A 141,014-nucleotide genomic window follows, 5' to 3' on the forward strand; every position below is an offset into this window, starting at 1 on the left:
AGGGTGAAGGAGACTCCTCAGACGTTTTCAAATTTCCCACTGTCTTCCTTCTTCGCTGGGTAGACCATGCAACCTCAACACGCTTGCAGCAGAGTTTATATGCATATGGGTATTATCGCACTGTGTTCACAGTAATTTATACTAGGCCACTTACTGCAGAAGGATTTCAAACCACTTGGGGCTCACCACTGTCGACCTGAGCCAGACATTTTCACACATGAAAGCAGAAGTCCTGGCAAATAAACTAGTAGAAACTCTATTAGCAACTCTACGACTTGTGTTAGTAGCAGTCATACCGAAAGCCCTTACCTTCCAGAAAACAAGAGCCGTAAAGGTTTCTATTGGCAGGGTACGAGGGTTGGAGAGCACCAGAACTGAAGAGCTTGCTCTGGAAGCTCACTAGAGCACGTGCTCGGCTGCTTTGCCGAGGTTGTCTCATCGGCTGCTGGGTGTTCGGGTGGTTGGTGGCTGATGCCACCCACGACAGCGAGCACATGGAAGAGAACAACCGTGGATACTCTGATGGGTTCTGCTAGAGCTGATGTCATTTCATGGTCCCTTAGCATTGCCATGAAATGTTTCCAAAGAATTTCCACATGCTGTTCCTATGTCTCATTTATTTCAGAGAGATTTAAATGCCTTGCTGGTTTGGCACTTACATTTCCAGAAGAAATAAATCTGGTTGTCCTTGGCAAAATGTAAATAAATGCAAAGCTAGAAGGTAACAGACTGGACAGAGTGGATTACTTGGGGGGCGCCAATCCTGCATGGTGCTGAAACCATTGCCTACAGCATTGGTTTACTCACCATGATGCCCTTACCTGCTATTTTACGTTCACGTGCCATGAAGAACTCAGCCAGTGCTCGTTACAGACAGCCACACTGGAGGCCTAATTGCAGAGTATGCCATTGATTATATTAGGGGAGGGTGTGACAATTGATTGCTTGTGCATGCAAAATGTAACTGCGTATTTTCAGCACGTGCATGGCTCGTATCTCTCACCCAGCAAACTCTAGTTATAGTAGACAGTTTCACAGATGCTACCCTCACAAGGTCCATGCAGGGACATCTTGTTGCCTGCCTGTTAAGAGCTAGTCATTTTATAATATTAATTTTGATTAATGAATTTCCTTTTTTGTGAATGGACTGTGTGTCCTCTCTCCGTGGTGGAAAGCCTACTTCAAGATTTGCAATTCTGTAGCAGCTCACAGCGGTATTTTGAAAATGTGTTCTGTTGGGAACACTCTGCATTCACATCCTCCAGAGCACAGTGATTCCTCAGTCAAACAGCAAAGCACTCCCTGCTATTATTGCTTCGAAGCCTAAATGCCTTCTTTACATTTTAATCTTGTAGACTTCCCAAAACTGAAGTTAAAACCAGATGTGAAGCCAAAGGAATCATGGGATGGCTAACTTTCAGGAGAGAGACAATTAGAAAATGCTCAAGGAGAAACATCTGGCCTTTCTCTCCCAGCTCCATACCACCATTCAGAGCCTTAAGTGAAAAGTAATCCAAACAGGAAGGCACGAAACCTGCTTATGACGGATGCTAATGATTCGCTATGGCTGCCCCTGCAATGCAGTCCGCAATTCCAAGAGTAAATGGCACTTCTGCGATTCTGTAGCAATGAATTCTCAAAAGATTCCTACCAGGCAGGGAAATCAGCCACAGATGGGCTGACGCTTGTGTTTTAAAGCTCCCTTGGCTCCAAATCTAGCTGCTTACCACTCCTCCTAGAATCCGAGGTCCTGACTTCCTCATAGCACAGTTTTTGCTGGGCTACAGTGTTTACTAACTGCTGTCTGATGGGTCCAAATCTGACTTTTGAGTTAAATGTTTTTAAAAAAGTGTAAAAAGGGAGTTTTGTTTGTGTAAAATGAGCATAGGTCTCATCAGAATCTGACCCTTCATCTCTCACTTTGTGTGCATGGATGTGTGGGTGCAGGGAGCCAGAGGAAATATGTGATAGAAGTTATAAAAGCTCCTAGATAACGCCTCGAAAGCATTTTAAGCTATTGCACAAGTAACAATACAGAGAGACTTAAATTGAAACACAAGGGATCTATTTTACATAGAGAGAAGAATACTTGTGTGGAATACGCTCACAAAGAAGCTTCTTTAGGCAAAACAAACAAACACTAGAGTCATTTATCTCCTTGCCCTCTTTTTATGCTGGAATACAGGAGATTCACAGTGTTACAGCCTAAAACTGTGGAAGAGGCTTCCCTCTGTCCTTGCTGAGTTCATCTGCAGGATCCCACTTCAGCCTGCTCAGCTGGTGGGGAGTAGAGGGCCCATTTCATGTGAGGACAACGTAGGGTCTATGGAAAAGCAGCCCCTGAGACCTGGGTCTTTCCAAACTGTGTAAGAAGCCATTGGGAATTGCCAAAGCAGCAAACTCCAAGCCAAAACAGGAAGGAACGCTGTAGATTTCAGCAACAGCTATACCGCTTACGCTTCTTCTCTAAATGCTTTTCTTACAAAGAGGAACTCCTGTATGTTCGCCTAAGTGTTATTTCAGTATGAAATTGCTCTTTAAAAACTCACTAAAGGGACCTATGAGCTAAATTCTTTCTTGATACAGCCAAATGGGACCCATAGATTTTATCCTAACATTGAACTTGATTAGGTTGGATTAATTGAATGGGAAGAGGCAGATTCAGCAACAGAATAAACAGATTGTAGCTCCCATACAAGAAAGGGAATCACAGCTTCTTGACACTGCGAATGCAGCCAGTACCTATCTGTGCCAGACATGCACATGGTCTTTTATTGTGTAGACCTAGCAGCATCCATATCATACCAAGAGCATCTCTGACCTCTGACATAAAGTAAAGGAAATTGGATACTTATGCCATCATCCTAAAACACACCTTGCTAGTGCCCACTCTCATGCATAGTGGAAGGGTCTCCTTGCAAGCTGCAGGAAGTCGAAATTTGCATTAAAGTAATTGCAGCTGTTAACTGCATTAATAAAATCATTATTGCACTTTTAAGTTTTGGCAGATTGTTGTTGCTGCTGCTGAAAAACTGGTTATTTCCTGCTTTTCGCCTTTGTGAGTGGAGTAGTTTAACAGCCATTAGCAGTGTTCTCTCTGGCTGGAGTTCACTTTCCCTTGGCATGGGAATGGCCAGGCAAAAGGCTGCACATTGTATGCAGTGAAGCTGCACAGGGTATAGACAATGCAACGAGGTTATTAAATCTAAGTGTGCCAAGAAATCTTGGAGGAGAAGGTGGCAATATGAAGCAAAATGTCTACATGGCGCTTGGAAAACAGGAGTTGTTCCTAACAGATCCTGCTCTTAGAGTAGACAGAGACTATTTGACCTCCAAGCAACCATCTTAAACCAACCTAGGAAAGCAAAGATTTCAACCACAATTTCTATTCTTGCACTAAGAACCTTCCTCATCCTCACTACAATATGCTCTTTATTTTTGCTGCTTTTCCAAAAGCAGCAAGGCTGTTATTAGGGACTCTCCTCTGCTTTGCCAAGAAGCTTTGCACATAATGCAAAATGGCATGTCTGTTCTCCTTTTTCCTCCAAGGAGACTTCTTTGAAAACTGATCTTTCAAAAGAAGTCACCTTTAAGCTGTTAGAGGGAAAAATGTCTGAGCAGTATCGAGTTACTGAGAAATATTATTTTTATGCTCAGATAACTGAAAAATTATTCTTCATTCTCAAATTTCCCATAAATACTCACTTTAGGCAGGGAACAATCAGAAGGATTTTCAGATCATCACATAGATTTGAGTAAAGTTATAAGCTAATCACAAAAGAGTCTTCAAAAAATGTCCTCTCAGTCAGATGCACAGTATTGTTAGCATAATACTATGTCTCTTCACAATGCTGTTTTATCTCAACACCACTTGGAACAATACAATATTCATAAAAAGCCACTGCTGGAATATATTATCTCATCAGCACACAATGATAAGATTAAATTGTTTGGTATTAGGAGTGATAAGGATTACTGTATTAGCGTTTAGTTTGTTGGACTTGTATTACTTAGTGCCATTGACAATAATCACATCAAAATTCTGAGTAATTTAGCAATGATTCAATAATAATTACCAGATTGTGCTATAAGGCAAAGGGAAATGCTGGAACTGGAGCAGCCAATGCAGCATTTGTACAATGACTCAGTGTGATGGGATTTGTACCTTCAGAAAATTGATTAAGCTGATTCACCTTAATCTTTTTTGGGGGGGTGGAGGGAAGGAGGAGATACACTGCTTCAAATCAGAGCAGGATCAGACAGAAGCAAATACTAGAAAACTACTTTCAAAACTAGCAAGCTACTCTACAAATCCCACAACAAATTTTGGCCTTGATTTAGGCTCTTTGGGGCTGGGAATAACTTACTATTGCCTCTGTTTAGCCACTGGGCACTGTGGTAAAACAAATAACTAGTGATGACAACATTAAATGTTTACACATGCAGCGAGCACTTAAATACAAAGCACCTCAGTCTAGATACGCAGACGCAGCTTTTACACATGCTATTCAGGCAGTCGCTTTTGCAAATATGGCCAAAGAGCGTAAGTTTTACTGTTTTATTACTTACCATTATTTGTGTACCATCCTCAATGTGCTGAACGTAGCACACACACACACACACACACACACACACACACACACACACACAGAGTCACTGTTTCAACTTCAAAGAGCTTCTGCTTATATGAAGGAAAGCTGTAGGACAAATAAGTAGGTACACAAACACTGAAAAGATGGCATATGGCAAGAACAGACTTTTATCTCCTTCATTTTGCTCCCAGTAATAACTAAAATTTGGATGTTATGGAGCATACGTATGCTAAGGTAAAATATAGGTGTTATGCTATTAAATGAGAACAGGTGGGACATTCCATGCATAGGATTACAGATGGGATAGAAGTTGAGCTTTTTCCACAGGGATTACATTAAGATGCACGTATCACACACCCAGTGCTTGCAATTGTTTGTTCTTTCCAACTTTTCTCCTTTCATGCAAATTGGATTTCTGTCCTTATAAAAACTATTATACAGCAAAGGAGGAGCTAAGATACGGCATCGATGTCATGCACTGAAGCAGCAAACCTTTCCTGCCAACTACCCAAGGTCACATGTTGCCTTCCCTCAAACTCATTCATCTTTTGACACTTAGTATGGTCTATCTAAATTTAGAAGGCAATTTTGCAATCCTTGCACTGAATAATATGTTTTGGCCAACAGTCCCAAAAATCACCAGCAAGAATGACTGAATCACATAAACACAGAGCTGGAAGAGACTTCAAGGGGTCACGCACTCCCTTCCCTGGCGCTGTGATCAGACACTCAGATCAGCCACACATCTCCAGTGTCCCAGAGGTCTTAGGTGTCTACTTGAGTCAGAGCAAGCAGATTATCACCCTTCAGTTGTCTCTTCTTTAAGCTAAAAAATCCCAATTCTTCAATCATTCCTCATTAATCTTGTCATTATTCTTGCTGATTTCCCTTAGCCCCTCTCCAACTGGTTTGTATCTCCAAGTGCAGTGCCCTAACCGTGCTCCTGCTGGTGCCTCATCCTTGCAGAGCTGAGTGGAAGGATTGCTCCACGTCTAACAGGCTCCCCTTCTGTTCACGCTTTCCGGAAGGGTGCTTCCCTTTTCACGATACCACGACGCTGTTGACTCATGCTCAGCTTGTAACATCCCAGATTATTTTTCTGCTGTACCTGCTACTTAGCAAGCTGTTCTCTGTCCTGTAGTTCTGCAGCTAATTATCCTGTCTAAATGTTCTATCTTGCAATGGTCCCTATTTCTCTTCATTTGGATTTTTTTCAGGACTACAACTCTAGTTTGTCAAGACCGTTTTGAATTTTCTGCTTGTCCTCTAACATATCAGCAGTGCTCACAAAGAGAACAGGGATGCTTTTCCATTCCCCCATTATATTTATAATTAATAAAAATACTAGACCAAGGACAAACTAAGGGCTTGATTCTGCATCTATTGCGTTAAGCAATATTGCTTGATAACTTTACATCTAAGGAATTATTCACCCAGATAAATACAAGCCAATTTGAGCCAAGACTGAAAAACGAGGTCCTTAGAGTGTGGATGTATTAGTAACACAGACTGTTGCTGGTACTTGTCCCAGCAGGAGAGTAATAAACAAGAATGTGCAGTTAAAGCCCACTTGGAAAGAAGGTTGGATGGCTACAGCAATTTTCATGCCACCAATTTTCTTTCCATCAGCCATGGCAGTTACATTCACCACAGGAAACCCACTATAATCTGTCACAATATACGCCTTGCGCTTCTGGATTTAGATCATTTTGAAATACTGTTGAATACACATGAACATTTTATTGTTACATACTTCAGAGATCAAAGCGGTTAAGGTCTCTAGCTTCACAGAAAATTTGGGGGCTGGTTTTCTTTGAACTAGAATATAAAAACTGCTATACCAGATCAGAAATTGAGGTCCAGTCAGCATAGTATCTAACAGTGTGTAACATCAGACACTTTGGGGAAAGGGGTAAGAAAAAGATCATGGGTAGGTGTTTCTTCCTATAGCATACCCTCCTCAGATATACTAATGGCTCGCGTATTTTCTGAGCTGGCATTTTTTGCACCTGGATCACCCTTCACATGCTTCTAGTTGACTAATTTTGGCCGAATCATTGGAATATTTTGATATTTCTTACACCAAAGTGCATAGTATAAAAACCCGAGAATCTCAAATTACATGAAGTGGCATGGCTCTATTGATTTTCATCTCACAATGACAATATGCACCAATTAATAATTTGGCCCAAAACATTTCTGAAAGATTTGTCAGAAAATACCACATAAAAACTAAAAGGACAGAAAGACCGACTGCAAAATTAAATTACTCATTTTTCTCCAGGGACAATGCAGAAAAGGACAGTCTTTAAAGGATTAGAATAAATCAGCTATTGCAATCAAATCTGCAAATGCAGCAAAACTGAAAGATGATTGCCAGTGCTGCTGAAGCCACGCAAGGTCAAAATTTTAATGAAGTTCTACTAAAAATGCATAAGCAGTAATTGCGTGATTGAACTAAAAATCTGAGAAACAAGGTTATATAGGAAATAAGACGGAAGCTACAGTATGATTGCCGAAATATTAGCTCAGACATTCCTAAACTGCTCATTAAAGATATTTCCCACCGTGGGGCAGATTTTCTCAGCTAAATTCCTGTGTGCCTAAAGATGAAAGTTAGGTACCTCGAGCAGTATCTGTACGTATGGAGAGCATGGAGGGACAATGTCCCTCAAGAGCCCTTTTCTCTCTCATGGATTTCAAGGTGCTTGGCCTTTCTGTTTTAAGTATGCAGCCTCCACTGTCTCACCACAGATACAAAGCTGAACATGTGGAACACACGGTTTATTTCCCTCCTGCCATTTGTACCTTCTGCTCTGAAGCTTTGCATATGCAGGAAACCAGACATGTTAAATTGCAAGCACTGAGGCCCCTTGTATGTATGTCTGTTGAAATGGAAAGAACATAAAATACCATCTCATCTGAAAACTCATTTTGGCCGGCCATGCCATTTGCAAGCATTCCTTTTGGCAGAGTGATTCTTCCCAGGCTAATTTTGTCATTTTTCTCAGAGGAAAAAATGGATAAATGGACGTTACCCCCCCTTTACTGCACAGCGTATTAAAGAAATTCCTTAACCGAAGGGGACATATATGTAACCCAATCACTTTCAGAGGCACCCGAACCTTCACAAGTACTCTATTTATAGACATATGGAAAATATAGTCTCATAACAACACATTACCTACGAATCTTGCAAAAACATAAAAATTGTATTCTATCATGCAGTCTGACCACTTTTGTCATGTAGTCTGACTATATCTATAGCAATTTATGTTGTGCAGCACCAATAGAAAATGTTCTGGATACACTTCAAAATAGCTGTTGGTGAAAGGCAGTGGAAAAAAAATGCAATGATACAGAATCAGGAGTCGAGAAATCTGGGTTGGTTTTTTCTTGCTCTGCTGCTTTGTTAATGACTGATAACCACAGACTTTGATTTCAGTGACTCAGTTTTCTCACTGGTACAATGAAGGTAATGCACCTAATTATCTCTCAGTGGAAAGGTGAAGCTTAATTTCAGCATGTGTGTAAAGCACATGGAGATTGCTAAGTGGGTGAATAAGTAAATGCACAGCATTATTACTACATATTATAAAAGCAAACTCGGGAAATTTGGCACAGATTTTGTTCTTTTTTTCCCTTTAGCTACCCCTTTGTTTTAAGTAACAACAACAATAAGTGGCATTTTATAACACCGAGAGGAAACAAGAGACAAAGGACTCTGAACACACATGCTAAAGCAGGGAAAGCCAATATAACCAGCAAGAAACAAAGAACAGGGCAGGTCTGTGGTCACAATTTTCAAGCTAAAATGGAGCCCTGCTCCAAAATTTCCCAGGGTTTCTTCACTCTCGTGAAATGCTGCATGATCTAAGGGCTACTTTTTCCACCTTCTTCCCACCCATGGGATGATTCTGCGGCCCTCAGACAGGTAAACGCCCGCTCGTGATTTCAAAGGGAGTTTTCCGCACAAGGCCCGAAGCGCCTGTCCTTCCATAAGGCCACCGATGCCGGTTTATCCTCGCTCTTCCCAGAGCGCAAAGCTAGAGGCAAAATGAGGACAGACTGTTCCAGAAGATGCTGAAAAGCAAACAGGCAGCAAAATGAGCGGCAAATCCAAGGTGTCACGGAACAAGAATACGTGGGAACCCATTCGACGCTTTTTGAGTAATCGTTTTTTCCAGGACGGCTCGCTCGCCTCACCCTTACCCTGCTACGCTTTGGGGAACACGCGCAAACAGCGGTTTCGTGCAGAAACAGCCGCTTGCAAACCCCGGCAAGGTGCAGAAGGGGCCACGTGCAAGACAGGGGCGCTTGAAGGACTCAAGCCCCCGCCAGCGAGCTGCGTAACCCACGTCACTGCCTTCTTTTCAGTTTACTGAACCTAAATTTCCACAGGATTGGTAAAACCCAAGGTGCGTTCCCCCTACGGACCATGGGTCAACGCGGTGGAGTAAGCTGCCAGCAGCGGATGGCAGAGGCCGCCGGCAGCACACCTCGCCCCGCTGAGTTTTTCATAGCTTCAGGCTAATCCTGCACGAGTTACAGCCAGGTAACTCCGCTCACCTATCCACAACGCGCAGCCGCCCAAGCTGGGGGCAGGACCGGGTGCCCTGGCTGGTCACCAGCCTGTTCCCCCCCCCGCCCCGGCTTTAGCCTCCTTGCTGGAAAAGCGGGTTTGTTTATACCGGTCACAGTGGGCAACACCGGCCCCTGCCCCCCTCCCGCCCCAAACGGCCGCGGGCGCTGCCCGGCGGGGCGGCTACGCCCTGTCATCCTCCCCCCGGGAGGGGGCCCCGGCGCCGAGCCGCCCGCGGCCGGGGCTGCGCTGCCCTCCCCCGCGGCGACGCTGCCGGGCGGCGCGGAGCCTGCGCACTGCGCCTCCCGCGTCCCCCTTCTGCCCGGCCGCCAGTCGCGCGGCCCGGCGCTGAAGATGGCGGAGGGCGGCGGCGGCGCTGCCCCCCCCTCCTCCTCCTCCTCTTCCTCCTCCTCCTTGAAGGGGCTGCGGGAGCAGATGGGTGAGAGCCGGCGGCGCGGCGCCGGGAGGGCGGAGAGGGGCAGGGGGGGGGCGGCCTCGGGGACCCCCGCGGGCGCGGCGCGGCCGCCCGGCTTGGCCTGGCCCCCCTCGAGGGCGCTGCCCTCGGTCTGCTTGGCCCTCTGCCGCCGCGGCCCTTTCCCGCCGGGCCGCGGTGAGGAAGAGGAGCCGCCTCCCCCCGAGCCCCCGGCCCGCGCCCGGACGTGCCCGCGGCGCCGCCGGCCTCTCCTCCCGGCGCGGGCCGCTGCCCGGCAGCTCCGGCGGGGCGCGGGCAGGGGCAGATGCGGCTTCGCCGAGGGAGTCGCCCATTTTCCCTGCCCTCCCCAAGACCCGGGCCGCGCTCCTCGGCGGCTCTTGCGCGCCGGCTCGCAGCTGCTGCAGAGGTTTTGTCCCGCAGCTGCCCCGACACCCAAGCGCAGAAGGATGGGACAGCCCGGATCACCGTTTCCTAATCAAAACACTTCCCCCCCCCCCCAAGTCTTTTCCTTTTTTGAATCGGTATCCTAAGAGGGCTAAAGAAACTTAAACATAGCTCTGCACTGCTTTGGTCTTGTCCTCGGGTGCATTTATGTATGTTTATATTTAAGATCCTTAATAATATCATACTCTGTGAAATGAGTGTTGCAGGTACGAAGGATGCTCCAAGATAGTTTCGTGGCATAGCTGCACACCTTAGCGTTGTGGGTGAGCCATTACAAAAGATAAATATTTTCTTATTCCAGACTTAGAAAAATAAGGAAGGAGTATTGTGATTTTTCATTCGTTAGTTTGATCTAAACTAACCAACCTGGACTATGTACAAAAACTACTCTGGCAGCCTCTCGTTTGACTTTTTTCAATGTGTCTGTGTAATTACTTAGAGAGGAGTGCTGGCAAAAGGTCCTGAATAATCAGCTCATGTCTGGCAGGTTTTCTTCCTCTGTGTACTGTGTCAGAAATATTCCTTAATTATTTTTTTTTCCCTTTCAAAATTAAGACATTCTTAAGTGCTCAGGAAAGACAGTGCTCTGCCAGAAGGTGCTTCTTACCGGTGCAGATCATGTCTATTTGATCACTGTCCTTGCTGCAAGAACTGCTGAATTTTGTTTTCTGTATTGGATGCTCTTAAACTGGGGGCCTTAAATGTTTCTAAAGGCCTCACGCAGAGGTACCCATGCTCACTGACAGCCATCAGCGTTTAGTCCGACAGCCAGAGGTGCAAGGTTCCTTGAACCAGGCATCTCCATCTCCCTTTAGACGCACGCACGCACGCTCAAATATGCACGTCATCTTAACAACAACAAAAACCCTAACTAGATCCTAGAAAGGATAGACCTTGAATTTTTTCCCCTGAGGGGGTAGAAGTCACTGAACCAGCATCTAAGCTTGCGTTTATGTGGAATGCATTTCTAGCAGTTACATGTTAGAAGATGAACTCGTTGCTGATGTGAGTTGAAGCAATACTGTCTGTGAGTGTGCAGGCCCCTGCACTTCGGTTCCTGCCGCCTTGTCAGCAGCATTCCCCCCCTATCTGGAGAAAGCAAGCGATGTTTAGAAATCCTCCTCACGATCCAGCGGTTCACAGTGGAATTTGCAAGATAACTGTCACTATATTTGCTGCTGCTTGGCAAAGTTGTGAACAGCAACCAGGTCTCATACTGCAGCTGTCTGGAGAAGATCTGTAAAAAAGATCCAGCGTGAGGAAGCTCGTTCTGTCCCATGCTGCTGCTTTTTGGCAGGTTTGGAGGTGTGGGCAGAAGGACATAACTCTCTCTCTCTAAGCTCTGTTGACTGAGTGGCGAGCTTCTAATTTGTAAAAATTTATGCTAGCTAGAATACTTTTCCCCATTTCTGCTGAGCTGTGGGTAATTATGTCCTTTACCATCCTTATCAATCTGGAGAGCAAACATCTATGAAAAGCAGAATATAGTGCCACAAGCAGCATCAGCCCTTTGACCATGAACTTCTAGCTGGGAATCTCATGTTTAAGGATAGTAAATAAAGATGGGCTGCGTCCTGCTGAGAAACCGTAGATCCTTCTGCTAGTCAGGGTTTATGTGGTCCTTTTCTAGGTCCTTGATACAAGACACTACTGGAATTCTTGCTCCCTGCTTCCACTTGCTGTTAGCAGCCTTTTGATGCTAATTTGATCTTCAGCTGGTTGAATTTTTACTTGTTTTAGGCCTTGAAAACGTAGAACCCCATAATGCCAGTTGTTACTAACTTCCATATCAATGTGGTAAGTTTAAGGAAAATCTTCTTCTTGCCAGTTCAAGCTAATGTTGAGGGAAGAAAAAGGTGTTTCGCTTTCTTTATCAACTGTAATTAAGATTCTGCAGGCCAAATCATGCCTGCGGTGTCAGTTCTACAATTCCTTTGCGTTAATTTTCTGTCCTTACACGCTTGTCCAATCTTACTTCCTTTAGGTAGGCATGAGAAAGCAGAAAGCGCGTGCCGCCAGAATCTCGTTAACACTTCTATCGGTGATGCATGAACAGGAAACTTGAACTAGATGTGAAGTGTGGTTGTACGCTGTGAAGCAGCAGTGCATAAATGGCAGTTTTTTACTCCGTTGTTGTGTTCCATGAGTGCCCTTGTCATCCTTCAGAGACAAAGAGGAATTTCTGCTAGTATTTTAATACTGTAAGCACAGAGATGAGGGCAATAATCAGTTACCTGAGGTTTACCCGGTTAGTGAGGGCTTTTTTGGGTGATATGGGTAATCAGAATTAAAAAAATATTTTAAACTGTTGTAGTCTACCCTTATTTTACCGTTTAACCTTCATTTTCACTAAAATACCAAAGTCTTGACCTTCATAGCATCATTGATAGTGGATGTGTGTTTGCTTTTGCCAGAGCTTGGCTTCACTGTTGCTGGGTTTTCCACAAGTATATTAAATCACTTTGGGGAAGTTTATTCAAAAAATGTTAAAACAGTATGTATATTTTTTTCCTTTCTGAGACCTACATAATCTTTTAGGAAATCTGTGCAATCTTGGGCCGTGGTACAGAACCAAAGTGCCTTCTTCCTGTGGCCTTTCTCAGCAGATCTGCCTGCAGGCATAGTTACCATTATCTCCATAGCCAAGCCCAGTTTGGTTGGAACTTGTCTACTACAAGTAACAGCTTCAGTCAAATTGCTTGTTCCTCCCTGTATAAGTGACACTGTCTGGCTTTGTCCATCCTGCCTGGGACACAGTTCCTGTGACTTCTTTACCAAGCACGTAGGTACAGAATTAGCACTAAAAGAGGACTGAATAACTAATAGGGAAACTTTATTGCTCAGGCAAGTAGTCAGGAACATGTGCTGATTTGTGTGATCTCTAGGTAATGGTTGTCTGATAAAGTCTGACTTAAGAGCGCAAGTTAATAGCAAAAAATATGGAAGTACTATAGAGCTCCTTGGCAGGGGCTTGGTGGCAACGTCGCATGGCAGGAGTTAGTAAACTGGAGGGTGAGTGGTGTGTAGAGAATGTGCTTTGGGATCCCAGAGCACCTCACTGTCAAACAACTGGTGAATTAACCTCTCCATCGGAGTTTCTTCCTGGAAGGAAGAATTTACTTTTTAATTTGGATTCTCAAAAGCCCCGGGGTTTTGCAGAGTGATTGCGAGCAGGAGTGGGCTTCGAAACTTGTCTGGGAAGCTGTTAGACAAGGAATGGCTGAAGCCATTCCTTTGCCAGGTTCCTGGTAGCGTGGGGACACTAGGGTAAAAACATCTTCAGTATTCAGTTGCTCTGCCTTACCTGTGGTATTTGCACGAGCAACTCACACTGCTTCAGTATGTGGAGCAAAAGTGACCTAGTGGCTGGGGTGCTACTGTCATTCACTAGCTCTGCGTTCAGTTTCTTGTTTTGTCAGACTCCTAATAACTTTGGAGAAGTTCTTTAAGATCTCTCCGTGCTTCTGCTTTTTTCCCTGCAAGGAAGTAGTAGTAATACTGCTTCACAGAGTGCCGAGGTGATAAATGCATAACACTGTTACAGAAATGGGATGTCGCGTAGGACCCGGTGGTGAGAGAATGTTCCCAGGTAAGGCTGAGAACTTAACGTAATAGTAATGACTTAGTCTTAATTTCATTCTCTTCTTGTTGGTGGAAATATAGCAGTACAGAGTAGAAATAATTTCACACCGATTCACAAAGATGTATGCTACGTATTAGGTGCTTAACATTTTGAAGATTACTTCCAGTTGTAAGTGGTTTATAAAGAGTTTATTCTAATTTAAAACTTTTAAGTTCTTCACATTCCTCCAAATGCATTCAAGAAAAATATCCTCCTTGCTGTCAAGCCCAAAAAAATCTCAAGTAATACCACATGCAACATGTGTTTGGAAACTTCTCATATAGAATGTTGCATTCTCTACATAGTCCTTTATGTGTTAAAATTGCAAAGCATACATTTAGATTTCATGCTTCAACTCAGATGAAAGTATTAAACAAGTCTTGCAAGGATTGCTAGTATAATGGCAGAAGCCCAGAGATATCATGGCTTGTGCTATCCCTAAGCATACAAAGCCTTAAAATGCGACTGGGATTAAGGACTGCCTCTTCTTTGTGCACTTTTCTTAAAACGTGCCTATCGGTGTTCTTATTGAAAAGTGCTGATACTATTATTAATTCTCAGTTCTTAAAAGCGCTGAGAGATTTTAGAAGAAAAGTACTGGGATACTGTGTGAGAGAGATGCAGCAATACTCTGAGATAGTCATAATTGCAGAAGTATCTCTAAATACTTATATCTTCAATTAAACTTCATTAATCAGAGATACGTGCAGTCATATTGTGAAAGGATACCCTGACGATTAAAATTCTGAGCATGCAATTTAAGTGACTTATCTAAATATGACTTATCAGATGACTTGCAATGTTTTAAAAACAAACTGGAGACTTCAAATTCCTGGTCTACCACAAATGAATTAGAGCCATTTAGCTTCTAATTATACAGCTTACAACCAGGTAGTTCTTAATTGATGATATGCTTTTGATATGTTTGCACATGCCCATCCAATAATTAAAACTGTTCTAGATGTTAGTGATTAACTTGTTAGGAGTGTGGGATTCGTGGAAAAAATCAAATGCTGCTCGATGTGTTTTAATTTGAAAGAGAGAGCCATTAGCCGCCATGTATAATGCCCCAGTAATCCACCCTATACATGCGTGTCCGTCACAATGGAAAGGAGTGGGTGTTACCATTTGCTTTTTAAGGAAAGCTGGCCTACTTGCTTGGCATTTGTTTTCTTCTAAATAATTTTCATTTTCCAGTCAGTTTTGAGCTTCTGCTTTGCAGGTGAAGGATTCCCCAGTTATAGTTGCATTTGAAGAAAGTAGTTACCACTAGCAGTGTTCAGAGCACCTACATCTCTTCCTCACAGTGTTTTCCCTTTTCTTCATTCAAAGGGAACGTTAAAATACTGTTCTTTGAGTACTTAACTGACTCTTAATTTATTGACACCTACCAGTGTTTAAATGTGCTGACCTAAATCTTGGGAGGCAGCAAAGCTACTGTACCATCCTTTGAACCACCTTTTCTGGGCAAGTGTCTTAAAGCTTCTAGGTGGTAATATACCTCTCCAAAGTTAGAGAGGTTGGTTACAAGAATAGGAATCTACAGTATATTTAAAGAACTGAAATGAATAAATGTGTTCTGTTAAATGTAAAGTTTGTCTTCTCTTTAGTTTTGTTGAGATCGTTTCTTAAAGAACCATAAGTTTGTGGCATAATGTTGGTCAATGATACATACATTGTGTTTTGGACGTTCAAAGCCTGGGTTGGTAGTCTCCAGACCACATCAGTGAAGTGTTACCTTACTCACTTTCAGATTTCTCTGGAAGACTTCTCTGCCATGAGATAATGAATAAGCAGAAGATGAACAGAGCCTTCAGTTTATTAAACAAAAACATAGTCTCTTAACTCTTTGTTGTCCTCTTCTGCCTTTTTATCCTACTTATTTTTTTCACCCATCTGTCATTTCTCACTTATCCATTCTTTAAGCTCTTTGGGCAGGGATCAGTTCTTGATTAGTTCCCTGGGGTCTTGCATTATTTTTGGGGAATGCCTCTTATCAGAACTTCCATTTTTAATTGCTTAGATTAAGCATTCAGTTGTAGGAGGATTTACAGTTTAATTCCATGTACATTTTGTACCACTGTGTTCTGCTCTAGCCTGTGCTTTTGCGACGTTACAACACCCTGTTAACCTGCGCTGTTGTGATGCACGGTTGCGTTTGAGTGCTGTGTTAGCCTGGAGGCCGCTCTCGTGGAGGTGATGCCAACGTAGCCCCTCTCGTTCGGAAGCAGAAACAGTGTCGGGCTGAGTTCTGAAGCTGCCATAAGAAATTCATCCAGTGTAAGAGGCAAAAGCAACAGTTTTCACTGCTGTCGTGTAAAGGAACTATTATCCTTCCATCTGAAAACAGCTCAGAATGGTGCTTTTACAGGGTTTGTCTCAAGTCGGTTGTGACTTGCAGTGCTAGGCTGGGTCACTGGCGGCATTGTTTGGGCTGGGGGTGCTGAACAATAGCCAGCCTGCAGACCAGAGGACAAAAGCGTTCGCCAGAAAATGCTTCAAACAAGCCAAGGAACCAGGCTGCTCGGGAAAGGGGGAAGTGGGAGACAGGAGACGCTAGCTGATTTCCAGTGTTACAGATAGTGCAATACAAAAGAAATAATACAGTGGGGAAGACAGATGTGAAAGAGAGAACTAGAAGTTTGTCGTGAAGTTACTTTTTGCAGCAGGCTGAATTCAAGGTGCAGGTGTGGGAACGGATGAGTTTGAGGCCCCTCCGTAGCTGGAGGACTAAAGTGGAGCTAGCTGATTTGTGCCTCTGTTTAGCTTTTGCTGACACTTGAGCTAGAAGCGCCGGTGGGAACTAAACTGCTCTGCAGGTCAGACGTGGGACTGCTCTCACATGAGTTAACCCGATCCAGTATGAGGCACAGAATATGTTATATTTTTTCCAAATTTACTCCAGAAGCCTGATGCACTGGGAAGCATTAGCAGTGAAAGAAAATGATCTGTACAGCAGAGAGGGTACAAATAATCCTCTCCTTTGCCTTTAAACCTCCACCATTTTACCTTTTTTGTTCCCTGTGCAGCTATTAAAGCTGTGTCTAATTCTGTCTGGTTTGGAGTATTTAATCTGTATACACCTATATGTAAGTGTATAGCTTATGGTGCATAACTCTCAGGTTTCACTGTGAATCCACTTCAGGTAATGTAAGAGTATATTTATCACATAAACTGTTTTCAGTTAGGCCAATGTATTAGGAAATATTGGAGTTTCCACTATGCAGAAATAGGTAAATACTGATCTCTGTTACAATTATGGAGGTTCAGAAGGTACTTTTAGTCCGAGTTTATTGCATCAGCATTAAAGTCAGTGTCTAATATTTCTTTAAAAGAAATCATCCAAGGTGGATGAAAGCAACTTCTGTTTGTTTTGCAGTTGGCAAGAGGAGTTTGCGGTTGCCAACCCACAGAAACTTTGTGCAGAAAATTCTCTTTAGATCAAAAATGCAACCTTAATGTATTCTGGTGGAGAATTTTACATAGAGTACAAATATCTTAGTGACTTGCTCTTTCACTGAGAAACAAAATGAGCATTCCAGCCTTCCCAAATCCCTGGCTTCCCTGTAGCTGTGTCTTAATAACACTGTGCTTCTAGACAGCAAGGAAACAATGGCAATGTGTGGCCATTTGCTAAGGAATACAGATGGGATTGTAAGGCTTGTATATTCTTTATGTAGGAAGCATCAATTCTAAAGAGAGGTCATTGTGCAGATAAGCTTCGTAAGCACGATGCAATAAACAGATTAATAACTAATGCCACGTAGAGCAGGGAAATCTGAGTTGCATTAAACCTTGCAGAGAGTTGGGAATATGTGAATTGGCGAATTATCCCCTTTGAAATGCCGTCTTGTACAAATCGTATTATCATATCAAATTTGATTGGCGAAGGAATCCTTTCTAAAAAAAGGCCTGGAGAAAACTGGATCTTGCTAGATGCAAAGCTTTTTCAGTTGACTTTGCAAAGGTGAGGAAGAACTGTGAGGAAAAAACAGTGGCAAAGGAGAAACAGAAGGAAACAGGAAGCCAGTGAGTAGCTGAGAATAGAGTATCTGCCACAGTTCAGTTTCATGTCCTTCAGGGGATGAGTAATAGCATACCTTACTAATAAAAAAAAACCCAAATTGTGAAGCCTAGTCTCTTTTTCAGAGAAGGGGGTGGATTTAGATTGTCAGCTCCGTAAGAGCCTTCAAGCGCAGCTGCTACGGGCAGTGCTTCCTACCAGCCTTACGATGGCTTCCACGAGAGCTGGTGGCACCTCGTCTTCCTCTCTAAGCGCTGTGCTGGCAGTTGCCTCACCACTGGGTAGAGAGGAGCATAACTCTTGGCAGAGCAGTGTGGGCAAGGTTAAAATAAGAGAACAAGAGAGACAGCAGGAATGAGAATGACTCCTTCCGCTGAAGATACGCTGCTTTTGGACAATAATATAGTGTCTCTGACCATAGAAAGTTTTTGGAGATGGATGCTACTTCTAAGGACAAATTTTGATTCCTTGCTCTTATTACCTTCAAGTTCGGCTTAGCTCGTGCTCTTCCCCGTGGGAAAAGTGTACAGAGATCAACCCACAAATTATTCTAACGAGCAACCATACTGGGGCCTCTCTGAGCATGCCTTAGGCTGAATGAATATGGTCACGTGTCTTGGAGATCGCTTCTGCTGTATCTTTGTAGACTGCCTTATTAAAAATAAGTAGTGTTTTGTTAATTATGGGGGAGGAGTTGATGTTACCAGCTCCTGATCTGAGTAGGGATGTTTAAGGATAAGTAATAACTTATATTTTTGGAAAAACGTCTCAAGTGCTTATTTGTGGACCTGTGAATTCAAGCACTACAAAGAAATGCTTGTGTTGAGCAATTTTGCAGTGGAATCTGTATTTATGATGAATTGAAGAAATCATCCTAAGCTGCCTTGAACACTTGACAAGGAAACCAGATTGTTTTAGAGAATGAGTTGCAGAAGTGGACTTAAATACTACCATGACAAATTCTGTGGGAGAAAAAAGCACATTAATGTAATAAAATAGGTAACACATATAGGGAACAAATGTAAAATGAAAGTGCAAACAAAATCTAGAGTAAGGATAAGACAACACGAAGCTCTTTTGGCCTGCTGAAGCTGAGAGACGGCGGGTGCTGTTTAACGGAGGTCTGTGTGCTTCCCATCTGGTGAGTGACCAGACACAACAGGAGAACCATCTGCCTCCCAGCTGGTCGGTCAGGAGCTGCCTACTGGGAGGCTTGTGTGTTCGGTTGTGGAGAAGGAGCCTGTCAGCCCCTGCAGCCCGAAGTGGGAGATGAGGGTTACCGGGAAAATGTAGGAAGAAAGAGGAAAAGAGGGAAAAGAGGATAGCATAGAGGGTCATTCTGTCCATCGTTAGAAACTTTGTGTTGTCTACCTGTTTATGTGAGGGAGCATCCTTGTTCTGGGTCCTCTGAGCAAGGGTTGATGATGTAAAAACAGTACCTGTCAGTATTGTATCATCTTGCAGCCATGTGTCTAACCTGTGTTAATTACTGAGTGGAAATCAGCATAAAGGAAAATGCGCAGAAGTCTCAAACCAGAATCCTAACTTCTCCTGCTTCCCTAAGAGCATGTGCAAAAAAATTATTGAAAGAAAGAGGATCTGAAATGTATTGCAGAAAAAGATCACTAGCAGCTAGGCAAACAGTAAGTGCTGTAGTGGAGCAAGACAAACATGGCATATTGCAGATTTGACACAATTAAGTTTAAAAGCAGATATATCTGTTAAGGAAGATGGATTTCATTATTGTTTTATGCATAGCTTATGGACTTCTTGTTACCTGCTTTAAGCTTTTTTGAAAACATTTTGATTTAGATAACATTTAGAATAACAATCCTTAATATTCAGGAGAGTCAATAATCTCCTAACCTTTGTTTCAAAGACTTAGCCTGGGATTTTTTTGTTTGTTTGTTTCCATAATGAGTCATTAAATCCTAAGTACCAGAAGGATGGCTGTGAAAATCGGCACATTCTGCTTTCTCTCTGTCTCGGTATGGGAAAGGAAGAGTGGAAGAGCTGGTCAGAAGAAGATGCAATGGAAGTCCTGAACCTTGCTAGGGACAGAGCCAGTTCAGTTCCCAGGGAGTTTTACTAAGATCTGTGTGGGTCCTTTGACAGTCTTTCTTGGCAGGGGCCAAGAGTATTACCTCAGGGCAAGGGCAGAAATAGAAATCAGGTTTTATTTTTAGCACCAGTCTCATCAGGGCATATTGGAAACCTGAGCAGCAAAGGGAAGTGCCGTCAAGCTCCGTGCAAGGGAAGCACCGTCACGCTTGTGTTGTTGGCTACATTATGAGCTAAAAGATATTTGAAAGAAATGGCATAGTTTGTTTTATCTGGCGTCTTGCCCAAGTAGTGATAGTGACCAGGTCTTGATGCTTTGGTTGCTTTGGTTTGTTCATAATATACTTGACCAGATACATAATGTTAAGTGGGGATGAAGGTTCAGTAGGAAAACTGCTTCTCAGATCATCTAATCATTTTATGTTCCAAATGACCCTATTTTAGAATGCATGAATGCAAATATTGCTATTGGCTAGACGTGGCCTGTACTATTATTAATTTTAGCTGAAGTATTTAAAGGTAGACTACTCTACAATAAGCACACACGTTGAGCTCATCACAAATGATAGTTTTGAAACCTCTAGTGACTGCGGTGGGAGGGGGGAGCTCAGAATAGAAATGAAATTTAGTTTTGCTGAATATCTCCACGCATGCATCCCCCAGTAGTGCGGCAGGTGGCATGGGTGGCAGTGAAACGGCTGTTACCTGGTCTTCCTTTCTGGCTATCGTCATTGCTGAGGGAAGTATTAGGCTCATTTTACAGAGAGAGATCGCTTTTGTGTTAAATTCTGTTCCGTGAAGCTTTGCTCCATCGCAGATGACAATGTTCATTACAGAAAACTGTACTAAAGAAACTGTCAGCGTCCTGTGCCAAAGAGTATTTAAAAGTGTTGAAAGCTAAAATTTCTTTATTCATATTGCAGCAAAATAAAAACAGTGTATTTTTAAAGGTTGCACAACAGCATGCAATTTCATTTTCTCTTACAGCAGCAGAATGTTGGTTTCGAAAGCTCACAAATAAATTTTTATCTTAAATTTACCATAAAAATCAGACAGGCTGTTAAACTTTTCTGTTGATCTGAGCCTTGGTGAACTTGGGCTGTTCAGTCACATATCTTGGGGGTGCATCAAATGTGATGACTGTGGCCTTTTTAGTAATCTTTTGTTTAAATCCCCAGTTCACTTTTAGGTCTAACTTTCAGCGGGAGGGGAGTTAAATGGATTACATCTGCGTGAGGCGAAGGTGCAACTCCTAGTGCCTTTAAATCTGCTGCTTTCAAATTTGTAAGCACCTGGCTTCTATTCAACTTCTGGGACATTGAAGCAGTGAACATAAATATTTTAACTGACATGCAGAATACTTCTGCTAAGTATTTAAAGACTTTTTTTCCCCTCTGTGTCCTTTGCAAGTTATAGCGTTTCTCTAACCTACTTTGCTGTTCTTCTATAGAATCTCAAGTAATCTCTTTTCGGCCTTAGTTATATTTTTAAGATGGACTAATTGCCTTGCAGTTATGACACATTTTTTAAACTGACACTTCCTCATCGTGAACATTATTCAAGTATTTGTTTCTTTTTTAAAATGAATAAATACATAATCCCGTAAATCCATTGTGACTGGTTTGTTCATCAAGATTTCTAATAATAAAATACATCTGCAAGTAAAATAAGATTATTTTTGTACCTGTTTAAATTACAGCTTTCTTCTTACTGTAGCTTTGTTACAAAAAAATTGGATGTTTGACATTTCTGAGAGTTGAGGCAAAACTGTAGTGTTGGCCTTAGATAAACCTGTTTGTGGGCAGGGTGAATCTATACTGTTGTGCTCATTCCTGTCTTCCTCGGCTTGGTGTACCTGTACCCCTCCTGTCCCTCCTCACCCGCGCCCCATGGAGACTAAGAAAAGGTGCAATTGGATTTCCGTATTTGTCTTAATTTTAAGTCGTGTTTAAAGTGGCTTCTGTTCTTTTAGCCTTTGTGCTCTGCAAAGGTGCCCTTGGAGGTGAATGTCCTGGTGACGTGTGCTTGCTCGCAGAAAACCCTGCAACGGGCTGTGGTTTTTATTGCACTCTTTGCAAGTCTGGCTGGGTTCAGGATATGTGACTGCAAACTTTGTTCTCTGGTGGATGCACTGAGCTGGATTCATATTTTTGCCTGCGTGGCATGCTGTATCGCACAAAATCAGCTTTTTGACTGACGTTTACGTACACAGTGAAATTATAATGTGCTCTGTTTTTTTAAGCTGTTCTCTTTGCCAATTGGTAATCTCGCCATGTCGCGGTATATCTGGTCTCCTGTTTGTCTGAAAAGCGCCTCGGAGATGTAATGGCGAGAGTTGAGGAAGACTTTTGTTTGGTGCTGCAATGAAAAATTAATTCAAGACATGGCAACAGCTGCGGGTGACAATTTAGAGTTGCTGAATAAGTATTGTAATCAGCATTTATCACTGCCATCACATGGGATTAACCACTTGGAGGTGATTGTTCTTGGGCACAGCCTTGGGGAGGATTATTAGCATGACAGAACTAGTTGTCATGGAAATGCATGGAGCAGAGAGAGACTCTTCCTTCCTCCTTTGCATTCTGTGCTGCTCTGTTAAGGGGAAGGCTGAGATCACTGACAAAGCTGTCTTCTTTTTCTTAAATATAACACCAAATTATACTATTTGTCCCTTGTGTTATGCTTAAAATCAAGGAACGTTGCATGCTACTTTTGAGGATTGCCTTTTCTGTTTAAAACAGGTGTTAACATTGTTTTAAATCACTGTATTGCAGTTTGTTGCAAATGTGGCTGAGCTGCCTCGGTGTGGTGCTGTCTGGTCTGTTCCCTTTTTTTCGTTTGTTTGTATTTTTCCCCAAAGTTAAGCTTTTCTGAGAGTCCAAATGGTTTCCTCATGTCTGTCACCCAAGGTGACTGGGCAGCAATGAGGAGGAAACGTGTCGCCTGTGGGAAAAGCTGGCTCCCGCTCCCGGGAATGCTGGGCAGGGAAATGGGTAGCCGGGTGTGCTGGGCTGCCTGCCGGCTTTCCTTGTAACGCTTCACCTTCACACCCTGAAAGGTGGCTGATTAAAGTGAAAGCTGATACCAAAATAAAGAAAGATCTGTGCAGAGTGATACAGTAAATTGTCCTCCTGACTTTTTAATGGGTTTTGTTAATTAATGAAATTATACTGCCAGGATTTGATTTCTGCACTGAGGCTCGCAGCCCCTGCAGTTCACTGAACTCACCTTGGTAAAACTCAGATGAGGTGAAAGGGTCTCTGCACAAGTGCTCCAATTATTGTTGTGGAGTCTAATTTATAATTATGATTCATTCCTACAGATCCAATTCTAGAAATACTTTCTAAGCATTCCTTAATGGTTTGCTTTATACAGCTAATCCACTTTCTGTTTCGTGTCATGGGGTAGTGAAAGATCTTAAAGCTTTCCCTGCTTGCGTCTCCTGACAATATTATTCTACCAGTACTAATAGTCTATTATATATGTGTTCAGCCTGCCCATATGAATGTGGTAGCAGAGAGACTATATTATTAAGTGCAAGTCAGACTCTTAAGTCTACTCAGTGTTGTTTCTCTTCTTGCAAAAGTTCATTATTAAACAAGTTAGATATTTTGGAAGCTATATAGTCCTTGCCTACATGTTTCAAAACAAAAGGTTTTTTAACCATCGTTCTTATGAAAAAAAGTTGTGCCAGGTGTGAAATCACATTTGATAAGTTTTGTCTCTCCCTTTCTCTCTCTCTCTGTCAAGAGAGGAAGATTAGTGTTTGAAATGAAATACAAATACACTGCAATTCCTAAAGGGATTTTTTTCTTGTTTGTAAGTTATAGAATTATTTTAGTTATAGAATAAAAGGTTCTGCAGCCTTAAATAGATTTCACGTCTTTCTTTCATGAGATTTAGTTGCAGATCATTTTTCTTAATACGGAATGACTCTTTCTCACAGTTGCTGCAGCCCAAGCCATAGCAGAAGAAAGAAGAAGCCAAAGTGGTGTTAGCCCTGTCACAGTCCAGACCTCAGTAAACATAAAGACAGCAACTAAACCAGGTATAATTATTGGTCATTGTTTATAATGAAGTACTGGGTTCACTAGGGAGAGGTGGTGGGGATGAATAAAACGTCTTTTTAAAAGAAGTTTCATGGTCTGTCTCCAGGAGAGATCAGAGCATAAAGCACCTGGCATGCTTCATGGATTCATTAAAGGTCTGGTTTGGATAACAGGTTTTGGTCTTGACTCACTCAGAGTTCATTTGCTAAAGTTGCCTATCTTTTCAGCAGGGCATAACAGTGAAGGTAAATTATTTATTTTGTGTGTTTTGTTCTGGTTACCAGTTTGCTTCTGCGTGAAATGCAAGTTTTTATACCTACAAAGGCTCAAGAAGTCTTGGTTCTGCTGAGCCTGCAGACTAGCCTATCCTAAAGCACTTTAGATTTGTCATGACAGGTAAACTCAATCTGGGAACAGATAGTTTTCCTGGATTCTTATCTTTCTTCATCATAGGAGTTAATGTATACAAGAGTAAGGACCAGAACTGAATTTCGAGTAAGTGTGTGTTCTCGCAACATGACTGACTTCTGCTCAGGCTTTCTTTTGGGTATATATGTTGGGCCTTTTAATCTTGTGTCTTCTTTCTGCTGCTCTTATTAAAGATACTGGATTGGTTGTTGTGGGGGAATGGAAAGAGGGAAGAAAGGGTAGTCAGCCTCTTCCAAATTTTACGGATGACATTAATCTCTGTATAAAGCGTGCAGTGCTTTGATGATATATATCTCTCTCAGGATGTTCCACAATCCTTTCAGTAGTTTAGACTTAGAACTACTTAATTTATTTAAGTTTGAATGTTCAAAATAACTGACAATTACCTGTCTTTATTTTTTTTAATTTTTTTGACAGTGATAGATGGTTCCACTCTAAGAACAGAAGAAAGACAAAGACTAGCCAGGGAGCGCAGAGAAGAGCGGGAAAAGCAAAATGGTATTTTCATTTTCCATTATAAGTATAATTTCCTAAAATACTTGTGATGAAAGAATAATTTATTCTCTTACTCCCTGTTCTGTCACTTTTTCAGCTTGCTTGGGGCAAACAAGATCTGCTATTTGTCTCACTTTAGTGACTATCCGGGAACCTGAATGGGGAAGTATTAGATTTGAGAGGCAAATATTCCAGAGATTCTTGGTTTCTTGAAGCTGTATGTTGCTTTCTATCTTCCATTTCTTAGAGACTGCCAAGCAAATTTAGCAATTTCACACTGAATACCTTAACAAAAACACTTTTCTGAAATAGTACCTCTTAGCTTAGAGCTGCTTCCTGTAGCCCTGAAGACCAAGGTCTGGGAAACACTGATTCAGAGAAAACCAGAAAAGTGGAATGGCTTGATTGCCATTGAACCCTACTTTTCTTGTTCCCTAGCAAACTGAAATAACTCATGAATTGAAGTGTTGGCAGTATACACTTTATCTTAGCTAAGAATCACAGAACCAGAGAGGAGTATAAAACTCTTGCTCAGCTTTGTGCTGTTCGTGACGTGAATCTCGGTGCATATATATGCAGCAAGGGTCCCTGTATGCCCTGCAGTTCTGGTCCTCAGTCTCCCAGCTTGTGAGGACTAGTGTCTCCCTCTAGCCAGCATGTTTGTGGTTCTTAACGTGTATGCAGGGGCACGTAGGAAGGGGAATGATTGTCTAATCCTGCGGTAGAGAGAGGATAGGACTGGGGCATATCTAGATTTAGGAGTACTTTTTGGTCTTGTATGTAGATACTGTCTATGCATGTTAATATAATAATCTGGTCTCTCAGTACATTTCTTCTGTCTAGCCACAGAACATGTCTCTGCCGTGTATTTAACCGCTAGCATTTCATCGCAGGAGTTGAAGCTTCCTGTTAAACTGTGCACAGCTGTTTCTAGGTGGAGGCTGTGGAGAAGAGCGACATAATTATTCTGAACTCAGATGTGATAACTGCTGTGTTTTTCCTTCTTCTTACTCAGTACTTTACATCTTTTCATTTTATCTTATTTTTAAAAAATGAGAATCACAACACAGAAAATTCTGCCCTTTGATACTTAGCTTACTATTAAGACTTTACTATTCTGATAGCAGGAAAAGTGTATGCATAATATAGCATGTATGCATATCCTGACATTCCTGTCTAGTCAGTGAAGTCTTATGGCAGAAGAGGTTCCAATTCGTGCCCATCCTAGGGACAGAATTAAAGACAACTCTGTAGTCACGTGCAGTGTTATTCAACACTGCAAACAAATTTTGCTATATACTTTACCTTTAAGTGGTGATAGTTTTGCTTGGAAGTCTCTTGCCTGTATGCTACATTGTGATATTGATGAATAGTTAAGTTTGATTTTAATTTCTCTTAAAAATTTACAGCTGCCAAAGAGACACAAATCCTTGAAAAGGAAAGAAAAGCAAAACTTCAGTATGAAAAACAGCTAGAAGAAAGGCAGAGAAAGCTAAAAGAACAGAAGCAGAAGGAGGAACAACGGAGGGCAGCAGTAGAAGAAAAGAGAAAACAAAAAATAGAGGAGGAAAAGGTAATGTGTGTCAAAGTTGTATAGTTTTACAGAAACTCCTACATTGTGTTCTTACCGTATCCTGAAGTGAGGGAAAATAGGGTGATTACATCATCCTGTTTTGGTTTGCTTGGAAAGTTGCAGGAATTCTCTGTGTGTTAGAACATAAAGATGTTTTAGACATGTACGGTGGGCTGTATAGATCTATCTGCTCCTCCCCCATCCCAGTCCTAGCTTTAACTATACCTGAGGCACTCTGGACTTTAGGAGCTGTTACCGTTTGGAATTACTGTTTAGCCTTTGGTTATTTTTAACAGGAGTGAAAAGAAACCCTTCATTCCTAGATTTCTAGCTTCCTTTCAGTGAACTTGCTCTATAGGGTCTGTCTGTAAATCAGCATGGGTGACTGGTCTTAGATTTTTTTCCTGTGTCTTGCTTCCTAAGAACCCAACTGTGACTAAAGAAGCTCATGTTTCAGTTTTTCTACCTCACTGTTGCTGATATATTGACTGTTCTTACCTGACTGTCACTTTACCTTTGCTTTGACTGCACATTGACCAACAGAGCATTATTTGAGTTATGGAACTCGTTGTTGCAAGATTCACAGAAGCTGAAAGTAGAAATAAATACATGAACTTGTCATCCCCTTTGAAGACTAGGTCTGCTGGTGGGTATTAAATGTGATGCAGATTCTGAGAGGGTTGATTTCTAGAAGCAGTGTGTCAATGGTAAAAGCACCACATGCACACTTGGTTTCATAAGCTCGCTGTAAGCATTTGCTGTGGGTTACTGCTGGAGAGATGTGGGCCTGGCTGGATCAGGCCATCCCCTTGGAGTCCAGCTATTGTTATGCCGTTCTGGTGATATATCTTTTGTACTCCATTTCACTGGCCATATTCTGCATGTGCACTAGTGTTCGGTCATCTGTAATCAGCTTGTGGGTGTGTTCAGTGTGATATTTGAACTTCATGGAATAGCTTACATTGCTGAAGAAAAAGCAGAAATGCTGGGTGGGCCTTGACTGCTGTCTGATGCAGTATCATCTCTTTAAGCAGCTACTTTGAGCAAAGCCATCCTTTGTGCTTCAAGAGATGTCTTACCCTTAAGCCTACAGTACATTATTTGTGCAATTTTGAAGATGGTGGATATACTTTTTAGTGACCATCTGGGTGAATGATCAAGGAAAACAAGGACTAGCCAATGAGCATTTGATGGCGTTAACTTTGTCTTTACCCGATCCCTAGGGGAAGATCGTAGTTGTACACAGGGTTGTACACAAAGAATCTGGCAGGTAGGAATACAGTGTGCACCTGACCTGTAAACCTTGCTTTTAACCAGGAAGTGAAAACAGATCTTGGCTTTCAAACTCTGACAGTAGAGAACAATTGCTTTTAAAGAAGCTATCTTTGCCAGCAAGATACCATCTACACTTGTAAATTTAGCAGGTATAAGTGCATGAAAAAATTGATGGTCTCCCACAGTCTTGTATGGTACATTAGCTAATTCACTTTTAGTTAATCACCTTCGTTAGATAATGTAGAGTAAGAACCACAGTCATGAAAAATGTGCAAAAATAAGTGGTTCTCTGTCTAGGTCTTGAAGGCAATTAGCCATGGCTAAGGTTGAGATACCTGTCCATTCTCAATTATTCAGTTATTCTGTACATCTGTGCAACTGATTATGTTGATGTGTTGAGCTGATAACTGATTTTCTGTTGCTTGTAGAGTGAGGCCTATGTCTTTAATTATAACTTTTAGGAATTATTACACTGCACATATCTTCACAGAAATGTCACCTACAGGTTGCGTAATGTCTGGGTACTTTGGTATCTTAGGTAAAAACTAGTTGAACTTCATTTAAGGAGAAAAAAAGCTAAGCTTTATATTTCAAACAAAACGTTTTAATTTCATCTTTTTCACAGCGTAAGGGATGCTTCCTTCTTTCCAAGTTTGCTTTGTCTGTTTTACACTGGGGCTTTTTTAGTCCACATTGTGAAATGCTGTTGAAAGAAGGTAAAAGCCTTCTGTCCTCAAGAGGGAGAAATGTTTGGATAATGAGTCCCTTTGGCATCTTACTGTAATGTATCAGCAGCAAATAGTGCTTCAGAAGATCATTTGGGATGTGACTATTCCAGAAAACAAATCTGTTGTTGATACATGTATGGAAACCTGGCTGATGATGGAGAAGAAATAGTCTAATGTGGTTACAGTTCATCGTTATGCACGAGAACCAAAGTTTCCCCATTAGCACTTACTAGTCTGGAGACAGAAGAGAAAGCTGCCTTCATCCTCTTTATCCTGTCAGCAGTGGTTGCTGCATCTGGAGTTCAGGGGTCTTTTTGCAGTTTTGCTTTCCTGTCTTGCTGTTTCTGGTTTCATTGTACTTCTGTTAATGTCAAAATCTGTTAAGAGTTGGGTCAGTACATGTATAGTACTCTGCAAATACAAATGACCTTATACTTGGTATTTTATAATGGAGAATTTTAAGCAGCTTTTAGAAATAACTTCAGAATATAAACAATCCAAACTGTAAGCAATTGTTTTTACTCAGTTTGGGGTTCGTCCCTATTTAGAAAATGAGTAGTGCTGTTTACTGAGGGAATCTGTTAACACGCCAAATGTAGCTATTTTGAAGAGTAGAACAGCTTATCTATGCTTTAACTCAGCCTAATCACGTTTGCAGTGTTTTGAAACCATTAATTGTAATCAACGATGTGTAGTAGTTTTTACAACAAAAGCTTTTTATCAGGCAGTACAGGTAAAGCATTTTAAATCTTACTGGAAAAAAATCTGTAGTTTGTCTTCTGGCGTAGTTATGCTTGGTAGTGATTATATAGGTTCACAGAGATGTTGTTTGATGACAGGAGCGATACGAAGCAGTTGTGCACCGTACCTTGGAACGAAGTCAGCGGCTGGAAACACGACAAAAGAGATGGTCATGGGGAGGGTCTGTAACTCCAGATTCAGAGAGCAAAACAGGTGAGTAGCACCTTTTCTAGCATGGCTAAATACAGAATGTGATGGGTGAACTCTGGCAGGTGCAGCACTATTTATGGGGACCTGGGCATCCTTTACCTCCCTTGGTTCTTGTAGCAGGATCTACAGGGAGGTGTTGGGGGGGAAGGGTTATACCTGTACTCACTCTGAAATGCTGCTCAGACCTATGGCTAGTTTAGGCTTTGGGAAGTGCTAGACACAAACCACCTGGAGATACAACACCTGGCAGCATAGTATTGCCTGCCCCAAACCATCAGATAAGGGGAGTTGTAATTTTGAATATTAAAATAATTCTGATTCCTTCAGATGCAGTGCATGTAATGATATGTTAACAGTGACGATAAAACAGAAAAAGAAATAGCATACTGTGTTATTCTATGGAAAATGTTTTAAACACACCCTTAGTGTTACAGAATGCTAACTGATGGTTTGAATGGTCATTCAAATAGTATTCATTCAGTTCAAAAGTAACAGATAAGGGGATGCAGTGGGCGGTGTCCAAGCTTCTGGGAGAATAGGTTCTGTCCTAGATTAGGTGATGCATATTAATGCTCATTAATTTGGACTCAAACTGTTTTGTTTTGCACAATTAACAGTTTTTGTTCATTAACGTTCTGAAATTAGAACAGCAAATCAAGATTGCACTGGGAGGGACCTTCTCATGCAGTGCCTAGCTGGAAGAACTTCCCTTACAGTTGAGTTTGAAAGGCAGATAAAACCCACTTACAGTCAAGTATTAGTCTGATTGAATTCTCTTTTGAAAATAAGGACTTTTAAGGATAGTGGCATTGTTTGGCCAGTAGTAACTACAGTGAGTAACTTAAAATAAGTAATTGTCAAGAAATAAATTAAAAATAAACACTCTCCAAGTTGGCCTGTCTTCTGAGTTATTGGAATTGTATTGAATGTGTTTCAGCATCTGTTTTAGTTGTGGGTTTTTGTCTGTCAGTGAGACAGTGTTTGTTTATAGCATTCTTGGAAGTGCTTATGATATAAATTATCACTGTGATATCTAGCCTCCCCGTGGTTTGGTAAAGTTACGCTGATTGCTGTTTGGCCTTGTGACTTAGCTTACGAACCTTCTTCTTCTACAGAACCACAGACTGCAGATGAAGGTGGAACTGGCGGTATTGATTTCCAAAATGTTCTTTTTCTGTTGTTTTATCCTCACTACTAACCTTTTAAACTTCAGTTCTTGTTGCTCTGAAACTAAGGAAAATCATCTTCACGTAGATCTTTTCCTGGATCTAGGCCAGCTGTGCAGCAAATGTGATTCCTAAGCGGAAAGCAATCCCCTATGTCTTTAACTATCCCTCCTAGCTAATTAAACTACAGATTAAGTCATGGCATCCTGAGGGAATTTTGAGAGAGAGGATATATGCATTTGGGTTTTTAAAGATGACTGGACACAGCATGAGAAAGGAGAAGAGGCATTCCTAGCTGTATGTATTTTGAATATAAATTAGTACAGTGGTTTAAGTTTAAAAAAAAAAAGTTCATCTTTGAACCCTTTTATTGTTTCCTGATTTGCAGAAAGTACTTGGTAGGGGTTATTTTGTTTTGTTTTACTGGCAAATGAAATAGGATTTATAAAATCAAACGATACTTTGGTAAATCTTTCTTAAAGGGAATGGCTCCTTTGTGCAGTTTGATACTTTTTCCATGGAGGGCTCTGCAAAACCAGACCTGGCCATTTATCTAAACACAGTTCTATGTATTAAATGCATTTTCATTGGATTTCTAGCACTTTCCAGTGCAAAGATAAAGACATTTGTAGTTACCCTCTGGATTACTGATAAATTCATCAAGTCTATATGTTTAATATGGGAAATTATTCTTTGTAGCTAGTTTAAGATGATAGCCTTCAACTGAGACCCAGATAAATCTAAATTCTGAAAATCTTTGCATGCTCTCAGCATTACTAATTCAATACAGCTGTCTCATAACGCTGACAGTATGAGACTTGAAAATGCAATGAAAGTCTGACTGAGTATGATTTAACTACTCTGGCTTGTTCTGGCAACACAGCAGAAGCATGTGTATTTTATTTAATGTTTCTCTTCCCTTTCTCTGCTCAACATGAATCCCTAATTTTCTCCCAAATTAGCCAGTTTGACTGGATTGTTTCACCTGTTAAACGTGTTCCTTGGGTGTATATATATAAATCCAATTACTGTATTCCACATTACTGAGGGTCATTTTACTTGGAAACTAGGATGTCAAATTTGTCTTATTTCTAAGGGAAAACACCATTTTTTTTCCTCCTCTATTCTTTCCCATCTTCTCTAATTTTAAAGTTGAACTTGATAACAAACGCAAAATACGCCCTTTGCTGTATGCTACGAAATAAGTCTTGTCCTACCTTTTGATCATGGAGGAAGACCTGAACCATAGTGCTGCTGAAATGAGTTTAAAAAAACCCACTGTCCTCCAGCAAACATGCTCCTGATATGGAAATAAACTTGTAAGCTGTACCATATGCATCATAAAGTAACAACAGGAGGAATATATATGTACTGCTACATTAGATCAATTTGAATAACTTGGCACTAGTTTTGAAAAATTTGGCTGTGGAGATGAAAAGATAATGCAATGCTTGACCAAGACACTTTTGTCATTTATACTGTTTTAAATCTGCGTTATTCTTCAAATTGAGATTTCAAATGTACAGTAATCTTACCTGAGCTGGATAATATGAAACCATGATTGGATTCGTGTTTTTCGTATTTCTTCTCGCATAAGGATTATCCTTAGCTTTTTAACTTTCTGAGATGTCATTAATAATCTACCCATACTGTATAGGATGCATAAATCTACGCTTTTTAAAAAAAAAATCCTTTTTTTGTCTCTTCCTCCTTTTATTTGTGTAATTGTTGGAATGAAAACAATTATTTTTGGATTTTTTGAAAAATGACAGCCTATGAATTCTGCTGCATTATGTCATTGTGGCTGAGCAATGCACCTTCTCTAACAGCATGTTTAGAGCAAGTTTCAGTATGATACTTTTTTGTCTCTCATCAGTCTCTATGGCAGATCTAGATTAGAGGCTCCATTTCTTAAAATGAAAAACATTTGGAGTGAGCGGGAGATTATTTCAGGTTTCTTTACATTACTTTAAAGCTGTTCCAGATACTACTGAAGAGTCTTTCTTACCTACTGCATTGCTGTGCAAAAAAATACAAAATCAGACACGTTCTTCCGTGGACTGACCATGTCAACAGTAACATCTAGGAACGTTGACTGGTAGAGCAGCATTTAGCAGGTATGGAAGCAAAGCATTCTGGAAAGTAAACCCCACGTAACTGGACATTTCAACAGCCGACAGACATTCTGTATTATTTACAGGATGTGATTCAGTGAGACTGCACCAAACACCCGACTGGTGGCCTGAAATTTAAAGATTGATGAAAGCCCCAGAGTCAAATGTTGCATTAATGACGCTGCTGTCTGTGCTGAGATGAAACATGCAGGGTGTGGGTCTGCCAAGAAACTCAGGTGAAATGGCAAGACTGTGTAATAAAGCATCCTCGATGAGACAGGCCTTGCAAATGAGAGAGGTTTTGTGATGAGTGGTGGAGAAAACTAGCTATTCAGGTGCATCCCAAGTAGAGACATGTGCCATTAGGATAGAAATAGGGTGCTGGATTCTCCCCTTTCAAACAAAGAGACTAGTAGGAACGTGGGAGGAGCTACAAGACAGATAATCTTTATTTAGTCAAATTGTATTCAACCTCAGATAGGCAGTGCTCCAGCACCTCCTCTCAGTGAAACTCAGTCAGAAGCTAGAGGTGAGAGCTGCTATCTCTCATAATCATTTTTTTAAAGTACTGTGTTTTCTAGCCGCTTACCCACTACAAGCCTTGCTGCATGACAGTCAAACGCTTTCTTTAGCTTGGTTGATAAATTTTGTTTTCCTCTCTATTAAAAAAATACAAATGTTTGGTGCTATATGGGATTATGCTACATGCTTCTTCCAGTTCAGTTCCTTTGCATAGAAGTAATTTAGGTTTAACTTTCCCCCCCAAATCCAGAAGAGGATGTTACCCATGTAATGAAACTAACTTCTTCGAGAATATCCTGTTTTCTGAAGCTTTTTTCCTAGCGAATTGTCCAAAGCTTTCAAGTTTGCAGAAGCTATCTCATGAATGGAGTAGGGAAAAAGTTGAGGCCATCTGATCATATATTTATAAATATTTTGATCAGAAAGGCTTTGACTTTTTAAGATCTCTTGGCAATTAATGCAAACTAAAATTTTCTGGAAAAAGAAAGCTCAAATATCTGCATGAATATACTTTTTTCTGGAATGGTAACATATAGTACAAATTATATTTTTTCAGTCAAAGGCATCAATTTTAGCCCATGCTCTTGCCACTTTGCCCTCTTTCCCCATGAAAAATAGACACTGATATTCCTCTTTTTTTGTCTGAACAGTCTTTTCAGTCTTTTCTTCTGAGTCTTTTAATGTCTTCTGAGTCTTCTAATGGAATTTTCATCACTTGTAGTCTCTTGACTAAATAACACAGTCCACCTCAAGTATTTGCAAGCTTGCTGAAAAATACTTTGCTTACTGTAACATTTCTCAAGGCAAGATTTATTTTTCTGTCCTTTGGATCTCAGCAAGTGATAGACCAAGTTTCAGATTTCATGCAAGTGTTGAAGTCCTAATTTGAACAAAGAGAAATTTGTTTCGAAATACCTCCATGACGTCTGAAGGCATTTGATTTCTGCACAGTTGAAGTTAATGCAGTAGCCAAGCTTTCTTTTAAGAGTAGCCACTAGAGGGTAGAGTTTCTCTTTGAAAACACCAGATACAAGAATTACCAGTTTCCTGATGTTTCTGCTCAGTCGTCTTTATTCACAAAATGTCCTTTTTTCTTAGCTTAGAAAAATACCTGCAAAGCTCAGATCTCTACTTCTTAACCAGATTCAATAGCTCCCCCACTCTCCCCCCACTACCCTAGGGAGGCTGTTCTCTTAATTCAGCGTGGCAAGAGCTTTCCTCTTCCTTGGCCTCAACTCCAAAATCTAGTTTTTGCTTCACATGGTTTTGCCCCTTTGAGAGGGAGTCCAAGGCCTCATGGTGGTGCAGGAATCCAGGCTGGGTACATATATCAAAAGTATGGTGCAGAGGCAGGCCTGTCCATATGCATCCGTGGGTCCTGGCTGCTTCTTCAAGGAGCTGTTATAGCATGCTAGCCAAAGGGAAAAGAAGCTGCCTCTGTGGTGAGTAATGCTGCTTTTTCCTTTGGCATTACTTATGCACTGATGAGTTCATATTAATCACCTTTGCTGTCCAGTATGCCAGCAAAATCAGTTACTCATGTTTGATGTATAGAATTTTTTGTGTTTATTGTGCTAGTCTGCACTGCTTTGTGTGCACTACCCTTCTCTGCTTGTTGAGTTTCCATAGTAACAGATCCATGCTTTTCCAAAGCTTTCCCGCTTTGGAATAGTGTACATCCTGAAAGAGCATTTCTGATCTTAAAAAGCAAATCTTCATCTGGCTTGAGGTAAACTTGGAATTTTAAAATATGATACGTGATTATAGATTTTTTTTTAACACATTCTGGTACAATTTATTTAGAAGAGTTGGAAAACTACTAGGAAGCATGAGCTTAAAGAATAACTCCTAGAAAAATTTTTCAGGAATTTCTAAAATGATTAGAGCAACCCTTGAGAAATACTCAGAAGTAGGAATGCTTCCTTACCTTTCCTCAGGACTTGTTTTATCCCTCCAAAAGCATTTGTTTTGTTTTGTTTTCACTAACTAACAAATTAATAGGTTAACTGTTTTAACATACTTGGGTGGAAGGAACAAAGCAATTATTGCTCTTCAGGTTTTTTTGTTGCTTTATGTCTTGTCAGTCTGGTAACAGCACACAATCTCCAGAGCCTTTGCCTTTACATGTTAAGAGCACAGGCTTTAAAAATCTCTTGTTTGCATGCACGTGCATAAAATCTTGACATGAGTGCAGTAAAACTAACATGCCATTTCTGTGCAAGTTATAACTTGTGCTAATTGTGTCAAATGTGTTCAAAGTTCAACAGAAAAAAAATCTGTATTTCTCATTAAGCAAAACTGGAAGGAGCTTTCAGGATGTAATACTCACTTCCAAAGCTGTCTCAGAAGAGTGTGTGAGAGGTGCTTCCTCAGATGTGCAGGTGAATTCTAAAGTAAGCACTTCTTTACGCAGCCAGCAAGCGGTCCACCTCCACAGCAAACCTCAAACAAGCAGAAGCTGTCGTGAATAAACGTTTGTCATCATCTGCTGCACTTCTAAACACTTCTGATCGAAGTAAGTGTTTGTGTTTCTGCTGGTAGCAGGTGTACTGCTCAACTATTACTTGGGGAGGAGGCAGGAGGAGGAAGGATACTCCTCTTCCTCCCTAGCTGTATCATTCACTTCCTATGTTGATCTCAAATGCATTTCATGCAATTTGTTAATCCAGCTTGACTGTTCAGGGCTTTGACCCAGTTGATGTGATCTCTGTTAGAGGAGAAGAGTAACGGTAAAGATTGTTGGTTCTTTATTTCTGTAATTGTTTTACTAAAGCCAAATCTTGGCGAATGATTGATTCATAAATCATTTCACATCAGCTTCAGGGGTTTGCATGCCTTAAATCACACCCTAAAATTTCAGCAAACTAAATATAGTACAGAATATAAAAATTTGATTTGTTCTGTTATACAGTTTCAAATCTTTGATTGCCTTGGTGGAGGGAAATCAACTTAGTTTTGGCATCTTTCTATTATGCAGGTCCTGTACTCTGTAGACACACACCTTCTTTCTAATATTAGAATTCAGATACAGAAGAATGCATGAAAATCTCTACTTTGACACCTATAGGAGCTTTTTGGGTGGGTGGACGTTGTTTTGCTTTGACCTGGAATTGTAGCATGATTATAGCCATAGAGCGCTACTCTGACATAATTTCCTAGCCCATTAAAGTAGTGTATTGTAAGAGCTTGATACTGATAAACAAATCAGCATTTCTTAAGCTGTTAGTACACACTGCTGCTTCCATACATTCGGGGGTATATCTTACTGTGCCAGTGACTGTCAAGGAATAGAAATAGCCTTGAATCCAGCTATTCCTATGACTTTTTTTAATGGGCTTCTGGTAGTGTTTTCACACCAGAGATCCTCTGCCAATTTTTGTGGCTTCCAGTCTCATTTTGAATTACAGCGTTAGGGTGGATGAACCTCCTAACTGCATTATGTCATGTAAGGTGTGCACCACCCAACTAGTCCTAGCAAGGATCTAGAGGGCTGGGATAAATCTCTGCTCTTTCCACTCTCTGGTAAATCTGTTCATGTGAGTGTCCTCTCTTCTTCCCCTCCTCTCCCTGCTCACCATACGTATAAAATACCTAAAGAGGGGAAATGTGAAACAAAGCTTGTAGGATGTTACGTCCAGGTTTTTCTGTAAATCGTGGCAATCTGCCTTTTCCAAATCCAAAAAATGACAGAAACACAAGGAATTGTACTAATCTGCTTGTTGTTAAGAAAAGTAAAAATGATTTGCATTATCACAGACTGGTTTATTTTAGCCTGAGATTTCCCTGTGGTGAAATTTCTCCAGCATTTTAGGAGCCTGCCTGTATCCCAGAAGTTTTTTTTTCTCCCCCCAAAGATGAAAAGCATTAATAAACTAAGAGCTGTTTAATTCAAAAACAAGTTCAGCTAGGTCTATGCTGCAGTGTTGTGTCAGTCTACAACCTTTGATCAAATTTGCTGCACTAGAAAAATCTCTGACATGGACACAGCTAACAGTGCTTTCACTGGTTCATTTTGGAAGGTGGTGCAGCAGAAAAACTCCTTGTACTCATACCCAGTATGCCTGGGAAGGTAATCAGTGAACGTATCTATACTGCATAGCCGCAGGGGCAGTCTCTCTGAGTCACTGGAGACTTCCTGTGATTTTGAATGATTTTTATATGTGATGTGTCTGCAGGGTTGAGCTCTGGGTATGAGCCAGAGACAGAGCTGTAAAGAACAAATTAAGCAACTAACAGAGAAAATCAGTCATTAATTATCAACTAATTGGGATTGCTTTCAAACTTACTGTCTACCTTCAAATCCCTTTGTGAATCTTTAGGCACTTTGGAGAAAAATTTCTCAAATGGCCTGAAGTAGGAGATGTTTGGGCAGGACTCCAACTGATCGAGTGGTCAGGACTTAGACGTTGGCTGACTGACTGATTTAGATCACCCCAACAAGTTAGAGCAATTCTCTGCTCTTGATCTGGCTCTCAAGAAGAAACTGGCTGTTTGGTAAATGATGGCTAAATTCAAACTATAGAGAAAATACAGTTGCAGGATTAACCAAATTGCTTCTGCTGCGTGTATGTGTCTGGGGAGGGGGAGGCGCAGAATTTGGAAATGAGAGGAATGCTTGTCGCTGAGTCAGTGGAGTATTTCTTCAGCTGTGAGCTGTGCTAATACTCAGCTGAACACTTTGTTTATTGCTTTCTTGCTTGTACAGAATGTGAGCAATGGCCTTTTTTAATTACGTGTATTTAAAAAGACATAGAAAGATGGCCTCAGGAGGTCAAACGCAGTCTATCAAGACTAGCGTCCTGTCTCAGTGAGCAGTAACATACACGAGGAAGGAGTATAAGAAGCAATGCATATAGGGAGTGATTCCTCCCTGATGCAGGCATCCTGCTTCTGAAGGCTTCATAAATCCATGTGGTGACTCAATTGCGCTTCTATATCTTAGGCAAGTGGGGCTGGTGTTAGAAGGGACTTTCCAGACTTCTACACAAAATTAATCCATGCACTTTCACTTCCAGGTACCACAAAGAGAAGTGCCTCATTAAACAGACTGAATAACAAAGTTCCTCTGCATTCTCAGCAGTCAGCACCCAAAGGGTCACAGGTGGAACAGAAAGGTGCTAGAAACCAGCTTGTTTTGAGAATTGGGAGGCAGTAAATGGGTTATTTGAAACCGAGTTTAAACTGTGTCCCAGTTTTATTATAAATGTTTTCATTCAGACTTCCACTGCTGTGCTTGTCGTCCAGGCACTTGGGCATAAATATTGTTATGCACATTCCAGTACCAGATACTCGATGACTTGGTTTCTCTAAACCAGCTTTATTCCTCTGTAAAGTGGAAGGGTGGGGGGAGAGAAGAAAACCAAACCATTTGGCTCATGAGGAACTAGTGCTTCATAATGATAGATCAGGGGGGGTTAGGTGATTTTTTTGACAAAAGAAAAGCATGGGAATGACAGTTGAGAAAATCATTTATATAAATACCTTGTTAAAAATGATCTTCCTTACGCTTGGTCTCTAGGAGGAACAGAAAAGAAGAGGAGCACATCTTTGAATAGAATGAGTAGTAAACCCCCTTCCACTCCTGAACTAGAAAAAGTGAAAAAGGAAGAAAAACCAGGTGGTTGTTTCATAAAGCTAAATATTTCTCTTAAAAGCCATTTACAGTAAAGTTTGGATAGGCTAACTTTCACTAGTTTCCTTTGGTTCTCAAATCTCTAGAACTTTTGTAAGGACTTTGTTATCAAGTGGTAAAGATAGAACTGTAAACGGTAAAGATTAAATTCCTTGCTTTGAACAAAAAATCCTGTAAGAAGGACTTTTAATTAAATTGTGCTATAAGTGGATAGCAAAATGTCTCTCTGCTCTAACTAGAGAGATGTGTATTTGAAAGTTGATAGACTTATATGTAACTATAGTAAAAATTTCACTAATATGTTCACTTAGGTACATCTTACACTTTTGCTTTTTAAGCTCTGTTTCATCATTCAGTTTAAAAGCAACTTCTCTGTTCCTCCTGCTGGCCTTAACTCTGTGCATGCAAATGAAGGAGGAAACCTGTTCTCACTTCAGTCTGTTTTCCATTCTTTGTATTCCCCACTAGGTTACAAATACCTCTTTTCTAGTAAGTCTTCTTAAAGCTGAAGTCTAGCAACTTTTCTAACATGTTTTTCCCTTTGAGTTAACAATTCTGAAACTTTCCTTTTTAGCAGCTCTTGCCAACACTCGAAACTACAGTATTCTGCTTCTGAACCTTTCCTGTATGGGAGAATGATGGGTGCTGTCCATGTGAATTTGTACGTTCAGATGATGCCTGGCGATAACCGTCTCCTTTGATTTGAGAGGCCTCTCTTTATTAAAGAGCCTTTCCTGCAATCTAGAGAAGAAAGCTCTGCAGAACTGGGTCAAAAATGTTTTGTATTTTGACCAACTTACACGTCTCTGTGTTGCGTGTGTGTGTGTGTGTCAGTCCTTACGCATTAAAATGATGAGCAACTGATGGACAACCTGCGCAACATTAGAGACTGCAGTGTTTAATCCTTCTGTATTTTTAGTTTGGATTTCCCTCTCCATGACTTCAGTATTTTTCTCCAAAAAATGTTATGATTTGCAACAGTGCTCACAAACCTCCTTTGCTTTGTGCTGCTTGTCTCTTCCATTATATGATTTCATGTTGGATCCTTTTTGATTTGTTCCCATCATTTAGCTCGTCGCTCCCAGGTCAGTCCTCTGGACAGTAGCGTAATCAGTCGCCTCCTCGCCCCCACACAGGCCTCCTTAGCTAGGAGTAAAAGTGCTGCTACATTATCGGCTGATGGACAAGATCCCTCAGGTAACAGGAGGACAGTAAAGCCTGAAAGTTTTATGCAGTTGCTCTTCAAGCAAGCAACTTACGTGATAGTCACTAACTGTGCTACTCTTCAGTATGAATTGGACAGTTAATGTATGGTTGCGTATTATATTATTTATCTAATATTTTCTTTGGTCAGCAATAACCAATTCATATACTGTGTTGCATGTTTCCTTTTCAAAACTGTAGAATAATACTGGCTTTTAAACTCCAGTGTCAGTTTACTTGCTCTGCAGAGAACTGAATGCCGGTGTTTTGTTTTGTTTTTCTTAACTGACTCAGAGATCTGCATTTGAGTGTACCCTCAAATGAATCTGAGGCATATTTGTCAGAGAACAGCGGTAGGAAATGGGATGAAAAAGAAATCCAAACGTATGACTTCAAAGGAGGCCAAAAGAAATGAGTGTAGCGCCCAAATGTCTTTATGGGGAGAAACTCTTGTAGGAACATGACAACGGGGATGTCTTAACATAAGTGCAGGGAGCTCTGAGCCAGCGTCATTCAGGCTGATTGTAGAGCAGAGGCATATTAGAAGGGGAGAACATACTGCAGAGAAACCATAGCTGGCTCATGCAATTTTGTATTGGTCCAGGCTGAGCTGGTAAGTCCCCACAGCAGCTCAGGTTGACACTAGCGCAGGGGTCTCTACAGCATATTCCATTGCAAACCCTAGCTGTGTTCTGTGTGTCTTACAATGGTAACTGGATGACTGTAAGAACACTCCAGTAAATATGTATCTGGCACCACTGTGGAGTCCTTTCTCCTTTTCTTTTACCTTTCAACTTGCATTCCCAGTTTTGCTCATTTCCTCTTAAGTATATTCCTTTGTCTTTATTTTTTATCTTATGCCACTTAACTTGGTCCTTATTGGTGACAGTAACTTTTCTACACTGCTACCCTCGTGTAATTGATCCTTTACTTTTTTGGTTCATAGTCAGTGGTCGTATTTTTTTCCACACCTATCTCTGTGCCACTTTTATTTTACCATGAATATTTCAATTCATGTCATGTGGGGAAATACTGTCTTTTTCACTGTTACTGACAGCATGTGGTTTATTCACTATTGCTGAGTTAAAGATGACTTTTACATTCATATCAGTTTACTTAGAGGTACTTTCTTCGTTTCAGTAGACACCTACCTGTGCTTTAGCACAAACTAAGCACAAACAGAATGCAGTTCTCCTTAAACAAATGCTATAAGTATAAAAATAAAATGTGTTTTCCGTAAGAGTACAGAAATTGAGTGCGAGCATCTGTCACACTATAGAAAAATCAGACGCCTGGTTAGCAAAGTAGGTTTTTACAAATATATATATATATATATCCATCTGTGATTTTCTTAATAAAAGAAGTAATTCGAAAGTATAATCTTACAGTATCTTACTACATGTGAGGAGACTGACACTTAAGGTAGCAAAGCTATTTATTTTGGCAGTTAATCCTTTTCTGTTGATCAGTTTCTCACATCCCTTCTATTTTGATTTGTCAGTGTGGATAAAAGCCACAAATATGTAGTGATAAAGGGGTCAGAGAGGAAAAGTAGAATAAAATGCTGTTGTATAAAGGCTCACAGGAAAAGTGTGTAAAGTAATGCTCAGATTCCTGATGTAATGCTGTAACCAGTCTTTGAAAGGAAGGAATTTTTCCTCCCCGAGTATGGGGGAAACATTATTAAAACTAGAACCAATCCGTGTAACATGAAGAACTTGCAATGAATGTTGCTAGGCCATTAAAGCTGTTCTGAAGTATTCGTGACTACACGCAGCTTGACTAAAAGTTACACTGATGTGTTGCGCATTTAGAGATTGTTTGGAAAAGCATTTTATTTTTATCTACTCCACACTGCTGCTTTCAGAATGGTTTTATTCTTGGTGCTATTGCTTCCAGAGTACTAATTGTGTGGTGGTGGTGTCTGTGTCCATGATCCATTGCAATGTGCACTTCCTGTGGTGTTTCTCTGTACGGTTTCTAACACACACAATCTTTCTTTCTCTCTTTCTCCCTCTTCCTTTTCTCCTGTTCTTATGCTGTGCACTTGGTTCTCGTTTTGTCTTGTCAAATTCCTAACTTTTATAGAATCTTACCTCTGTCCTCGTTCAGCTTCAGCCAGTTCCATCAATTCCCCAGTCCCAACTCCTAAGGTGCCCGTGCGCAGTCGTAGCATCGACAGATTGAAGTCCACTGTATCTTCATCTGATGCAAGTTCACCTGATTCAACCCAGGTTTGTTGAAAATCCACAGGATTTAGCTTTGTATTACTCTGGGGGTTTGGAACAGCTCAGAATGGGATCCTGTTTTGTTTTCTTATTGAGATGTCCTATAGCACTTGCTACAAAAAACATAGTACTGAAATTGGATTTGAATTTTGTGATCCTTGATCTCTCTAATATCTTAAAGAAATGCTGCTTGCTACTTATGGTTCCTGACATTTCAGTTATGTAACATATTTATTGGATGTGTGTTTTAGAACATAAAGAAAATGTGTAATGCATCTTGTTGAGAAGTTGTATGTTTGTTGTGCTAACACCTCCCCTGTTTTCTCTGTCTTTAAAGTATCCTAGAAAGTGAGCATTATTGTATTTTTATGTATTTTCTTAGAAATCAGAGACAGAAAAACCATCCCCAGGTTCTGGGGTAAGACGCCCTCCGTCACCGTCTGTGTCTGCCCGTAGAAGATCCCCTTCTCCTGCTAATTTGGTGAAGCGTCCTCCGTCGCCTTCTACAGCTAGGTATGCATCCTGGTTAAATATCTTTTAGTTTATTAGACCAAAATGAAGGCTGCTTCCTGTCCCAAAGACAACTGTGCCGTTAGATAACCTACACAAGACCATGTTCATGTACATAAGGACTTCACTTTGGCCAGTTTGTCTTTTCCACACTAGGGGTGCAGCTCTTGAGCCTTCATTTCTTCTGTGCAGACAAAATATACCCTGTTTTTTTTGTGTGGTCTGTACACTAAAACAAATAGGATGCATGCAAGTCAATCACTTATGTCAATCAAACTGTATTAGTGTAGGAAGCTCCTTGGATTGGAACCAAAGGGTTTATCCTTGACATGGAGTAAATGGAGGTCTGTGTTAGCAGACCTGTTTTAATGTTAGCCCGCAAGGACTGAGTCCAGGTGCCCAGAGTATTTTGGAATCCTGTGTTTCAGTTTTATGAGAAAGGCAGCAGTAGTTTGGGTGTGGCCTTATTTTTAAATAAGGTATGTAATATGAACTAACCAAAGTCGACTGCTGTCTTGAGCTGCTTGTGTGAGATTTTCAATGTTAGCCCTGAAGAATGTTCTTTATTTCAGCAGACAAAATCAAAAGACTCGCCCACTTTCACCTAGCATATCAAAACAGAGGCCACCATCTCCTACTCCAGTCTCCAAGCCAGCACCCATCCAACGCCCACCTCTCACGCCAGGTGTTATAAACTTTACCAAAAAGAAAACTGAAGCAGAGAGCAAACCAAAGGATAAGAGTACAGAAGGAGCAGGACAGGAGCAAGGTGCTTCACCAGCCTCGGACAGGGACGCAGTAGCAACTAGTACAAAGACCAAAGAAGGTGAGTGTTTCTCAGTGACTGATTTACTCAAGACATCTCCAGCGTATGATAGGACTGGTGAAGTGAGTTGTTTACCACTAGATATTAGGATGTTTAAAGGTGGAAGCTGTTCATTGCTGGTTGTTTATTAAATAGTTTCACACAGTGTGACTTTTGGGGAGGGGGTGTTAGTACAGTAGTCCATTTATTTGACTTGGAGATCCAAGATTTAAGTCAGTAACTTTTAGTATTTCTGTTTAAACTGTAGCTTAAGAAAGTAGAAATCCTCTTTGCCTTTTGGACTTCCTAAGTTTCCTATTTTCTTTTTGGACTTTCAGACATCCTAGCTGAGAGAGCTACTAGCTTAGGTTTGCAAAGCCAATAGCTAAACATACACATGATTTTTGATCCAGTTCGTAGTTCTTAAAATTGTATAGAGACTTACTTGGAGGAAAAGATCAGCTATTGATGCAACATAGCCTAAAAAACAGTTTTCATAAAACTAGAAGCCTGCCTGAATCTTGATTCCAGTCAATGTATAATGATTGCTGCCTCAGGAAAAAGTGGTCAGTGCACAGGTCATGCTGAGGACTGACCTTGGTGGATTAAGGAGAGCCATATAGCAGAGAAGCAGTTAGTTTCCTGGTCCTCTTCATTGTGCCAAGTAAGCACAGCGCCTGTCCCTCATGCTGGAAGAACACTCTCTGCCTTCTCCAGAACAGAATCTGGGAGAGTCTTCTGATGAGGACTTGCAGGCACTTCTCTGTGGAGAAGGACATAGGGGAAACTTAACAGGAAAAGGAGGGATCTCTGGAGTTTAAACTACAGCCAGTGGGCAGTACTGAGGGTGAAAATCCTTCAGAAATGACAGGTAAGTAGGAATATATGCTTGCTGCATGTTGCTGCATGTACAATTCCTTTTGTGCATTCCTCATGTGGTACAGTTGTCTGTGACTTCTGCGACACTACTCGATGTTGGATGTGAAATACTTTTAGTCTGTTGAAGAACCCATTTATAGTACAGGTCTTTGAGCTTATGATCCTCTAGAAGGAAGCCTGGGTGTTGTCAAGTGTCAGTGTTTGTATGAAGTTGCACATCTGTCTTTAAACAGCATCTCATCATTCTTCTTTGCCATCATTCCTCTTTTGCCGTCTCTCCATGTGTGTACATTACTGTAATAAATGTCTTGCATGCCTCAGAGGGGACATAATCAGTTGTAATCACTGTCATCACTTGGTGAAAGCTGCCATAACAATCTGTCCTATTCCTGTATCTTCCACTTGTTTTGGAATAAGTGTCCCTGTTCCTTGGGTGCCTCACCTGTCTCTTCTCCACACTGACTTCTGGAACTATATTAACCCAATTTATCTGTTTTGATTTTATTCTATTGCTAATATCCAAGCTATTCATCTTTGTAGTTTGTAATGTTGCTGGGTGAAGTTCTTTTTCTTTGGCACATAAAAGATAAGGAGATAGTGGCCATGTTGCTGAACCTAGAAATGATTTGGTTCTCTGAATATTTTGATACAGTGGAATAATGCTGAGTGTTTCACATGTGAATGTAGGGCAAAATCTTTGTTCTTAAAAATTAAAAAGTTGCATGTGTTTTTCAAGGCACATGGTGTGCAGCAGATGTTGAAGAGCAGGAAATAATGATGGACATCTGTGCAGGCACTTCACCTTGTCGGTTGGTGCAGTACCATATCCCAGTCAGCTTCTGAAATCAATGTGCACCAGGAAATGGCATGTGGCAAATCAGTGTCTAGGTCTTGTAGGTTCAACATAATTGAGCTTTGTGTACTTGGATCTTCATATCATCTCTTTTCTCTCAAACTGAACTTGATTGCCTGTTGCTGACAGACAGCAATCAAGTCTCTTTGTCTTGTTTTTTGTGTGTCTTTGTACAAAAATATGCCATTCTGCAGTAAAACACTTTTTATTTTTCAGTGGCTTGGAGCAGTTGTCATTTCTGGCAGCAGCCTTTCGCAGCTTCTCTGAGAGTTAAAAGGCTTGTTTCAACTTAAAACATAAGAAATGCTCCTTCATGAGCTCTCACCTTATGCATGATGATAGGTAATAAACTTAGATCTATCGTGGAGCCTTACTTTTTTTTGTATCCAGCTAGAGAAGGCTTTGGAATAAGAGTTCTAGATAAAGTGTGTATATATGACTTGCTTGAAATGAGTTGGAATCTTCTCTCCATCAAAGTAGTGGTTCAATACAAGCCTGCTTGCGTTTTCTCTGTCAAAATGAAAAATAACAGCCTAGCAAGGAACTGGCACTGGCTTCTCCTCACACAGCGAATAATGTAGAATATTTTCTAACACCTTGCGAAAAATTACGGTTTAACGAGAGAAAAGGAGGTTCAGCTTTCACCTCTTCACACGTCTCAGGTCTTCTGCATCCTTCCCACTCACTTGGTTACCAGGTATTGCTGGAGAGGATGTCTAGAGGTAGTCTGTATTCCTAATGACTGCAAGTATCTTAATAGTGCCTCTTTGCTCTTCAACCGTAGGCTAGAATTAAGCAAGACCAACAGATCGCCTGTCAGTCCTATAGGGTGTATTTAAAATTATTCTGAAACATCTCTCTTACCTGTTTCCCTCTTTCCACTCCCATCAGGAAGAGGTCATTTGAGAAGATGACCATTCTTATTACCAGGGACAATGTTAGGAATCACGTTGGGAAGTCCCATGCCCTGCCCTGTGTAAATGGACTGTACAAGGCAGGAGTATAGGAAGCGTGTTCCCCAGTGCAGTTTGCCCACCACAGTCTGCAGAATTGTTTTCTTGTGTTAGAGAAGTGCTCTAAAGTGGACTATCCAAGTGTCAAGGAGTTGAACAGGAGAAGCATGATGTACTTAATTGTCATAGGGGTGTAAGCTATTTTGACACCTTGGCAACTAAGGGCAGCACAGGCTTTCTATATACAGTGTATCCACAAACTCAGACAGTCTAGACCTGTGCTCATGGACCCGTGGGTCTGACACTTTGCACCCCTAACCTTGGGTGCAGAGACATGAAAGCACTACTGAACTAACTGTATGGAAAAGATCAGTAAAGCTTCAAAAAGTGAAAATACAACAGGAAGATCTCCCATAAGCTTGTGGTGTCCTGCCCTTTCTTTTGTTTTTCTGCCCCCCGTTCTTTCCATATCTGTGGTATTCTGAATGTTGCTGTGACTAATTTTCCTATATCATTTTTGATACCTGGTATTCATATTATTCCAAGTTATTATTATCATGTTCATTTAGTTCATTTCATTTCATTTAGTCAGCACTAAATGAAATCCTCCCTCCTTTTCTTCAAATTAAAAAAAAAGTTGCAGAATATAGGAAGAAAAGCACTTTTTTCTTATTTTTATGTTCATGAATGTCTTGAGTAGGTAAACTGTGAAGGGTGCAGGGTCTGCTAGTGGTTCTCACCACTGTGAAGGACAGGGCTTTCCTGCACAGGGAGGAGGAGGAGGAGGAGGAGGAGGAGGATCGCTTTTGACTGAGTTCAGTTTGGAAGTGCTGTGACTGGATTCCTGTTTGTACCGACATGGCTGTGGTTTTGCCCAAATCAGAATCAGTCTTCATCCTGGAGAGGTGCTTCTTTTTCAGCATTGTATAAATCTAAATATTAGTGCTGGAATGCTTTTTGCAGGACTGCAGGAACAATTTGCATGCATGCGGCAGTGCCACGATTCAGCTGCTGAGGGCACGCTCTTTGAAGCTTTGCCTCTGGCTGCAGGTAGTGATTATGTGCCTGCAGGACTTAAGCAGCTTTTCAAATATTAAAGTACCTAATGACGGCATTGTGTTTTGAGTGATTTGTCTTTAGGTCAGAAGCAAAATAGTGGATCAAACCCTGATGTCATTGTTCATTAAAATTACCTTGGCTTTATGGCTTTATAAAAGTTATGTGAAGATGTATGTGCTGATTTGTGAAATAGTAAAAAGAAGAAAGCAGGTCCCCACCAGCTTTATGGTGCTATTGCTCTGCTGACATCAAGGGCTAATTCTCTGAATATTCAGATGCTCAGTTCTCTATAGTCATGTTAAACCAGTTACACTTCCAGAGAGTGGGAATAGCTTATAAAAATCAGAGTTCTTTTAATATTCATTGAGTGTAATTGGGTGGCAAGCTTTTTTTCCCCCCCTTAATGATAATTTATAATAATATCTGTGATGTTCAGACCCTGTAATACCAGGCAGGACATAAACAAACATAAACAACAGGGTTGTGGAAATATTTACTTACCTTGTGGTTGGTGCTGTTTTGGTCTCCATGTAAAGTAGAAATTGATTTGTTGCTAAAATATGTGGAAATATGATACTACCGAATTCATTAGTATGTGCTTTCACAGCCAGATAAAATGGTGATTATTGGCACCCTAAGATTCCCTATAAATATAAAAGCAAGGATGTTAATGTTACAAAACAAGAGAAATTTTAAAATTGGTATTTCCTCTTTGGGCTCGTGGTTGTATGTTCAATTTTATTAGAAGGAAGATAAACGTATTTCCTGAAGCATTTTTTTTTTAATTTTCTTTTATGTGCTTGCAAGTGTTCTAGAATAAAAGTGTCTTTTTCAAAATATGTTTCTAAGTATTATGGTAATTCTAGAATATTGTTAATTATATAGCCTGAAAAGTTGTTGAATCAGTGTAGTTGAAATAAGTTGTTATTAGTTGAGATACTGTGGCTCTGCGTTCGTCTCTTGAGGACTGCCCCTTGGCTCTTGTAGGCCTTTGTATGCAGGGTATACTCACTGAGTGATGGCCACTGATCTGAAAGATAGTGGGTCATTTGACCAAAAGAAAAATCTCATGTCACAGTGATTAGATCTTCTTAAATTTTAAATTACTGGAGCTTTTTTTTTAACAGCAGTTTCTTTTAAACTTTGCAGAATCAGGTAGCAAAACTATAGCAGGGACCACCACTGCTGAAGAAGCTGCTAAAATCTTGGCAGAGAAACGTCGTCTGGCGCGGGAGCAAAGAGAGCGTGAAGACCAAGAAAGAATTCAGAGGCAGGAAGAGGAAAGGTAACGATTCGGGAGCAGGAAATGATGCCTGCTGTGGTGGGGCATGGTTGGAATGGACGCTTTAGATGCATTTATTTCCTAAGCATTAGTTTAGGGTCCTGTAAAACTTTATGCTGTTCCTTAAGCAGTGGACTGGCCGTAGCATCATTTGAGATGGGACAAGTTCTTGTATGTATCGTTAATGTATATCTCAGTGCGTATGTAATGCATGGTCACTGTGCAAGTAACTGCTCCCTTTTCCTTCTAGTCACCAGTAGTGCTTTATTTCAAATCTAGAATGTGCTTTTTACATCATTTATATTTGATTTATTGTGTTGAGGTATTCGAATGCTCTGTATTAAACTGCCCTTTGACGAACCCAGGCAGTGGTTTGATGTTACATTACATCTGACTTTAGAGATGCTAAATCTGGATCAGAAAATGTTGCAGCCAAGTAATTCAAAGCAATAAATTAGAGTACATTTGGTTTGCCATATAGAAGTTGTTAAAAATAAATTAACTTGTTAACTGTCTGCTGACTAACTCTATTCCAGATCAGGCATCACCTATCTGTGCTGCTCTGAATGTTACAGAACATTAGATATTGTCCGTTTTCCAGGCATGGGTATAAAGCTATCATCAACTTGTATGTAGTCTGCTATGGATGTTTTGTCAGAAATATGATGTCATGCCCTTACTGGATGAGGTCTGATCTGGCAGTGCACACCTGCAGTATGATGTCTGTGGAACTAAGGCCATAGAAATAAGTCTCTTTTAGAAAATCTGACTAATTTTATCTTTGACAATGATTGAAAGGTTCATCCATGTCAAGGATGCTGACGGTTATTAAATAGTTGTCTCTTAATCCAGTTCTCAGTCAAATGTTCCATTATTGGAACAGCTGGTCTTGGACTTGAATTAATCAGCAAAGAGCATTTGAGCACTTGGAGATAGTTTCTTCCAAGTTATTTTGTTTTTTCCTTTGACTGGTCTAGATGGTGGGATTTGTAAATACACACCAGAGTATATTAATGCACTTACTCTGTGGTTAGGTAACTCTAAACTTTCTTGCTTCCTAGTCTGTGTTATATGCATGCACACTTTAAAGAAAGTAAAACCCAGTCAGTAATCTGTATTTTGGAAACACTAGAATCAGAGAAGAAGAAATGGCCAAGAGAGCAATTGAAGAAAAAGCACGACGGGAAGAGGAGCTCCGCAGACTGGAGGAAGAAAAAAGACTGGCTTATGAAGAACAGCAAAGACAAGCTGAAGAGGAGAGGATTCGCCGCGAACAGGAAGAGCAGGAAAAACTTGCAGAGCTTCAACACCAGGTCTGCTTATCTGTAGACTCCACTGTGTTCCTTGTACAAGCTATTGACATGTTTTCAAGGGGCTTATCTTTTTTTGCTCCGTAGAACAGTTTTGACAAACTTCTGTCAGGGACAATAAAAGCAGAGTTCATCCTGTGCATGATGGGAGATTGATTAGGGAGTGTCTTGAAGTCCTTTTCCTTGTCCTATTTTGTGTGATTTTTTCCATTCATTTTGATAAACACAGGCCTGGGACAGAAGCAGATTTTTGGGAGAATTTTTTTTTTTTAATCCATCTGGGACACTATTTTGCATACAAGAGACATGGAGAACTGTAAAATAATTGTACTGCTCCCACTTTGCCAACTTACTGCTATGAATTATAAGAAAGCAATCTGTCTGGAAAAAGTCATCTAGCTTGCTCTGATTTGTTTAAATTAAAGATTGTAGTGTTTCCAAGTCTGCTGTTCCAGTTGCTAAATATAGTCTTCCACAGCTAAGATCTGTTTACCTTTGCAAAGGCATCTTCCTAAGTGAAGGAAGTTGTTTCGCGGAAAGTGGATTTTCTTTGAATTAGATTAATTTTGAAAGTCAAAGCAGTTTTACAATGAAATTACTTGCATTTAAAGAGCTGTATCTTATGGATTGCATCCACATGTGTGTCTGAACTTTTCCTTACAAGCTTGCTTATGCTTATAAAAATTATTTAGACAATGTTCCCTATTCCCAACTCTTCTTTCCAGTCACTGGAAACTGGAGAAGAACAGTAAGATACTCACTGTCAAGTATCTTAATAGTAGATGACTGCCAAGATTTTGAAATGAACCTTGCCACATTTAGGATGTAATTGCTGTTCTGTTGCTTCATTAAATATCCTTCTTAGACAAATCTTCATCCTGAAGTATAGTTTGAACCCTGAGTAGCTCAACAGCATCCAGAACGCTTGCATAAGCCTAGTATAGCCATGCACACAGTTTTTTCTTTTCAAATCAGTTTCTGAATCTCATAGTAATATGTAATTAATGTCAGATAGTTGGCATTTACCTGCAGCATATGGTAATACTAAAAGAGTGATTGTCTGGGACTCCTGTCTGTGTTGAACAAGAATCTCTGTAACAGCTCTGCTTTTGCTTCTTGGGAGTGAGTTGCGCACTGAATGCTATTTTCTTTGCATTATTTTCAGAGAGAAGAAGCTGAAGCAAAAGCTCAAGAAGAGGCTGAAAGACAGCGGCTGGAAAGAGAGAGAATTATGCAGCAAAATATGCAGGAAAGGCTTGAAAGAAAAAAGGTGTGCTGTATTGAAAGCAGAAAAGTTTCTCAACCTAAAATCATGGTTGAAGTGTTAGTATTAAAGCAAGCTGGTCTAAATAGACTGAACAGGCAGACTGTCTCAGATGCATTTGAATAGAAATAGCATGTTTTTGAAAAAAAAGCCAGCTCTGGCTTATGAGCTTTAAAAAATGGTAAATAAAGTAGCAAATTTATGAAATATGAACATTTTTGATGATTGATGAAAATTTAAACCAGAAGGCTGAAATATAAAGTTCTGTATGTCATTGCAAATATTTTCTCCATTTTAACAGAGAATTGAAGAAATAATGAAGAGAACACGAAAATCAGATCAGAATGAATCAAAGGTACTTGTTTGTTTGGAGCTGTATAATGACACAGGGTAGGCTCATAGAGATCCACGGTTGTGATGCACTTTCCTTTCCAGAGAAGGCTTCACCATGTGTCCTGCTTTCCTCTGTTATTCTGTCATAAAATGACTTCCATGTGAAGTGCAAAGGTCTGGTACAGTAATTTTCAGTAGCTTCCCATTGTACACATGCTTCTGCTTTGCTTGTTCTGACCAGAAGTCTTTGCATCTGTTGCATTTTTTTCCAAACTGTATAGAACCAGTGTGATCTGGCATTACCACTTGCAGATGGCTTTCAGCAGAAAACTGCTGGTTAGCAATGGATTCCCCCCCACACCTTTTTTTGTAATTTTTACAGTATCCATTCTGCTGGGGTTATTTTTCCCCAGAAAAATTAAGGTTCTTGGCTTTATCTGTTTGCTTAAAGGAAATTTTAGATGTTCTTTGATTTTTTTACAGTAAGGCAGCTGTATTTTTGTTAGCCTTGACCTGAGATTCGTGGTGAATTATGCATATTGTACTGAGGAATAGTTGCCAATCTCTGTGTCTTCAAAACACAGACCCAAGTCTTCATGTGGCTGAAAACCAATAAACATGTAGCACATACCTTGGAGAGATGAGGGAAGAGAGAGCTCTGGAGTAGTTCATAGGTAGGAGGTGGTAGTAGCTCTTCCACATGTTGCCTTACAGGCTCTGGCTCAGGTGGGCATGCTGTTGTTAGGTGACCTGAAGACTCGGTGTTAACTTCAGCAGCCCTATTAGTTAATGTCCTCTCCGAGCCAGGGACGTGGATTGCCTATTAGCTTCTGGACTAGTGTGGCCTTACTGCTGGTCATCAAATAGTCTTGTGCGGGAGCTGTGATTGAGCCATTTCTGAACCACTAAACAGTAGTGAACTATTGTGAATAACTCTCAGGGAATTCAGTTGCAGAATGAAGAGAAGTCTGCCTCCGAGGTCATTGAGGGAGAGGATATTGAAGAGGAGGAAGAGTTGGGTCTTGAGAAGACTGATCAACCAGGTAAGGAACCTTGCTGACTCAGATCTAAGTGGCAGTCGGTGTTTCAGTGATGTTTAATCATTGTTAAAATGTTACTGAGTTAATAGCATTGTGATGGTCTGAGCACACAAGTCCCAGAAGTGCTATTGAGGCTCTCTACTCAAATGCAGTATAGATGATTGCCTGTTCCATACTACAGAAGAAGGGCAAAATGGTTAAATGCAAAATGATTTCAGAGTGAAATACAGGCAGCATGTTAACATTTTATGTGTGTATTTTTAAAGATAGAAAACAACTTTAATGTTGTTACACGAGCTTTTCCATAGAGAAATTAATCTGTTGAAACTAAGTTCTGTGAATTTTTGGCTGGGAAAGGTAATTTAGACATTTGTATTTTATTCATTTAGAATAGCAACTCAGTTACTGAAGCTCTTTCTTTTTCCCCCCACCTTCAGGAAAGCTAAATGGTGTTGACTTACCCCAGGAAGTCAAGCAGGAGATAGAAGGTTGTTCAGAGATTGAACGTAGGTTGATCTCTAAAGAATCTGAGGAACAAGATGAGTCAGAATTGAAGGCCAGTGAAATATTTATGAATGGAAGTGATTTGAAAAGTGATGAGGGATCTCTGCTTGTTACTGAAATAAAGGATTCCAGGTGAGTCTGTGTCCGTGGTGGTTTTACTGTCAGAGCAATTACCCGTCATGCAAGAAATCCCTCTCTATGCTTCAATTAAATTCAGTGCTGTATGTTGCATTGCATCAAATTTTGCACCCTGCTAGCTTAGTGGTATTTCTCTGGCTTGCTGCAGGCGTGTGGTGTGTGCATGCTGTCAATTTACTGCTTCAGGTAGAGGCAGTTAGTTCGGGATGATTGTTTGTTTAGATGGCACCTTGTTAATAGTAGTGGCTTTGCTAAGAATTGAGACACACAGACAGCAACACACCAGTGTTACTTCTTGTAAAGAAAGGCAGTGGCTTGAAATCTTTTCCGTGGGAGTGACTGGCAGTTCATTTCTTTAAGAAAATATTAAACAAAGGGGAGGAGGACAAAACTGAAAAGTAAGAATGATCTACAGAAAGCTCTCAAAGAGTTTCAGTTGTGCTGAAACACCAGATACAACACAAAAGCCTCCCTTAATAGGAATTTTTTTAATATTTCAAATTTTATCTCTTTAGACATAAAGCATTTCCATCTAATACTGGAAAAATTGTCCTCTGATGCTTGTTCCATTTGTTCATCTAAATGCTAATGATTTAGAAGTGGCAGTGTGAGCTCTTTTTCTTTAAAGTGATGATAAATTAATTTCATTCCTCTAGTGATGGAATACAAAGACATTTCCATGATTTTCTTAAGAATGAATGAAAACTGATCACTCTCATTTGGGTATAGATTGTGAAAGTTTAAGTATAGCTTGTCTTCTGAGGCTCAAATTTGTGTTCAAAAAAGTCCTACTGGAGAAAAAAAAAAAGGAGAATTGTCCACTATTAAAATAGGGGTTTAATAGTGCAGGGCTTTAAACTCGTTGCTTTTGCGTATCAAATTTCTGGAGTTAGACATTACTCAAGAGCTGTTAGTGTAGTAAAAAGTGAGTGTATGTATGTTGGTGGATCATTCTTCCCCTTTGGCTCTTGGGGAGGAGATCTCCTGTGGCAGCTGGAGGAGCTTGTGAGGGAATGCCCTTCAGGATACTCTGTGCTTTGCAAAGTATGCAGATTGCTGATTGTCTGCCCTCTAAAGAATCTAAAGATTAAATATCCAGAAATTCTAATAAAAATATCCATTCTCTTTTTCTAGCCATCCTGCAAAAGAAATGGTTGTCGATGACTCAGTAAAGTTGGGTGTTAATGAAGCTGATCATACAATTGGACTTATTCAGAATCTTAATGGGAAATCCGGTTCATGGACTTTTGAGGAGTTTATTGACGTTGGAATACATTCCAAGTCAACCAAACTGAGTTCGGACAGCATCCCTGCTGATAACTGTAATCAAAACTTGAATGATGCTGCTACAATTCCTTCTAGTCCTAAATTGGCATTTGAGGAAGATGGTGCAGTGAATTCATTGACCAAACCTATAGATGCTTCATCAGGTAATCCAAGCTGATTTCCTCCTTTATCTCCTCCTCTGGCTAGATAATTCACTTTCTTGCAATTTACACTCCTTGCCTTAACTTCAGCTTCTTATTTTCAAAGCACTTTTCCCAGTGCGTAGGCTGGAAAGAAAGCTCTTCCTTTAGTGCTTGTAACTTGCATTCTGTCAGAAGGAGTCACCGACTGATGCCTTTTTAGGGACTTGCTTTATACTGTGGCTAAAGCCCAACATTAAGGCTTTTCCAAAGACGCAGCTGAATCCCTGTGAAGCTCTTGTAGCTCTCACCAGCACTCAAGCCCATCTCTTGTATTTTAAGCTTCTTCTGAAGTGTCTTAAATGGCACACGTTACTTTTGAAGATACTAACAGTTTAAAAGTGTCTGATGTAACCCTTTACAGATGAGACCTGGCTGCTTTCCCCCTTCCACGCCTAGGCATGTTCTGTAACTTTCTGATGCTGAGCTGCATGGCCTTAGGTTTCTTCAGGCTCTGGCAGGATATTAGCTATCTTCTCTACTTACTGTAGAATAGTCTTTCACTTGACCGAAGGGTGTAACACCATCCCTAAATTACGCCAAGACAGTTTTGTTACATTTTGGGAGGAGTAGTAGCGCTACAGGCATAGTGCTCTGAATTTTCCGAAAGGAGCTGGGCTGCCTCTGAAGCCCCATATTTAAGTTGAGAGCCTGGCCCCTGGTGCCGTACAGTGCAGTGTGTCAGAGGGGCTTCAGTACGCTAGTGTACTAAGACTAAATGCCTCTGGTGTCGGAGCTAAACCCCAAATGGACGTGCTCACAGCAGGAGAGCTCTGTCAATGAGAGAAATGACTGCGTGAACAATTGAAATGAATGGTAGTGAAAAACCAAGACTTGCTATCCACATTTCCTTCAAACCATGTGTAGCACTTTTTATGATTAAAGTGTAGCACTTTTCTAGACTGAACTGTTTCTCGAGTCTCCTCTGTCGCTGCGCGTCTTGCAAATTGTAGTGTTACGGGCACAGCTTTCCCGAGACTTTCCTTGAGGCCAGGCTATGGGACGAGGATGATTTACGTGATATTGCTGATCACATGCTGTGTTCTGACCAAAATCATTAACTTATTCGTGAAGAAAGTGTTGCCTTTTAGTTTTGAACTTGAATATGTTTTGAGATAATATGATTTAAGAATTACGTACACGGCTTCAGGAACTAATATTCATATCTTTAGAAAAATGCTACTGTGCTAGTTTTCAAAGTAACCACGTGGTTCTGTGCTCACCCCCTGGACGTAGACTGACAGCAATGATAGACTTATGTGAAGTACACGCAGTATGATGGTTAAATGTTTTCTTTTCTTTGCTCTTTGGACAGAACTGTGAACACTAGAGACCTGGAAATAATCTGATTGCACTTCAGTAATCCAGTGTTTTATCAAGTACCGAAGGCCTTGTTTTGAAAAGCTGCTTGTTTACCTTTACCCATCTTCAAGCTTGCAAAAAAATAAACAAAAAAACACCGGGGAGGGATAACAAACTTCTAGATTTGCACCTTGAAAACATTTCAGGGAGACTCTTTTGCTGTTGTTCCTTTTCCATTTGTTTAGTTAAATGTTGGATAAGATTTTCGTGTTTAAATATCACTTGGTTCCCTTTTACAGACTTTCCACTAACCTGTTTGAGTCCTTTTATTTTCCTATCATTGTACTGTACAGCAGTGTGCCACTGGAGGCTTCCCAGTTAGCTACTGGTCAGATTTTGCATATTCCCAAAAAGGCAATTAATGAAATAAAAGACTCATTCAGTGCATGTTAAAACTGAACTCCATTTGTAACTGTCTTCTGAAAAACGCTGTACACATGTTGGTTCATAAACTATTTAAAAAGGCAAAATTATCTTCAATTTTGAATTAAGTAGAAGAATTTCTTACTTCCTAACATGAAAATATTGGCAGTTTCAAAAAGCAGTATTGTACCATCACTAATATGTTTTAATCTATTGGAAAACATCAAAACATTTTACGGCATATGCACTAATATATTACAAAAATGTTGATACCTAGACATGTTTGTCATAGTGCAGTTTAACATTTGTCATGCTTTTAAAAATGTTTTCCTTTTGAATTACATATTTAAGTTTATCTGTACTCATGTAAGTATTATTTTATTGTGTACATAACAATATTAGACCATTGAAGTCATGTTTCGTTCATGTTAATTATTCTAAGTGTTCCTGTGCTAGCTTTATAACAGTGGCTGCAGACTGCATACATATTTCCCTTCCCCTAAAGCCTGCATTAAGTAATCTATTTAACCTCAACTTGCCTGCTTTTTACAGCATGAAGAGATTAACTAAACATCATCTGAAAAATGGCTGCTACTAAAAGTAATAATGCAGCCTTGTTCTTATGATGTCTTCTGTAACAGATATATTGAATAACTGATTACTTTAAAGAATAGCTGTCTCAAAGCCTGATAAAAACCATTGGCTGATACTTCAGTTCAAATGAATCATTCAAATGGCAGCTGCGTTTTCAGTGTTTAGATGCAAATGTTTTTGCTGGAACTAAATGTGTTCTTTCCTCAACACCACAGTTAGTTACAATAGGAAACCCTCAGCCGTCTTACTCTCCGTGTTTGCTATTCAGAATATGGTAGAAGTGTTTTAGACTTAGAGCAGTGCCTTAGGTAAAAAGACGACTGTATTTTTGTATGATAGCTGTTTCATTCTGGCAGAGACAATCATTCTAACAAATACGATGCTGATATTTTTTTTTTCTGTGCAGATATTATTTGTTGAAAGGTCTGTTACAGCTCTATGTAAATATGTGAGCACTGTTAAATAAACTTTGCAGTTGAACAATGCTTTATTTCTGTAGTACTAAACGTTACCTTACCAGGCGTCTCCGAACCCTTGCCATGCTGACCTGCCCTGAGGTGCACGCTGGTGCTGCTCCGACTGTTGCACACGTAGCAGATGCCCAAAACGAGCCTCTTTTGCAGTTGCATTTGTGTGGTTGGAAAGGTATTTGTATTAACACCTTGAAATCATGCTGTGTTTGTACCTGCCTGTGACATGTTTGTTACTGTTGAATTCTTTAACTCACTTTTCACTTTAAGTCCTTGCCTTTTACGTGTATAACCAGCTTCTGTACGTCTTAATGCTGATTCTAGCAGCACTCCATGGCCAGAGTGGAGCAGTGACTGGGGGAGCACAGCGAGTTGCTGCCTTTTTGTTTTACTTGGGAGGGCTCTTTGCTTCTGGTAGGTGCTTGTGACTGAAAGGGAGTAACTGGAGCACCATCCAGTTTACAAATATTTGATATCAGCCACTGCTGTGAAAAAAGCCTTAAACCAGGGTTTGGGTAGGTGAAGGGTAGTAGAGCTGTTTATAGACAGTGGTAGTACTTGCGTTCTCCAGAGGACTCTCTCACACAGACTGTTCCTAACAGATGGGCCAGAGTGAGTTATAAAAGAAAATGAAAAAACTCTGGTTTATGGAAATTGTTGGTTTGATCCTCAGCTATTTAAGGGCACCGTGGCAGAGCAGCTGCCCCTTACTTTGCCAGTGGAAACACAGTATCGGACTTGATTTCAGTAGCTCAGCCATAAGAGGTGTCAATCATGTAAGATGGTGAAATGAAAAGCCATTTTACCAGACTGTAGGACTCCAAACAAGCACTAGTCTCATTTTTATTAAATCATAAAACGTACACTGACATGATAGGAGAGCTATGATTGTCTGAGCTACTTCAAGGCACTTCTAAATGCCTGTGCATTTTGCTGTAGTTCAAAGACATTTTTACTAATGGATTAGTAATTGCATATAGAAAAACCTCATTTAAACAGTGATGTAAAAAAGCTGGTGAGCAAAACTTTTGGACAAACCATGCAGAAATCAAGACTAAAACATGTTTATGGGAACTAACTAAAGCTAAATCCTACTGCCAAAATATTATATGTAAGACAAAGCCATTCCATACACTTGCTGCAATTCAATGTGGTAGGATAATGTAAGGTATTTATTATTGACCTGCTATTAATTGTGTGATATATGTAATGTACCTGTACTGTAAATGCATAATAATAATCTCTCTCATCCTGGGTGCAAGATACTGAGGCTTGTACATGCCTTGTCAAACCAAATTCATTTAAGTGCCAAGCTTAAATATACCAGACAAGTTTAAAACCAGCTTTGTTTTAGTTTAGGCTACACATGCAGATTATATAGTATTGGGATCTCTAAGGCTAAACCTAAAACTGAAGTGGCATTTTAAGCCTTTATACTAAGGTTACTTGAAAGCCAAGTTAGCTTTTTGCAACAGCATGTGTATTCTTACTGCAGGAGCTTCAAAAATCAAACCCAGTATGTTTAGGTTACTTTAGTTTTTAGTTTTCATGCTAAAATGAAAAAAGGTAAGATTTTTAGCATGCAAAACCTGCTTCTTTACCAAGACTGTTTTGGAAAGCAGGGCTGAAATCCATTTTACAGCAGTTGCTGTTTGCTCCTTACAGTCGTTTGGGACACTCAGCACAGTAAATTTTTCCATTATGGCAAACAAAGCGCTTGTTGGCCAGACCACGGGCACACTTTGTGCATTTGAAACAATAATCGTGCCAGGACTCATCTTCGTAGTTAACCACACTGGTTCCTCTTCCAAATCCTGCTAGGAGAGAAAACAATTATAGGACGACGATCGTAGGTTGTCCTTGGCCGTGTTAGTCCACCAAACAGCAAGTCTCATTCTTAATGCCTCCTGTGCTTCTAATACTAATGTAACTGAACCACGTTTTTTGCTGCTCAGTATTACTGCTCTTAGAGAAACAGGCAGCTTTGCGTGGGCTTGTATGGCTTGTCTGCACTAAGGTTTTTCTCTTGGATCCTATTTCCAGGGGTCAGTCAAGTTGAAGGAAAGAGTAAAAGATCAAGGACAGGCTGGGCTGAACACCCTACCATATTGTTAGAGTCAAATCCATGCTCTGACATGCAAAAAAGGAGGGAAGGCTCATGGGACTGGCAGGATAGTGCCCATATTTCAAGGGTAAGCTTTGTAGGGTTTTCATATCCAATAACCATGATATGTAAAACACATTAGTAGTAAAGCAAACATTACTCCAGGGCACTAAAACACTGCTCTTTTTAGTCTTCTGTTTCCCAAGCTAAGATTTAGGTGGGAAATGTTCCAGTTGTGACAGTTCTGAGGGAGACAAATTTGAGGAGTGCAAAAGGCAAAGAGCTCAGTTAGTAACTAACTCAGCCTCCATCCAAGAGGAGCATGTGGCTTGTAATTAGATCACATGTAAATTGGAGGAATATAGTTGGGGATACTAGACCTGCCTCTGGTGTTAGTGGCCTCGGAGGTACATGGCTTTTGGCGATCACACTTCTGACCTTAAGCACTAAGTACCCACAAGCTGCATTAAATCCAACATACCTGTAATAGGATTCTTGCAGCCAGCACACTTCTTGGCAACACACTCCTTGTAGCAGTCAACACAGTAAAACTGATCCTCTACAGCTGTGAAGCGCTTCCCACCCAGTTGCTTCTTGCAGTTGGAACAAATGAAGCACTCTGAATGCCAAGGCTGCTCCTGGTAAGTGAGACCTCCAGAAGTGATGGGCTAGGAGGCAAAGAGCAGATATGCTGTGTTTCAGAATCGGTAGGGAAGAAGAGAGGTGACACTTGAGTGGCATGTATGGTGGGAGAGCTTTGTCATTGTGAACATCTTCTTTTGAAGCTTTTCATTAAAATAAAATAGAGCAATACTTGAGTTTCTGTAGCCTGAAATCCTACATGTCTGGAGCTTTCGTAATAGTTTATTTTACCTGCAGCAACTCTGCAATTCTACATTAATCAGTTGCAGAAGTTGTAAAACAGCTGTTCTATATAAAACATACATTTGCTGCTTGACTACACAATACCTACTAGAGAGCTTAAACCATCTTAGCCTTGTCAACCCCAAAGCAAGTGCAAGACTCATGTTATCTTGGTTTTCTGTCTGGGCAGCAGAGCTGTCCTCGGAAAACTCTACAGCCCCTGCTCAGCTACTGTAATATGCAATAACCTTTAGCTCGCTCATGATGTTAAGCCACACCAGCTGCTCACAGCAGTATCTCAGGGATAGAAAGTAAGCAGTGGTACCGCAACAGCATGATCTGTCTGCTAATTTACCCTCCTAGCATCTAACAGACATGTAAGTGTTAGCAACTCTAAATTCAGGCAGCTGCCTTTGCAAACCAGAAGGACTTACATTCTTGCATTTAGCACAGGTCTTGGCAAACTTATGCTCATGGCAGGAGACACAGAAGAAGTCATCACCCTTGGGGAAGAAGCTCCCAGATCCGATCACTTGCTTGCACTGGCTGCAAGTGAAGCAGTCCTTATGCCAGACCATCTTCTTGTACTCAACATTTTGGTCTCCTATAACAGACAATGTTATTTGGGATTTCAGGCCTGTGACAAACTCTCCACCCCTTGCAATGGGGCATGGCAGTAGACAAGACCTCAACTGGAGCATGTGAATAAGGGAAGGGCTGCTAATTTCTGCATCCCACTGAATTCCATCCAACCAGGGCCTTCCCGATTTTCTTAAATGTTTATGCCAGGCAAGTGCCTGAGGCCTTCTGAGAAGAGGAGCACTGGAGGTCGCACTTCTACACAACCCTGTCAGCAGAAATGGTTTAAGACTGACTGCTAAGGTGAAGAATCCACACAAGGGCTAACTGCAAGGCAACCTTTGAACGCTTGTCTAAAATGAACAGGGGAGAGCAACAGTTAAAACTTGCACCATTTTGTGGTGCTCCAGACTTTGAGCATGATGCCCAGACACCTAACAGCAGCGTCCAGAACTGATTAACCTCTGTGCTTTTGCACTGCGGCAGCCCTCGGCAGTGGTATCGCTAGCACCGTACCTGCAATAATAGGCTTGAAGCAGCCCTTACATCTGGGTGCATCCGCAGCGGCAGTGCAGTTGCTGCACCAAACCTTGTTGTTCTCCCTCAGCATAAAGGGCTCGTTGACCAAGGATGTAGAGCACTTGAAGCAGCGGAAGCAGTCATCATGCCAGTAACGGTTCTTGAAATGCAGCTCCTGGAACAAACGAAAATGGAGTGAGCAGTAAGCCCTTCCCTTTTGCTGAGCACCCCTTAAAACAAGCAGGCGTCTCATAAGCTTTGGCAGTAAGGATAGATTTTTTTTTCTTCTCCTATCACTTCCACGTTCAGCATTTGGGGGTGCAGGTCATCTGCAAATAAGGGGAGGGGCATTTAACTGGACTTACTGACACAAGGGACTTAATTACAATCACAGCTAAAAGGCTACCACGAGGAAGATTTTTTTTTAAATCCGCTATACAATAAAACTTGGGAGTTTCAGGGTACCGGTGTTTCTAACAAGCCACTTCGAGATTTGAAGTTCTGCAAGCATTTGTGGGCTTCTCTAGTCATCAGGTTCCCTCTAGTTAAGGTGTACATTATTATTGCCATAAACACAAAGCATTAAAGGCTTAACTAACTGACAAAAGCCAGACCAAGGAGTGTGTTCCCAAGTGCTCGGGCCTGAAGATTAGTTTTCTGCAGGTGCTATGCAGGCTGGATTAACTGCAGTGCTGTCTTCAGGACAGCTCAGCTTTTGCAGCAGTTCCTGTGGCTGAATCTAGATCCTGAAATTAGATCCTATGCAAAAGCAGCCCATCCTGAGCATCCCTTACTGTGTTATCCCAGAGCCTCTGGCTCTTTGCCCAAGGAGGACGTGCAAGCACGGCCTGCCTAGCAGCGAGCGGGCTCACGACAGAACTTGCTTTTGCACAGAGCCTCACCGACAGGCCAGAGCCAGGAAAAACAACTGGGAGGGAAATCAGCATCTGCCTGTCCCCTTCTCATCACAAAAATGTAATGCTACACCCACCCGTTCAGCTGCTCAGCACTCACCTTGGAGTCGGCACCAATGGGTTTCTTGCACTCGATGCAGGTGTTGGCGCAGAACTTCTCGAAGCACTTGACGCAGCAGTGGCGGCCCTCCTTCTGCACGTACTTCTTCCCTTGCAGCGGGTCGCGGCAGTAGTGGCAGTCAAAGCGCTCCGACATGGTGCCCACAGTGTAACTGCCAGGCCCTGCAAGAGGAAAGGCGGTAGATTTACAGCCCTGAAGCCCCAAGAGCTGTTACAGCTTCTGGGGCCTGTGCAAAGGAGGCCGTTTAATGGAAAGCGCTCGGCAGTGAATGCATCGCGGTGCCAAGCTCTTCGAGGGCTTGTTATTACAGAGGGCAGCTTCTGTTGGGGCAGCGCTGCTCCCAGGCAGTTCAAAGGTTTATAAAACAGACTTCTCTCTGCCAACAACACAGGCATTTTCTAGCTGCCCACGTAGTCCTTCCTTTTCATACTTTCCTGACAGGAGCATGTTTCATTAACAGCCTCTACCACGTCTTAGCACAGTCACACCTCCACGCAGTAGCCCCAGAGTGGTGTCCCCAGGCCCACACCTGGCTGCCGAGACGCAGCTCTGCTTTGCAGGGACCTGGGGCGGGTCTGGGGCAGGGTGGCGGTCAGGGCTGCGCGCAGGCAGGGCTCGTCTCCCTCCGGGTGCTGGAGCAGAGGTGGGAACACCCAGAAGCGCCTCCATGGCCTCCTCTCACCATAGTGCAGCATGTCCAAGTAAACTGTACCACTCCATTCTGACTTTTGCTCACAGACCATTTTAAAAAAAAAAGAAAAGAAAGAAACAGAGAAATGGTGGCCAGGACAAAGCAGGAGATTTAGTTTTCTTCTATGCTGTAGGACACTCACCAAGCGCCCAAGCTGCCAGCACTCTGGCACCTTGTCCTTTGAGCACCAAGTCCTGCCAAAGGTACAGTGAGCTCATCAGCCCCCAGCACACTAGAGCCTCTCTGTCTTGCAAAGGCCTCAGCAGACTTAAATGTAGCTTTACCATTGCTAATTAGGGCTCAGCCCTGCACCCACTGAAGTCACGAGTTTTGCCATTAGCACTACCCTGAGCAGACACTAAGGCTTGTGCTTATGTCTGAGTTTCGCCTTTGGGGGGTCTGAGGCCACTAAACGCTCGCTCCTGGGGAGCCTGGCTGCAGCAGACACCCTGGGGTCACGCACAGCCATCGCCAGCTCATGCCTCCACACTGCCCTTTAGGCTGCAGCGGGGAGACGCGCCATGAAGCGCCAGGACGACGCGGGCTGCAGAGGACGGCAGTGTGGGCTGACTCCCGGCTGTGCTGTGGAGCCCAGCAGGGACGGGGCCAGCAGCTGCCCGACCTCCTGGAAGCACCGCGTTTGCCCTGCGGTCAGCGTAAGCAATGCATTAGTAACACAAATATCTTTGTTTGCCTTAATAACCAGCCAAGATGTGAATGCTAGATTTCTGCCTGCAGAGAGGCAGGATGGGCTCTGGCCCAACAAGAAAAGGCAGCGCGCTGCCTCCCAGGGTCCCGGCTGCCGCGAACGCAGCCCTGCAAAGTCTGCTCACTCCATGACTCCGGGACACGGTTCCTGGAGCAGGAAACGAAGCCAAGCAGCAGCCTTTCCTTATCACCTTCTTAAGAGGCAGGATCCTAGCCTGTTTTGTTCACATATTTCATGTCAAGCAAGGGTAACGATACCTAATCGCTCATTAACAGTGACTTAGTTCACGAAGGCCGGATCCAACAGCCCCTCGCTAGACCGTGGCTGAGGCTCACGTGATTTGTGCACGGACACTACCGCCAACCAAGGACAGAGCAGAATAGTTTCCATTTTCCATGTTTCCAGCCGAAGCCCGCAGCCAGCTGCAGCCCTCCTGAGGCCTTTTGTGCCGGATATTTGTGCAGCTTCCAATCGCCTTTCTCACTGGGCTTGTATGTATGAAACGATGAGGGAAAAACAAGAAGAGATCCCCCAACTTTTAAAGAAACTTCTTAAGTTCCTGCCAGCAGCACCCTGCTGAAGCACGGCTATTGCACCGTGGCCGGCTAGCTAACGCTTCAGCTGGGAGCCGAGGGGGGTGATCTTTGGCTGCAGGATCGCCCTTTCTCCCCCAGATACCTCCCGCCCCAGCTCGCACGCCTAGTCTCAGCCTCCCAGAGCACCTCTGCTGACGGCTCTTTCCCTGCGCCTGTCCGCAGAGGAAGCCAGCAAGGTTTCCAGCTAAAAGGCTGCAGAAAGCACCCACGCGGTTATGTAACCCCACGCAGTCCTTCACCCTCCACCGTGACCGTCCCCCCGCAGAAGTGACCCTCGGGAGGCAACGCAGGGAGAGGGAGTCACGCGGTCAGGCAACATAACGCGGTGCTGCTTCCGCCAGCGGCTCCGCCGGAGCAGAGCCCTGCCGAGGCCGACAGCAGGGCAGGGACGGGCCCGGCACGCGCTATGGCCACCGGTCACGAGGGGCTTGATTTGCTCCGGCACCATGCACAAGCCAAGGTGTAACCGGAATAGGAAACAGGAGATGAGGCTCGTGCTGCTGCTTCTCAGATTTTAAAACCCAGGAGCCATCTCACCGGCTCCTGTTTGTCACCCTCCCGGTAACAAGCCGGAGGATCGCTGTTCCAGAGAGCAGGACAGATCATCCCGTCTCTCCTTGCAAAACCAGCAGGGACTCGCTCGGAAGGAGGCACGCCGCGCGGGAGGCGGCGGCCATGGGGCACAGTTCGCACCCTTCCCTCCCCTTCAGCTCCCAAAGCCGGGCCGGAGGCCCAGCTGGCAGGAGTTGCCCTCTGCGGGACCGGGTCCGGGAAGCGCAGCCTTGCCAAGGTCGGCGACGGCCGCGTCCTGCTGACGGCTCTGCCAAGGGTTGTGTTTGTGCCGGTTCAAACGAAACAAACAGCTGGGAAACGTGGAAACTATGTGAGCCACCGCCAGCCCTGCAGAGCTTTATCAAGCGCGCGGGTTTTATTTGGAAGAAATGCAATTGCGCAGAGTCCAGGCGAACGGTGCCGAAACATTCCCGATCTCAGGTTTAGGGTTGCCTTAAACCAGAGCACATAATTGCGAACACATGGCCCGGAGAGGAACATAATCCCGCAGTGCCATGTAACGCTTCATGCCTTAACCCGAGACAGACATTTATCACCGCGGCTTTGGAGACCTGCGGACAGCACTGGGCCAGGCGCCCACAGGAGCCCGCAGACATGCTAGCGTCTGCCCACCTTGAGCCAGCTCAGAGACCGACAGACCTCTCTCAGACTTGGCCAGGGATAGCGGGGGGACAGGAACTCACTTTCAGCTCTTACAGGAGCTTTCTGCCCTCGGCAGTATCATCCCTTCCCTGACCTAGGCCTCAGAAAGGCCCCTCCACCCCCTTGTCCTCAAGGAGGATGCACACGCCGTCCACTCCTGCTGCCAGAGCAGGTAAGGGCGAAGGCAGCCCCTGCACGTGGGGGGACCCGGTGTCTGCTCGAGCTGTGCGTTCACCCGTGCCGAGAGCCCACACCAGCCGGACCACCCCCAGCAGCCCTCGTGTGGAAGGAGCCCAGTTTGGGGCCAGTGCACAAGAGCCCCCAGACCCTGCCGGTCCACGGCAGGCTGCCGAGAGCAAGGCTGGGCTCTGGAGGCGACCACCAGGCCCCCTCCCCAGAGGGGAGCAGATGCCCATGAGAGACCAAAGAGCACTGCAGCCCCGGGGAAGAAACATTCAGCCTCCTGCTGCTGCTGCCTGAAGGGGTCCAGCCCCCCCGGCAGAGGGTAGAGACAGCCCGTACCTGCTGTGCTCCGTAAAAAAATAAATACATCTTCTAGGGCCTGGAGGGCAGCAGATCAAGATTTTAGAGAAGATGTTTACCTCCTAAGTAACCTATTCCTCCTGCAGCTGCACTGTACCCCCACCACTTTCCGGTACTTCCAGATACATCAACCTTGGCCTGTCTTTGCTGTCCAGAAAATAGGCCCGTTCATTGCAAAAAAACTAAAGACGCAGTGGATGCATGGAAAAACCTGAACTCCTCCTCTCAGCTTGTCATAACCACCCTTCCCCGGGGCCTCGGTTTCGGTGGATGCTGTGCAGCTTCCCCGTGTGAGCCGTGCAGCAGCTGCTGGGCACAGCGTGGATTCACACCAGTGCCACCGCCACGCTGCAGCGACGCGGAGCGCGGTGCTCGGGGTGAGCGCTCCTCAGCCTAACCAAGAAAGCTGTAATGCTTCATTTCACAGCGGTACATTTAAAACATGCACGTGTTTTAGCTTGAAGTTATTTGAACAAGGTTTCTTTGGCTGCAGCTGTGCACCAGACTAGGCTGTCCCCTGAGCTGAATCCTTAGCTAGAGGTCTCCTGTTTGACACCAGGAGAATCAGGTACCCGCCCAACACGCATCTCCAAGCCTCCTTTCAGCCCGGCTCATCAGCCAGCCGTTGGGACCACAGAACATGATTTGGGAAGCAGAAACAAAGTTATCGACTGACTCAAACCATCCTCTGGCCTGGGCTCCCCTCCGGCAGCGTAGGAAGGAGGCAGGCAGAGAGCGCGCAGGCTGCTGGGGATGGGGGTTAAACGCAGCACGTGCCTATCCTTAACAGCCTGCAGGGCCCTCGACAAAAGTAAGAGCTCAGGAAAAATCCAGCAAGACCCACAAGTCCTCTTTTTGTTCCTCTTCCAGAGGTTCAGCCTTCCCCAACAGCAGCGCTGCCAGTTTTCCAAAGCTGCTCCAGAAGCTACACCGCTTTGAGCGAGGCATCCCCCCGCCACGAGCCCCGACTGCCGCTGTCTAAATGTAGCTCCCTGATGAATTTGGCTACAGCTAGAGGGCAGCTGGCCAGACCGGTGGCCTTCTCGAGTATCAGGGTATTTGGCACCAAGACCGGCAGGAATTCAACTCTAACATTTACCTGACCGTAGAGGTGCCAGCTAGCCACTTGTCCCAAAAGAGCATCTGCTGCTTTCCCAAAGCAGCCCCTCAGTCCTTGCACAACCGCGGCTTTCGCCCTTCAAGCGGAGACCCCAAACGCAGGGACCCGCAGGGCTCCCGGTGCCCCGGGGCGGGCTGGCACCGCGTGCGGAGCAGCCGCGGGGCTCTGCAGGCTGGGGGCCGGGCTCGGGACCACGCGCAGCGCGGCACAGCGAGCCTCGGGCTCGGAGACGGCGCGGTGGCGAGACCTGAGCAGCACGGCCCCACAAGAGCGGTCGCGTTAACGCGCGCTTAATGACGTGCTTAATGATGCGCTGCTGCTCGAGCGAGGCAGCATCGCTGCGGTTTGCGGAGCAAAGGAAACCAGAGCACTCAGCAAACAGAGCTGAAGTACGGCTGATAAGCGAGGCGCTTGCCACAGGATATGTGCTAATGTCTCCGGGGAATATGTTTAAATGTGATAAACCACCGTAGAAGAACGCAAAGCGTGGTCTGCAACAGCGACCAGGGAAAGTGCGCTTAAACCTTAGGGACTCTCCTGGCATTTAGGAAAGGAGACTAAAGGTGTCAACCCGCCGCCTGGATACACGGGGCTGCATACTCCAGGGTGACATGGAGAGAAGGGAACATTTGCTTTTTGACTCTCCATGAGTTTGATCTTTCTCCGCCAGCTGAGTGCAGCCAGCCCCAGGAGCAGCAGGCACTGCCTACACCTGCCTGCTTCGGCCTCGGACCCGGCACCGGCTGGTGCATCACCTGAGTTACCATCTTCAGCATTTCTCCATGCAACATCGCGTGGTTTGCTATAAATACCAGGGAATACCCTTAAAAGAAGGGTCCCATTAACGAGGAGCACGCAGCAACACTCCGGCGTGCGCCTCAAGGTCACTGGCACGCTGCCCTGCACAGCAAACACCTGCAAAGCCAAAGGGAAGGGACATCACTTGCGGGTCGTTTTGCCGGGCGGGCTGGCAGCGCAGGGTGGAGAGCCGTGCTCGGCCGCTGCCAGGCCGGAGCACGTGCGAGCCGCGTACTCCATAACCCAGAAATTATCCTGTTGATAGAATGGAAGCTGCTTTATTTAGAACAAAAACAGCTCCAAGTTTGTCAGGCGGTTGCCAAATCGCTCCCCGTGGTCCTATTGCCACCACGTCTGAGCACATCCCAGTCACTGCTAAATCGTCACGCTTCTCCGGGGAAGGAGGGACGCGCTGTTGCAAACGCGCTGCTCCGCTCCCGCGAAGCCGTCCCCGCAGCGCTCGGCTGGGTCCAGCGAGGCTCCAGCGCGTGCGGCACCGCTGCCGAGAGCAGCTCCAAGTGCCACGCGGGGCCTGGGCAATGAGCCCTTCAAAAAGGACCCAAACCGATAGCAAAAGAATACCCTGCAAAAAAAAACACCCCAGACACAGGTAGACCCTGCGGCTGCCTCCAAGGCTCCCGGCTACGCGTGGACCTGCCCCTTCTCACTGCTGCGCGGCCTCTCTCGTGCCCAGGTGCAGCCAAGAGCCCAACACGGGGCTTCCTCCGGCTGCAGGGGCTGGCACCCACGGGACCCCGCTGCACCCCGTCGTAGCCACCCCAGCAGCGGGCACGCTGTAACCTGCCCGTGGCAGCACTCCAACCACAGCATCTGCTCGGGAGACGCTTTTGCATTTTACATTAGGGCACAACGACGGACACGGAGAGGCCAAACCCTGCCCTTGGCTCAGGCTGCCCCGCGGCCCAGCGCAGTCCCTCTGCACGGTGGCCATCCGCACCATGCGCATGCATGACTGTGCATGCATTAATTGTGATTATTGCTGTCGTACTTGGGCTAGAACCACTCAAAAGCAAAACAGAGCATGGTCCCTGTCCCAGCGAACGCTCCGGGGGAGGAAGAGGAGCTGGAAGGCAGGCACGGCCGGGAGCATAATGAGGTGGTGCAACAGCGGCGGTCGGTCTGGTGGGCTGAGGCCAGCAAATACGCGTCTTGCATCTAAATTGAATGGATCCCCTCTTTCTAAACACCTTTGAAATGTTTAAAAATGCTCCAGGAAATGAGATTTTACACATTATACAGTGTACCTCCCTGAGCATCTGTGTCACACGAGTAAATCCTGAACAATTACGTGCAACGTGAGAAGCCTCACGCTTGTCGTCGCCCGGGGGGCCAAGCGCGAGTCTAGCGGCACGCTGCAGCTTTCCGCCCCGGCTGGGAGAGGCACTGCCGCCGGCCGAGCCTCGCGGGCACCACGTCCCCCTCGCCCGCGCGTGCGGCTGCTCAGCCCAACACCGTCTCCCCGGGGTGCCTCCACCCCACGGGCTGCTTCTCCTGGAGGCTTGCAGCAGGAGGGCAGCTGTGCAGGGTGGTTTAGGGCTGTGAACATACGCTGGACCTTGAGAGCACGGTTAGCGTCTAGGAACCAGGTAAGGGGTTTTAAATCCCCAAGAGCTTCCATGGGTCTGCAATTGGAGGGCTGGCCACAATTAGTCACAGATGGGAAAACGCAGCATATCTGTGTGCCCCAGGGGACATGCAAACCCACTTTCAGGAGTCCTGTCAGTGCTAACGGGAAAGAAAAATTACATTTTCTTATTGCTGTCGAGGGTCAACCTGCTTGATGTACAAGACGAACACAGAGAAGAGGAAGTGACCGCAAACCTGCCTCCGGAGCAGGGCAAGCCAGCAGGGTTTACGCACGGGGCTCCCCCGCTTGCAGCAGCACCATGACAGACTCGCTGCCCAGCAGAGCACCATCCCCTCGCTCAGTCTTCCTCAAAAAGCAGCCAAGCCCCAGGACTCCCATGACAGCGGGTGCAGAAGCACTCACCACCCAGCCCATCTCACAGCTAGCTGCAGCCAGCACCCTCCCACACCCTCCTTATGGAGCCCATTGCCATCATGAGTTACAGCTGCAGATTGCAAAGACCGCACGTTGAGGGGGGCATTGCTGCGGTGCAGGATGCTGCAGCAGACCCTCCCTTCTCCCGTGAGCCCGCGCTGCCCCGTCACCTGTGTGCCTGTGGAAAGCCATCGGTACCAGCGCCCGTCACACGCAGCCCCGCAGGCAACGGTGTTCCCGGTCTCTTGGCCGATAAGGAAGCGCCTCGTTTGATAACATACATTTAAAGGGAGGCTATTAATACGGACGGGACTCCTACCAGATGTCCACTCCCCTCCCCAGAGATCACAACCTTAATCCCCCTTGAAAATTCTTACCATTTTAGGTGATCCGAGGGAGAAGAATAGGATCCAGAGACCTCTGTGGGCAACATGTAAATACCTGCCTGGCTACTCAGCACCCAAATTAGTCCCAAAGGCAGAGCGCGCCTCAGGAACTTGACCCCCTGCTAGTACAATTTGGCCTTGGCTTTGGAGCCAGGTTGCGTCTTGTAACCGTCGTGAGCTAAATTACAGACCCGACGTTGCTGCTGAGCTGCCGTTGCTGGAGGAAAGAGGCCCGAGGAGCCGGCTCCCGGCCGCATGGGAAGGCTGTTGCTTGTACCTCCAGGGACCTGGGTGAGAGCCCGGAGAAGACAACTCATGGGAGCTACTGCACGCTGAGGTTGGCTTGCCAGCAAACTGGTTCCCCTCTGGTTTTTACCCCCAGGAGGCTCAGGGCACTGCCGACCCGAAGTGAGCAAGCCCCCAACAGCAGCACTTCGGAGGTCTGGTTTCACGACCGTGGGGCTTCCCTGATGTCTGAGAATACAGCTGGGCTCCTTCTCCAGCGCTTGCCTTGCTGAGAGCCCCCTCCTCTACTCGGCTCTCTGCAAAACTCCCTGGAAGACCCCTGCTCTCGAGCACAGGTTGAACCCAATCGACCGATTTCCACCCAGATCACTGCAGGGAGCGGAGGGGGATGCGGGCGGCAGCGGGCAGAGGCAGCGAGCTCCAGCGCCGGCTCTCGCCCCGCGTTATGTAATCGGCAGCGGCCCGCGCGCAGGGCCGGGGGCCAGGGACACCCAGCTGCTAATCCCGCCTCGACACTGACTCACGCTATGGCCGTGGGAAAGGCACTTAACCTCCCTGACAGCCACTCGGAAGAGCCCGTGTTTATCATTCCTGCCCCCGGAGCCCATCACGGCGGCGTCTGGCCTCCGAGCAGCCATCGGCACATTCGGCCCACGCGGCCCCGCTGCAGCCCAGCGCCGGGAGCGTCTTTCCCGCGCGCCGCAGAGCCGCTGAGAGCTCCCTGGCCACACGCACGCGGCCGGGCACAGGCAGCCCCCAGCCCCAGCGCTGGGCTCGGCGACCCCGGCAGCGCGCACACGGCATCCGCGTCCTCCCTGGCATCCCGACACCACCGCGTTTTCCTCGCGGCCTGGAAAAGGGGCCGCCTTTGGCAGCACGCAAGCCCAGAATGGCGCAACGCGGACCTGCTCCATGGCACGGTGCGACTGGGAAATGTGCTAAAATACAAGTGCGCTGAAACGCTTTGGCGAGGAAAAACCCTCCGCTTTTCTGCCCCGGCTCGTGTATAAACTCAAGCAAATTGTTTGCATAATTCAGATGGTAACAGGAACCCTAACAACTGGTATTTTCCTGTGCTAATCTCACTGTGCACAGGGCGATGTTTACAGACACAAGCTCATTTTTGGCAGTGCGCGTCGAGCGTGCACCATGAACCATTCCCATTCCTCCCTGGGTCGCTATACAAAGCTGCTGCGGAGCTGTTCCCTCCTTCCCTGGAATACCCCGTTATTTCCATCAGAAATAGTAACCTTCGCTTCCCGTCCCGAAAGGCAGCACGGCATCGCTGCGCAAGGACAACCCCGTCTGCAGCCCTTCCCGCTGCCCGGGGCCGGCGCGTGCCTGGGGTGCGCGTGGTTTTAACACGAAACCTTGGCTTTCCTGCGGGTCGGCAGCACCTAAGGGAGCAGGGCCGGAGGCATGGGCCCCGCTGCGCAGGTCCGGCCGCGCGGCAGCGTGGCTAAGGCATGGTGTCACGCCCTCGGGTAGGCGAATGATTCATATTGCGGTTTCCAGAGTATTTTCTTGCCCTAACAATCCTGCCAGAAAGGTCTGGGCGTCTCGGCTTGCTCGCACATCCTGCTGTCACTCAACGGGCAGAAGGTCCTAAATAGAGCCGTTACAGCCGGGGCATTGAGGAGCCATTAGTCACCATCATCAAAGAAAGAAGCAGGCAGCAGTAAATACGGGGAGGAGGGGAGCATCTGCCACCTCCCAGGGCCACGCTTCACCTCCCGGCCCCTATACACCGCTCAGCCGTGCCCAGTGAGCCTGCAGAGAGGGGGTCCCATGAAAATGAGAGCCCCAGCTCGCTCCATAAGCTGTCTCTTATGCAGACGGGCTTCGGACTCGCTCCACTCGAGGCTGGCGCTGCGGCAGCACAGGACCATCGGAGAGGCCGGCTCCGGCAGCGTGGGGCTTGGCGTCCACATCTACGTTTGCTCCCATCTAGCGTTTGCACAAAAACTTCCTTTTTTACAAGTAACAGCACAGCAGATCCAGGCTTTTGGGGGGTTATCTGTATATTATAAATCCCCTGTTACAGTCGCATGCAGCCTGCGCAGTGTCCCGCAGCAGCGTGCTCTGCGGCCGAACCCCTCGCAGCCCGCTCAGGCGATGGAGAGCCGGCGCGGCTCAAAGCCGCTTTGTCTTTAGAGCAACACAGAAACTCCTCCCGAGGCTCAAACCCGGACCACCACCCCAAGAGGCTCGGGCGCCGCTTTGCACCCGAAGCCGCCCCTGTGCCCCCAGCCTGCCGCCTCCCGACCCGCCGAACGCCGGCCCGCAGTGGGGCCGGAGCTGCGCGGGGCCGAGCAGAGCTCCGCGGCTCGGCTGGGAGGGTGGGCGCAGGGCACCTGGGGATAAGCCCGTGGGGCAGAGCCAGGTCCGGCAGCCCTCCACAGACTCCTACGGTGTGAGTAAGGAGAAAGAAAAGGAGAAAAGCAGGAGGGATAAGAAGAGAGGAAGAAAAAAAAGGAAGAAGGTGTAGGAGTGCACCTAAAGAATGGCCCAGCAATACTGCAGCTGGAAATCAAGGGATCTGAAAAACAGCAAAACTGGGAAGAGGGAGAAACAGGGACTTTTCCCATCTGCCTCTGTCCACAGGCTGGACTATTTCCAGGACTATTCTCAAGGCAGCTCCAAATTTATGTCCCGGCTGCCATCTGCTCCGCGGATCCTTTCCACCCGCGCTCCCGACTGGCCCCCATCACCGTCACCTGTTGCTGACATGGCAGAGCCCTGGCAGGCTGCTGGGAGCCGAGCGACACCGAGGCTTGGGGTGGGGGACGCGCTTGCGAATTAATCAAGACCTGCTTTGTAGACCCAAGGTTTAGTTCAGCGCCTGTCCAGCCTCCTGGCTGTTCCGAGCTTGGAGAAGCCCTGGGGCAGGGGGGCCCCAGCACAGACCCCTGGCAGCAGTCCCAGGGTATAAAAGCTCCTTAGGGGACTGAGAAGTTGTAGCAGTATTAGGTGCTAACAGGACGGCTTTGATTCAGCCACACCAAGGAAGACCGATTCCTCCCATCCCTTTTCCCTGCAGCTCCTTGTTGTATTACAGAGGAGATGCAAAGTCTCCCAGCAGCAAGGACGCCGGGTGCGTGCTGCGGTCCGCATGGTTAGGTTGAGACATCCAGTGCGAGCTTAAAAAGAGAGCCATTCCCAAAAGGCTGCAGATTTTTTTAAAAAAAAAACCCTTAGGAAGATAAATGCATTTGTCTCAACTGCACACGGTTAAACCTGGGCCCTGTTTCTCCTGCCCTCCCTGCCTTGGTGCTGCCTGCAGACTGCAGGGAGGAGCTGCGCGTGCAGCCCACCGCCCGGGGAGGCCCCGCAGGCGCCCTGCAAGCCCTCGCGTGGACTGCAGGGTGGAAGCTGCAGGTCTGAACGCTCCCGGGCATCAGCCACCTTCAAGGGAGACTGCCTTTGCCTGTCCCGGCAAAGAGACACACCTGTACCTCTAAGATGACTCCAATTCAGATGCTTTACAACATCACCAAGCCCATAGCTGGGCTTAAAAACCTCAAACATCTGCCTGCTGCTTCCCAGCACCCTGCAGCACCCGGCAACGCTGCACGGCTTGAGCAAAGCGGCCGAGGGGGCAGGGGTAACCCGGGCAGCGCTCGCCGGGGAGGAGGCAGGAGCAGGCACAGGGGAAGCAGCCTGCCTGCGCGACCACACAGGAGCGGTGGGAAGGTCTCTGGTTTAGCAGCTCAGGGCTGTGATCTCACCCCGCTGGCCAGGCTCCTGCATGCAAAGCTCCCGGGAGCTCTGGGGTTCCTGCTCGGCCCAACGCCCCGCGCTTCGGCTCCAGACCTCCAGCGAAGCAGCACTATGCCCTCGACAGCACACCAACGCGACGGGGGGGTGATGCCTCCAGGACCCGGTCACCAACATCACTGCCTCCAGCACCACTGTGCTCCTCGGAGGAGCCCTCCCCGAGGCCAAGCAAGCTGCACTCGGGCTCTCAGCACCACGCAGTTATCCGCCCTGGCCATCACCCAACGGCTCCGGCTTAGCAGAGCAGAGCTGCGTTACGGCTGCCTTGGGCGGGCAGAACCTGCCGGCTGCAGGTCTCTTCATCCAAGGTTTAGCTGCAGCGAAATGCAGAAAAGACGGGGGGGTCAAACGTGGGGCAAAGGCCTGTGAGGCACAGCTTTCCCCCATGGCCTAGCCCTGACTTCAGGGCCAAGAAAAGCAGCCTAAGTCCCCCGGCCCTGATCCCGGCCAGACAGCGGGGCAGTCCCGTCTGGGAGAAGTAGGGTCTGATGGACACTCGCAGCAATATAATCCTGCCATCCCCAAACAAACGCTCATGCTAGGGCTTCACCGAGTTATCAGTGAGCCGTCACTGAAATAATATTTCACAGCTTCCATTATGCTCCCTGCACTGTTAATTGCTTTCAATTACTTTTCACAGGCGCAGCTGCTGAGCTGTGCTCTGCCCCCGGGGAAGTCAGAGCTCGCTGGGAAGAGCACGGAAGGAAGCGCAGTTACTAGTTTGTAGCATTGCTTGAAGGCTGGGTCATTCACCTTCCTTGGAAATGAACCCACGACGATTCAGAAATTAGCAGCTACCCGGACATCAGCTCCAGCACGTGGCCCTCCACGTGGCTCTCCAGCAGCCCTGCCGTCCTCCCGTGCTCGTTCACCGTGCGCCCACAGGACCTGGCTGCAAGGACTTGCAAGGCGACCGCGGCAGGCCGTGCCTGCGCTCTTCCTCCAAAGGCAGGGAACACTCACAGCTTGGGGTTTTCTAGAAAAACAGCACGTTCCCAGGAAGCTGCTAGGCAGGCAGCCCTCCGGACCCCCTTCCTACGTCCCCACAGAACAGCATGCCCCACCAAAAAAAACCCACACAAACTGTGCTCTGCAGGACATGGGGTACGTGGCATTTCCCCTGAAAGAGCTTTGTTTTCAGGGAAGGAGAAGAAAGGGCTGTCATTCTGCTAAAGCACCCTCCAGAAACTCAGCACATGGGAGACGCTGAGGACAGAAAACTCCAGCCCAGGTGGCCAGTGATGGGCAGAGCAGATGCCCCTCAGAGAGGGGCCAGGAGGAAGCACGCTGCCTGGCCATGGGTGAAGACCAGCCACAGCTTCAGCGAGAAGGACGTGCCCTTCCAAGCGCTGATGTGCTGGTTGGGAAGACTCTCCGGCATCCAGCACACCATCAAAGCACCGCCCGCCCCTGGCGTGGGCCCCAAGGCCATGCCCTGAGCACTGATTTAGAGCTGGCGGGAGCCGGGCCTGGCGTACGGGTTTAGCAGAACACCAGCCCATTGCCCTGGGCACGGGACGCTCACCTCGAGCAAGATTAGTGTTTGGCTAACTACGCTTTCAGTTGTTAGACAGCACTGGTGGCTGAAAGGACCAAATCTCACTTGTTACTCGGCCATTTTAAAAATAACCCTTCCCAAAGCCCCACGGTGCATAACCCCAGGTCTGTCTTGGCTCCAGGAGCCAAAGGAGATCAGCTTGCAGGCCTGACGGGGTATTTTTGGGCACTCTGACTAATTGTCAGGACATATGCTGGGCATTCTTTACAGGGAAAAACAAAGCTGCAAAGTCCCCTCTGCTGAGGCCCAGGAGGTTGGATTAGTCACAAAAGTTATTCTCAGAAACTTCTGCTTTGGAAGGGGTTGATTTTATTTCCAACTTCAGATAAATAAGTTTTTAAAAGGCGGGGGGTCCACTTCCTCGCAGCCTGATCCCGATAACGGACCTCGTTGCGCTAGGAGCACACCTTAGCAAAGCAAGAGCGAGGATCCATTCCCAGCAGCTTAACTGCTGTCCGGACAGGGTAAATAGCAATTATTCCATTAAATATAAGACCTACAGGGTGTTCATCTGTAACAGTGCCTTTCTTTTTCCTTACTGGCTCTTTGCTATGGGCTGAAATACCTCTCCCTACACGATCCAACCTTCACACTTATCACAAACAAATTAGGCAGCCGTGCACACCCCACCGCACTAATTAAGTCTTTCATTACCTGGCTGGAGTAGCAATAACTACAGGGCTTAACAGACACACAGCAGTGACCTGCACAAACACCTCTCCCGTCCCTCAGGCGTGGTCCACCACGGGACCGAGCTCTGCCCCAGCCTCAGCGAGGGCAGGAGAGGTGGAAACCCTTCACCTTGGAGCGGCTTCAAATTCACAGCCGCTTCCATGGTACCGCATCTCGTGGGCACCTGCTGGACATGCCAAGACATGTGCTCCAGGACAGCCTGGGGAGAGGACACCCATCCAAGGGAGGCAACACGACCCACAAGGCACCTGCTTGCTTGTAAGGCAGAGCGGTGGTGTGGACTTCTAAGCCAGCTAGCTCTGCGTCTGGGTTATCACACCCTCCCTCCGCCGAAACAGATGCTGTTCAACTCTCCCCTTTGCCACGGCTTAGTTTGTGACCAGAGCAGACCTCATCCTGCATTCAGGTTAATACTCCGCAAACCAGCTCATCAAGCCTCTCGTTAACGCCCTGTGCAGCTAACAGCCGCACATCGCGCTGCTCAGCGAGGCTCTTGGGCTCCCTCCTCCCGCGGGCAAGTCGGAGCCCTTGCCGGACCAGGAGACCACTCGTGCAAGGCTGAGCTTGCCCTGGCTGCTCTTGCTCAAACGGACATCCAAAAGACTGAGCACACAGGCAAAACCAGGCAAGTCAGCCAGGCTTTCGGAAGAGCCTGCAGCCCCGGTAAATGGGTATTTTGCCAGCCGTGCCCCCTCTTCCCTCCTGCTGCTGCAGCGGGCCGTGCTCTGAGCGCCCAGGTCAGCCCTGGGGAGCCGGTGAGTCCCAGCCCAGCAGCCGCAGAGGCTCCATCCGCAAGCGTGAGGTCCTCCTCGGCGGCCACCTCCCCTGGGAGGAGCAGCGATCAGCCGGGCCTTGCAGAGCGACCGAACGCCCTGGGAAGGGGGCTCATGTCCCAGCTCATTGACCACAAAAGAAGAACCGATTTCACAAACACCCTGATTCTGTTTCTCTTGCGGCTGCACGCCAAGGAGCACGACAGCTGTACGGAGCCCTGCGCGAGCACGGAGGAGGGGCGCGAGCACAAAATCCTGCTGTAAATCACTCTCATAACCAACCAAGCAGGACGCCTGACCGACAGCGAGCCCGCAAGGCTGGGCAGGGATCTCGGAGCGGTCTGGTGGCCCAGCTCCTCGCTGCTTCTCCTCCCAGGAGCCCGTCACCCGCTCCGACAGCGCTTCCCTTTCAGGCCCGTTCAAGCCTGGGCTCATCCAACCCCATCTCTCTATGCTTATTAATGCACACAAATAATTGTGCACGTGCAACACATCCGCAGCACCCTTGGACACACACACCCGGAGCAACACACGTTTCCTGCAGCAGAAATGCTGCAGCAAAGACACGCACGTCTCGGGGCGACGGGAGCTCTCCAAAGTCTCCCCCAGTTCCTCTCCTGAGCTGCACAGCAATTTCCACTGAGGGGAAACGCTGTCAACTCAATTTCTAATAACTGCATTAAAATGTATGAGCCATTTCTCTGGAGCCAGGGATAATATTTTCAAAGTGCCTGTGTGATACGGGAGCATAAATCTCATTTCTTCACAAAGTGATAAAGATCTCGGGTCTCCCTGGAAATCATGTCAGATCAGAGCTGGGCAAGGACCGCACTGAAAACAATCTCGGGTGGTTGATTAGAAAACACTGATTCAAAAAAAAAAAAAAAAAAACTTAGATTTTTCATCAGGATTAGGATTCAATTTTGGCCAAAACCAGAGAGGCCCAACCCAGAGCGGCTGTGAGCCGGAGGTCTGAACCCAGCCCGGCTTGCACCGTCCCAGCTGGACGTCTGGATCCGCAGGATGGAGGCTCTTCTGCGGGACGGGGAAAGGGGGGATTCTCCTCCCTCCAGCTCCCTCCCACACTAGTTTTGGGGTAACCTAGCAAAGATTCAGTCACTTTGGCACCTTCAGAAATGTTAAGACCGGTGGACAAGGCCTAGCGGAGACAGTTCAGCTGAAAGCAATGGGGGAAATGACGTTATTTATGCTGCTACATTTAACTTGCCTCCCAGGACCACGCTGCAGCCCTGACACGGATCCCAGAACATGCGAATTACGTCACATCCTAGCGGCTGAGAAAACAGCTTTTTGGAGCCTTCCTTGCCAGCTGCGAATGTGCTTCGCCTCCCCCCCCACCCCCCCAGGACTTGTTTACACAGTTGCACTTTTTTTAAAAAAACGAGAGCACGGGCCAGGGACGGCGGGGCGGGAGAAGGTCCCTCCGCCCTCGCACCGAGGACCTCACGGCAGCGCGGCGCACCGGCAGCACCGCTCCCAGCGCTCACTCTTCGAGCCACCGGCAAAGTTTACCGGCAGTTACATTTATTAAACACAAACCTCGGAATAAAAAAATGAGATACTTAAGTGTGCGCTTCATTTAAGCATAAAAATAAACCAACTGGAGATGGTGCAAGTACTTATGTGCTTGATTAAGCCATCTTCTGCTGGGTGGCTGGACCCGGGCCCAGCAATGGCTTTGTTTTCTTTTTCAAGTAGGGGTGAGACAATAAATTCAGGGACAAGGAGGAACGCAGTCTGCAGAGGAACAGTCCCACACCGTGCAATTGCCGCTAGCTGTCAGACGACCGTCCAAATCGAGCTATTAGGGGATCGGCCCCATGCGACAAAAAAGCAGCTAATTGCAGGCAAGCACCAGAGAGAGCCGACAAAAAGCTAAAGCAGAGGCGAAACGGTGGCTTGCTTTTAAGCCCAGCTCGTGCATGGGGAAAGCCGAGGAGCAGCCTCCGCCAGGGATGGCGCAGAACAGCGGGAAAGGGCGAGGGCTGCACATCGCCGAGGATTTTTCCAGCAATGACGAGACTCTTTACTGCCTCTTTGCTGAAGTAACATCTGCTGGGCCAGATGCTCCTCTCAGCCCCGCTCGCGCGAGGCTGGTAATGAGCCCTGCCTGCTCTCCGCCAGCGCTAAGCAAGGTGAGACTCCGTCCTGCCCGAGTCCACACTATGAAAAGCCCAGCGGTATTTTTAGCTGTCCAGGGAGAGCCAAAAAAGCAATGAGGCCGCGATGCCGAGGAGGTGCACCGCCGGGGCGGGGGCCAAGGCCAAGGGAGACGTCGCAGACCCGCCGGGACCTCTGCCCCCTCCGAATGCTCTGCACCGCAAAGAGGCGACACGAGGGGATATTAATCGCGGCACACAAATGATAGGCACAGCCGCGTATCGGGCGAGCCGTGCCTCCTGCTTCCCGAAGCCCTTCCCCGGAGCTGCCGCGACGCTCGGGGCTCCGCCACGTCCCCAGGACGCTTTCCGCACGGCTCTGGCAAGGGGCTTGCAGAAATCCCCCCCCCCCCGGGCCTGGGAGGACCTGCACGAGCACAGAGGTGAGCACTTAGCGCTTGTAAAGTTATAATAAAGGATTTCCAACACACAAAAATACCCCTGCTGAAGCCAGCGGGTGTTTTTATAGATGCAACCTTTGTCCCCTCGCTGCAGAAGGCATCTGGACAAGGCACGCCGTTAACCCAAAGGAAAAGGAGGTATTTTTTACCACGTGAATAGGGCCACGGATTACATTTCAGGGGTTCAGCTTTTGCCCGTGCTTGTGCTGATGATGACCGTTGTCTGTTTTCAGTCACTGCTAACTATGCTTTAAAAGCCTCGGTGCACTCCATCAGCCGGCCCCGCCGCGCGCTGCCAGGACACAGGTGCCAGGCACTATGCGAACGTATTTTCCCTTTCATTTATCTGATCGCTCAGCAACGGGGAGCCAAAGCGGCGCGCAGGGAGCAGCAGAGCATGCCGCACTCGCGCTGCCGCTGCGCCGGTGCAGAGGGACGGGCGCACGTCCCCAACCATCGACCAGGCCTTCTCCAACAGAAACCACACTTCTGCCAAAAACACAACTTTGCTGGAAGTGGGTGCACGTGGAAGAGGTGCAGCCTCGCCATCCTGCCTTGGAGAGCCCGCTCCAACCTGCACCTCTGGGACACGGCACTCCGCCTGGCACAGCGTGAGGAAGACGAGGGTCTCCTGGCCACCAGCACGGGATGCGGGACTTCTGCACTCCCAGCACCTAGTATCACCCACGGGTTTATCCCCAGAGCCACCGGGGTCACGTAGGCAGGGGGCAGAGCAGCTTCAGGGAGCATTTCAGTGCTCGCCCCTTGGTCACACGGCAGCCCAGGGCCGGAGCATTGCCCCGTGGTCCTTGCAGAGATGGAGGAGCAAGCCCTCGCCGTCTGCCGCAGCGAGCCCCGTGGGCCGTGCCGGCGAGCGGAGCCGGGAGCCCACGGTCCCACCCGAGACGCCAGCGCCCTTTCCAGGAATAGCAGGAGCCTGATTTCAGCAAGTGGCCTCGCAACATCCCCCACACACAAGTCTTGCTCACGAGGCTGAAGCTGTCCAGCAAACCAGCCCCAAGAGCATCCAGGCGGCCGGGAGCGGAGGGCGTTGCTGGCTCCCTCTCCCCCGGCTGCTCCGGCTCTGGCACCCAGCGCTGCTCGGGGATGAGCTCATAGCTATTTCAGGTTGCATTTACACTTGGCCATCTCCCTGGTAACCAAAACAAATGACTCGCTGGTTTACAGCAGATTTATTGGTTGTTTGTTTCAGTGTCTCGCAGAGTACACAGTTCCACCGCTTTAGAGAACCACCGCGGCCCGGGGTAGGAGCGCGTAGGACGGTGTTTGCGGCCATTGCCATAGAGATGGGATGTGTTAGCGCTGGAGGTCAGAGGGAAAGCGGAGTTCAGGCCCAACCTCCATGACATGAAATGGCCAAAAAAGCAGGTGTGAGGCGCGGCATGAGCTCACGCACACCGCGGACGCTCCTGCACAGCGGCCTCCTGCCATCCCGGACACGCGTGGGTATTGCTCTCCTCCAGCACAGAGAAATAACCAGGGAGATGCTGTTTGTAATCCCTCCCACGGGACCACAAAGGTATCCAAGGGGTCTGTCACTAGCACATCTGCTGCCACCAGATCTCACCAGCTTCATGTCACAAGTAAGAACTATGAGGACACCGGCTGGTTTTAGGACTCGTGGCCTGTTTACGCTCTTGGACACAAATTTCCTCCCGTTCATCATCACATGCATCAGCACAAAGGGCACCGAGCAGCCAGGGAAACTGGACCAAGCCCAGGGTATTTGCCTGCTCTGACCTCCAACACAGAGCGTTTGAACGAAATCAGCAGTGTCCATTTACACCATCACACCTAGACCTTAGCCAAGATATAGCACAGAACTTGCCCAAATCCCCCCTTAGATTTAAAAAAAAAAAAGGGGGGGGGGCGGAGGGGTGCTTTCACTGAAAGTGTTTTTGGAAGAAAGAAAAACTCTGTCCTGACCAGCTGTTGGAGCAAAGCAACCAAGCCGCGCTAGCCAGCTGGGCAGGCTGGAGAGCTCCTTTCAGCTCCCGGGTCACTGGGTTGTGAATGGCCGCAACCCCACGAAGCACGGTGGGGCTGGAGAACATCTCCCATTCGTTCAGTGCGACCATGTCCTCTCTGCAGGGCACTTGCAGCCCTGCTGGGGGAAGCCCACCCTGCCACACAGGCAGATCCAGAATCAAAATTTTCATGTTTTCTTATGACCTTATGGTGCTAACAGGATAAGAGAGCAGGGAAGATTTCAGCAAGAGGTGGAGCACATGCTTGTGCATCAAACCAAGCAAGTCAGTAGAAAACTAAACAGCCTTCCACTGCTGCTGGACGCCTTTGCAGCTCTGCAGCGTCAACGCAGGCTGCTTTGTGGTCCTGCTCCGATACTGCCACCCGTGCCATTTCTGGAAACGGTGCTGAAATACGTTACACATCGAGTGGCATTTACCTGGCAGGCTGTTGGACAGGGGAAGCGCGACTGCCTTCCAGGCAGCCGAGCAGGGGTAGATAGGAAACAGCGTTTGCATGTGTTGAGTGAAAGATAGAGCTCTGTGTATTTTTAAAGTGAGACGAGACCGAGAGAGAGATTCTTGCACCCTCCACTGCTCATTACTGCTTCTCTTACAGTACTGACGGCAGCAGGACCAGGTCAGGACAGTGCTTAGAGATCACCAAGAAATTCAAAGTGGCAGCAGATCGGTGGGAATTATTCTGTTTTCTGCATCAGGACTGAGCTAGGACCAAGGAGCCCTGTCCTCCTGGAGGTGCTGTCTCCGTTTTCAGTGCCGCAAACCACCACCTGCTCTGCAGTAAACGCTGTGCAGAAGAGCGGGATGCGGTGCCAGGCTCCCAGGATGCTCTCGGGATCCTAAGGCTTCCTCTGCAGGCTGTGCATCCGAACGGACGCCAGCCAGAGCAACTCATGCAGCCTGTCCACTGGATTAGGTAAGTCATACTATAAAGATTTCTGTAGTCTGCAGTAGCAGTGTGAGTGTACACAGCTGTCCACGATGGCATGTCTTCTGGGACGGAGGCAGCCCTGGGGATGACACACCTACAGGACATTTAAAAATCTCTCTGCTATTTCAGTGGAGTAAGAGGAGGGACCAACTAGTGAGACTGAGAACAAAGTGGAAGAGGCTAGAGTCTCCAAAAATGAGAAGGTAAGACAGGAGCTGGAAGGACAGGCAGGGCCCCAGAAGTGACTAATTCCAAGCCTTTGCCCCAGTGTTTATTATAGCAAAGAGCAGATAAGAAAGGCAGCTGATGCTAACAACTGCCAGGGGCAGCCAGTCCCAAGTTAAACAAATAGCAAATGGCTTGCAAGTAGCCTGCCAAGTCTGAATAGTTCCCACAACTTGGGGCATTTCTTTAAAAGAAAGCACGTTATTTTCTCCCACCCCACCCCGGCTTCATATCAGCAGTGGGGAAGCTATAGGTTGGGTGGGTTTCAGCTACCCTAAGAGGGGATTTTTGGCCAGAAACCCCTGGAAGCACATGAAAAGGGAACATTCCCAAATGACAGCACTGGGGAAGGGCTTGGAGCCAATTCCCTGCCCAAAAGCCAACAGGCAACCGCCATGGGCAGGACCAGCCCTTGGTTTTGCATGCTGACCACTATTTTTCTTACCAAGGGAAGCAAGGCACATCCAGCATGCTGGTTCAGAAGGCAGAATTTTGGAGAGTTGAGCGGTTTTTTGCTGTCCCTGGCCAAACGAAACAGCGGAGAGCCGCTCCTGCTCTGCCAGAAGCGCTGAAGTCCTCCACAGCTTAGACATTGGTGTAACACAAGAACGCTCATGTACCAGCACAAGCGCTTTTGTCATTAAAGCTAGCTTGCAAGAGTCAGAAGCAAAACCGGTTGATCACAGATCTGTGCACCAAGGATGCCTCCCACCAGGAACTGCTCAGCACAGCCAGCACGGGCAGTTGCCCTTGCTAACAGTGGCCTCTGACACACATCACTGCAGGACACAAACACCACCAGAGCCAACCATCACTTTATTTGAAGCTCCTCTATCCCAGGATGTTGCAAAACATGAGAGGCTCTGACGTCTTGAAGAGAAGCGGGAGGATTTCCCAGGAGGGTAAGCATTTTTTAGCTATTTCCCTTGTTCTTCCTCCCCATCTACACCAAAGAACAGAAGTCAGAACAGACTCATTTCGCTGTAGCTCTGCAGTTTGGCAAGAATTAAACCAGCTTTGAAACAATTTGATTCCAACTCATTAAACATCAAAATATACCTGTCAAGCAACCTCTGATTTTAGTCTCTTTTTCACTCTGGTTTTGTTTCCTCCTTCCAGGAGTGGGAAAAATATGGCAAGCAAGGAAGCTGAAAAGCCTTGCAGTGCTGTGCACTTCCAGCAGGACCAGTCTTTTCCTGTTCTTCATTTGAGCTCTGGGTGACAACTTGTGTTCTGCATTTGACCCCAACAGATCACGAACGCAACCATACCCCGCCACTTTTAATCTCTCCCCAGTTTTAACTGGTGTTCATTGCCTGCTCATGCGCCAAGCAACCAGCTCCTCTGGGCAAGAGAAAGCAGAGCTTCCCTTGTCCAGCTCTTTTCTACCAAACAGGAGAGGCAAATCCCAAATTACATCTGCTGCTATGGTCACCTCCGGGAGCAGCACAGAACAAGGCACATCTGCGGAATGAGTGGGTCTTCTAAAGACACAGCTCTCCCCAGGCACTCTGGAGTGAAGATGTTTTGAATTTCCTATTTGTAAAAATGATGCAATTCTTTAAGACCATCCAAACCAAAATTGTAACTTTGCACTAGAGTTTCCAGGCAGGCGCACGGCAAAATACCATCGCTTCCACCCCGGGCTGCAGCTCCCTCACTGTCAGGCACCGGACACGACCATGCAGCCTTTTCCAGGACGCTCTTTAATGTGGTCTTTTTTTAAGGAGCACTTCCTCGGGACTCTGTCTATCCCTTTTCAAGATGGCTATAGTGCCACCTTCACCTTGCTTTCAAATAACTCCTACCAAAGGCCTAAATGCCATTTTAACCCTGCCCTGCCATGGGCTGAGCACCCTCCTTGCTGTGAGGGAAAGAGCCACTTGCTCAGAGGGAGAACAAAGAGCTGGAGGAACACGGGAGCATCCATCCCTCCGCCTCCCAGGTGACACCACTCTGTCTCGCTCTGACAGCGGGAATGTGCTCTGGCAGCATCCTTGGCTCCACACATGCCTAAATCACTCTGAAAGCATCGAGGGCCAAATCCTGCTTCAGCACAAGCTGCAGAGACCCACAGTGAATGCTGTCCCTTGGAGAAGTGCTATATATACATATAAATATACACACGTATACGTACGTATATGTATATCTTTCTACATAACAGCTCGGAGCAGAGCAACACCTTTGTGGAAATACTTAAAGCAGCAAAACGAATCCATCTTTGGTAGGAAGGAGATTTTTGGCTAGCGGCCTGGGGAAGGTGAGCGTGCACACGCATGGCGCCTGCGTCCTCCAGGGCCGAGGCTGCACAGCACGGACAGGGCTGCGGTTCCCCAGCACCCCTCCCTGCTTTGCACCCTGCCTGTTTCATCAGCACCCAGGCTCAGCAGCACCCACTCCAGACCCAGCAGGAAAGTTTCCATGCACCGAGTGACTCAGTAACCCTTCCTTAAGCAACGTTATTTGTCAGTTTGGTCGGTGCAGATCCCAAGTTTCCGCAGCAGTTTTGCTCAGCCCACAACCTTCCTTCAGCCACAGGTGAACCGGGAGCGGCGCTGGCCCGTCCCCGAGCCCCAGGGCAGCGCAGCGCCTTGGCTCGCAGGCTCTGCCAAGCGGCTCCAGACAGGGCTGTGCCCAGGGACAAACGGACCGAAGCCAGACTGTGTGGCACGGCCCTTCTAAAACTGTGCTGCAGGAGTGGAAACATGGACTTTATCTAAATAGCATTTAATCCTTCAGAGTCCTGGTGTCTCAAGAGCCATCTGGTTAAAATTCCTCTCCAAATCAGGGTATCTAAATGAAACATGAGGTCTCTTTCTTCCTCCCACACTGCCGCTGCCAAAACGGGACATGAAATGACTATCTCAGACATCTCTGCTTTGTTGTTCTCCCTGTTAGCATCTCCGATAAGAGAGGAATGAAAAAAGAAATCACAATGAACTGGGCTGAAGTATTTCGACTGTGAAGGCTGCACTGCACTTTTTGTAATAAAGCCACAGGTCAGGTCTGGGAAGGTTTATCATAATTTCCATTACTTTTTTCAAGCAAAAGCCATTCCGCAGAGCTAAAGTCACAGACTCGCACCCAAAAGCTCCCCTTGGCTACCTTCGCGCTCTGACACGCGGAGGGCAAGGTGATGATAGCCGGGGACCACGGCCAGGCGGCCGCTGCCCTGAGCAAGGAGCCCAAAGCCCGAGCAAGCTTTGCGCGTTGCTGGCTGTGCGGCCCAGCGTGCTGCCAGCAGCACCGTGCACTTCATGCTGCTCTCACACTGGCAGAGGCAGCGGTCTAGGCCACAGCTAAAACGTAGTGTTGAAAGATCTGAGCATTAAAAGCAGTGCTGGGACTTCAGGTTTAAGCAGTCCCAGGAAAAGCAGAAGTGCTAAACATAGGCTGGGCTAGTTCAACAAAGATCAGAGGAATTTTCCAAGGTACTTTCGGGAATTAGATACCTAAATCCCTCAGCACATCGCTGGGACAGTTGCACACTTAAAAGGACATCATTCACACAGGCTACTGCTGAGGGGACATTATTCCTGGCTCACATCATTGTTATTTCCACCAAAGCACGCGAAGTTTCAGCCCTGTCCGAGGCATCCCCACGCTGCAGATACCCACTCGTTATCTCCAGCAGGGAGCAAGGGAAGGTGGTCACAACCGCGGTACCGGAGAACCGCAAGTTTTCTTTCCATCAGCACGCACGCAGCACAGAAAGGGCAAAGGGATATCCTATAACCTGGAACAACCCTGTTTTCACATAGATATTGCAAAAGGAAATGATTTTTTTTCCCTTGTAGGCGAGGAAGGCAGCTTTTCAAAGCTGTTGTTACACCCTAGTGCATTGGGCATGGTCTGTAAGCAATATTCAGGGGATCCTGGCCAAGACCAGAGATAAAGTGTCTCTTAAGCATCGTTCCCCTGTTCCTGGCCGCGAGCAGGGGCCTGACAGAGCTCCCACCAGCTGGTCCACACCCTGCATCTGGATTTTCCATTCGTGGTACAGTTCGATGAAAGTCTGCTTCCGAAACGAAGCCTGCCAAGATGCACTGGAGAGCATTTATTTTCCAGAGTTTGAGTACCCTAAACATTGCCTGCTTTTGGGCAGCTGCCAATATTTACATCCAGGCGGAGAATCATACAGGCATACGCACAGACAGGCCATCGTGCACAGCAGGGAATAGCATCTCCTGGTAGGAGCACCTCAAGAGCCCGGTCCTACAGATCTCCCCAGCCAGAAGTCCCCGAGAGCAGTGCAACTCAGAAACCAGCGGTAAAATCCCAGTCCAGAACTGGGTCCTAAGAGCTAAAGTCCAAAACCCAAGCAGGTAAATTTTTGTTACTCTGAGCTCTTCTTTTTACACTCATCATGTTAGTTTTGAAACACCTAACTCACATTTTCCTAGCAGTTATTAATCAAGAGTTAATTTTTTATTTACTGAGCTCTTTAGGGAGAAATCAGGGACTGGTTTGTGCTCAAGAATGCTGTACTCAGGGCAGGGGGGGAGAGGATGTTGTCTATGAAATGAAGCATGTGGGTGCTTTTATCATTAAAAAAAGAAAGTTACAATTTTAAAGCCATATTTGGCTGCATCATCAGCTATTTGCTTTGTACCTCATGGCTTAAGAATTTAATCAGTTTCCTTTCTAAAGCTTTTTTTTCCCCTTTCCCCTTTAAAAACTTCCCAAAACAAAGTTTAAAAAAAAAAAATCTAATCGGTAGCACATAAAAGGAAAAAAAAACCGATGGAGTTCAATGATTTAAAAAGCAGCCCCATCAGTTTCTAAGCCACAAACTAGCTCCTGCTTACGTAACAGGTACTGGACCAGAGTCACATGCATTAACTTATCTTCTGAGAGTTTGCTAAGGAAAAGGCTGAAGATGGAGACACCCATGGCAAACACGCGGGTGAATGGTGTCACTCACGCGAGTGACTCCGCGGACGTGGATACCGGGGCGCAGTGTTTGTGCAAAGATAAGGCACCCGCATTCACACGGGGACGGGGCAGATGGGGCTCACCAGAAACTGCAGAGTTTGACCTCCACATGGGAAGAAAAAGAGGCAGGTGCAGTAATCACTGGCTAAAAGCTGCATTTTCTGTCACTAACAGCCTGCTTCTGCTGTTTAGCGGGTATCAGTCCTCACTTTCCAAGAGCTTCACATCACCCAAGGAGCCCACAGAACAGCCACCGATTTCGCTGTTTCCTCCCTACCTGTCACCAAAAGCTTTGAACCGGCGCATTTGATCACCTGCCTGGAAAACCAGGCTGCTGACAGCCCGCACACGGCTCCGTCCCGCTGCAAACCCTGCTGCAAGCCCTCCCCGAACACCCACTCCGCCGGGAGACAGGGGAAAGCGGTATTCCCACCCCGATCGCCGCCGCAGCTTTCGAGCCCACCGCCTCTCCGGGAGGGACCGCCGTTATCGGAGAGAGAGGATGCAAAACGAGCCAGACGCGAGAATCCCGATTAGAGAAACCCCACATTCATCCCCCCCCCCCCTCCCAAAACCGGAGGCAGTTTCTGGGGTTAACTCAGCATTAGCTTCCCCCACGAGGAAACCGCCGGCCAGAAGGAGCCTTTCAGGAGGAGGACGCGCTGCGCACGCAGCGATTCCCCGTCCCCCAGCCCCTCTCCCGCGGCAGAGGCCCCCCCCCCCCCCGCCCCGCCGAGGATGCTCCCGAGGCGGCGGCATGTGCTTACGGGGGCGGCGGGCGGGGCGCGGGGCTGCGGCGGGCTGCGGCGTCCGGCTGGCGGGAGCGCGGGCGCTGCCCCGCTTATAGCAGGGAGCCGCCTCGCACGAAAGTTGGTCCAGCCAATAGCGCCGTCGCTGCCCGGGGAGCGGATGGAGCAGCCTGCTCCTCCCCGGGCCTGTGCACCAGCCCCCGCGGGAAAACCCAGCCCGGAGCGGCGCTTGGCCGGCGGGGCTGCTGCCCTGCTGCCCCCCAAGTCCTGCTGCCGCCCCGCTTCCCCCCGGGAAAGCACAGCGCAAGCCAGCCCTGCCCGGGGGGGGGGAATTCATCCTCACCCCCCACCCTGCCCGAGCTGCCCTCCCCCAGGGCTGGGGATTTTGGGCAGCTCTGTTACAATATGTGTCACCTTCAGGTGCATAGACACAGTTTCCAGGACAGAAAATAAATAAAAGGGAAGGGCTGTTTCAAGTCAGAAGCCTGTGGGGAAGGAATGATCCCAACCAAAGATTACAGCATAGATGATGCCAAAAATATAGCTGTTTTCTTCAGAAAAGGCAGGAGAAAGCACTATCAGGCAGGAAAAAAACCCAAATCCTATGTTTAAACAAATCCACCCATTTGTGCTGCATCACTTCAGGCAAATCTGAGAACATTCACTTTTGTTTTCCATTCCCCTCCTTCCTCCAGCCCTTATCCCCTTTGTTTTCTACTCATTCATCTGCCAAGTTTGTCCCACTTCTTTCATGCCCCTGCTAGGGGATGTGTGGTCCAGCAAGTTTTTCCCCAAGAGATACTTGAGTTGGAGCTCCTGCCTTACAAACAGGCTTTTGTGGTGCCTTAGAGAGCCACAGAGCTTCTGGACAAGGGAGGGGAGGCAGGACATCCCATTGGGTATCCTGGACACACCACTGGCATCCCCAGAGAGCAGATCCTGGTACTCCGAGCCAAGGAATTTGTTTGTTTAGAAACAAACATTGTGTAAGAGCAAACATATTCCCTTTAGAGAAGCATGTGCATTTCTGGGCATCTCTCCATTTTTACCTACAAACAGGTGATTCCCACAGATTCTTCCAGCATCCCTAATGGCCGTATTAACAACATTCCTGGCAGGTAAGAGAATATGTTTGTTGGTTGTGTTGTCCTGGAGTTCAAGGCTCGCACTGTCACCACTTACCAAGAACAACTTCAGGCACACATAAAACACAGCTGTGAAATACCAATGTTATTTACTATCACAGATCAAAGTTTACATTCAGCTTTCAGAGGAATCCAAATACCCTTTTCTAGCTTGTTATTCCAGCAGCTCTTCCAAAAAGCTCAGACCTTAGTTACCTCCAGCAAAGAGCTTTTCTCCGGCGAGTGGCTGTAACCAGCAATCAGACCAACAGGAACATTAGCGAGAGCCTCCTGGCCCGGGGCACGACGTCAGTTGTGTGAGTGCAGCTGCGCGGCCCCGGGACCCATGAGAAAGCGCAGACACCAAGGCCCCAGCAGGACAGGACATTCGGGCAGAACATTCCCAGTTAGACAAATCAAGCCAGGAGTTGTGAAAGAAACCTGAACTTTAGACTGCTGGGATGGAGAGACGACCTAGCTGTCACACCAGCCACAGGAGAGCTTCCCCCGGGCAGTCCGGGCTCTGCAGCCACTCCTGCAGGGTTTCCTCCTTCAAGACCTGGCCACAAGGCCAGCCTGGCTCCTGCTCCAGGCCAGCCACCACCCCTCTTGAGCAGCCAGCTGGGCTTTTAGCACAGCCCCTGCACCGGGGGAGGCAGAGCTGGTGCCCCCTCAGCAGAGGCCGGTCACCGTCCCCGCGAGCACAGGAGGGCAGCGCCTGGGCACTGGCCCCGCATCCCTGGAAGGACACGGGTGTGCCGGTAAGCGAGCGAGCCCCCGGCAGGTACCGCTGCCCGTCGGCTGTGCAACGGGCTCCCTGCGCCTGAGCAAACGCCATCGGGCAGCTGAGGGGACCCTCCGTCTCCCATTTAAAATAGGAGACACCCTCCACACGCGACGCAAACTGGAGATCCCACTGCCACATCCCAGAGCTAGCCGAGAGGTCTATCAGCCCCACGGAGCAGCAGCCAAACGCCGAATCGACATGCCCTTGGCCAGCACGAGAAGCATCCTGCTGATTACAGCAGAGCGAGGTGTTATTAGAGTAATTCTCCCCCCCACCACCACCCCAGGTTAGAGCTAAACACCCGATCCTCCCCACACTGCCTCCTCCGTACTCCCCTGGCCTTTCTTGGGCCGCCCTACCGTCACGTCCGGAGAGAAGCAGCAGCATAAGCACTCGTAACCTCACGCACATCACGGTAAGAGCTGAATTCTGTTTGAAAAAAACAGAAGATGATTTAGACACCAAACACAGCACACAGCTAGAGTCCAGAAAGAGGCCCTCAAGCATTTTCATATTACAGATACAATACAGTGCCATAAAAGTCTCTGCCAAAGTGCCACATTAAACAAGAATAAACCACAAGAATGACACAACTCATTTCAGAAGACTGAGACAACTCTGCATCAACCCAGAGCTATCACTATTGCTTGCTAGGGAACACAATCAGTTACTGCATTCTTTGATTTTTGGCAAACACAGAGAAATAAATAAATCCAATGTATCCTTGACTAGTTATCCAAACAAAATGAACTATGAGCAGAAGCACTTAAAACCGAGTCAGTTGAATTAGTCACTCGAAGGCTAACTGTGAGGAAACTTTATTTGGAAATACTGGAGCCTGCAAGGTTGTGGAGGGAGGCTGCTTGACACAGAGCACTTGGTGAGGGACCCAAAGGAGCCATATGTTGCCCCAATCCTTACCTGAAAGCAAAGAGCTTGTCCACATGGGAAGAGGTACATGGCCTTTTTATCATCATCATTGTCATCATCTGGATCTCCACTCTCTTTTAACTAAAATGCACTGGGCTGGGGGGTGATGGACCTTGCCCTCATGGGCCCAGGTGTGCCCACTTGCAACAGGTTAATTACCTGGCAGCTCATTAAGGAAGTCTCCAGACAGGTGAAGCAGTGGAAAAGCTGAAACACCTCAGAGCCGTTCCTCCTAGGGAGGCTGGGCATGGCTTCTTTGGTTTTTGTAACGGCGGTTAAAACCTGGGTGATGTGAAGCCTTTTTCTGCAGAGTCTGAGCACACCTGCACAGCATGCTTTGGAAATTGTACATGAACTTTGGAGCTGTGCACCCGGCTGGGTCATCACAGCCTGCTCGGAGGGTTAATTGCAGGTGGACTCTCGATGGAGAGAGGGTTTATGGTGCTGCCAAAGGGCCCTGATGGACCCTTCCTCATCACGGGGCGTGCAAACCTCTGCAGAATGCAGCAGGAACTTCTGAATTTAGCAGGCAAAGTAATAAGATGCATAAGCAAAAGTTCAGCTTCTCACTTTTGGAGGGTTTTTTTTAACATTAAAAGATGACTGTGGCATGGCACTACGATGCCATCATGCCAACCCAGCTCAACAGAGCAAAGAAATGTTCAAAACCGGGAAAATCACCTGCCGAAAGACCAATGTCAAATCAACCTGTGAGCAATTGCAGGGATCGCGTTGTTTAAGGCATTGTCCCACTCCGATTTTCCCGAGTGACGCCAGAATCAGCGCGCTGAGAGTGGATCTCAGTTAGAGATAGCTCCCACCTAAAAAAACAACCGCGGGGAGGGCTCAGCTATCAGGGGATCGGCCCCATCAGCCCGCGCGTCGCCCTTTGGCAGAGGCCAAAATGCTTCTCCCAGGACCAGTTGCTCCTTCTGCGCATGGAAAATTGTGAAGGTGACTCCCATTTATAAAAGATGATGCATCCAGCCCCCAGAAAAATGGCCCCAGCTGTTGACTCCCTGGCCCCAGCAAGGCTGCGTTTGCAACACAACCAAGGTTTCCACCTCTCTTTCCAGCAGCAATATAAATGTCCAAGGAATGTTGGCAGCAGGCGAAGGTATTTGTCTGCAGCCTGCAGGGGACCATTCGAGCCGTGCAGAGTTTTATGCCCAGGGCAGGGGTTGAGGTTTTCTGCTACGTGATCATTTGAATCGCAGCATTTCCAGCGTTGTGCACGGCTTTCGCTGGCTCTCGGGCCGGGACTGGGGAGCCCAGCCCCACCGGGCCCCCCCACAGCAGGGGATGCGCAGCAGACTCAGCTGGGCGCAGGCGTCGCGTAAACCTCGTCTAACCCCGCGATGCAGCAGCCTGGGCAAGCAAATAACTCTACTCCTGTGAAACCACTGCTACGATTACAATTTTTCAGCCCCCAGCTGCTGGAGACAAATAAGTTTCCACTGACTTCCACCACCGCTGGGGCACAATTTGCTTAAGTGTTTCCAGACTTTGGCCCTTCCAGCAAACACCTCAGCCCGCCCTTTAACAAGAACTGAAATCTGTCAAATATTTGCCTATTTGCATGAGCAAAACAGATAAAACTTGAGACAAGATTTGGTCCTTGGTTTTTATCTGTTGGTAAGTTTGGTCCTTATCTGTTATCAGTTGCTGGGTGGAGACATATGCAGAGATTTGCCAGACAAAGAATAGTAATAGCAATGAGGGAAACTGATAAAATAGGTAATATAAGGTTTTATTTTTAACAAAAAAAAGGGATTTGTGGAAGTATGTGTGTACGGCCACCTAAAATACGCTTATTTTTATCTTAGTAGACGTAATTACCCTAACAGTGCTCTTTTGCCTTGGTGTCAGGCTCGCCAGGACCTTCATGTTCTGGATTTGAAAGGGCGGTTTCCAGGCATCACGCCACAATTAGACGCCTTCATTAATTTTAACTTTAGATTTTATTCTTGAGGAAGAAGAAAAAAAATTAATTCCAGGTACCCACAGGCTAACCTAAGTAAAATAAGTGTTTTAATAGCAGAGGAGGTTTTCAAAGCATGACAAATCTCATTTTGCTCAAGTCTGCAGCTAAAAAAAAAATATCAAATCAATTAAACAGCTGAGGACGGTGGAAAGAAGCACGCACAACTGGATGAGGTCCCCGAAAGGAGCGTGAGGACCGCCAAAGACGTGGACGTGATCGGCCCCGGGGGCCGGAGCCGAGCTCAGGTCTCCAGCCAAACGGGTCACAAGTGCCGCTGGCTAAATCAGTCAAGTCCTTTTTTTGTTTGTTTTTTTCCCTGCATCTGAGTATGCTAGGAACCATATTTACTACTTTATCACACCAAACATGCTGGGAACCATATTTACTACTCAGTCCTAAGACGATGATAACAAAGAAAACTCAGGTCACATCCCTCTACCTTTTCTGCTTGTTGCTTGGGTCCGACAGCGTCGGCTTTACAACTATTTTTATCTTTCCTGTCAATTCAAGCTTTCCTCTGCCGAAAAAGCCTGTATGCAAATTCCCAGGCTGTTTGCAGAAGGCTTAGTTACAAACAAGGTTGGGGGGGTTTTTCCCCCATGTCAAACAAATCAAGTTAACAGCATCCCTTAAACTATGTGCTTCATGTTAGCTTAATACTTCAGCAGAAAGTGAATGTGTGTGTGCTTTCCAAAGGCTTTGTTTCACATACGACAGCAAAAAAAAGGAATAGTCATGGGAAAATCACAGGCTCTTTGGCACTACGGAAATTATGAATGCGATTTCCTGAGCTCTGCGCGCTGAAGGAGCTGCAGTAAATCAGCCGTCAGACAGTTTTCTCCACCGAGAGATTTCAGACGCGATACCAGGCTTTGGAGGAGGTTTGTCCGCGCAGGAGCTCTGCTCTCCTGTCGTTTCAGACGGGATTTTCGGCGGTTCCCTTTAGCTGGCGCGAAGGGAGCGTGGCCGCGCGGGCCGAAGCAGTTTAAAACCAAAGTGAAGCCAAAGCTGAAAGAGGCCCGAGAGGAAGATCGCAGCTCTCCCCAGGGATGGAGAGACGCTCTCTCCCCGCCGAGACAGCTGTCTCCAATAAGGACGGATTATTGTGATTTTTAGGTGATTTTCCCGTGAGCAGACACCTCGCTGCCATCACCAAGGGGCCCCAGCTTCACCCCAGCTCCCCGCACAGCTCCAAGCGGGTCCGTGGGAAGGGCCCCGGGGCCGGATCCGGCCCCCTCCGGAGACCCGCTGCCCCTTGCGCAAGGCCGCCAGCGTCCTTGGCAGCTCGGAGCCGCAAACGGCCGGCGGCGGGAGCCGGGGGGACCGACCGGGCGCGAAACCTGGTAACCGCCATGTAAATATTTACCCGCAGCCCCGGGGCTGCGCTCGTGCCGGGAGTGCGGCCGGCCCCGCCGGAGCTCCTGTTAAACAGCTGCGAAGCCAGGACGGTGCTTTTTTTCTTTTTTCCAGGGACCAGCCCCACGCAGCGCAGACGCGAAGGCCCTGGGGAAATGCATTCGCCTTTCGGCGCGGTTTGGGCATCCTCGCGCCAGCGGCGGACGCGGCTCCGACCCCGTGGTGGGAAACGCGCCGTCCGGACCAGCCTTGCGCTGCTGCGGCATCGCGGCCCTTCAGCATCTCCAGCTGCTGCCTCGGTTTTGCACCTTAAAAAACAGAAGCAAATGCACGTAGTGACCTCAGACCACTCAACCAGGCAGCTGATTTAGTGGGATGTTCACGTTTCTTTGTTCCAAAGCTATAAACTATGGCAAAGTGTCTGGAGAAGGGAAGGCGTTTGCATTAAATCTGGCCTGTCTGTCACTGAGATCCAGGGGCCCTTTTCTCCATTGGATGTTTCCAGTTCTCTCTTATTACAGATCCCCAAAGCTTCAGAGACCAGGGGAATTTATACAGTGTATCCTAAAAGCAGCAGTGATTAATATTAATTAAGGAAAGAAAAGAAAGCAATGGTGCATCTGACACCCCCTGGCAGAAGGATGGAGCAGAAGTCAGGATACAGAAGCCCTGTGCCGGGAAGGGCTCGGGGTAGCTGCTGGCTACCTGAAGCTCTTGACTATATTTTAGCGTGTGCCCTTAGGAACAGGAAGGGCAAGGGGAAATATTCCTATTGCTGTTTCAGCCTAGGCATCATTTACATTGCAAGACGCTTTGATGCTCATTCGGCCGGTGTTGTCCTATGCACAAAGCGTCCTTTGCTCCCGAGCATGGCCGTGCACCCCCAGCTTGGCACAGCCCGCGCGGGTAGGCTGGAACAGCCAACCTTGCTGCTGGTAGGAGAGCTGACACACTGCACAAAACTGACAGCTTTAATTTATGCACTTCTTTATCTTTGTCCGCATTCTTGGGAGCTTATGCAAACAGGAAGGGGAGCGATGTTCACACATATCCTTAGAAGCGGCTATGAACACACTATTCTGCAAAACACACGGGGTTAGGCGATTGCAACCATATATGGCCTCCTCGGGGCTGGAGCACTGCCTCGGAGCCCGGCTGGCACCCCTCGCAGCAGGACAGCCGGTGGAATTGCCTACGAAAGGCCAGCGAAGAAAGCCCAAATCCTTCTGTATATATGCCTGTCTAAATATTGGACAACAAAGTCAAGGCTCTGCTACCCTGGAGTCCTGAATCTCTCAGAGCCTCCCACAGTCATTACGGGATCCAGGAGCCCCCAGGCCAGGCGCTGAGGGCCCATCATGGACGGTAATGGCCGGATGGAGGAAAAGCACCATGATGGCCTACGTGAGGGCTTCGTGTCCCAAGGTGATGTGCTCTGGAGCACACCTCTGCGCTAAGCGACACCTGCATCGCTCACGGCTCGGCAGAGGAAGAGGAAGCCGGCGGGCGCAGGCAGTGTCGGTGCCGGGCAGCTCCGGGCAGCGTTGCTATGCTCGCGCTGGACACGGAGAATACACAAATATCCCCGCTGCCTCTGCGTTCCCTCACGGCTTGGCAGGTTTTATTACGATTGTCAGCAAGAACACCGTTTCTTCATGTCCCCGCTCCTTGCCTCATCTTCCAGTTATTCACCAATCATAGATGCACATGGCCAAAAGACTTTTTGTAGTTTAATGTTTTAAACACATAGCTGGGCCCACAAGCACCTGGAAGGTACTTCTGCCGCCACCTCTTCTCTAATCTTGCCAAGATGCTTCCTGCAGTGTCCCCACCACTCTCCGCATCTGGCAGCAAACGCTCTTTTGGGGCTGTGTCAGACGGGAGCCAAGCAGAGAGAAAGTCCTCTTGCGACAGAGCAAGCAGTCATCATGACCACAAATTGGTTGCAGATGACAGTCCTCCCTCCGTGCCTGCAACCCATGAGAGCCTCAGGCTGATGCAGCTTGGCAGTTATGGGGGGGTGGATGCTTTTGGCCCCATTATGGGCTGCTGATTTCAAGGTTTTGGGACCTTCACCTTGCTGCAGCTGAGGTGGGACAGGAGGGGGCTGCTAGGAGCACGCTGAAAGGAGCAGGTGGGAACAGATGGGATTCATTACTGCTGATGAGCAGCAAAATCCCACTTCCTACTCATGCGTGTGGCCAGGGACATGTAGCAAGAATGATGTTGGGGGAGATGCTGGCCTGCAGCACGTGTCTCCTGGGGAAGCGGTGGTCAACCCCTACTGCTGGGAATTGCTCAGAGCCCGGGGCAGCACCACGCGGGAAGGTGCCCTTGCAGCCTTGGTGCCGCGCGTGGGGTGGGAGACAGCTCTGACGCTTGTCAGCAACACCAGTGAGGGCCACCGCTCCTACGTCCCACCTCCGAGGGGCTAAAGCTGGCCTTGCAACCGGCTCGTCACCACCGGCCACGCGCTCCTGCTTCTAAAAGCCTAATGGAAAAAGTAGGGACCAGGGCAGCAGCTGGCTTTACAGGGAAAAGCAAGGCGCGGGGCAGATGCAGTCTCTGAGCACGAGGTCACCTCCGGGCGCTGATGCCCACCCGGGGGTTCCCTGCTGAGCGTGCCAGGTCCAGGCCCTGCAGCAGGTCCCCCCTCTCCTCGGCTCCCTCCGCGAAGGTGCCGGCGAGGCCGCGGCCGAGCACGTCCAGCGGCAGCTTTCCGCGCAGGGGCTCTCCCTCCTCCTCCTCCGGCGGTGCAGGGACAGCAGGGGAGGCGCTGGGGCCGGGGGACACGGCGGTGGCCGGCGGTTACTGGCCTTTCCAATATTGCCATCTAGAGGACCCGCCAAGGACGAGAGCCGCTCGCCGGTTGCGACGAGGCGAGAACGGAGGTTCAAAGCTTGTTTTTGTGTGGACTCTAGCAGCCCTGATTTCCGAGGAGGCCGTAGACACCAAGCCTCGGTCCCGCGGTTGCAGCAAGCCCACCACCGCCAAAAGCGGCTCCAAGTGCCACCGACTCCGACAAAGTCCTTTTTCCTGCCGATGCATTTAGGTTACCCCGTTAAAAATAAATTGCGATGTGTTGAAAGGTGCTCAGGGAGCGTGCCGTGCCGCTTCCGAGGGCTCGCACGGGTGCGGAGCCGCCGAAAGGCGTTCGCTCGGCTGCTAGGCTACGTCCTTGTTTGCTTTAGTTACGCGCCCGAGCCCGGCCCGCGTACGCGGGGATTAGCGGTGTTTATCCTGCTTGTCAGGATTTTAACGGTGTGAGAGCTACCAGGGGAAATGGCGTTATTTCATAGTTAAAAAACCCCACGCATCTCCTGTCCCGCTGCCGGGACGTGCAGCAGCACCAGCGCAACCCCGACGGGCGCTTCTGCCTGGCGCTGATTTGCAAGCTGCCGTCGGTGCTCCGGCAAGGAGATGTGGGCGTCCTTGTGCCGGCTGCAGCCTCGGGACACTGAATAGATTAAAAAAAGTGTGAATTCCCCAGTGCCAAACCATTACGAAAGCCCTGCCTGGCTTTCGCACCCCCCCGCTCCCGCGCACGGCCCTGTCCTTGCCCCTTTAGCGAAGGCCATGGACAAACCCCCATAGCAGAAGGTCAAAAACGTCACATCTTCGCTACGGATTTATCCCCGCGTGAATTAACGAGACGGCACGCACAGTTCCAGGAAAAAAAAGATCGTTTATAGGCCCATAATCCTTCTTTCACAGTACAACGCGACAGGAAGGGAGTCAGTCAGTGTAAACAGCAGGTCCAACAGGGATCATCGGCTACCACAGCTCAGCTGCACGAACACCACGACTACAGTTAATGCCGGTACCGCACGAGTTGACAATACTAGTACAAACCATAACGTTACCTACAGTGCTTTTTCGTGTGCAAGAACCATGGAAATTCAATTTACAGAGGAAGAAGGGCACCTTCGCTACAGCTCCAGGTGAGCTAGGAGCCGCCTGCTTGGGGCTGCCCAGCCGGATCGGCAGGCCTGGGTTCCCGCGCTGCCGAGGGCCCCCGGTTTCGCCCGCGGTGCACAGCATCCAGGCTCGGCGTCGGAAAACCAGGCTCGGCGTCGGAAAACCAGGCCCTCTCCTATTCCCTGCCGCGGTGCGGTAAGGAAAAGGAGCAGCTGAGGGTTAATCCGAGTTGTTTATTAAACCACTCCTGAATTTCAGCTTAGATTTATTCATTTACCAGGAGTATGCAAAATAGTCCTGGTTATATTGTGTGTGAGACATGACAAAGTTCACAGGTATCCCATCAAATCATTTGCTAACTTTATTTTTTTTTTTTAAGTATGAAGTTGAACTGCCACTGGCATCAAAAGCTGAGGCTCATAGTAACATGTCGGTAAGCTGAAAAGACGGTGGGTAAGTTATTAAAGTCTGAGGGTCAGAGAAAGAGAAAAATGCATTATTAAGGGTTTGATTTTTAAAGCGGAGGTAACGAGGGCCCAACGAGAGGGCTCGCGCCGGGAGCAGAGCCTGCAGCCGCGCTGCCCTGCTCCACCACCGCCGGCTTCTTGTAAATTGAATTCACAGTCGGACCATACAGGAAAAAACAAGAGGTAGTTATTTATCATACCTCTTCAAAAACGCAAACCTGAAACAAAAAAAAAAAGGGTGGGGGGATGTAGAAGTGATGCAGTAAACCTAAAGTCAACACGTACCAACTTTTTTTTTTTCCTTTTTTCTTTTTTAAACACATGAAGTTAAGTTACAGACATCATATAAAACACACGCTTTATGGCGATCCTGCATAGCAGGAAACGAAGAGGCTAGCGCTAATCCAACAGCTACGTTAACAGCTACAACTGCCATTTATCGGTGCGAGAAGAGCCTATGCCTAAATACAGAGAGTGTACCCCGTCGTGAGGAGCCCTATGGCAACACCTACAGCTTGCTCGGAAGGAAAAAGAAAGTACTTTCTTGGGGAGAAACTGCCAAAATAATTAGTTTCACTTCAGTACATTTAAGGCAATGTTACTTAGACCTGAGAAAATGAAAAACAAAAGTTGAAATTTAGTTTCTCAACCATAAACACACACGCAAAAATTCCATATTTCCTGGCCCCTCCAGCTCCCAGGCAGTGCTGGGGCGAGCAGCCGGGGGCCAGCGCTCGGAGGGCCGGGCCCATCCCGAGGGATGCGGAGGCTGCACCCCGGGAGCCGGCAGCACAAAGTTTCGTACAGCAGGACTGCAGCGAAAATAGGCAATAAAACCGCATACAGTAAATTCCTATGGTTTCCCCTTCTCCGGGGGAAAAGCAGGTGTCAGGGTTAACAGTTTCACTGCACCTTTAGCCATTTCCATAACTATGGAGCAAATCCTGTAACACCAGTGTGGAATTGCAAACCGTTCTGTGCTCTTCCCTGGGAAAACAGCAAAACAAACAAAGCCCCAAAAAACAGGTCAACTCGCAAACGTTTCTCAGTAAATGGTCAGCGACATGAGAGAGCAGGATTACAGACACAGGGCATGCTAACGCGAAGGAGCTGTTAAACAAAGTGCAATGGTTTGGACTACACAGGGGGACGGACGGACAGACGGACAACTCCCCTTGGGTACCACCATGGTGCTGGGACGCGCCTGGAGGACGAGGTTCAAGCCGGAGCCCGAGCGCTCGTGCTGCCGGTGGGTCAGCGCTGCCGCCCCGCTCGGCCCCCTCGGCCACCTCCCCGACCCGAGCGGGAGAGAGCCGCTCGCGCGGAGACGTGGCCGCTTCCCAATGCAAAATTTAGGTGCCAGTTCAGGATTTTGATTGCCGTTTCCGGAGAGCTGCGGGAGCGGCCACGACACCTGCGTGCAGCCCGGACGGCATCACCTCCATCCGCCCAGCACGAGCACAGGCACGGCCTCCCGCTCCTTCAGGGCCCCATCCGAGCGGCCAGAAACCCAGGATTGCTGCAGACAGCTCTGGCTGATGTCTGCCGTCAGCCTGCCGAAGGCTTGGGCAGAGGAGACAGGTCACTTCCAATAGGAAACCCTTTCCCTGTTCCTTCCCGTCCCTCCACCGGGACGAGGATCCCAGCTCAGGTTCCCACAAAGCGGAGAAGGTTATTGCTGGCCGCTGCCCAGCGAGACGGGCTGCAGGCAGACATTTCACTGACGTTTTAATGCGATTATCCAAAGGTCAGAGACAAAATTCCCCATCTGAATAGAAAGCGACTGACATTGCTCGCCACCGCTTGCCTACCCCGCTCTCCTGGGTACAGGGGACGAGCGGGGAGCCAGCTCCTTTACTTACCAGCTGGAACCTAAACCCTCCATCGAGTCACACCGTAAAAGAAGCTCACTGTGCGCAAAAGAGTCTTATGCTAAAACGGTTCCACCCTACACAGTGCAGTCAACACAGTTTTTAACTTAAATTTGCAGCTTGTTCTTTACAAGTGCTTGGCAGAGAATATTTATATTCTTCTGACACCATATAAATAATATTTATACAGCTTAGACATTTTGAGACATGCATTAGACTTTAGGTAGTACATATTTCTTGATCATATATGCAAATATTACTGTCAATTAACCGAGCAACCTTATGCTGGACCATGCCTTGCGTTATCCAGGATGTTTGATGGCGGCTCCGAGTCATCCATGGGAAGAACCAGGCGCGTTCCCCGGATTACGAGTTCATGGTCCCCGAAAGCGAGCTCCCGATCCAGCGCATCCTCGGAGCTGTTGCCTACGAAGCGCCGCGACGTGCCACTGGACGCGACTGAATCGGTGTTCACGGTGGAATCCCCGTAGGTCAGGCTGATGTCCCCGTCGTTCAAAATGAGGTCGGAGTCGTCGTCCTTCAGCTGCTCCTGATTCTGGGTAACAAACAGGACAAAAGCGGTGGTTAGCTCTTCCATCTTCCAGATGTGCTGGAAATGCATCCTTGAGTCCAGCGGACTTGCCTAACGCTAACTTCTCTGCAGGCTATTTAAAAAGGCTCTCTCGACTCTTTTTTTCCGACGCTATGTTCAGATGTATGGTGAATGCAGTTTTGATTGGGTTTAACTGGACTAAAAGCTCCCACGGCTACAGGAACCGCATCAGAGACCTGTTACAGCCCTATTTTGGGCAGGTAGCTCGACAGCAATGCTTTGCAAGCAGGACAAGGTAGCTCCTGCGACAGAGAGCTCCCACTGCGTGGGGCTGCCCGGCCCTGCCAACCCTCAGCGCTGCCGGAGCTCCACGCCGGCTCCGGCACCGCTATCCACAGAGCCGCAGGAGACCAAGCCCGGCCAGCAAACCCGGCTCTTTGGATGCACTTTGCATCCAAAGGCTACGGAGAGATGGAAACGTGTCAAACTCCACCATGACCAGGACAGAAAGGACCTGCGAGGCGGCACCGGACTCACTTCGTACGCCTGCGGACTTGTCAGGCACCTGGCGACAGGCCCGCAGCACGCCGGGAGCGTGGTCGTCAGCGGAGGACCGCTGTGCGTCAGCAGGGGCTTCAGATAGCTACGGGCACGGTTAAGGAAGCAGCGGGAACACAGCGATGTCGGCAAGTCCAGGGTCCCCGGTTTCGGAGACACCCAGCTGGGAGGACAAATGGGATTTTGCTATTTCTGCTGGTGACCGGTGGGAGAGGGGACACAGGGTGCTGCAGAGGGTGCAAAGCAAAACCCGACCGCGCGATGGGAAAGCCAACGCCGGCTCCTCTGCTGAGGAGCGAGCGAGCCGCGCTCCGAGTCAACGGGGATACCCGGGCCCACGGGACGCGGCACCCCCCGTGCCCGCTGCCGGTCAAGGATACTTGTGGTCGAAGTTGTACCACATGCGGAAGAGCCAGGCGCTTTCTGCCTTCGTACTCCTCCGCTCGCTTTCCGGGACGCCCTGCGAGAGAGCAAAACGTTAGACGGGGCAGGACGATGCACCGACCGCGCTCAGAGAGCCGGAGCCTCCGCGGGGCACCGGGGCACCCCCAGGGGAACGCAGGAAACCTCTGCACTGCAGGCAGCAACGAGGAGGTTCGTACCACGCTGGGCTAAAGCCCTTCCAGCCCCGCGCTGTGCACCTAGCAGTGCCCGGCAGCCTCAGGGAGGCAGCATCAAAGCAGGGCGAGCACCGAGCGGCTGTTTATCTGCCGCAGCCTTCCCGTCTCTGGCCCCAAGCTCTCACCGGCCTCGGAGCCGGCAGCTGCATCCAGACACCAGATTTAATGGTGACCGACAGGTCTAACCTCCATCGATCTCGCCTGAGATGTTACATGCAAATAATCCTGTGCCATGGGGATGCCTGCCTTCCTTTTGGCTGGGGAAAAGATATAAAACTGTTTGGAGGTGATTACAAATACAATTATGTATTTCACAGAAATTTGGCTTTTGGACTTAGGGCTCAGGGCTGCCTCTAGCACTTGGTGCTTCCTCGCCAGGAAGCAAACAGCCCTGTAAATGGCTCCGAACTAAACAAACCTCCAAGGGGCCGAACCCACACAGAAATCAGGGAGAGTCTCGGCCACAACGCAACCGGGCTGCGAACACCCGGGCCCTGCTGCAGCCCAGGCAGCTCCCCGCACCGCAGGGCCAGAAAACCACCTCTGGGTAAAAATGGGACCGACGATGCTACGGTAAACGGCATTTCTGTACTGCATCCTATATGAGAATGACACAGAGAGCGGGTTTACATGTTCTTAAAGCTCAAAGTGCAACCTCAGGAGCAGGAAGACTACAGTGATAGCTTCAGAGCCCTGGATCCTCCATGTCACCTACATTCTGATTTTCATTTCAATAACACATCACGTTTTCTTGCTTCCATGTTTATATCAAGAAAGCAAAACCAGCAGATGCATTGGGGCAGTAATCTGGACCGACTAAACAGTGCAGTGTTATTTCCACGGTCTTCTTTCAAGCTGAATAAAAGAAAGCCTCAGTTATAACTGCAGTGGGCACAGAAAAGAAATCGTGCGTGCTGACTGCAAACTCGTTCAGCAAAGGAACTGAAAACCCTGCCACAGCTGGAGGGGCGACGAGCACAGAAGAGCATTCACACGGCTCAGCTGTGCGCGCTGCACCCAAGAGCGCAGCGCAAAGCCTCCCCAAAGGCTCCCCGGGGGCTCGGCACTCACCACGTTTTCCTGATCGGCATCCACACCAACCCTGAGCAGGAGAAAACAAGCACACGGTGAGGACACGCACTCCCACACGGACACGTACCACCGCGCCGGGGCAAGGCCACCAGCTCCCTGTTTTTAGGGCAAGCAGAGTCCTGTTGCTGTTTTTCCCTCGTGCGCGGCAGACGTGGCGAGGGGCACACGCAAGAGCACGCCGTTCCCAGCGACCGCGCTGGGATTGTTGATGCCCCCGTTTAGGGCAGCAAAAGCCAAACTCCAAGCTGAGCCCAAGGCAAAGCCCCAGGGAAGCGTGTCGCCGGCCCCGGCTCGGAGTGCGCTCCCGAGGAGGGCCAGGGCAGCACGATGTCGGGGCGATGAGGCACAGCGAGCACCCCTGCTTTGGGGCGCGAGGCAGGCGATGCCGTGCCGGCAGAGCCGCACTCACCGGATGTTGAGGCAGGACAGCATGGCCGTGGTGCCCCCGCCGAAGACCCACACCGTGAAGAAGACGATGAGGAGCGTGGTGCTGAACATCATCTGCCGGGCGTAGGTGGCCGTGTCGCGGATGGCCAAGGCGAATGCCATGGCTCCTCGCAGCCCTGCATGCGGACGGCACCAGCGGAAGAGATCGGTTAGCCTACGGGATGGGAGACCACCTCCACCTCCTGCGTCCGGACCGTGCGCATGGACTTCCTGACCTGGACATACCCAACGCTGCCCACACGCCTGGTTCAGCTCTGTCCATCCAAGGGGACATTCGCCATCAGAGATCACAGCGTTTTAATGGTGATGCTTTAAGCTTATGCTGTGAAGTTTGGTGTTACCAGCAGTTTTCCAACTAAACGTGCCCAGAGAGGCCAACTCTCCCTCCCACCCCCCTGCTCCCCACACTGTTCACTCAAGTGCAGGGCCAGAAGACATAATTATGTCTCCAAACCTGGACATTAACAGTGGTGGACCAAAAGAAGCCCTTCCCTGCCCAGCCTCTTCTGGGGACATTTCCCATGAGAGGTCTAACGTTGGAGGAAGAATACCCCGATCGCTGGGGGACGCGAGGAAGTGCAGACAGACCATACGTTTGGAGACAAGGACATGCTAACGTACCGGCAAACATCATCATATGCTGCAAATTTGTTCCGATCTTATTTCTTCTCCCCAGATTCAGTAAAAATGACAATGGGTAAATATTGGCAGCTCTTCCTAGGAAGATGGCAAGCTACGTTTGCACACGTTAAGGAAACTGCTCTTCCTGTGTCTCCCCTTGTATCCCACCTCTGCACATGCGGCCAGTTCCTACTGCACAGCAGAAACGTTGAGGAGCTTCAGAAACACATTGGTCCTTTCGGGAAGAGCACGCTCCTGCCTCGCCAAAGTGACACCCACACTGCGATGCAGGAATATCTCACCGAGAAAAGCACAAAGAGACAGGATGAAACAACGGGCTAGGCAAGACGGAGGGGAGATAAACCACCGCTTCCCGCTCCGTGCTCTCCCCTCCTGTGCTCATTTTCCACCACAAGAATTATTTGTCCTTTGCGAAGCTCAGGTTATCACAGCTACCAGGACCTCTCTGACATTTCCCGGCACACCACACTTCGCAGCTGGGTTTGAAGCTTCAAGGCAAGTCCAGTTCCCAGAGATTATTCAGCAAAATGAAAGCAGCAGCCATGGATGGGGAAAAAAAAAATCTAGTACTCTCTGTTTTCATAGTCTGGGAGATACAAGAATCACCAGCCCCTTCATACTGCTTTTATCTTTGAAGCTGTGTCTTTTAACACCAGTGCCCAGATGGCAAAAATAATCTTTGAGCCAGAATTCAGTGCAGCCTAGAATAATACGTAAAACGCTTCCAGCTTTTATGTTCTTTCCTGAACATCATGAATTTGCATAAGAGACGTATTTCATGATCTCTCTCGTGAATGAGCTATTTCATCAGCGAGTTAGCCAGTTCCTACTGAAGAGGCACAGCACAAGATCTCAATCGAGCTACTCAAACGGCTTTTCCAGGCTCTGCGCTGCCTCCTACCCCCCTGCAGCCCTGCAAAAGCCAATCCGGGAAATTTAGCAGACCCCCCTGCAAGCCCCCGCACCAACGCTGCCAAAGCTAACAACGCGTTATTGATCAGTGCAAACCTGCTTCAGTGCAGGCGAAGGGTGAAAATAATTTCGCACATCTGAACTGGCTTGATACGAAGTGAGTTCTTTGCAGCTCTCACTTCTCCGAGACCCAGGTGCGTTAGCTTGCCTCCATCAGCAACAGCTTGCAGAAGGGGAAATCCTTCCTCACTGCATCACTCAGAGGCTTCAACACGGCAGCTTCAACAGCGCTAATTTGCAACAACTTTTTTCAGGCTTAACCAAATGGAACAGCAGAGAAAAGAGGAAGCGAACGCCTTGCTGTGCCAGGAGGTGCCTCTTTGCAAAGCCACTACCTTTTTCCCCCGTACCGCACTGCCGCGTGACAGAGCTCGGCGCCCGGGCCCCGCGTTCGCACCGAATGCCGAGTCCCCACAGCAGCTGCTTCTAGCGACCAAGGAAGCAGACAAGATGCAATAAAACAGAAAAAGCAGGGAAAACACAACTCCGTCTTTTTAAAATAACCAGCGAAGCCACACAGAGAAATCCTCGTACTTTTAAAATTAAAGCTAGACTGACTGAAAAAGAAAATAAAACCCACAGTGGAATAAAAAGCACAAACAAGGAACGCGGAATCTCTCCCTTTCTCTTCTCGTTCTATCACACGGGTTCCTGCAAAGGATACGAAAGCGCCCACCACAAAGGTAGGGTTAAAGACGTGGTTCTGGAAGGTGAACAGCGCAAGTCCCATGTAAGAGAAGATGAAGTTTTCTGCCAAGAAGTTCAGAAGCTCAAACAACTGAAAGAGAAAAAACAATTAAAAGCGAGTTAAACAGCATAGATTTAACAAGAAAAACATGTTAGCCCATTCATCATGCCATAAATACTTCTGTAGAAGCAACTCTAGTACAGTCCAGCAGTATACAGACCGATGCACCTAATTCTGGCTAAAAGGGAAGAAAAAATTACTGAACTGGAAATTCAGAGAGGCTGAGCAGGGCTGCGCAGCTCTTACCTGCTTAGTTCTGTGCTGGGACTCGGTGGATAAGTTGTTATAGGTGTAATGGGCCTGGGTGATCCCGCAGAAGAGCACGGCCACCACACCTGGGGAGCAGAGCGTCACGTCAGCCCCGGCCACGGGAAGGGCCGAGCTGCAGGCGGACGCTGCAGGGCTCAACACGGCGCTCGTGCAACCGCGAACAATTAAACTCGTGCAAGCCGAGGGCAAACACCGGCTGCGACCGACACGGGGAGAGGCGCGCGTCAGCCGCACCGCCGTCCCCGCTGATCCCGCCCCAGGAGCTTGCCTGTGAAGCCGCAGGCTTCGGCCAGCAGGAACGTGCTCCAGGACATCAGGAAGAAGAGGCCGGTCTCCAGCAACGGGAACTCCCGGAGTTTGGTGAACTTGGTGACGTTGCAGACCGTTAAGGACAACCTGGAGAGAAACTGCAGGCTGCGAGGGTATCTACCTACTGTAGATATACGTCATTGCAACCCGATAGCGAAACAGGCTATGTCATTGCCTTTCATTAACGTAGGCAAGAAAACCGTGAAACTCTGGGAGAAATGCAGTGCACTAAAACGAGCTGCTGCTAGGTAAGCACTCGGAAAAGCCAGCAAAAAGGATATTAATGCTGTCACAACTCCAGTAGCCGCCCCCATCGCAAAAGACCCACTGAAAATCCCCAGGAAGATCCCAATAGACTTGAACATCGCTGTGACATCAAACGTGTGGCTGTTGTCACCCGCCGGCTGGTACGCAACGATCGACCTGAAAAGAGGGAGAAAAAACACACACAAGAACAAAAGGCTTAACGCGTCTGCAGGGAGAGGGACACCGCCGGCCCCCGGCCCCCCCGGGCCGCGCTGCAGCCCCCCGCATTCGCAGCACGGGGCACGGCGGGGCATGCTCTCCCTGCACGGGGACTTCAGGATCCACCTTGGGATCTGCTCCCAGCCGCTGCCTGGCAGCTTGGCCACCCCTCCCAGGCGAGGCCCTGCACTTGCTCCTTCTAGATGGTAAAAAGCATCAGGCCAAGAATCATCTCTTGTGCAGTCGCCTGTTTGCTGGGTGACGATTCTTCAATTCTGATGGTATTTTTTGGGGGGGGGGGGTGGCATCAGCCCTCTTTAAGGTCAGGCGCTTTGGAACCACCAAGCATCCAAGCAGGAGGCCTACATCTCTCCCGGATGATGGGAATACCCCCTGGAGAACTGCAAGTCGCTCACTCGTACTGCATTTAACACGCACTACGTTTATTTTGCACAGTTCTGAAGGGAAACATCACATGATAATACGGCACATGGCACGGTGCCAGCGTCTAACAGCAGCGCTGTTATCCTTATCAGCCAAACTTTAACACAGCTTTTTTACGCGATGACAAATTAGTCAGCTGTGACGGTTCTCCATCAGTCCGGGCTGATTATATTCCTGACATGTCTCACTTCCAACTCTGGATTACCCGAGTGTTGTATGAGCTGTTCCTCCATTTCACCTGGAAAGGGCGAGATGCAGAAGAGCCCGTATCCATCTCCTAAGCCCCATTTCAGTACCGACTCATGAGCTTTCTCTGATGTAAACTTAGGGGAAACATTAACTTCCTAGCTGGCACTCCCTGGCTGCCTCTGCTAAAGCTCTTGGATGGGAACTTAACCTACCTGCTTAACCCCCCAGGTACGCTGGAACAGAAAGTTGCTGTCTCACACACGCATCCTGCAGCTTTCTCCCCCGTTTACAGCCCAGTATTTCTCCGCAGCCTGGCTGACAGGTCTGCCATCCCCAACACGCACAGGTCACTGCCCGTGCCAAGCTGCTCTGCTTTTCGTGCATTTTAACCCTGCTGCATCGGGTCTTTTGCACCGAAAGCCACAAATTTCTCCCTGTGATTTGTTTTCTTTCCTCAATCCTACCTTCCACTTTCCATTCACCAGCATGTTGGGTTTTTTTTTTTTTGGTTTTTTTAAATCCAGACTGGTTTCACTTCCCCTCCATAACCGGCTGCATGGACGATGATTTTGCATTTTAACCTATTGCAGCTTTCTATCGGGTTTTGCTTTTTGAGCCGCTAACGGAACGCTCCCATCGTTGCCCTTCGTGCGTTTTGCCTCAGCTGTCGCTGCTCCCGGGGCTTTGAGCCCCGCGAAACCCCCCTCCGGGAGCAGCCGGCCGAGCCCCGCGGCCCCCCCCGGCGCCCACCGCCCGCCATTCCGGGTGCGATTCCTCTTCATCCGGCCTAATCCTGAAACCGGCCCCTGCCGCCAAACCCAGCCCGACACCGGGGAGGCAGGGCGAAGCTTTGGCTTGGCGTGTTTTACTTCCTCCCTCCTCCTCCTCCTCCGCACCAGGCCTGGGGCTTCCCGAAACGTGTCCCAGCATGGCGGGCAGAGGCCAGTCCACCTGGGATGGACCCCGGATGCTCCCAAGCGCCCGTTTTTCCACGTGCAGGGATTTCCCCGCCTAAAAGCACCACCCCGCTGATGCCCAGGGCCATCCCGTCCCCGCCGCGGCTCCCTGACCCTCCCCTGCAGCCCCCGGCCCTCCAGGGGACCCGGGCCGGCACGAAGGGGCCCTGCTCATCCCAACGGGGAGGGCGGAAACGTGCCCGTGGCTGCATCCTGCTCTGCACGAAAACTTCGCACTGAAATAACGTCTGCTTCGGGGTTGCTGTTGGTTTGGTGGAAAGCATCTCACTTCGGAGCAGGGGGTTGCACGCAGCTTGCAGAAAGAGGAAGCTCGGGAATCAGAGCAACAGTGACCGAGCTGGCACTGAAGCACTGCGGGATGTCAATCAGGGCCCACGGTGCGCTGATTTAGCTTCACGCCGGTGCGTGGGCACAGATCCACCACGAATTTCATCACCCTGACACTCAGCCCGCCGACTGCCGCCCAGAACCAGCACGGGCCCCCCGTCCCTCTCCTCCTCGCTCTGCATCTCGGACAGGACCTGGCCGCGCGGCGCTTGCTCTCGCCCAGCGGTGACACGTCCAGCGGAAAAGCCAGAGGGACAACATAAACAGTTCCAGAAACCTCGGCAGAACCATTCGGCGTAGTAAACACAACCCCTGCGAGCTGAGATCTGAGGCTCACAGTATGTTACTTACTGCCTACACACCAGCAAGCCCACGCAGTCGGCACGCTGGAGCGACAAGTATTCCAGAAATATTTTCTGCATTAGCCTTAGCTCTAAGTTAACCTGTCACGGATGCAGATATTATGCATTTCCAAACAAACTCCCATGATGACAACACAACGAAAATGCAGATAAAATATGCTCTATGTGGCAAAATATTTTAAAATATCCTTTAGGCAGCCACCAAGTTTCCAGCGTGGCTGTTCAGTCCAGCATATTTACTCCAGTTGCAAGAAACGTCACGTCCTCGGTGCAGGAAAGTGGGCAGAGAAAGGAAACAGCTGCTTTACCAACTATTTCCACCCAAGCCAAAGCAGATATTTGTGGATAGGAGGCCAAGCGGGCAGGAGCAAACCCATCTGAGAAGGGTTTCGGGGGATGCTCTGGCTGAAGAGCAGACATGGTGCTTTCCACATTTCAGACACAAAAAATTCCTTCTGACTAGGTCAACAGGCCATAAAAGAAACAAATAAAACTATCCATCATATACGGGGTAGTTGTAATGAGAAGCCACACTCCCAAACAGCAAGCTTCAATGAGGAGACTAATCAGGAGGTCACTACGGCTTCTGGGGAGAGTTAATAGGGAGTTCTGGTCTGGCAGATCCTGGTGCTGGTATCTGAGAGGAGCAAGGGCAGGTGGTTCCCCCAGCGCCTGACACATAACATACATAACAATTAAAAATAAAAACAGAACACACTTACGAAGACAGCACTATGGCAACGGCATCATTGAGGACGCTTTCGCCAAAGAGAAGGGCATACAGCTCAACATCGACCTGGAGTTCGTGGAATATGGCAAGAACGGTCACTGACAAAGAGAAAAAAATAGAGACACATGCAAAAAGGGGCCGTTATTTTTGCATCATCGAAGACAAAACACCCCTTGTAGAAAGCTGCCTTCCTGCACATCCAAGCCGCCCCCCACGTCCCGTTCGACGCTCTCCCTCCTGCCCTTAAGCGTTGCGTTTGCAAGACTCCCCGGGCGCCCCGACCCGCTGCGGGGCACCGCACGTTGCACCCACGTTGCATCGGGACGGCTGCTCCCACCTTCACAAACGCATCCCCCCCGTGATGTCACCTCCCCGGCTACATTTTGGGGAAGACGCCGATGCCCCGCAGCCTCCGGGCTCTGTACGAGGCACGCGGGAACAGCTGCTCCCCCGAGGCACCGAAACGCCCTCCCCCAAGACATGCTCAGAGAAGCTGAGAAATCGTTTTCGCTCTTTTTTTTTTAAAGGTTGTTTTTAATAAAAATGTCAGCACTAAACAGCACACCAATAGTTGGCAAATCTTAGGGAAACATGAAAAAAATTCATTAAAAACTCATCGGGAATGCACATCTCGGATCTCCACTTTATGGACAGATGTGGCTGCTGCAGTAGAAAAGGTTAAATTCTGCAGCATTATTATTGAATATATATATTATATATATATATGTATGTATACACGTGCACACATATGCACGATGCTTTTTGCCTCTGAAAACGGGAATGATCAATTCTCAGGATGAGCATGGTAAGAGTCCAAATTCATCCAGAAATGACAACCACGGGCACTTCTTTTAAAAGGACAAAAGACTTGGCTCATCCAGGAACGTGCTCTCCCCCTTCCGTGAAAAACTGAGCACTCTCTGCTTTTAAAAAGATCCCCCAAAGCTACTGCAACATCGGGAGGTGAATGAGGCTGCCCCCTCCCCGAGCCCCCCGACGCTGTTCTCAAAGGCAGCAGCCAGGCTGCAAGGGAAGAAACTCGAGATCTGCTCAGCCCGAGGCAGGAGGAAGGAGAAGCCTCGGTGCAGTCCCGTGTTTTCAGGTGAAGTCAGAGCATGCAACCAAACAGCCACGGGAAAGCAATTCTGAACTAACCGAAATTCAGTTGAACAAGGCCAAGGGTTTTCACAGTTTGGTTTTACAAGGTGCTTGAACAGACAAAGCTGTCACTACTGTCCTCGAGATACTTGTTATTAAGAGCAATTTTCACACATCTCACTCTGCGTCAGCTGCTTTTGCAGCATGGCAGAAATACAGCAGACCTGTCCCAAAAGCCAGTGAAGTAAGGAAGAGACTGCCTAGGACTTCACTGCAAAGATAAAGGTTTAGAAAAAGGAGGTTTGGAAAGGATACTACACTTAACTGGAAGGAATGAAAAAGAAAAATTTTTTTTGAGACAGCTTTGATCTCTAAAAACGTTGCAAGCAAGCTTAAAATAAACTCTGGAATTCAGAAAGAGGGAAATTCCACAGGTTTCAGTTCTCTCCTTTCTCCCGCTCTTTACCACAACTCGAAACAGAGCAAAACGCGAGTAAGATGAGGAAAAAAAAACCACTTCGTGTACCTGGGTCCGTAGCTGACACGATAGCACCGAACAGGAGGCAGTCCGTGAAGTAGAAGTCCCCGCCGAGCTGCCCCGTGACCTTCATCAAGGCGACGCAGCCGTACATGATGGAGCTGTTGATCAGAGGACACAAGTCAAACACGCAGGTATCTGAAGCTGATGTAAACACCGTTCAGAGGGGCTCAGCCCCCCCGATGTTGCGGCGTGACCTTGGCCTGGCCTTGAAACGGCCAAAACTTTCAGTCAGGAGGGGATAATACAGATGCCGAGTCCGCGGAGGAACCGGCTCGGGCTCCGGCTACTCACCCGATCACCAGGCAGGAGATGGCCGTGCCAAGGAAAGCGTACGCCAGGATCGACCCCAAGTTCCTGAAGAAATGCCTCTAGAAGGAGAGGAGAAAGCCCCGAATTGCACCGTGCAGACACTTCGTTTCACGCCTTGCCAGGACGGCGCAGGTGCCCGGGCAGCACCCGTGGCCACCTGCACCCACCGGAGCACCGTGGGAGCGGACAAGTCCGCGTTTCGGAGAGCTGCTCGTTCAGTGAACAGCTTGCTGCTCTCCAAAGCTTTCCTAAACCCCCAAAAAGCCTCGGATGACCCAGCTGCGTGCACGGGCCCGAGAACAGCCTTTGGACCTGCATCGCTAAGGAAGCGTAACCCTCACTCCATCTCCACTCGGGTCAAAATCTGGGAGCAGCCCAGGCTGCCGGCCCCTCCGGGGCAGGGCGATGGATGCCAGCTCCCAAGGCACGCTCAGCCCTGCTTTCCCAAATCCCGCGTGTCCTGGGGAGAAACCGCACCGAACCCCGTGGACCTGGCCTGCCGGCCGAGCGTTCAAGCACTCTCAAGTATTAAAAGTGCTCTGGAGGCAGAGAAACTACAAACGCAGGCGCTGTAAGGACGCGTACCCTTTTTAAGCTGTAGCCTGCATAAAATATAATCGGAGGAAGCAAAATGTTGAAAAACACCTCGGGATCAAAAGTCACCTGTAAAAAAAAAGAAAGAAAAAGAGGTTTAAAAGGTTTGTTAAATAAAACGGTTCGTTAAGATTTTGCAAGACAAAGCACAAAGGAGAACGACATAAAACACAGAATAGCCCTTGCACTAACCCCAGGTGAAACGGTGCCAGGCGAACGCCGTGAGAACGCGCCGGGGATCTTTCGGGTTTAAAGTGCTTAAATTAAGACCAGCTGAAACTGCAGTTTCATTACTCTGGGCGTTCGACTCGCAACCTACAGCTGACCGCCAGCCCCCGAGGTACACCGACACCCAGGAGGTCCCAGCATCGGGGCCGGGGGGAGCGGCACCCTCACCTTCCTCAGCATCTCGTTGTCCTGGACGTTGTTGAGCTCCTGGGCGCTGATTTCCCCCTTGAGGGTGTACTCGTAGTACTTGCCGCTGACGTTCACCAGCAGCGTGGCGGGGCTGCTCTGCACCTGGCAGCTCAGCGTCACGTTGTTGACGTCACTGGGCACGTGGATGCCGTAGCGGAGGACCACGCCGACCAGGACCCCTGCGGAGAGGCGGGCGTTAGCGGGACCGGCCGCGGCCGCTAGAACGGTGCAAATAGCTGCCTGTTTGGTACCAACCCATCCCCGCTCTGCACGAGCCGTGCAAGCACGCTCCCTGCTCGTGCTGACTTCCCACAGCGGGCACGGGCTGCTCCTAAAGCCGCTAATGGATTAAAAAAGACACCCAGCGACCATCATGAACGCCTTGAGGAGGGTGAGCATCCTCAGTCAGACACCGTCCCAGGCCGGCGTTTGGATTCCCAGCATCCCAGGTGGTTGGATTCCCTTCCCTTCGCCACCTTTTGCACCTCGGCTGTCTGCGCTCCTCCTTCCCTAAAACGACCACAGGAATATTTCCTTTCTCCCCGCATTGTCCTGCTCATTTGGGTTGCAAGACCCCGGTCCGACAGGCCACCAGCGAGCCCCGCTCCGAGCCACCCGCCCGCCGGGTCCTTCCCTCCGCGTGCGGCCTGCGAATCAGCCACCGCGCGGGAGGACTGTGGGGTGACTTGCAAGTCAGCGATTTATAGGGCACTTTTTATTTGCAGCACAGCTGATTAGCTGCAAACCGAGGTCTGGCATCCAGCTCCGCGGCATTCGCGCAGCGCCGGCTCCTCCGGCCGGCACGGCGTGTCGAACGCTCTCCTACCACTGCTTTTTGGCACAAGCGTTGTGTCAGGTGCAAAACTGCAGGCTGGGGGGGGGGATGTCCCACAAGATGCTTTTCCATGCAGTCGTCAGCTCAAAAGGCTTCGGAAACTGCTGGATTGAAGCAGCGCTGAGCCAAAACATCTTGCCTCTTAACCTCATCTCCCAGCCTCATATTTATGACAACCTCTCAGGCGTGTGGGGACTAAACGGAGACCGCGACACTCAGAAGGCTCCTCCATTGGCCTCCCGCATGCTCAGGTCTTTAGTGACCAAAGCATGCAACAGGGCCACGACCAGGGGCAGAAGAACCCGCTGCTGAAGGCACCGAAAGCCCAGTCCCCGGTCACACGGGGCGTTCCTGCAACACAGCCGAGCTGCTCTCGCAAAGTCACCAGAGCTTTAAGCCGTGCATAGTCAACCGGGCCCACCGCGTGCTTTGGGCTTTTTTCTGGCACTCGCCATGGGCACAGGATCGCCCCGACAGCAACGGAAAAGGCCCAGCCGCTCGCACACACCCGCACGGGGCAGCTCCAGCAAGGAGAGCTGTCCCAGGGTAAGGCAGTCCGCGTTGCAGAGAGCATCTGCCACGGCTGCTTTCCCACCATCATCCTTAACAGGGGACACCAGAAAGGAACCCCTTTGCCTGCCTCTCTGCTAGCATTTCAGTTCCTGCCATCTTCCACTATCTGCTCTGAAAATAAAAACATGGAAATGAAGGCAAGGACGTCAAGAACATCAAGATGCCTTAACTCATCCTTACTTGAGCACGTGGCAGGAGGGGCGCGTGGTCACCACAGCATCAGGACAAAACGCCCAGGTTGCCTTTCACGCAGACGACCACACACTAGGCACCACCAGAGACAACCAAGACTCTCCACCAGGATCACGCGAGCTTCAGAGGGGTTATTCACAACTGCCTTGACAGCAGCACTGGGAGTCCAGCTCAGCGTCACAGCCGTGCAAGGGAAGAGCGCTGGACTGGAGATCTCCGTTACCTCTTGCCCTTCCAATTGCTCCTCCACTTCTGCAGCCAGGCAGCACCCAACGGGGCCCTGGCAGCACCAGGGGCTCCACAGCCCACACGAGACTCCCTGAGGGCGGCTCTCGGAAAGTCTCTGAACTGCTCCGGCAGCACCGAACGCTCGCGCTGCCGAAAATCCCATGGAGCCAAGCGCCGGGAGGGAACCCGGCACCGGGACGCCAATGGTGAGCGCCGCGAGGACGGACGCCGCTGCGTTCATCGAGCCCTTTTACGCAAAGCGCTAAAGCTGATTTTTCACTGTGTTTACCCTAAGTTCACTAAAAAAAGCAAACAGAAGCCCATGGGCTTTTTGAGGTATTTCCAAACATTTCTGAGCTGGGGTTTAAAATGAAGACCCATATATCGCGGTTCAGGCCTGGGGATGCATGATGAAAGCGCACGGGATCCCCACGCTAACGTGAATCTGGACAGAAAAGGAAGAAAATTGCAGCAAGCGGCTGAGAACATCACGACAACAAACTGTCAAGGCAATTCGGCAACCCAACAGGAACGAGCACGAGGAAGCTAAACTTCTCCAGCAGCTGCCTCCTGCCCCATCCGCAGAGCCCAGGAAGAAGTAAGCAAGACTCTCCGTTTAACTGTCCTCAATTTCAAGCACTGGGGATGCAGGAACTTAATCTGAAGCACCGAAACGATGCTTTGGGGCTCCCAACCACCCGTGGTCTCCCACGGCGAAGTGAGATCGAACCGTGCCCAGCTCTGAGCAGACAGTGCAGCACATAAGACACAAACCCACCCAAGGCAGGAGCCTGTAACTTAGGACAAAAACACAGGTGCGAGAGGAGAGCGTGAGGTATTGCAGCAGAAAGGGATGTATGAAAAAATTTAACCTGACTTTGCTTTTTTTTTTTTTAAATTAGAAAAAGACAGGCTTTTACAAATTGCTTTTCTTGCACAGATTTAAGTAACTGTTTCAAAGCCCACAGGCTGCAGCACTTCCACATTTTCGGCTGACTTCCTCCGGGCTGAAAGCATCGCAGGGGCCTGGGCCGGGCACCAGCAGCGAACCGCCTCGCTCCCGGCAGCCTTTCGGCCGCCGCCGCCGAGCGACGCCCTTACCAGCCCCCGGGAAATCGCACCTCCCTTTCCCTACGGCGGCTCTCGCGACGCGGGACGCAAAACGCCAAAGTCTCAGCAGCAGGGATAAACTCGGCGTTTTGCTGTGCAACCAGTCTGACGACATTACTCGTTTTGCTAATAATTCTCCCAAGTTCGGTCCGCAAAGGGGCCGGCAGCAACGATGCGTTTTACCCATCGGCAGGGCACCGCGCGGACACAGCTCGGCCCCCGCGCTCGGGCGGCGATAGGCAGAGAGGCAGGGCGAAGCGGAAGAAAACTCCAGGAAAAGAACCCAGCTAAGTGCAAGTCTGAAGGAATAACTGGGATAAGATAAGTGGAAGGGGAGGGAGGCTGGCAACATGTGTTGGCTTCGCCTACGGCTCACACTAGTTTGTAAACCCAGCACGCAATTTCGTGCCTCTGGGCCCAAGCGGTTTGCTCCACCCCTTCGTTTCAAAGGGCGCTTCCAATTAACGGAAATTTAGGATAACCGAAGCCAACGGCCCGAACACGTGAAGTTACAGCTGGCGAAGCAGGGCGCTCGGCCGGCAGGGAGCTCGGCAGCGTCTCGCACCCGGCCGCGCGTCGCTGCAGCCGGCGACGGGAGGGAAAGCACGGGAGCGGGCGCCAACGCCAGCACCCAGCACAAGACGCCTTTTCAACCCCAAACTCCATAAATCTCGTCCGGCGAGGGCTCGGCGTTGGGTTAACGGCTCCCCGGTGCAGCTTTCGGTTGCGCGGCCCCCGCGGGGCGACCCAGCAGCAGGGCTGCAGGGGCAGGGACAGGGGCAGCACGGGGCTGCGTGGGGCCCCGTGGTGTGCGCAGCCGGGCGGGGGGGCCGGCCAGAGGCGAAGGGCAGCCCAAGGGGTGCAACCGGGCTGGGTCTGCAAGGGGGGGCTGGTAAGGGCTTGGGGGGGGAGCTGGGGCCTGTGCGGGGAACCAGTGGGGAGGAGCCTCGCACGGGGCGGCTTGCAAGGGGCTGCCTGGGGTGGGGGTCTTGCACGCTGGGGGGGTTCACCTGCTTGTGCAGGGGACCTGGGCACTCTTGTGGAGGGGGTCTGCATGGTGGGGGCCCAGGGCTGGCAGGAAGGTGTGGGGGAGCCCAGGGGGCCTGGGCCGGCTCGCACGGGGGAGCCTAGGGGGGTCTCGCACAGGGGAGCCTGGGGGGGCTCACACAGGGGAGCCTGGGGGGGGCTCACACAGGGGAGCCTGGGGGGGGCTCACACAGGGGAGCACGGGGGCTTGCAGAGGGCAGTTTGGGGGGGGGGGCGATGCACAGGGATCTTGCACGGGGCAATGGACGATGGCCTTGCACGGGGGCGATGCAGGGGGCCAACGCATGGGGGGCGATGCACCACGGGGGGGGCAATGCAATGCACAGGGAGGCAACGCACAGGGTGTCATGTCCGGGGGGAGACAATCCAGGAGGGGCAATGCAAGGGGGGCAATGCACAGGGGAGGGGGGGCAATGCAAGGGGGGGGCCTTGCACGGGGGCAATGCAAGGGTGGCAATGCGGGGGGGGCAATGCACAGGAAGTGGGGGCAATGCAGGGGGGGCAATGCAGGGGCACGGGGGGGCAATGCGGGGGGGGGCAATGCAGGGGCACGGGGGGGCCTGGCCCGGGGAGCAACGCAGGGGTGCCGCCCCCCCGCCCGGCGCCCCTCACCGTAGATCATGGCCAGCCCGGTCTCGTGCAGGAAGCGGGCGCGGCGGTGCTTGAAGAGCCAGATGGTGAGGATGGTGAGGGTGAGCAGCAGGATGAAGACGAGCAGGTTGGCGCTGTCCTGCCGGTGGCTCTCCTCCGCCGCCTTCTCCGACACGATCTCCTCCTCCAGCGCCGCCGGCTGCGCCGCCGCCTCCGCGCCCGCCGCCGCCGCCCGCGCCCACAGCAGCAGCAGCAGCAGCACCGCCGCCGCCAGCCCCGGCCCCGGCCCCGGCCCCGGCCGCCGCGGCGCCGCCATCGCCCCGGCCCGGCCCGGCCCGGCCCGGCCCCGCCGCCACCAGGAAGCGGCGCTGGGCGCAGCGCGCAGGCGCCACCGCCCGCACGGCGCGGGGCGGGGCCGGGGCCGGGGCCGGGGCCGGGGCCGGGGCGGCGGGGACAGGGCGCGGGGAGACGCAGGTCGAGCTCGCGGTCCGGGGGGGGGCAAAGAGGGGGCTGCAAGCTTGCAAGGGAGAAACTGATACACGGGTGTGGAGGAAGGGGGGTGCGAGCTTGCAAGGGGCAAAAGAGGTTGGAAAGCTGCTTGCGGAGGTGCAGGCTTGCAAGGAAGAAAAACGTTGCAAAGGTGTGCAGAAAGAGTGCTGCAAGGGGAAAAATAGGTAAGGGCGCAAAGGAGAGGGAGTTGCAAGGTAATAAAGGAAAGGCAAGGGTGCAAAGAGGGGGGTTGCAAGCTTGCGAGGGAAAACAACAGGTTTCAAGGGTGCAGAAAGTAGTTTGCAGGACTGCAAGGAGAGCTTTGCAAGATTGCCGGGATAAAAAATGGCATTTTAAAAAAGGGCTGCAAAATGGCAAGCAAGAAGAAGTTTTACGCAGGCCCTAACTTTGCAGGACCACCCGGATGAGTGTTGGGTTTTGTATGTGAGGTGCCTTGGAGGGGCACGCGTCAGGCTGCGCCCCGAGCCCGGGGCTGGCGGGGGATCCTGCCGGGAGAGGATGCACTGACCCCATGCCGAGATGCGTGCATGGTCTCCACTTGCCCCGGACCGGTCAAGCCTCACCACCAGCAGCCCCGAGGTGGGGTGAGGGCCTGGTCTCCATTGCCACTGCTGGAAACGGGCAGACATGTGCAGCCTTTGGGGCAATGACTCCAGTAACCGCTGCAGTGATCAGGTTAAAGGTGATTTGCAGAAAACACCCTCAAATAATTGCTTTTGTGCCTGTAGGGCGCGGAAGACACAGGCTGCGGGAAGCCAAGGGAAGGACGGCCGAGCCAGGCCGGGCAGCCGGGGTCCCTTTTCCCTTCCGAGGGTCCCTCGAGCTTCGAGGTTAAACTCGTGGACAGTGAAACTCAAGCCAGAGCCCCAGCTGGCCTCGGGCGCTGCTCGCAGGGAGGAGGGACCTCGGGGTTTACTCCAGCCCCTGAGTTGTGAATGGGGCTCCCGTGGGAAAACGAGGGCCGGCGCCCCGCCCCCTCCCGCCGTGACCACGCCCCTCCCGCCGTGGCCGCGCCCCTTCCCGCCGGCCGGGGCGCGGCCTGGCACCGCCCCGCCGTGACGCCATCAGCCGGCGCCCGGCGTCGCGGGCGCCCCTGGCGGCGACAGGCGGGCGGGCGCGGGGCGAGCGGCGCCCGGCGGGGACGATGGCGGCCGCCTCGGTGTGGAAGGGGCTGGTGGGGCTCGGCCTCTTCGCCTTGGCCCACGCGGCCTTCTCGGCGGCGCAGCGTGAGTGAGCGCCGGGCGGCGGCGGCGGCGGCGGCGGCGGCGCGGGGCGGGACGGGAGGCCGCGGGCAGGCCCAGCGGGCCGCGTTGCCGCCGCCGCCGGGCCGGGCCGAGGGGAGCGGGCCGCGCCGCCGCGCGGGGCTGGGGCAGCCCGGGCCGCGCGGGGCCGGGCGAGGCGGGGCCCCCTCCCCGGGACGGCCGGGCCCGGCGGGCCCCAGCGCTGCGCCGCGTGGTGTTTCCCGGCGCGAGGGCGAGCGGCGGCGGTGCTGGCGGGGGAGCCGCTGCGCGCGGCTGGGTCTGCGGGGGGTGACGGCTCCGTGTGCTTCTGTTTTGTAGATCGCTCTTACATGAGGTTGACAGAAAAGGAAGATGAAACGTTGCCGATAGATGTAAGTTTAAGGTTTTTACCGCCTTCGAAAGCTGTCGTGCTCTTTGGATAGTTCGGTCTCGCTCAGTTTCTCTTTAATGTGATAGGCAAGAGTAGAAGTAGTGCTTAAATTGCACTTGCTTTGGAGTCCAGAAGAGCCTCACTTTCTTGTCCCCACACCCTGCAGTATGCTAGATCTGCCGGAGAGAATAAACCCCAGGTCAGATGTCCCACTGCTTCTTTACAGCTATGCTGAAGCACCAGAAACTCCCCAACATAGCTTAAGCCTCGGAGAGTCTTTGTATTCATCTCCTGTGTATGGCTGACATCTGTTTTCATCTCCTTTGTTGGCTGACATCTGTTTATCCAGTGTGGCTGTGTGCCTGTTTGATCCCAGCACAGTCTGCTGTGGGAAGTCTCTCTTTTTGTTTTTTTTTTAATTTCACTTTAATTATTATCTGTTCCATTTCTGCTTAATCAAAATTTAAGGAGATGAAATACTCACCACTACCAGGCGGTGTTCGGGCAGAGTAGCAACTGTCACCTCTGTAAAGTGCGTGTTGGCAGCTAATGCGTTTCTCAGAAAGAGTATTAGATCCTTAAGTGCACGGGAACAAAGCGTTTTCTCCTGAGGAAGACAGGATTTTGCCGAGGAGCTGCATGAATCAGTTTAATTCATGCAATGCAGACTGGATGTCAGGCATCTTAAGCTCCTTTCAGCTCTGCAACTGCTTTGCTATGCTGCCCTAGGTGAGCTATTTAACCTTTCTGTGCCTCAGTTTCCCTACTGTTGAATCGCCCACCTCTGTAAAGCACTTGCTGTCACTGGATGAAAAGTGCAAAAGACTGTTTAGAGGATGAGATGTTTTTGTAAATGCTAAAGACACTTAGTAATGTATATGTCGCATTGTATTTCCCTCTTGTTACAGATAGTTCTTCAAACTCTGTTAGCCTTTGCAGTTACCTGCTATGGGATAGTACATATCGCAGGAGAATTTAAAGACATGGATGCCACTTCAGAACTAAAAAATAAGTATGTTTTATTTCATCTCTTCATAAGTACATGTATCTGCATCTCTCTATATAAACTGAGCATATCTGTGAAGTAGCAGCATTGGGCTTGCTCTCTCTTTAGCTCAGTTCTTCTTAAATGCATGTTGTCGATGTAACATGGAGAAGAACGGTCACATCTAAGAGGCCAGAAGTGTGTGGAATTTCAGACAGTTAGATGACAGGGACAAATGAAATAAGCTTCTTGCTTTTTCTTGTCCAAAATCCTGCCTTGCAGAGTTGGTAGAGGAATGAAATGACTGCATGGACAGTAAGAGACAGTATTACTGTATTTCATAGCATTCAGGCATGGGAAAGGATGGCAAGCTGATGGTAAACAGTGTCGAGGTATTAACACGAGTGACAGCTGAAGTAAGGCTGGCACATTAGGTACGTTTGCAGGTAGTAATCCACAGACCTGCCTCTACGCTCAAGGAAGGACAGTGAAGTTAGTTTGTGGCGTGAGCAACATCCATGTATTGAGCAGTCAGTGTTTTTCTGGCTCTTTGGCTTTGTATTTCTCAACGGCACTGCATTTTGGTTTAAGTAACTTGTAAAGTGTGCATACTTTCCCTAAACTTTGGGTTCAAAACTTGTATTTCTCTCTCTGTAAAAGTTGGTATGTCCTAGACTGACTCTTCTAAAACCACCATTCTAAAGCAGTATTAACTCTGACTTTTTACATTTATTTTGAAGGACCTTTGACACATTAAGGAACCATCCATCTTTTTATGTATTTAATCATCGTGGTAGAGTATTGTTCCAGTCCCCAGACACAGTGAATTCTTCTTCAAACCAAGATGCTTTGTCATCCAGCTCGTCACTGAAATTTCGAAAACTTGAACCTCTGCGCCGTTAAGACTTTTACAGATTATAATAATAATCCAGGACACTGAGATGTAATATTCAAGCTGGGGATGTAAACACTTTTTTTAATTTCTGGAGCAGTATTTATATTGATCTTCCAGACTTTATAAAATATATATATATATATATAAAACTAAGGACCTTCTTTGTACACTGTTAACAAAAATGACTGAATTGTGAATTGGCAATGCAATGTAAATTATTCTACAATTATGCTGTGAAACACATCTTCAAATTTTCATATATTAAAAAAGTTGCAGCTGACTTCAGTTAAAACAAAAAGCAAGCTAGTTTTTACTGCATTTAATATTCTTTGACAAGAAGGAATGTTTGAGTGCTATTTATTTTCTCAGTTTGCTTGCACTACAGTTTATGGAACTCCTTCAGAAATACTGTGTGCACTGCATCCTTTAACAGCAGAAAAAGGGCAGCATCTCCTGTTCCTAGAATGCCTAGGAGACCTGCATGGTATAGGCATGGGAAGTCAGAAGGGTTGCTTTCACTTTTATTTTTTTACAGTGCTGAGAAATAGTTGTGTGAAGTTTTTTTCTTTTTTGTTTTCCCCCCCATTTTCTTTACCATGTTACTTCCTTGTTTCCCTCCTTTGTTTAAATGTAAACTGTCCTGTTTTGCCCCAAGTTGCCTGGGATGTGGCTGTACATTTGGTGCCTCTGTGGGGGAAGGCAGCTCACTTCTGATCACATAAATAATCGACAATGCTCAGCTTGTTTACCCACTGTACTTATGTTCTCTTTGGTTGTGTATATGGGAATGTTCATCAGATGGCTGAATGGTGTTTTAGTACCTCAAAATGGCACCAGATACTAGTTCCTGAGTCATCTTCTATGAGAAGCGTTTAAGTATCAATAAGAAATACCCATTCTGTATGTTCCAGTGGTAGGTCCAGCAGCTGTAGCTGTTCACTGGCATTAGCACAGTACAGGTAATCAACTGGTCATGGTACAACTACCCCTTTTTCTGCCAACAGAGCCTATAAAATTGATTTCTTTTTCCAGCTGAGCCCTTAGTTGATTTAAGATGACTGTCTTGATTATATGTACTAGGACAGATGTTATGGTCCTTAACTTTTACTGACTTCTAAATTCTGATCTCCCCTTAGGTGGAGAGAGGGTGAAACAATGCTTTTTTTTTTTTTTTGTCAGTCTGGCATTTCAGTCCAGCAGTGGAATACTCTTCTCCCACTTACCTGACATAGCCAAGAGATGGTAGTTTGAGATACCAGTGGGGCCAAGTAGAAGTTTGCATAGTCTGAGGATGTTGCTCTGGCTCTGTGCAAAGTCAGCCTTTTGTCCTAGCATCTGTTTTTTTAAATTGTTTAGAACTTTCAAAGGCGAAAAGCTTAGCAAAGATACTGTGTAAACTGAAGCCCTTTTTCTAGCTCTGCCCATCCTATGGAGTGGGTCCCCCAGTGCTAGGGCAATATCCATAGCTGCTGCTCTACAATCACTCTTAAGCATCTGGGTTTGGTTAGAAAAGGTTACTCTGCCAGCTGAAAGCGTTAAAGCTGCTGGATTACTTCCTAGTGTTCTGGCTCCCCTGTAGCTGGTGTCACAAATCAGCTCTCATATGATAGCTGCTGTCACCAAAAGCCTCTAAAATAGTAAGCGTCAGGGCAGCGCTGTTGCAGGCAGAGCTCTTTCCTTGGGGAAGAGGGCTGCCGTGGTGGCAGGCACAGCGTGGAGGAAATGGCTGAACGCGGGCCAGGTGACCTTGCTGGTCGCAGAGGAAAAGCAGCAGACAGAATTTGCAGAGGGAGAGAGAAGCAAGGCAGAAAGTCAGTAACCACTGTACCAGACTGATACTGCAACTGTGGCTGGCAGGGAGCCACATGTAGAGGGCCTCTTAGAGCAGGGCTGCTCACCTGTAATGTCTAAGAAGCCCCATCTGCGCTACTGTAAGGCTGCGTGGACCTGCCCGAGGCAAAAGGTGCTGCTCCGTTGGAGAAAACCTGTGTCTTAGACCGAGTCATGCCAGGAGGACCCTGTTGGCTGTGCCAGGTCGCTTTCCTTGCGACAAGCAGCCTTACTCTTCAGCAGCAATGGTTATATCACATAACAAAGCTGTACAAATTATTTTTTCTTATTGATCTTGCAATGTCCAATAAAAATTGATATCCTTAAAGCATTTGGGAGTGGTTGTCTTTATTTCTGACCGTCCTAGAGCCTGCCACAGCAAATCCCTGATGACTGCGTGTTTAAAAATGACTGCCTAGTATTGACAAGAAGTGGATCTTGTCTTAATTATGGCATCTGTGAAAGTTTGTGCTTGGCCTGGTGTTCATTACCATGAGGGAATCAAAGCAACATGCTCTAAGAAGCTAAATAAAACATGTAAGGAGAAAAAGTTACTGGCTTGTGAGATTTCTAGTCAACATATCTAGTAGAGCTGATTTACTTTCCATCTTCCATTTAACCATAGTTAAAGGTTTTTCTACCACATGCTAATCCGCTGCCTACCCACAGAACAGGGTCACGTGCAGTTTGGTATTGCAGTGGTTGCTGGAGACAGCCAGCCTGCGCATGGGGCTGGAGCTAGTTAAATCTTGGACTTGAGCAAGAGTGCTTTGCACTCACAATTCTGCTTTTCTGCTGGGGGAGGCTGGAAAGGCAGCAAAGAACTAGACGAGTTTGCTCAACTACAGCATTAATCATGATTACACCATAGAGAAAGCAGGCGGCTCACCCTTCATCTGCTTGCTGAGCTGCCTAAATTCCTCTGTCTGTATCCAGCGCTGAATAGGAGGGTGTAAAAACCAGCAACCAGGGTTTTAGAGAGGGAGCACCTTAGCCGGCTCCCAGAGGTGCACCGTGCTTACCTTGTAGTGCGCACATGCACCAGCTGCTTGCAGACAAGTTGCCCTTCTTCAAAAGCAAAACAGAAGCTGTGCCAACAGCTTAATGGATTGGGCCAAATAGGAAGTTTCCAAACTCACCCAGTGTACTTTCACTGCCATCAGGCCTTGAACTGAGCTGGCTAAGGGACATGATGTTTCTACTGCATTAAAAAAAAAAGGGGAAAAAAAAAAAAGTGCTGTCCATCTGCATTTGTTGCAGAAGTAGCCTGTTCAGGCTGCAATAATTTTGGTGTTTTCTTCACCCCTCCTCGACTGCCAGTATTAGTTTAGTGGGGCATCCTCTTTGTGCGTTTAAAGAGGAGGCCAGCACTCATCTAGCCCTTCCCTCCCAGGGCAGGGGGCCTAGGACGCCGTTTCCATCAGTAATGGTTCGCTCTTGCTGCCCGTTGCTTATTCAAGGCTGCTGTGACGGACCCCTTTGCCCGGCTGGGAATACAGCCCGTAAAAGTCGCTGGTCCCAGGGAGAGGGCGACAAGGGCCGAACTGCAGCCCCTCGTCCAAAAGTAACAGCCAATTACACGCATTTGTTTCCAAGTCTGAGGTAGAAGGGAGCCTTTCGCTTACCCGCCACGCTTCTCCGGAGACTGCGAGCGCTGGGGCCGTCGCTGCAGCACACGAAAACAAAAGGCAGCTGGGAGAGCAATTAGCGCTGCTCTGGCAGGGGCCAGCCTGGGGCTCCCCACCGCTGCAGAGCCCCACTCGGTGCTCCCCCGTGAAAGCCGGTGGCCAACCACCCCTTTCCCAGGAGGGCCTGAGCACAAATACAGCTCTGTCCCTGGAGAAAGCAGGAAACAGCGGTTACTTTCTAGCCTAAAATGATTTTTCTGCCTCCTCACTGCTCCCTTCCCGTGCTTCGGGTCCCCTTGCTCCGCACAGCATCCCCCAGAGGTCTTCAGCACCCTCGGCGATGACGGGAGCTGCATGGACACCCTCCAGCCGGACCCAGCCTCCCCCCTCTACCCCGAGTGACACCATCTCTGCCTCTTCTGCAGAGTCAGACGCACCAGAACAGCAGCTTTGCAGCAGACGAGTCGGAAAGGCAGGGGCTCGCCCCGGGGCACTGCGGGGATCCCACCCGGAGCGCGCTGCGGGGATCCCACCAGCCTTGCCAGGGTAGGGAGGCTGCAGCTCAGTTTACAGCCTCCTGCCATCCCCCGCTGGTGCCTGCACAGCGCTGGCAGGCAGCCCGCGCAGCGGGGAAGGGCAGAGAAAGGCTATTTTGAATGTTAAACAAGCAGGAAACTTCGGTACCAGCTTTCCACGGCCGGAACTAGCAGCGAAGGCAAAACTCTCCCGGCCGGTTTGGCCTTGAGGGTGACCTTGAAGCCTTAAGCACCTGGGGGAGAACCAGGGTGCAAATAAATCCTGGCTTCAAGCAGGTAGAAACCTTTTAATCAGTCCCATGTTGTTCTCAGCGATACAATGTCATTTCAAAATGCTTTGGACTGCAACAAAAGCTACATCCTTAAAATGGCAGCTAATTAATTTTCCTGTCCTGCTAACTTAATCCTTTTTCCAGCCAAGAAAGGCAAATGGGAGTTCAGGAGGCGGCGGCAGCCAGGAGCCTGGCAGCGGGAGCAGGAGCGTCTGTCAGGAACACGAGCCCCAGGGCTCCCTGGCAGCGGCCCAGGCATTGCAGTGTCACACTTTATCAGACCATTTTAAAAGTCAGGGGAGAAAAAAAGGGTGAATTTGGAGTATCGAGCCGACGGTTTGTCCTACACCAGTGGTCCAGGGGAACCCGAAGTCCCCTCCTCCCCACCAAATACGCAGCTATTCACTCCCTATGCGTAACTCCAGCGTAACCCGCGCTGCCAGACCGAGCCCTGCGCTGGCAGCTCCCTCCTGACCTTCCTGAGCGCTTGCCCAGTTTCACAGGGACTGGCCGGAGGCACATTGCAGTGCAGGAGGCTTTCTGACTTCAGGCTTAAAAGCAAAGAAAGAAAGAAAGAAGTATTTCTGCTGTGTTTTTGAGAGAATGGACTTTCCGGGCCAGCCGTACGAGGTCAGTGTTGGCGTTCCCCCAGCCAGCCCCAGGCCGCGCCAGCATCCCCTGGCCGCTGAGGTCCCCGCTGCCGCGGGACGAGAAGAACGCCCGGCGCACGCAGCGAACGCCAAAGCAGTGATTGATTCCCTCGTCTGGGGCGCAGAAGTGCACAAAACCGACACTTGCATCAAAAAGCCATTTCTGAGGAGGCAATTTAGCAGGCGCTGCAAAGACCAGCTCCCCAAACCCCAGTGAGGGCTGTTTGCTTCCCCACAGCCACACAAAGCTGTCGCTCCTGGGACCGTTATCAGATCGCTTTAGTCTCAAACACACCAGCAGATCTGGGCTCAGCCCACAGCCAAGGCAACCCTGCAGTAAACCCAGGCGCCTCCCCAGCACAGCTCGAAGCATGTGGAGGGGAGGGGAGAGACAGGGCAAAATGAAACCCTCAGAGCTGCCTTCTCCAAGAGCAGCACACTGCTCCTGCTTCACAGTCCACCCTCATGTAAACATCTCTGCCCAGACACTGGGCGGAATCAGCACAATTTCAAAGTCAAAGCGGGACCAAGTGCTTCTCGCCTGGGAGGGACCCCACAACCCACAGCGTGCAACAGAGCTGCTTAACAAACCCAAATCTCCTGCTGCAAGCGTGGCCAGGCTGCTGCATTGGGTTGGCGAGGGCCAACGGTAGGCAGTGACCTCTGCAAGGGACAGGTTGAGAAGTCTTCCCACCCAGCCTGATGAGAACAGCGCTCAGTTTTTCCTGCGTACCCGCTCAAGGGAGGCCTGCAAGGCTTTCTCCACTCTGCCTTGCTTCTGACACTCAGGAGATAACTGCAGGGCTTAAAAAGGCTAGAAACAAGGCTCAGCCCCCTCCCACAATGTTCTCAGAAGGAGAAGCACGGGGCTCGATGGGGACAGTCAGCAAGGATCGGGTAACAGGCAAGTTAAGTCAGCAGCACTGGGAAAAAAAAAGGTTAAAAAAAAAAAAAAAAAAAAAAAGGTGAGTCATTTTAGTGGGTTGCAGTTCCAGGAAGAGCAGCAGAGGAGCAGAGATATCCATCAGCACGGCACCCAGACGCCCCGCTCACAGCGCACCGGCTCCAGAGGCACGCCGAGAACATGAGAACGTCCCTCCCAGAGACGTGACTCAGGTTTCTGCCTCCTTGGGGAGCTCTGACCCATCAGCACAGCCAGGGCAACAGGTGAACAGAGCAATCGTCGTTTGCAAACTCTGATTTCCTACCGCGACAAGAAGAGTCCCTTTCTTTTCCTTGCTTTCGTGGCCCTTTCTCACCTCAACAGAGTGGGCATACAAAGTCCAAGGGTGCAGAGCTTGGGTAGGAGGCCTGCTCTCTGGTTACACCTACATGAATGCAGGATTTGGCCATTCAGAACCCAGGCAAAAAGCAGCCTTTTCTCCTGCCCTTGAAGTCTGAACCTCCTTGGGCTCCTGTTCTGTGCTCTTCTGGAAACAGTCATCAATCAGTCTATTGCCCAGCAATGGTTCGCTGTCACAGCCTGGGCTATGACGCACCAACAACTGCCTTTCCTCCAGGAAATTCACTGCCAGTTCTCAGGAACCGGTCGCAGTTCCCTCACCCCATTTCACCGATTGCAAGCCGCAGGGACTCTCGCAGCAGCAGGTGAAGGAACATCCTTCCAAGCATCTCTCCCCAGCACGGTGTGCCCAGGGGCTTGCTGCTGCTTTTGGTGCAGCACACTGAGCCCTTACGTGCCCTGTCTGCATCTGGCCTGAGGCAAGCCAAACGCTGCTGCAGCATTTCAAGCACCGCGCATTTGCATTCCTGTTTTCTACAAATACGCCTGCAGAAGGATTTGCTGAATCTGACACATTTAAAACAGCCTTTTGCAAAGCTTGTCAGCTCACCACTGTCTCCTTTTCCACTAATGACCATTTTGGATAGCAGCTTCTACAGTCTGCCCACTTCTTGTTGGCAGAGAGAAGAGACCTGAATCCAGGATGCCAGGGGAATTTAAAACACATTTTTGCAATGGCTGAGAAAGAAAAGGCACTGGAGCAGTTTGGGTCAGAAACCAGAACTTGATTTTAAAGAAGAGGCAATAACACCACAAGTGCCTACCGGCTCTGGTGAGCTCTCCATAGCACTGCTACCTCCCTCTTTCCGAACTCCCACTTTACTCCAGCTCTAGCAGCACGCTTCCAGCCAAAGAGGCCCACTTCCGCCGCTCGCCCAAGCGCTGCCTCGCAGCCCGCTGCGCCGAGCCTGCCGCTTCCCACCCTGCGCTCCCGCCGCGCCACCGGCCCAGCAGCCAGCCCGTTGTGTGGGGGATTTTCAGCACCGGGGAAAGAAAACCCCGCAAGACCAAATTAGGGCACGGATTTTATAATCGTCTTTTCTAGTGACATACTATACGACCTTGGGTAAGTCCCTCCATCCATCTCTCAAGACTCTCTCATAGGAGTGCCACAAGACTTTAATTAGCAGCCCTAAAAGTACTTGAGATAGTTTGTCTCTCTTCCAAAATAACCAACTGCAGATGAATTGGAACAACCTTATTTTCAAATTCTGCAAGAATGCAACCAGGATCCAGGCTGCTCTCAGATCAGTCACTTAAACAACATAATCAAAGTTAAATGTGCCAGCTGTGCATGAAGGATTTTAATGTGCTGCACGGACTGGAAAATAGCTCGAAGAACCAATGTTATTTTTCCATGGCTGGGATGTCACTGTCGAGCAGCTGCATTATAATCATCTGCAATCAGTAAAATGTTTTTATCACTTCTTAGTCTTGGGGAGGAGGGCTCTTTTTTATTTCTGTCCTACTTAGGAAAGCATTCTTGAATCCTGAGGCACCCACTACCAAGAGATCAAGCAGCTACTAAGGCACTGTAAATTGAACAAAAAATCATCAACTTTTCATGGTCAAAATGCACTTTATCAACAAGTTCCTAAGCTTCACAAGAAGTGCACAGACAATAAAACTATTCACTACTGCTACCACTTCTGAAAACAACATGCAACATGCACAAATCCAGCAAATATACAGCTCCAGTTTCCAAGAGGCAGCTCCCTGCGCTCACACGTCCCAGCCTTGCCGAGGCAGCCGGACAGCTCCGCAGCAGCGTCCCTCCCTCTGGAAAACGTGCGCCCAGCCCGCTCCCTCCTGTCTGCAAGAGCCACCTCTGCAGAAGCAGACGGGTCACAGCTGCAAGACGAAGCAAGAGGGAAAGTTTTCCAGCTCCAGCCTTCTAACGGAACTGAACCGCTCTTTGATATATTCTACACATTAAATATTTACTAATAAAACATTTAAAGATGCACATACTGGAGAAAATGGCAAGAATGAGGCTGAATACACAAATAAAGCTCTGCCTTTGTAACCATCAAAATACTTTGAAAACCTCTCCTCTAGCTTCACCATCCTGGGAGGCAGTATCTCACAAATGAGGACAGACCTCGAGGATGCACCAGCTGCTCCGCAGTGGTGAGCAGAGCACTGACATACAGAAAAGTGCCAGAGGTACCCAATATTTTAAGGGACATTTTTTTAAGACTACTCATATTAGGAGTGACAGTGATTGAGATGACAGCAAGCATACATAAATGCTGATGATCTGGCTACTTCCACTGTTGTTGGAGCTGATCCAGGAGTAGAAAATAGCTGTAAAATTCCCATCACAGACATGGAGATGAAACTTCCGGAGCTCTCAAAAAAGAAATCAACCTCCTGCAAGCATCCAACTGGGGGTTTCCATTCCACTGTCTCTCCTGGACCAAACTATTCTTCTGGACTTCACATTAATTTGTGTAAGACCTTCAGCTCAAACTAAAAAATCTTACAAAATGCAGTTCCTTAGCTGGCTTCCCAGCCCACATTAAAGAGCCATTTTGTTTTCTTTGCATGCCATCAGCAGTTACCATTCCTGGCACTCACACGGCTGCCAGCTCAGGGAGGGTATAAGCAGCTATGGCTTTCTGCTGCATGTGAAAACATTCTCCAGTGAGTTTATCACAAGACTCTACCAACAGCTGAACTCCTTCCCTGGCACTTTTTTTCCCCCCCTGAACTCTGAATTAACAACTGCTAAAGATATCAGATTCGCACTCCTAGTCCTGAGAACCGGCTCATTCACTTTTTAACCGAACGCTCTGAAGCGCTGGAGCAAATCAAGCTGAACCAGCTTTCTCTGCATCCAAGAAGAAGCTCTTTTCCCAGCGACTCCATCCATGAGCACTACCCGCGCTCCCAGCTTGATGGACAACGACAGGGCTCTCACAAACTGCCACCGCGTTACAGCCACTTCCAAGAGACAGCTGCAAACATTGTCAACAGAGATGGAGGCAAGAAAAGCACCAATGCTGAACACAAGCCAACAGCCTACTCTGAGGGACAAAACAACATGTCAAGTTGCAGCTGGACTAGAACCATTGAAGAAAATGATACATGTCTAGGCTTTTTAGTGCAGTCTTTCCTCTCTGAAATGACTGCCTAAATAAGGCAGTCATAAAACTGATCACATGATTCAGATTTAGAAGTACAATTTAACAACAATTCCTGCAGGCCACAAGATTTCTGCTAAATCCCAACATGGTATTGCTCCCCAGTTTCTTCCTTTTCCACTTCAGACAGACATGAAGTTTTCTGCAGACGTGAAATTTAGAAGCTTCTTTCAAATCTAGTGACTAAACGTACTTTCTTCAGATCTCTGCCAAAACTCCGTCTCTGCCAGACTTTGGAGGTGTCTTTGGCCTTGTTTTCAGCTTCACTAGATTGTATGCTCTTCAAGGTAACAGATCTTGAGTCCTTTCGCTAAAGGTGGGATGTTGCCACGTTGGCTGGTATGAAACACCATAGATTAGCTTTAAAAATTGTTTCTGTAACAAATGTATTTCCATTCACCTTTTTCATCAAAAGTTTCTGAGCAGGTATGAAAGAACAGATGAAAAGAAAATAAACTTGATAACCCTATGCTGCTGCCATTTCAGCCAGCCAGTTTAGAGACAGAACCTGGAGAAAATTGCCAGGAGAACTTTAAAAAGAAAAAAAAAAAAAAAAAAAAAAAAAAAAACAAAAAAAAAAAGAGAGAGAGAGAGAGAGAAAGAAGTTTTTTTGCATGCTCTTTCCTATAAAGGGAGGTATAACAATGCTTGGCCACTGCAAATTCAAGCATAGCACAGTAACAACGTCTGGGGCCTTTATTTTGGAAGATGACAATCATTTGCAGATGCTGGTTAAGCCTGGGCAAAAATACACTCTTGCAAATCATAAATGCATAGCGCATACAAATTAGGGACAGCAGCATCCAAGAGACACCTGCCATCAGTGACCAGATCCTGGTAGCTGCACACCTATCAGCTTATCTTATCTTAGGAAGGAGGAAAACTCCTTGGTGTTTACAAGAGAAAAATAAAGATAACCACACACTGAGGATACATAATTAGAGGCGGGTCAGGAAATACAAAAAGCAGAATACACGCAGGTACCTTAGCTCCAGAGCACCACACAGTCTCTCTACAGATAGCCAGAAGAGATGCACTTAATTTGTTAATTCAGATTATTAAACTACCCTCCTCAAGGGAAACACAGCAAGCTACATTCCCCCCCGCAAGCGCACACACTTCTTAACAGTCCCGTTTGAACTGTGCCATGTTACTTCAGCCTTAGATACGGGCTCAAAAATGTAAGATAAGATTGAGCAAAGCACTTACAGCTTTCCAAATTCCATCTACACATACACATATACTTGCTAACCTACGTGTTTTCCTGATCCCTCGTTCAGGAAAGATCACATTGCGCAAAGACTCATTTGTCAGATGGAGCAGACATACTCTCCAGTAACGCAGCTGTTGCTCCTGGGGTCATGTTCTCTACCCAGAAACAAGAAGGCCCGACCCTAGCATAACCTCTCCTGGTTGTCCCAGCTGCACACCGACGTCAATGGTGCCATTCAGCTCGTGGTTGTAGTTGTCCAATGCGTTTATCACCCACATCCAGCAGGGCTGTCTGTCTTACGAAGAGTTATCTCTGTTAATATTCTCCTTGACAAACACAACTGTGAAGCAATGTTTATTTTGTTCTCCATTTGGGTGCGCACTCGTAACTGGATTACTTTCGCTTTCTTCTTCATCTCTTCATTGACACAACCTGTGAAAACGCAATGACTTGCTTCTTCCTTATGAAGATTCACGTCCAGTTCACTGTTTCTTCCCCTCTGATACTCTGATCCGAATTCAATCTATTCAGACAGAATAATGGTGCAGAATGGGAAAATTCTTGCTGTTTGAACTTGAATGGATTATTCTGTAGTTTTGGTACATGTTCTGAGGCATGAGATTTCAAATGAGTAAGTCAAAGAATCATCAGCTTCCTCTAGCTCATTTGGTGGCCAACTGTATTACACCAAAAGAGCAGGTCTAGATCCTAACAACAGCACCAGTTAAAAACACTCTTCGGTAACCCCTGCTCAGATACATTATGATCAAGTCCGTATCTCTCAAATCAGAAAAGAAAATTAAATAATCTTTAAACAGAAGAAAACTATCTCCTCTGACCACCTACTATTTCAAAAATAGCGTGATGCATATTACCAGCCATTTTAAAACCAGGTACTTGTAAAATATCTGACCTACTGTAAATACCTTCCCTCTTAAGAGTCCAACATTAGGCTTGGGAGGTCTCTGATGATGACATACAACTTCCACATAAGGAGTTTGAAGGGATGAACCCCACTTCACAACTCACATCATTTTTTTAATGTTCAAAATGTACATATGATTAACATCAGTGCCAGGAGAAGAGTGAGGACAGGTTTATAGCCACTTTTTTCCCCTCACTTCATTCATGTAACATTGTAGCAGAGACTTGCTGCTGGATTTTATTTCCTTCTTGCATTTTACTGGTGTAATTCCAATAGTCGAACTGCATCTTTCTGAGAGACAAGGCCACTGCTTTAGAGGGGAGTGAAAAGATGCCTCACAGGCTGGGCTAGTAGTAACAATCTCGCATGCTGGCTGGTCAACCAGAATCCCTAGAGTATTTGCAGTACTATGAAAGGAGCTAGTTAACATGATCACAACTTCAACCTGTCTTTAAAATGAAGGTGTTAAAGGATCAAAAGATGTTTGTATGTAACTGTACAACTAAAAATAAACAATTATCAGAAGAGCCACTTACTACCGGCATATTATTGTCACTGTCCTAAAGCAAAAATTTAATTACACACAGCTCCTTCAGTCTTCTTAGGTTCGTATGTTTTGTAACATACAAGGTTACCTTTGGAAAAACAGTAAGAGGAATGGAGGAGAGGATACCAACTCAGGTAATCGAGGGTTTAGTAAACTGGAACATAGCGCCTTTAATACCGAGTAAGAAAGTGCACCCTGGCACTACTAACGCAATCGAATGCAGTCTGAGCTGATTGATGGGGCGGGTGCTCCAGGGTACAAGCTATTGGAAGGTAAGTAAAACATGTTCTGCAACTATTACCGCAAGCTGTGTTTGGGGGCAGGCGGGTCAGATTCAGTTACAGTGTAGCTACGCTACTTGCTGGTTTTACAAAAATATTAGAAGTCTGTTGGTAACAGACAAGCGGAGGAACTCAATGCTGCCCGCTACAGACTCCTCAGATTAGCACTTATTAAAAATTAATAAAATGGTTTATTTTATATATACATATGTTCCAAAAAATTTATACAGTTAAAATATCAAATTAGTGATCTGGTAACAATACTGTTCAAAATAATCTCTTTTGTATGAACATTAAAATACACGTTTTTAAAAGCGTTTCCTTTTAGTGCTTCCAAAGCACAGCGTGTGCCAAGGCCACCTGAAGAATCTCCGTCCTCCTCACAGGATGAAAGAGAACTGAAGTCGGGGACCTGGGAAGCCTCAGGTGCACTTTCATAATGTCTGTAGACAAAACAGAAGAGAGTCTGAGGTAGATTGTTTAGTGACCATCAGGTGGTAACAGTCACAGGGCTGTCTTTAGCTTTCATTAACACAATAGCAGTTTCTTTACTCTCAATCTACACTGAATCTCAAGTTTAAAGGCATGGCTTAGTTCTTGGGAACGAGACCCTTGTCTCTGTGATGGCAACATGCAATATTACCAGTGCAGGTGTTTCTGGGAGGGTTTTTTGGGAACACACGGGATCTCTCCACGATGCAGACAGTGCGTGCATTTGACAGTGCCCCATTTTAGTGCAACCTGCTGCCTACAGCACGTAAAATGTCTAATGACAGTGTTCAAATGAGTAAATTCTCATCACCTGCAGGAGGGGCAGCAATGGTTATTTTCTTCAGCCTGTTGAGCAAATAGCACCCTCCACAGGAAAAAAGCCACACCTTTCATGGCAAATCCTTAAGGTTATAGCCCAGCTTCTGCCGAAAGAGGTTCTTAAAGTTAAAGCTCCACTGCTTCTTCTCAGACTCTGACAGTAAAATCACTTGACTGCCAAGATGGTGAGGGCAGCAGCTACATCCTCTTCCACTCTTCTGCAGCACAGCAAACTCATTCCTGGTCCATACTGGTCTGGCCGGTACACTATTATCTACTGTTGACATGATTAACTCTGTTGGGTAGGCTGTTGAACTCTAGTTCCTCTAGTATTCTCTCTAAGTGTTGTATTAAGACCCGTTTTTTAAACCTAAGGAAGAGAGGGGAGTAATTTAATTTGTTTTCTTCTGAAAATACATGAACAACTCAAGATTATTCAGCGATGACAAATGATACTTCCAAAGGCTTTGATGCCAGTATGGAAGAGCTTTCTTTATTTCTGCTATTATAATAGCACCTCTAATTTAATACAGCTGCCCTTCCCCCAACCCAGCCAAATTTGGGGTCTTTCTTCAATAATGACCCATCTCTCTATTTCACATTTAAACTGTAAGTAAAGACTATTTACTCCATAAAATATAATTGCAGTTTGACTGCTAAAACAACTATAGTAATTTAAATCTGTTAAAAAAGGAAAGCACACACAGTGCTACAACTGGGAAAGTTTAGGATTTACTGCCATAATCAAAATTAACATTTATGACTCCCAGTCATTTACATCTATACAAACCTTGCTGCTTCCTTGATAGCAAATTCAATGAAATACTTCTGAATTTCCATAGGTCCTTGCACCTCCTCAAGAAGAGAGAAGATTTTTTCATAATCTGAAAAAATTCAAACAGATATTAAAAACAGATCTTGCAAATGTATTTTCAATAGAGCTCAACAGCCAAAAGAAGAAACAAAGCCCAGTGTTTCACACTTAGACATCTGGTATAAGACTAGGAAAAAAAGCCAACATTAGCTTTAAGTACAGAAAGCAGTTGATACCAGTAACTTGAAGGGATACTGAAGATCTGCTATTCAAGTGTGGCATTCAAGTAGGTTCTGTTTAAGAGTGGCAGAAAGAAGCATCTGCCCTCAGAAAATGCAGGCTAAGTTTGCTCAGTAGAGAAGTTTCCTATTGCCACGAACACAGTGCCATCCTTAACAGTTAATATATGCAAAAGGCCACAAAGCCCTGTTTTAACCTAGGGCTATCATTTCTGGAAGCAGAGGTTAGGACTAGTCATCTTAAAAGACAAATTATTAATGCTTAGCCTGAGCACTATTAGTATCACTGTCTTACCAGTATAAAGTAAATATATGCACCACAAAAGAATGAATTGAACACATTAAATCAGAAACAAATGAAAAAAAAATCATGGTTTCAATATTTTCCCTATTTGAGCCCAATATGAAGCTATTTATGGTGCTGTGACTCAGAGTCCACTTAGAGTAATGTAGCAGCTAAAGAACGAAGATACACGGTCAGAATTGTGAATATATGTACACATTTAACACACTGCTAGCAGCTTCTTTCTTTGATGACTGCCTGAACTCTGAAGCAAGACAGAGGACTCATACTGAACATACTACTATTTTATTCAATATCATCATTTACCGGACATGAATTTGGTGCAAGATTAGACTAGCTCACTTTGCAAAACAGGAAGCTAACACATAACCAAGTAGGAAGTTTTACACTATCTTTAAAATAAAATACACATGCAGCATAAAAATTGTTTCTTTCCCTACAAGCTCAGTCTGCCACAGTGATTATATGCCTCAATAAAACACTTAAGTTTTGAGAAAACAACATGAGATTAGAAAAAAAACGCTTTAGTTTAATTTGTAGAAATAATTCACTCAGACACAAGACCACTTTAGGGATATCTGCTGTTCAAGAAAAATGGAAAGATTATGCCTATGGGCATAATATATACACCTATGCATAGTCATACACACCTACACATATATACTAGCTGGAGTCTCTGGCTAGTATTTTGTTTGTTCCTGTATGCAGGTACAAAGCTGAGGTGGCAAGTTATTTTTCCCTGGAATATTTAAGATATTAGGGTTATTGACTGTTATAGGAAAAAGAGAAGAAAGTAATTTTTAGTCTTTCATTCTTAAGAGTTTACAACAGTATTCCAGCGCTAGTTTTACTGTCTTACAAAATAATAAAACACCACAACACTGTGAACTGTGAGATTCCCTTTCCAGCCCATTCCAAGATGCACCCTTGTAGCTACACATGCCTTTGCCCACCCAAAGGAAGCTCTGAAGGACACAGAGCAACAAAGTGCACCATGCGCATAAAAAGAGTAGTGCAATATAAAGGAAAGTCTAAGAGAGGCACTGCTGAGCGCTTTGAGGTACCCTTTCAGTATGGAAATACATACTTTCATTAGATCATCAGTAACACCTTTGTAGAGCTACAAAGATAAAACCTTTGACAGCTGCTTTACAGGGTACCTTTCACACCACCTAACCTATGTTCAAGGGCAAACAAGGTCACTTGGCACTTGTCCTCCCAAATACTAGTTTCTAAACTTCAGCTCACCTGACCTCCACACAAGAATTTGCCTCCTTTCTTGTCCCTCTATTGCTCACGTGCAATCAGAAATAATTCAAAATCTAAGTTGCATGTATTTTAAAAAAAACTCCATGTAATATTAAGAAAGTCTTCTGCATCCCTAGCCCGTGTTTAATATACTGACAAGGTTTAAGAACTTACTTCTTCCAGGTTTGCGAACCTCTTTCATCACTTTAATCTTGATATCAGCATTGTTTCCCTCCAACATCGTAGGTGTTATTTTCAATGAGTTTGGCACAGATCCAGAAGTAGACTCCATAACCTGTTTTTGGTCATCTCCAGACGCATTGTAATTTAGAGACCCTCGAACAAGTGCATTGGTTCCAGTTTTATGATCCAGCCCATCTTCACTTAAACAATTGAACTCATCAGGTAGAGAATCCAAGTCATTGGGTAGCATTTCATCCTCTCCCATAACAGCTGGAACTGAAGGAGCCATTTGCACAGGTAAGCCATCAATCTGCTTTTCCACTGACTGACAATTTTCTGCTTTCTTCTCTACATTGCCATCTTGGACAATACTGCTATTGGTATCTATGAATTAAAAAGATGCATCTTACTAGTGCATAACTGCAGTATCAAAAAAAAAAAAGGAAAAGAAAAACACAACAAACATCCACACACGAAAAGACCCTTTCTTATTTAAAGTACTACATGGTGATCTGAAAGTACTGAATAACTCTCTTCAATACTTTAACCTCTGAAGCGACCCAGGAAGTATTTTCCTTTGGACTGTTACCATCTCACATCGCTGTCATGAAGTCGTCATTTTCTGTATTGCTATTTTAGTGTTACAATTTCTAGCTAATGTTTTCCTTCCTCCCCCCAACTCTAACGAAAAAAAAAGTTTTCTTCCAATTCCATTCGCTGGAATAGGTTGGTAAGAAAATTAGTTTTTGTAGGCAATGAAAACATAACCTTATTTTAGCTTTCCTACCACACCTTTCCCTCCCTCAAACTACAGAATACACGAATGAGAACTAAGCTGATCTGAAATCCCTACAACCCAACAAAGCATCTTGGTGAAAGGTTTCAAGGGTTTTTTTTTTTTGGGGGGGGGGGGTGGATTTTTCAATCAAAATTTCTTTTAATTCGAAACCTCAGCTGTAACAGCAGCCTGTTCTTCTAGGCCAACAAAAGAGAAACTCAGTCCTAATTAACACTAGTTAAAGCATACAAATGCTGACGGACTCTTTTGAATTAGCTCAGAAAGCAAAGGGATAGGTTGTTTGTACACATATTTCCATTTGTGACAACACAGATGCTGTACTACAATTCACTCTACCTTTATTTCCTGGGATGCCTTTGAGGTTCAGATACGACGGGGATCCAGAAGCAGAGGGCGGCCCTTTCCCACCAACATGATTCGTTACAACAGGCGGTGACTGTGGTCGTCTCAACAGTGGTGACATACTACGCCTTCTCTTTAGTGATGCTGGAGTATTAGGCTCTCCAGGACGTTTTATCTTATTCTGAGGCCCAGTGACAAATTCATCTGCCTCATCTATCATCATACCCTGAAGAGAAAATTTTATGTCAGGAAAAAACAGAATTTGAAACCATTTTATCAGTTCATTACTAGAGAAAGTCCCCCTGTGTTACAATTCAGGTGGTTTTCAAAACCCTTTACAGCTCTCAGAATACAGACACATCTAACGTAGGTTGTAACCAGAGACTGACCAGTGCCACTCTGTAAATCAACACAATTCTTTACACATTTCTCTTAGACCACGTGAAAGATACCAGCCCATTCTGCATATTACGGAAGGGCTGTACTGGTTAAGAATATATTGCAGTCAGAGAAGAAATTCTACTCATGAATTAAATATTTCAAATCATGTTAAGAGTAACTATACAGCAGATAGCATGACTCCTCCTACCTTCTTATCCTGTTTAAAAGGATTGCCAAATGTATGAAGCCTTTTTGGTTGATCTGGATCAATCTCCCGAAGGGGCGATGGCATCATTTTCAGGTATTCCTGGTAATTTCCCATTTGAGCAACAGGGACACTATGAAGGCAGTCTGCAGCAGAACAGGAGATCTTTATTTAGTCTCCTTTAAAACTAGGGCAATACAAACTTCACATAAACACTTTGATTACAGGTGTTAGCATTTAAGAACCAGAAACAACCATTTCTTTCCACTAGGGAGAAAGAGCTAAAGACTACAATTTTAGAAATAATCCTGACAAGAGCTAAGATTAATTTGCACGATAAGAATGAAAAATAAGTAAAGTTTAATCTCTATCCAAACAACTGCTTCTTAGGCCTAGGGCAAACTGGAAATACGACCCTCTGCTTAAGCCGCCATCACTACAAATACATCTGCCTACTGCATCTTATCATATGGGATTGCTCTCTCATGAAGCTTATTTTTAAAATTCAAAGCAAGCATGACACTGTCCATGCCAGAAGGCAAAATATTTCCTTCTCTCTTCTTGACAGCCAAGACAAAGACACTGACCACGGCAAGAAATGATGCAAAGCCCACTTCCTCTCACACACCTGGAGCAGAAAACACTACTTCAGTGAATAACTAAATAGCTGTACCATTTCTAAACTGTTACTGAAGAATGGTGGCTACTTACCC

The 141,014-nt window shown here is 47.6% G+C and overlaps 5 protein-coding genes across 11 annotated transcripts in view; 2 read left to right on the forward strand and 3 right to left on the reverse strand.

Moving 5' to 3' along the window:
• Positions 1 to 9,404: 9,404 nt before the first annotated feature.
• Positions 9,405 to 57,323, forward strand: MAP7D3 (MAP7 domain containing 3). The gene is made up of 20 exons (XM_064518315.1): positions 9,405 to 9,613; positions 23,705 to 23,806; positions 24,654 to 24,734; positions 26,141 to 26,304; positions 29,147 to 29,261; positions 30,374 to 30,406; positions 35,474 to 35,575; positions 38,076 to 38,174; positions 38,579 to 38,677; positions 39,764 to 39,889; positions 41,984 to 42,129; positions 42,506 to 42,636; positions 43,209 to 43,459; positions 48,332 to 48,467; positions 49,597 to 49,777; positions 50,940 to 51,044; positions 51,340 to 51,393; positions 52,321 to 52,414; positions 52,849 to 53,047; positions 54,188 to 57,323. Exons 1-20 carry the CDS (start codon positions 9,529 to 9,531, stop codon positions 54,495 to 54,497), a joined length of 2,613 nt encoding a protein of 870 aa, XP_064374385.1. The 5' UTR covers positions 9,405 to 9,528; the 3' UTR covers positions 54,498 to 57,323.
• A 798-nt stretch (positions 57,324 to 58,121) lies between these two features.
• Positions 58,122 to 91,390, reverse strand: FHL1 (four and a half LIM domains 1). 3 transcript variants are annotated; one of them, XM_064518316.1, is made up of 6 exons: positions 91,238 to 91,390; positions 62,389 to 62,570; positions 61,372 to 61,549; positions 60,711 to 60,880; positions 59,894 to 60,080; positions 58,122 to 59,125 (listed from the first exon to the last, which is right to left on the reverse strand). In XM_064518316.1, exons 1-6 carry the CDS (start codon positions 91,383 to 91,385, stop codon positions 58,968 to 58,970), a joined length of 1,023 nt encoding a protein of 340 aa, XP_064374386.1. In that variant the 5' UTR covers positions 91,386 to 91,390; the 3' UTR covers positions 58,122 to 58,967. The 3 variants fall into 3 exon arrangements, with proteins under 3 accessions (XP_064374386.1, XP_064374387.1, XP_064374388.1); XM_064518317.1 differs by having other exon boundaries at positions 58,122 to 59,122; positions 91,238 to 91,389; XM_064518318.1 differs by lacking the exon at positions 91,238 to 91,390 and adding an exon at positions 88,986 to 89,128.
• Positions 91,391 to 98,813: 7,423 nt separating this feature from the next.
• Positions 98,814 to 119,039, reverse strand: SLC9A6 (solute carrier family 9 member A6). Its single transcript, XM_064518319.1, has 16 exons — positions 118,666 to 119,039; positions 114,048 to 114,247; positions 113,643 to 113,720; positions 113,040 to 113,116; positions 112,734 to 112,846; positions 111,102 to 111,207; positions 107,897 to 108,038; positions 107,575 to 107,680; positions 107,283 to 107,371; positions 106,953 to 107,066; positions 105,296 to 105,407; positions 104,637 to 104,790; positions 104,207 to 104,237; positions 102,896 to 102,975; positions 102,495 to 102,600; positions 98,814 to 101,960 (listed from the first exon to the last, which is right to left on the reverse strand). Exons 1-16 carry the CDS (start codon positions 118,958 to 118,960, stop codon positions 101,685 to 101,687), a joined length of 2,079 nt encoding a protein of 692 aa, XP_064374389.1. The 5' UTR covers positions 118,961 to 119,039; the 3' UTR covers positions 98,814 to 101,684.
• Positions 119,040 to 119,323: 284 nt separating this feature from the next.
• Positions 119,324 to 124,806, forward strand: MMGT1 (membrane magnesium transporter 1). 2 transcript variants are annotated; one of them, XM_026111093.2, is made up of 4 exons: positions 119,324 to 119,836; positions 120,714 to 120,766; positions 121,674 to 121,777; positions 122,491 to 124,806. In XM_026111093.2, exons 1-4 carry the CDS (start codon positions 119,782 to 119,784, stop codon positions 122,651 to 122,653), a joined length of 375 nt encoding a protein of 124 aa, XP_025966878.2. In that variant the 5' UTR covers positions 119,324 to 119,781; the 3' UTR covers positions 122,654 to 124,806. The 2 variants fall into 2 exon arrangements, with proteins under 2 accessions (XP_025966878.2, XP_064374390.1); XM_064518320.1 differs by lacking the exon at positions 119,324 to 119,836 and adding an exon at positions 120,216 to 120,380.
• A 10,338-nt stretch (positions 124,807 to 135,144) lies between these two features.
• The window catches only part of LOC112989677 (integrator complex subunit 6-like), a 44,305-nt gene continuing 38,435 nt past the window's right edge, over positions 135,145 to 141,014 (reverse strand). For 2 of the 4 annotated variants that reach the window (XM_064518322.1, XM_064518321.1), the window contains 6 exons: positions 141,013 to 141,014; positions 140,305 to 140,447; positions 139,710 to 139,941; positions 138,566 to 138,958; positions 136,577 to 136,670; positions 135,145 to 136,156 (listed from right to left, as the gene is read on the reverse strand). The exon at positions 141,013 to 141,014 is cut by the window's right edge and continues 122 nt beyond it. In XM_064518322.1, coding sequence (XP_064374392.1) covers positions 136,057 to 136,156; positions 136,577 to 136,670; positions 138,566 to 138,958; positions 139,710 to 139,941; positions 140,305 to 140,447; positions 141,013 to 141,014 — 964 coding nt within the window. In that variant the 3' untranslated portion in view covers positions 135,145 to 136,056. The remainder of the gene's footprint in view (positions 136,157 to 136,576; positions 136,671 to 138,565; positions 138,959 to 139,709; positions 139,942 to 140,304; positions 140,448 to 141,012) is intronic. The other 2 variants (XR_010391079.1, XR_010391078.1) reach the window with 2 other exon arrangements.

Source organism: Dromaius novaehollandiae, chromosome 11 (assembly GCF_036370855.1).
Source record: "Dromaius novaehollandiae isolate bDroNov1 chromosome 11, bDroNov1.hap1, whole genome shotgun sequence".
NCBI classification, from domain to species: domain Eukaryota; kingdom Metazoa; phylum Chordata; class Aves; order Casuariiformes; family Dromaiidae; genus Dromaius; species Dromaius novaehollandiae.

Bases quoted from the DNA above. Each gene is read 5' to 3' on its own strand.
- SLC9A6 (XM_064518319.1), bottom strand. From the start codon at position 118,960: ATGGCGGCGCCGCGGCGGCCGGGGCCGGGGCCGGGGCCGGGGCTGGCG. The intron at 114,248-118,665 runs GTGAGGGGCGCC...GCCTCTCCGCAG, and splicing joins CGGGCTGGCCATGATCTACG to GGGTCCTGGTCGGCGTGGTC. The intron at 111,208-112,733 runs GTACACGAAGTG...TCTCTTTGTCAG, and splicing joins CGTGTCAGCTACGGACCCAG to TGACCGTTCTTGCCATATTC.
- MAP7D3 (XM_064518315.1), top strand. From the start codon at position 9,529: ATGGCGGAGGGCGGCGGCGGCGCTGCCCCCCCCTCCTCCTCCTCCTCT. The intron at 38,678-39,763 runs GTGGTTGTTTCA...CCCATCATTTAG, and splicing joins GAAAAAGGAAGAAAAACCAG to CTCGTCGCTCCCAGGTCAGT. The intron at 43,460-48,331 runs GTGAGTGTTTCT...TAAACTTTGCAG, and splicing joins TAGTACAAAGACCAAAGAAG to AATCAGGTAGCAAAACTATA.
- FHL1 (XM_064518316.1), bottom strand. From the start codon at position 91,385: ATGCTTGAGGGCCTCTTTCTGGACTCTAGCTGTGTGCTGTGTTTGGTG. The intron at 60,881-61,371 runs GTACGGTGCTAG...TGTCTGTTATAG, and splicing joins CTTCAAGCCTATTATTGCAG to GAGACCAAAATGTTGAGTAC. The intron at 59,126-59,893 runs GTATGTTGGATT...TTTCTCTCCTAG, and splicing joins CTGCAAGAATCCTATTACAG to CAGGATTTGGAAGAGGAACC.
- MMGT1 (XM_064518320.1), top strand. From the start codon at position 120,299: ATGGCGGCCGCCTCGGTGTGGAAGGGGCTGGTGGGGCTCGGCCTCTTC. The intron at 120,381-120,713 runs GTGAGTGAGCGC...TCTGTTTTGTAG, and splicing joins GGCCTTCTCGGCGGCGCAGC to ATCGCTCTTACATGAGGTTG. The intron at 120,767-121,673 runs GTAAGTTTAAGG...CTCTTGTTACAG, and splicing joins ATGAAACGTTGCCGATAGAT to ATAGTTCTTCAAACTCTGTT.